A 144179-nucleotide genomic window follows, 5' to 3' on the forward strand; every position below is an offset into this window, starting at 1 on the left:
GCTGTACAATTCTCAGGGTACATCCTTCTACCAAAAGTGCTCAACCAGAGTGAAAAACAATTTCCCTGAGCTCCTGGTGCTTGCTGTTCAGCAGTGGCCCAGAAGCCCCAAACCGTGGGGCCCCAGCTGCTGCAGAAACCCAAGAGGAAGACTCATGTTTGCACATCAGCTACATTGTACTTGGTTAGAAGTCTGCTACTTTTTGCACACTGAAGTGAGGAATAGTCCACAGAGGCAGGATGGAAATCCCCGTTGGGCAGCAGCAAATACAAGTGAAACACCCAGAACTTCTCGCCTTTTCTGAGAATTCAGCTTCCCGGCACTGTGACTTGTTACCACCTCTCCCACAGGGCGGATTTGAGGTTCAATGCAAGGGAGGAGATGGGGCCAGCAGATCCAACAAGCTACAGGCTTTAAGCAAACAAACCAACGACAAATAGCCCAGCTGAAAAAAATAAAATAAAAATCAAGTTTTGCAAGCAACAGAGGTGCACTTGATAGAGGGAGAGGTCAAGTTACTCTAAGGAAGAAATTAAACAAGCCGGAGTTTGGAAGGACATGTCCAAAATACATATATCCATTGCCTAAGGGTATACAAGGGTAACACCACCTACGCTGAAGTGCTAGTCTAAATTCAGTGGAGTTCCAGCAGTCTGACCTTTCATACATTCAGAAATGCTCAGCTTCTGTGTTCGGCACAAACATTTAATAGCAGAATTCAAGACTCAGTATGTTCCATCAGCAGAGTTTAGTCTTAGGTGGAAATTAGTGCATGTGGTAATCTACTTGTACAACAACATGTTAAAAAAAGTTTATTTTACATTATATACATTAGAGAACATATTTCAAAGCATTACCAATCACAACAATAATGCAGGCCATAAATCACTTTAAATTTAGTTTGGTTTTAGTGTATATTATCACAATAAAATATAAAAGAACATATACAAAAAAGGAGTCAAATGTGTGCATTTTGCTAAAACTTGGCATTTACATACTCCATTGGAAAATAGCAATCAAAAATTCTTCTGATCAAAACTAAGTTCCTGTGATGCGTAGTAACCATTGTATTGTTTGAATGAGGTAGTAACTAAATTATTTTGGCCATGTGTTAACATCCTAAATCAAAGAAAGTGTGAAAATGGTTATAAGGCCAAAAAAAGTCAAAATGACATCGTCTTTGAGCCATTTCCACAATGTGGAATGTTGCTGCTTTTTCATTGTGATATGAAACTATTTAGTAAGACAAACAGTAATACTAATTTTTTATCACTGTATATGCTAGTAATTCAAACACCTATTGCAGTGTTACAGCAAGGTACCACTATTCTGGGACTGACACCCATTCAGAAAGTCTTGTTTTCAAGCATAGAGAAGTAATTGTAAAGAGAGTTTTAATTAAATATAAAATACAGGTGTCTAACTGGTTTGTTTCACAAAGAAAACTACCCGCGTAAACAAAAAAAGGGAACTCTGAAGCCCAAGTCATATCCACAAAGTCACAGCTTACCTTTGTGACTAAATACATCACATCTCAATATGTTGTGCAAACATGAACACCAGTGTGTTGCATCAAAATTAAAACAAGATTGTAATCTGATTACAGCCTTGGCTACAATTTCTAAAAGTTAAATTTATTTGTATTAGTAAATTACATATAATAAAATACAATAGTGTTGTTAAATGTACTATATTTGTTCCTAGCATCCCACTTTATAATAAACACATGACAAATCCTTAAAATAGTACCCCGATTTCATTTTTGCATCCTCAGTGACTTTTACATCTGTACAGGTAAGACACTTGTACTTAACAGGAGGACCACTATCTACAGAAAGTCAGTGTAGGTCTTCACCAAGAAGTTTCACTGAAAAATACTGCATATGTACAAAGATTACATAACAGTAAATTAAGCACTTCTGTGGTATCTTAATGCTTGTGTGTCCATACCACAAACAACTCTCATCTTCCTCTCATGCCATAATAAATTATAAAGTAACTGAAGTCAGGTTACTGCAGCTTTTGTGCAATTTCAGCCAGCCGTGAACACCACAGCAGGAGTGCTATCTTGTCGAGGTGAGCTGCTGCGCACCGCTCTCAGTAACTGTTCTCATGCCCTGCTAGGATATACAGATTGCTGTTGGCTGTTGGGTTATCTGTCGGCCTGCTTTCCAGCACCACGACCCTGAAATGAAAATAAAACAGCCACAAAGTCAAACTGTAAACACTCTTTCTCAGGGTGTCCCTCTGACCAGCAGTCATTTCTCTTTCTCTGGAGGCTTGTAGTCCAAAACTCACTCAAAGCAAAATCAACTTCAAATCCAGCTCAGGTTGCTGGGAATCTCATCCAGACATGGTCTGAACATCTCCATGGATCTCTCACAGCCTCTCTGGGCTCCTAATCAACACCTAATCACTCTCTGCATCGTATTTTCACCCCGCTTTTATCTATCTGAAATCGCCTTTGCTGTAACACACTCCTGTTGCCTCTCTTCCTTTCAAGCAGGGACTTCTGAGAAAGGTCCTGCTCCACCACTCCTTACTGCTCATCCCTTAAACAGGATGCTGTTAGTCTGTCCTTTGCCTATGGACATGCCAGATGACTGAAGCCTACTCTTCTGCGAGCATTTCCAGCCTTTCCTTGAGCCCACGCAAATTATCGAAGGTCACTAAATCCACAGAAACTTTCTCCAGCTCTAAAAGTCCCAGAGAAACAAAAAAATGTAAGCCAACAGAACTCTCAAAAGCAGCGTAATTACACAGAGATCTGTACTACCACTGCACAGACCATAAGGGATGTCCTACATTAGACCACTCTCTTTAAAGGAGAGAAATCAGCAATCACAGCTTGGTTTCACAAACTGAGATGTTTAATCAGGCAAGAACTGCTGAACGAACCAGGGTGTTCATGACTCGATTCTTCTCCACAACCACCCCCAAAAGAGAAGGTAGATTCTGAGAAATTCAAGTCCACCTATTGAGAATTCATCCAAGAAGAGGTAGCTTACTTCAGAACGAATGCTCTGCTCAGCATGCTCCACAAGGCATTCCCTGCTCACCAGGAGAAAACATGCAAGCTTTTATCACACTGATATAAGATTTTTCATTTCTCAGAATCCCACTTCCTATGAACTACTTAACAGAGAGACGTGTTGCTGGAAAAGGTTTTACAGCTCAAGCAGAAGATATGAGACTTGCAATCAAAATGATGTCTGAAAAATTTGGAATTAGAGTTTACTGCAGCACAGTCTTTAAATGTTGTCTCAGACTTGGGAGACTATTAGTCTAAGATGGAAATAGATGGAACAGTATTTATGAAGGCATTTTTCTCCAAGGCAATGATTTGCAATGTCATGTTCCATTCTGAAGTCAGACTTGTTTTTAATTTAAGCTACGCTGTCTCTTAACAAAGAGAAATGACATAATAAAGCTGAGCTCTGTGCACATCTCACTGGCACCAGGAGAGTAAAACCCTCAGGTCAGAGATGAGTATTGCTTACAATTACTCATTACCAGAGACCTATCAGGTATTGCACATAAAGCAGAACCCTCAACCCCCAGACAGCAAAAATTGCCATGAGGTTGCTAGCTGACAAAGCCACAGCACCATTCAGTGCTGTTGATGTTACAGGTAATTATAGGGCTGTGCATCAAGCTTGGACAAGTAGCATACGGGGAAAGCCTCTGGTTACTGTGGAGCTTATTGGTAGTTCCAAAATGCTACAAGAGAGCGAGTTCCCTGCAAGCCTAAGACAGAGACAATTCTAAAGAAATTGAAGACTATCTTTGCACTACATATGAAGATGTTGCTGGTAAAACTGTCATGTCAGCATTCACTCTCCAGAGACAAAACACATGCTGCTTTCATAGCTGTCAAGTACAAAGTTTGACAGCAGGGCAGAGAAACTTGAGGAAGTCAGTGACACTCCTAAAGTAGTAGTGACTGACTTTGCAAGCTAATATTTGATCGATAGGTCAGACAGACACAGTGTTTGCATCCTGCAAAAGAAACACCAAAGAACAACTATGCTAAGAATTATGAAGAGCTCTTAAAAGACCTGAGCTGTCATGCTGATACGACTCCTTTCTGTGCGTGAAATTGAGATATTTACATTTTTAAGGTGAGGGTTTTTTTGGCATATGTCTCATGCAGCTGAGCATCTCAAAGCAAAGATTTTAGTAAGTTAAAAGAATTACAGCACAAAAAGGAAAAGGCTCCCTGGGGATTTTAACTGCAGCCAATTGCGAGCTTCCTGACATGGCTGAGTACTTCTGGAAGCCCACAAACACTACTAGAAGAATTTTAATTTTTTTAAGAAAGAGAAGTAAACTTAAATTGAAGAAAGGTACAGATGTACACGAACTAATGAGTAAGATGGCTAGACAAGGAATCACAAGAAACAAGCAGAAAGAATTTTTAGAAGGTAGGAGGGAAACATTATGCCTTATTTTAGCATGCCGCATTCACTTCTCCTCATACCTGTCAGATCCCAGAAGCCTGAATATCCTTGTATTATCAGAAATTTCTTGTGTGATCTAGACAAAAATAAAACAAGTATTTACATGTTAAGTGCACAGGTGATTTTTTTATTTTTTAATCAACCGAAAGAAAATAATTGACGATGGCTAATACCCCAAATCGACAGCTCAATTAAGGTGGCTAGAGAGTGCATTGCAACTATCACTCACAAATGAGATCCAAAAGGTTGTTTTCGGTTTCTTCCCAGTTCTTGCCAAGTAACGTGAGTTCCTCTGGTAGCAATTGCAATCACATCAGCAGGGCTCAGTGCCACACAGCACAGCACCTGAGCTACTGGCACCATTCTCTTTACATCATGACTGAAATAGGTACCTGTACGGCTCTAATTTGCCTCACTCTACAGTAGGTGTCTGAAATGGTTCAGGTAAGCCACACACAATACCTATACATTTTGTTGAAATTTTGAATCATAATGATGTAGTACGTTCATCTTTTGAAGACCTTAAAAGGGAAACAATCAAATTTGTGGCACTTATGCCCACTGTGTAAAGAAAGCACAGTATTTTGACATTTCAGACCAATGTAATACAGCACTGCGTACTGCAGGTGAATTGTACTTGTGAGATACGTCTTTATGATTCCATGAATACCAAAAGCAGTAAAGAAAATAGTATCTTAATCAGTAACGTCAGCCAAAGCTCACTGAATACACCAAAGGATATCAAGTCATACTGTGAATGGGAAGCAGTGTTTCAAAGCTCCCTTTCTACATAGCCACATTTCATTTCTGAAGACAGAAGACATTTTTCTCTCCTTCCTAATCCTAGTAGCATTAGCTGCCTTAGTGAATACACTTACAGCACAGAGAATTAAAAAAAAATCATAACGATGAAGTTTCCCACTCTAAGATAAATGCTTCTTGCTTGCTGTGAGGTCAAGTCTACATCTTGGCCCGCATTCTAGTCTTGTCTCAGCATTTACACGGTGTTTCATCCTTCCCAATCAACCAATCAAGCCAATGCAGAAGGTCACAGTTGTGGAAGGAAAAGGTGAAACAATTTTACAAGTAGCTAAAATTGTCCCAAATTAGACCAGACAATATTAGGCTAGAGAATTAGTAATAATTCAGATTCTGCTAATACTGAAGTTTTCAAGGAGAAATGTGCTGCAACGTTAGGATGGTAAGGACATTTTCAAGTGTAACAGCTTCTTATAAACTACACAGTTCCCACAAAGTACCAAAGGTGGTCAAGATCCATGTCCAGGAAAGCAGGCTTTTCACATTACCAATGAAAACTGGTTCATCTTTTTCCTAATAGTTGTGGCCACTAGGACAGCCAGGAGTGATAAGGAATTTTAAAAGCCCTGAGAGTTTACCCTAGGTATGCTCTACATAAAAAAGTTTGAGGTGACTTTCCTTCTGGCAATTGCTCAGCTCTGTTGTCTGTTCTTCATCTGGATGCTGGCTTTGGCTTGATAAAAACAAACCAAGACAACAGCGTTCCTTATGCTTTACATAAACAATGTAAAGCACCCATTTGTGCTGCAGCACTCTGGGGCATGTCCTCTCACAACTGGATCGGAGCTTCTGAGTGCCAATGGGTGGGGTAACATGCTGAGCTTTGCACAATGCTGCTAGCAGCAGTCGGGAGTTGGAGAAGTGCCTAGCGGCGTCATCTCCTCCTCATGCTCTGCGCTAACAGCATAGGAGCTAAAGCTTACTTAACATTATGAGTTCTTGAGAAAAGGACAATCATGCCTGGTGATCTACCATGCAGAAATACCACGAAGAACATTTGTAAACTTGGAAATAGAAAACAGTCTGACTCTAGCGTCTGGTCCAACTTCCCACAAAGAGCAGGATTACTGTCAGTATAGATTAGGTCAGCTGTAGCTCTGTGCAAATAAATGCAGTGGTATAACAATGTGGAATATCTAAATTTGCCATAGAATGAGTGTATATGTGCCTGAAAATACAACTAGTCATAATGAACTCTCTCAGTAAATGTGACACTGATGAAGCAGCTGGTGAAGTCTGTAAGCATTCTTTAAAAATCTAATTAAAAGACTCATTAAAACCCTATAGACTGCAGTGTTTTCACTAACACCTGGGTGCAGAAAATTTACAGCAGGAAAAAAGAAGTAAGAAAGGTATTTACAATTATTTACAACGATGTGGTACAATTTTACACCATTACAACCACTGGCAAAGCCCAAACCCAGGCATCCACCTGGGGGAGGCTAAGAGACTAATTGCAATGGCCTTCGAAGCAATTTAAACTGAATAAAATTAATGTAAGCAAGAATTAGAGTTGGATACTTTTTATGGCATGAGATACACTTTGAAAGAGACTCTAGTTTCCAGGTCTAACTTAGGAAGTCACTGAAAGGTTTTAAGTTTTTTCAGCCCACAGCACCATACATTTATCCTGAACTTGACTTCTATTAGGAACTAGAATTTGAAGCAAAATGCACTACTCACCTCATTTGATCTAAAACTCCTTCCTTGCATTCCGTGTTTCCAGAACGCTAACACACTGTCCTGCAGACAGACTGGTAACAAATAACACTGGAATCAGTTTTCATATGCAATGCCAACTCTTTCTTTTAAGCATATTGCTGCAGTTTTGAAATTTTTGTATATACATATTATGGTTTGATGTTCACCCACACAGACTGCAAAACATCTCATAGGAATCACTGAACCTGCCTCTGCAGTAGCTGCATTTATTTATTTAAAGAGCAGGCTCTAAAAATACTCTCACTCAACTCGGTAAACACCTTTCTGCCTAGGATTTCATCCTAAAAACAGTCCTCTCTTCCGAGTCTAATAGTTGCAGAAAATATAAAGTGAATTTTTACAAAAATGTCACAGCAGTGATATTTTTAATCCACCTCACATCTATCGGCTAGCATGGCCTTTATCCAACAGCAATGCAAAGCTTTACAAAAGCCTTTACTTCCCAGCCCTTCTCCTTGTCACACAAACAGAACCATGTTACAGACATCTGCATTTGAATCTTGTCAAAGGAAATGCGTCAAGGGCCTTCCTCACATAGAGTGTACATGTGGAATAATCTGTCCCACCTGCATCCAGCATCCTACACCTGTGAATCAGGGCAGGGATGCCGGAAATAGAGCAGAGCTCTTTAGAGACACTTTTAAGGACTGGGGAGGACAGTGGTAGCTCACTTGTGATGAGCAGGGACAGGACTACAGCACACGCAGAGGTACCACCAACAGTGAGTAGCTTCAGGTACACTTGCTCCTTCCCTCTCCTCGTTCCTAACTAACAGGAACCATAGAAGCAATGTTTTCCATGACACCACTGGAAAACTATCAAAATGGATGTATTACATGTTTCACAAATCCAACTATTCAGTTTCTTTACAAGAAAATAACTGGTGTTATTGATGTGAAGTATGACGTATATTGATTTAGTCTTTGAGCTACTTTATAAAGACAGACTGCATGAACACACATGCAGAATGAGTTAGCCATGAGTGAGTCACAGGGTTTAAGTAGGTTGTATTAAAGTTTTCTTTTAGAGGCTGAAGGTCTCCGTCATTTGCAGACCATTTAGCCTAACAAGGGAAGACTCCAGAGTTATTACTCTGTTTGGATTGCTCCAGGGGATGTAACATGCTAAACCATCCAACACAAAGTGAAATGCTTGAGATAATGTTTCACATGCCAAAAGACTTGATAGTTAGCATTTCTAATTCTGTGCTGTAAGAGAAAATAAGCTAATCAAATATTCAACATTAATAAAGAAATCCAACTTACCTATTGATTCAATCTGAAAGTCAAATGTGAGCTCTGATGACAGTTTGCGGCTGGATTTTAACCTGCCTTGCAGATTCACTATTTTTATGCAGCCTAGACAATAAATAGGATACACCAACCAACAGTTAATATTCAGTATGACTTAATTTGAAGACATACAGTATGCATGAACATGTACATGTATGTATATATTTAGCTGATACTCAAACTTACAATCCAAACACACCAAAATGGTATCTCTCTCCAGCTGTGTTACATGTACAACACTTGTCTCTGTAGTGTCTATAAAAAAAATGATAGTGTTAGTTCATAAAATAAATTACCATGAAATCTGAAATGGAACTTCAAGAGACTGAGACAGTTTAATGGGTTAGTGTGTTTTTTCCTGTTTAAAACAATCATCTTACCAGTGACATTTCTCTTCCCTTTGAGAGCCATGTCCATTTATCCAACTTGTTGACTGTGACAGGAAAACTGAAGCTATAATATTAAAGTATGGACTTAATCCAGTCTTTCCTGAGCCATATCGCAGAAGCAAGCTCACGTGTACATTGTATTTTGTACACTGTATTTTATTCTGTAAGTCTCATTCAATATTGCTGCTGCAAAAAATGTATACATCTGGGACTGTCCACACTAAACTTGAACGATGTTCCAGTCCATTTTGCTTCTGCCTTTATTTCTGGATCTTACTAGGGACTTTTATATTAGATCTTAATTCTTGCTGCTATTTTTAGACTTTCTATCCATAAATATTTTAAAAAAAAAAAAAGGGATATTATTTCCTTCTCCAAACTTGTCTTCTGAGTTACAGCTGCAGCAGTCTCCACCACAGCAAACCGGGAAATCTGACCCATAAGTGATCAGTGGACATGTCAGCTCAAAAGAGAAGTGCTGTTTGGACTGTTTGATTAGAACATTACAATTAAACAAAAGACAGCTTTTACTAACTCAGCACTGCTGCCACTGATTCCATTCTTTTTTGCAGAAAGAAAAACTCATTAAATCTGTTAGAGATGAGAAATCAGAGCATGTTATCTAAAATATCTAATAAAATCCACGGTCCTGTTGAGCAGCTAAAACCCTCTCACAGATGACGTTAGGAGCGTGCTCCTTCAGATGGCCTCTCCATCTTTTATTCTGCCGTTTGGTGTCTTGGAAGGTACACATTAATAGCCTTAACAAATTTCTAATGCGTGATCTTAACCAAAGTTGGATATAGCCATGATGAAAGCATGCAACAGAAAGACTGAAGGACATACATCTGTGCACCCACATCATGTGATGTAGAAGCATGCGCTGCACTGGCTGAAGCTAACAGGAAAGGGAGGGAAAGGGGAGAACGCAAGCCCCTGCAATAAAGTCTATGGCAGCTATTTTTTTTAATGTCTTCATCAGTCATTTACAAACAAAACGTCAAATGTGAGACAAAGTCTGACCATGTTAAATGCTCTCCTCACTTAAAAACACACAAAAAAATCTGTTTGATTGCATTATTGCCCTCCTGTCAGCAGAAGACAAGGAACCAATACAACACAAGAGTTTAAATTAGTGTTAAACAAATAGGAGAAAGTAACAGACATAATGGGAGAACACACAAATGATTCAAGGAGGCTACAGAAGTATTTTTGGAAAGAATAATGCAGTGTTAGATTAGCCACATGAATAAAATAAAAAGGAATTGGGAAGCAAGTTATTGTACTTACATACTGACAGACAATATTGAAAGAACAACAACAACAAGATGTTATGGTTCAAAGATATTCTATTTGGCATGCTACTTTTATTGACTCTACTGAAGAGACAGAATAGATGTACAAGTTTGAAAATAAAATGCACTAACTCTGAAGTAATAAGTGCATTAATTGTCCAACCGCTGATCATTTTGCTTTCTCTAACAATTTAAGCTTTTCACAGCAGCAAGAAATTCGGCAGGCATCCTTTCAGTGGAAACCACTCCTCAGTGAATTCCACAGGATACAATTAGCCATACACACCTATGCTGTCCTGTGCTAGCATATACAAATTATCCATGGATCGACAAAGACTCTTTGCCTAGCAATAACTGAATTATTTATTGCTTCTATTTCTGCAAGCTACGACTGGACTCAGCTCACTACTGTACCTAGGTTTACAACTCTTCGTACACTTTTTTTTCCAAGAGTTTCTACTGTTACTCAGATGGTGCGGCCTCCTCACTCACATAGCACTCAGACTAGTGACAGACAGGTGATTGGATTCCTCTTATCAGCGGTCCTAATTCTTTCTTATTCCATTAACATAAAAAAGAACAGAAATATGCTGCTCCTAAGCAGGAGGCCAACAATGTAATTTCTAACAATACTGGCTAATTATGATAAAGCCAAACCACACCTACAAAGATTTTGAAAGAAATCACTCAGAGTGTTGTTCTATTAAAATCCACTAAGTAAACAGAGGTCACAGTGCCAGAGTAGAGCACTGTGGGTAACAGTCAAGCACAGCCTTATTTATGAAAATGCAAAAACCACAACTCCATTGTTGAGATTTTAACAGTAATTCAATCAGTTCACTTATAGAAACATTAAAAAAGAAAGAAAAAAAGGGTGCATAAGCAAGCAGGTACAAAGACCCCTTTAAACAAAAAAAAACTTATTTTAATAATTTAAGCATTCGTTTTCTCAAAGGCAACTACCTTTCTAGTAATTCAACTAAAATAGAAGAGCAAGGAACGTTTCTGAAAGCAAGCACAACAGCATGCACAAACCTGTTTCTGTAAACCATGAAGAGGTAGAATTTGGGTTGACAGTCTCAAACTTCACCACCTGGTTGAAGTCTCTTCCTCTACTGACACCAACACAAACTAAAGGGAATTCCTGCTCAGGGACTACCAACATTTCAAACAACCTCAGTGGACAAGGTACAGGAAAATCTATGTGCTAGATTAAGAAACAAAAATACGTATTAGAAGGGAAACAAGTTTAGTCGGAGTTGCTATTAGCTATTTAAACTGTATTGTAAATTTTATCCTATATATTTTAAAACTTACTTCTTCAGATAACAGTAACTGATAGAAACAGAAAGCCTGAGTTGAGAAGATTAGAAAGTCTTCATGCTGATTTGGTTAAAACAGATTGAATGTCTTTCATCATGCGTGCTCTGTGCAGCTGCTCACAGAGAACAGGAGTGCTATACCCGGGATTGCTCTCCCTGGCCATGGAGTCTCTAAACTCCAGCTTCCCAGGCCGATCAAGTCATAGCAGCTGCCTCTCTACAAACACACATCCACCTTGGTTCCACCTCTTCTGATGGTGTCAGACAGGGAGAAAACAAGCGTTTCTGGGCACCTGCAGTGCCACAAAGCACTGAGCAAGAGGCTACCTTCTCTCCAGTATGGGAGCAAGTGCACTCTTAACCCATGTTATTTCTCCATTTGGCCTTGCCTCAGTCTGAAGGCCAGATTTTTAAACGTGTATCTAAATGACAATGCTCATGCAGAGAAGAACTTTGTTCTTCTAGTGAAGTGCACTACAAAAAAGCCCAAAACATTCCTATGTTTTTTAAGTTGGTAAATATCTATTACAGACATTTGAGTAGTTAACTTCAATATAACTTAACAGAAACAGAGACAAAAGTGTATGCCTGCTAATAACTAAATTGTTCACTTATTTACTGTTATTTAATAACACAAGAAACAACTAATACTTAACTAATAATTACAAGATAAATAGAATCAAACATCAGGGAATTTCATCTTATTACAACATTACCTTGATTAACATGAATTTTTGCATTGGTTCAACCCATTCTAACAAAACAATGCTAGACTGTAGTGCTCCACAGAGGTACTTGTGGCCTGTGTAGGGATTCCTCACTGTCAGAGAAGAAGAGGTAATATACATTAGTACAATAAACAAGCACAAATTATAAACGATTTTCAACTAAATAACAGTTCATGTATTTCTGGAAAATAACCCCTCCTATCCTACTCTAACCTTTCATAAAATAAAACTGCTGAAAAGTCAGCATCCATACTCGGAGAATGGCAGCAGTGAGCATGCTGGAGCAGGGGTTGCCTTTCTACTGGGTGTAACAAATAGCAGCTCATGCCAAATAAGCCACAAAAACTTTGACTCTCACCAAGAGAGCTGTGACATGTTTGACGTATTCAACTCAGAGCTGAGTGTTAATTCTTGAACTGGTAGATGAGAATTACTATTTTAGACATGCTAAATAATAACAATAATTAATAATAATAATAATAATAAAGGTGTATGCATGCATGCTTGCTTTAGCATGTTGATTTGCCTAAATAATCTCCAAATTATCATGAGAAGCTGTTAAGGAATAGTTTTTTTTCCATGATACACAGACAGTAGGAATTGAATAGTCACTGTCATTTGAGAACTGCTCAGCAGCTTTTTAAATACCATAATGGCAAGTCTGAAATCCAAGCACTGTATTTCTGATAAGCACTTGCAGGTCAGCATGAAATCCAGTTTTCAAGTGACACACAGTTTCTACTCAACTGCACTTTTTCCTATTTTTATCAGAGCTCAGTTAAAAAATGGAAAGAGGTCAATAAAGTTGAAAAACTGAGCACCATGAAACAAATTTGATTCTACAATGACAGAATTTCACTCCTTAATGGTGGATATGCAGGCACAGCTTAAGAACCCCAAGGCTTGCTCCAAAAGTAATGCCTCCTATTTCATTACACTGGCCCACAACATCAGAAGCAGATGCTGGTGGTACAGCAGCAGAGGCTGAACCTTCCCACCAATATTCCGTTACATTTTGTTGCCGTGTAACAGATGGCAGCAGAGGGGCACTCCGACAAAATGGCATCTGACATAGAAGTGCACAAAAAGACATTGATGCCCTGGAGCGTGTTCAGAGGAGGACGACGAAGCTGGTGAGGAGTCTGGAGCACAGGCCTTATGAGGAGCGGCTGAGGGAGCTGGGATTGTTCAGTCTGGAGAAGAGGAGGCTCAGGGGGGACCTTATCACTCTTTATAACTACCTGAAGGGAGGTTGTAGTGAGCTGGGGGTCAGCCTCTTCTCTCTTGTAACTATTGACAGGACGAGGGGGAATGGCTTCAAGTTGCGCCAGGGGAGATTTAGGCTGGACATTAGGAAATACTACTTTTCTGAAAGAGTGGTCAGGCGCTGGAACGGGCTGCCCAGGGAGGTGGTGGAGTCACCGTCTCTGGAGGTGTTCAAGGAACATTTAGATATAGCGTTGAGAGACATGGTTTAGTGGGGTTATTGGTGGTAGGTGGACGGTTGGACTAGGTGATCTTGTAGGTCTTTTCCAACCTAGCTGATTCTATGATTCTAAAGTAAAAATGAGGAAGTGAATTCCTCCATGGAGAGAAAATGGCACCCACTGACATTCATCAAAGCTTGCCAAACACTGATGGAGATCAAACAATGGATGTGAGCACAGTGAGGTGGTGGGTGGTGTGCTTCAGCAGTGGCAACAGTGGATCAGATCCACTGGTGCAGATTTGTACGAGCGCAGCACATAGGCTCTTGTTCATTACTGACAAAAAAGCACAGCTAATAGTGTTTTGTAGCTGAGAATTTGTTCTATCAAATAGTGTTACTGCACTGTTTGTACCTGTTGTAGTCTCTAAGGAAATAAATAGGAACCATTACTTTCACAGTGACCTATCTGAAGATAAGATCTTAAACTGCAGCAAACTAACCATCAGCCATCAGGTAATCGATGACAAGGATCAAGTAACAAGCCCCTAACCCAGGACAATCTACATACATGACAAATAATGCTCTTGCTACCCTACTGCCACAAAAATCCACTAGCAACCCATTGGCACCTGAAACACCGAAGCCTAATTTCATTAATCCAAGTTCTCATTCACTACCAGTCAAGCCAACTGCAAAATACAAGTTGCACTTGCCATGACCCTCAGCAAGGCTGAACTCAGCAGAAGAAACCACAGAACAAGTAATTGCCAACACCTGTAAACGAGAGAAAGACGACCAGAACTTCTGGTCTTTTTCTACCTCCTACGGCCTTGCTGATTTCCCTAGGCCAAAGAGATCATCACATATACTGCCTGCAGCAATAGAGACCCAGGCTGCATGCAGTAAGAAGGGCCCAGGGCGTGGGGATCTGTCACCTCTCCCCTTAGATCTGCCTTTTGTCACACCACACCCCTCAACTACATCCAGTACACTGAGGAGTGAGAGGCTGGGAGTTTTCCTTTCAACATCCATTAACATTCACAGATAGACCAGACACCTCAACTAAGGCAATGCCTGGATGTACACAGTACACAATGTTAACGCCCTACCACACCCTAGGGGATTTGTATCCCAGAAAAAGTCAAGTTTTAACAGGCAAACTGGGCACAGAAGTGATAACATATGTAAGACATTTTTAGCAAAATTAGGGAGATTTTCATTTTTCATCAGGGTAAGTGACAGATGCTCACTTACCACTCAAAATCTGTATAATTCCTCAGACCAAAGAACTGATTATGGAACTTGTAACTCTGAATGATCTCCTGGTGTCCCCCTTTTAAAACACTTCTCAACAGACTGTGTGTTTAAGTTTTAAGCAGCTGGCACTCCAAAGATACCATAAAGACTCCAGGGACTGTCCTCAAAGATTCAAAAATACTGTTTTCAGCAACCAGTATTAACAATTGGAACTTCTGCTAGGAAGTCAGGCTACTTAACCTGATAACTTCTTTTAAGTCACACTCCATCCATGGAGATTAGTTTCTTCCTGAGGGCTGGTTTAAATTTGATGCATTCTGCTTCTCTCCATTTTCTTGAGAATTGTCTTTATCTTTCAAAACGAAGAGAGAAATGGGGAAGTTTTCACGGCCTAAATGCAAAGGACTAATGTGAATGAGTTCACTGCCTGCAAATGCATAGTTTCACAACATTTACAGAAAAGCCTCTTCTCCAGAAGTCTTAATACTGCTACCCACTTGTACTGTTTATCAGAGCTTATTCTGCACATCTTTACTTACCGACACAACATTTTTGACACCATTTAGTGTCAGGAATTTTTGTAGATACAGCAAACTTCCTGCAAGATAAACACAGAATTATCAATCAACTAAAGTAACTGAATTTCCCTTCAGAAAGTTGCTGCTGTGAAAATTATATTTGTCCATCGGAGAAACAAAACATGTATTTGTTTGTCTCTCTCTTCTCAAAACAATATGCCTAGAACACTCAAGATGATCTCTTTTCAAGCAGGGAGATGTTGTTAAGTTATGCAGCGTTACGAATACAGTTAGAGGACAATTTGTAACCTGTTACATCGAAGGCATGTGAGAAATTAGACCATACTAGACATCTTGCTAAGCCCTGCCATTGCAAACTAACATCTTAAGTTTTTCAAAGCTTTTCGTAGGCAGAGCAGCATGAGAAGGTCTGAAGGAGGACAGAAAGGTAGCTTTGCAAGATTTTATTTCCCATGCATGGAACATTCCCTGAGAAATCATGAAAATAATTGCTTGAAAAATTATCAAATGAGCAAGGGGAGGTGGTGTTTTTTGCTGGAAGTGGGAGTCACTGCTTCTGGAAGACGACAAACTGTATGAAGGTTGACCACAGAAGCCTTGACAGTGAAAATTACTAATTTGATTGATGGTGCAGAAAAGATGGGATTAAGTGGAGTGACAGACTGATGCTTCAGTCAAAGCTATGAACTAGGAAAACATTTGCTTAGTATTTCAAATGAAGCTGTCCAGAAATGACTAATAACACTGTAGGACTGAGATGCATAAAAATAGTATTAGTCACAAATTTAGGCTGGGAGAAGTCAAGAAAGGCTTGGAAGGACCTACTCAGGGACACTCAAAATAAGGAAGCTGGACAGGAGATTTACCACAGACTTATTTTCTGTTTCTGAATGCTTGCCAACCAAGTATCGTACACTGAGCTTCAACCATTTGGCATTGTTGATCATACTGGAACTTACATAAAAACTTCACTTTTTTTTTTTGCTTTGCATTTTCTCTACAGAAAACTGTTTTTAGTTTATCTTCATTATTTCATATAGTACTCATCACCATAGTATTTAAGAACTTTCTGCATAATATACTTTGTGGCCTGGCAAGGAACAAAAACTATGCTCTTCTACTTAAGTCAAACATAATTTTGGTAGTCTGCCTGGCTGATGTTACTACCCTGATGCCTTAAAGCTAAAGGATAAGGCAACAAAACATTATCTAAGTGAATCTGTCCTGCTTTTGAATGACTAGGTTGGCACTTGCACATTCAGGTTATGCTGCATTTTTCTTGGGATGCAACAAGACAGAACAGGAAATTTTTCCAAGCCTTCTGGAACTTAGGTGAGGTATCATTTCAGGTTGAAAACTGTCTGAATTTGTTCCTTACAGGACCTATGTAATTATTATGGTTATTAGTCCACTGCTGTTATAATCCTCAACCCAAAGGCTCCCAGATAAAGTTAGTTAAGAAGACAAAGGAGCTGAACTGTTGTGCAGACACAAAGATGACAACATTTCAAATACAAATCTCTTAAGTAATTAAGAATTCAACCTCTAGGAAGAACACAATTTTTAGGTAAGTGTTGCACCATTACGCTTGCAGATGACTGAACAAGAAGTCTTTCCTGAACCTGAGAATTAAATGTTAACAAGCTGAAAGTAGTACCAAAGTAACTGAGAATCAGGTCTGCTCTAATACAATTTCCTAACAGAAAAGCCTATCAAATGAAAAAATAAAGTGATTCACTATGTCCTTTAAGGATCAAAAATTTCTCTGCAACTTAAAAAATCCTCATCTATTTGAACGAGCTCTGAAGGCTTGCTTGGCAGCCAGTACTGCATCCCATCTATGGGATTTTGCGTGCTCTTGCTAGTAAATGAAGTTGGAGGGACTGCATGCATAATGCACTGCAAGCATCTGGGGACAAAAATTTCCTTGTAATACTTTCCTCTCTGGCCTGCAAGAAATGACTTGCCAATGATGAGAGCCAAATCTATGTTCCAACTCTATTTTGCCCATCTTTCAAAACAGCCCATCAGCCCAGTCCTTCTGCAGTACGGGTCATCTTGATAACCTCCCCCGATGATAAGCTGGGGAAATCACTTAAGTGCAACTTTTTTTTTTTTTTTTGATAGAATGGAAAATGAGCGCTCAGAGCACAAGCAAGTAACTAATTTAAGATCATTATTTCTACTTGCCTGAAATATCACAGGTACAATACTGACCCAAGATTTTGTTTCACAGGTACGATCACGACTTGCAATACTAGACCATACCTTCCAAGAGCTATGCCCAGAAACAAGAGGTTTCACAACAAGGTGAAATTTACCAAACCCCATTTCTCTACTAAGAATATATTCATACCTCAATTCATGTAAATATGCGGGGTCTACATTCTGATTTATGTCCACAGGAGTTATTTTCGGAAACATGTGAACAGAGCTCCAAACGATTTGGGATTTCCCAACTTTCACAACCATACCCTGAATTCTTAGAAACAAGATTTCTGATATTATCTGATGAAGTGAACTTACCTGGGAAGTATTCGGTCAGGAAGTTTATGTGCTGGAATAGCAACGGGTAACTTTTGCATTTGCCTTGCATAATCAAAGAGTCCTGGCAGATTATGAGAATATAGCTGAGAAGCTTTACCTGGAAATTAGAAAAAAAACACTTCAAATACGAAAACAAATGCATACCTGCACTACCACTCAAAGATGGCACAGTAACTTACCAGATATTGATAATAAGCAATTGTTCATGACATATAACCACGTACACCTTCGAGGAAATAGCTGATAAAGGGAAGAAAACCAAACATTCAGTTTGTTATACACAAAATGTAAACACATTACATTAATTAATGTCTTCATAGACAACAGGACCAAGCTAATATTCACTTGTTTTCTGTAACAGAAATTAGCTTAAGCCAATTCATATTTACTTGGATCCTGGAGTTAAGTCACGTGTATTCTAGGCACACACGTTATATTTAACTTACACATTAACATTTAGACAATTGGAACATTCCAAATCCACGTCTAAAGTATGCTACTATTAGCCTGTGCAGTGTCATTATAAAGATCAATCCATCTTTTTCCCCAAAATTTTAATAACTACCAGCCTTTCTCCTTCAAAGGAGAAACACTTAACAACACAAGCTTCAGTAAAAAAAAAAAAAAAAAAAAAAAGCGTGGTCAAAAAACTAACACCATTCTAAAGCCTGTAGTATTCCAAATGTCTTGAAATAATAAACTTCAAATGACTTTTTATCTTCATATAATTACACACTTCTCTTCAGTGATCAAGGAATGCAACAAACGGTCAAGGCAGAATTGCTATTCATCAAATTACTAGACAATTACTGGAAAGAAGGGGCTGCAGCTATCAAAAGATCTTTTAAGAAAAAAGAGAAATTAAAAATACTTCCCCCCTTCCCCCCTCCCATATAAGTTCCGGCGCTTCTTGCCACAAGTGGTCATGGAAATGGACAGTATCAACGTTGTAAAAGTGATGTGATATACTCATGTCCAACAGGCCCATAAATGGATACAAAGGCAAACAGGCAGGGATGTGCCCTCCAAGTCTAACTCAAGGACCACGGAGCAGCCTGAGGGGAGCGGCCATCAGGCAGTAGCAGAGCTTATAAGCATTACCTCCTGCCACTGTTGGAAACGGACTACTGGGCTAGACAGACCACCTAGCAGGCCATTTCCTTCACTCTTTAACAGAACAACAACGAAACAAATTCGAGGAGATCTGTAAATTAACTGAAAGACTTTTCTGCAGAAAAGTGAAAGATGACCTTGAAGCTGTGCTAACTTCTAGAAACGTGTACTATTTTTGCTTTGTCTGTTTGTGGAACGAAATGAAGTGGAAAATAACCAATAATAATACTTTGGCTCTTACTGTGGGTTGTATCAGAGAGTAAGTAATGAAGTGAAAGAGGATTCAGAAATACTATTTGAGTTGAAACCTTTTTGGCTGTTATCATAAATAATGAGATTTCGGTTAGATGTTAAGAAGAAGTTCTTTACTCAGAGGGTGGTGAGGCCCTGGCACAGCTGCCCAGAGAAGCTGTGGTGCCCCATCCCTGGAGGTAGTCCAGGCCAGGATGGATGGGGCCCTGGGCAGCCTGAGCTGCAGGGAGGCAACCAGCCCACGGCTGGGGAGTTGAAACTAGATAATCTTTAAGGTCCCCTCCAACCTAAGCCATTCTATGATTCTGTGTAGGACATGGGTAGCGCAGAGGGTGCACTTCTATTCCTGAAGTCTTTTCATAACCCAAACACACTATAAAAAACCTAAACCTATGCTAATAACCTAACAGTCTGGCTACATCCAAATTTAATTTGCAAGTTTGATTGACGTTCTGTAGTTGCATAAGCATATTGTGACTGAGAGCGTTTGAATCTTATGATTAGAGAAAAAAAAAACAGCAATACTTGAAATATTCAGGTTGACTGTCACACATTCTTCCACTTATATGCAGCTGGCAGTTCTGACTAGCACCTCTTTGTGTTTACGTGCTTATTAAAATGCTTCCTTAAAGCCTCATTTGACAATGAAATATAGAACATGGCACTTAAAGAAAACAAAGATAGATATGAGAGCATAAATTTCATTATATCTGTTTTCCTTGCCATTTTTTCAAAAACTTCTGTATGTCTGTTTGGCCTGCAGGATTAGTGCATTAGTGATATTTCTCAGGGTATGTTTAACAACTTCAGCAACAGCGAGGTACCTGAATTAAGTTAACTCAAGCACCAGAACAACTATGGGTTACATGGAGCTCAGTGCAATCTACCTAGACCTTCTTCCCCACACAACAGACACCTCTACAAAGTCTGGACCCTGGAAGATGAACAAACACCAGTGCCTCCAGCTTACAGTGTGAAGGCTGTCCTTGCAAATTCCTCCATCTCGATGGCAGATGCATAGCTCCCTAAGTTAGGGAGAAGGCAGGAAAGAAAACAAGTCTCTTAGAGATTAATAAAAGAGCTGGAGAAATCACCATACAGAAAAGCCTGCAATCGGCATTTCCCCCACCCTGGTATCCCCTCAAAAAAAGTTACTATTTATGAGATTCTGAAAAGACAGAATTTTAAAATTGGGATTCAATTAAGTTAATTCTCATCAGCAGAGCTGCTTTTAAGACGGAAAGAATGGAATCCAGTGTATAAAGATCTCACTTCCTTGTAGCCAAAACACAACCTTTGCTGAAACAGTCTACTTTGTAACACAACTTCAAGAAAAACAAACTTTCACACAAAATATATCAAGGAAATATTCAATGCTATTGAACAAATCATCTAACTCCAAGATAATGCATCAAGATATGATGAAATTCAACATATTAATATGCGTAGACCTCCTGCTTAAATATGGTTCAACCTAGAAAAAAACATTATACATGACTAACATAACCTCAATTGTAAACCTTTAAAGTAAAACTCAGTATGAGTAGTGTCTATGTAACTGCAGTAAAGATTATTCCTAAAAACATCACAACAGGTTAACCAGTGGCTGAAAAGTGTCAAAGATGGTGGGTTTGGTTGTTTTTGTTCTTTCAAAAATAGCAAAACAAACATACCTGCTCCATTGATGTTTCATGAAGTTCATTGAGGTTCAGTGTGTAAATACCTTCTTCTGCACCAAATATCAAATATTGATCTGCAAACACCAAAAAAAAAATCCAGCCATGCCGATTTAAGAAAGGAGAGTTATTTTGTTGTTGTTAAGTAAGAGCACAAAGCTCTTTGCAAATCCTTTATTAAAAAGGGATCTAAAACAATTACAGACAGGAAAACTAGCCAACCTATAGTAGTTATGGTGTTTGAAAGCACTGAAAATTAATGTCTCCAAGGAAGCTTACACATTTACGGATGAAGCTGTTCTAAGATTTTATGAAAATAGTTGGTTTTTTTGTGGCTAACTAGGAAGAAAAAACAGCAGTGACAACTATATGCAAGAATTCACATATATAGATTTTTTACATAAACATTTCCATACACTTTATGACACATCCATGGCCATTTTTTTGGAGTACGTCAACAGCAGTATTGACTGGAAGGTTTTTTCAGTACTTTATGGATGCCTCACTTCTTGAGTATGATTCACCTGTTGTTTACTGCAATTGCAACTGAAGTTAATTAATAGCTTTTTTTTGCATTTGGACACCAAAAGAAAGATCTCATATTGAGAAGATGTCAACTGCAAAGACTGACTTTCATAACTTCAGTTTTCACAAAAACTAAATATTTTCTTGCTAAGTGGTTCAGCAGCATCTGTCTAAACAGTCTATAATCAAAAGATGAAACTGAAGGTAATATGAGTACAGTGCTACCAGTTTTCACTTTCGTCAGGCTATTTAATAAACTAATAAAACATACATAAAAATGAAGGGATGCTCAAACTTGTACAACCAGGAAGATGTAGGGAAAAAAAATATGCATCAACAGAACGATAGAGAAGCAACCAATTTCAAGCAGGACCTCTGGAAGTTTGATTTTTAGAAATAAATTAGGAGTGGCATCTTTTGGAGTACAAAGTTGAAAAGAGTTGTGAATCATAATCAAAATATGTTTATTTACCTCTATTTAACATGCCATTTATTCATTTTTAATCAAAGCTGAAAACTGTGCTCCATATACTTCAATGTAATTTAAGAAAATGCTGTACTCGAGACAGCAGTGTATAATTAAAGAACTTCTGCCTACATAAATATTAAAAGATATTTTAAAGAAAGTAGTCTTGCTCATCTAAACACTTCTAAAATGCTAGGACAGGACAAAAATGGGTAAAAGATATGTAATATACTACCTCTTGTATCTGGATTTATCCATGATGTTGCACAATGAATTTTTAATGGACAGCCATTGAAAACCTTTGAAAAGCAAGCACCCATCTGTTAAAAGAAAAAAATATATATATATATATATAAAATAAAAATAAAACATGGCATTTTCAATGACATTATTTTGACTTAAAAGTAGTAACAAGTTAAGAGTAGACTCATTTGTCTGGTGGAGAATAACCTGATCTAGACAACATGGTGGCAAACAGACTTGGTTGGGTTTATTTTGCTGTTCATTTGGCTTTTTGAAGTGGTACCTTTAATCCATAAGACCCTTCTGAACAAATATGCCACAAATAGCATTTGTGAAGTAGCTCTTAAATTACTGTTCCAGGCACATACTTACTACAAATGGGAGAAATCTGAAAAAGGTCCCTGAATTTTGTGATTTTAAAAACACTCTCAATACTGTAATTTTACCATACTTCACAAACACGAAATAAAACTTTTAGTCATACAACAATTAAAAACTTAGCTTAGTTTTTCTAATGATACACATTCTGATACATTTACAGTACTGGCTGCTTTCTGAAGGGAAATCTCTAGCAGAAGATTCCAGTCACCTTTCAGAATAATCTTAATACACTCTGTTTGCCTATTAAGTAAGAGTCACACACAGAATACTATTATCGATCTCTTAATTTTCCCCTGAAGGATGCACTAGCACTTGAGATTATATATTTATATACATATGTATGTTTATATACAATATATATTTACCAGTTATAGGAATAATTGGTAAATTTGCATCAAGATGACTGAAAAACAGAAGCCAGAGCTTCCTCCTTTCCTTCCTAAAAACCAACATTTACAATTGCCCATTTTATTTTGTTATAAAACAGACTTGGTCGGTAGTACTGTAGATGAACAGAACTGATAAAGTAGAACCTTCTGTTGAATAAGGGAGTCTACACAAATTTCAGTCCCTTCTGAACAGAGTTCAGTGTAAAAAGAAAAGGATTTCAGAATTAACCCTGTAATATTAAAAGAAGTAGAACTGAGCCCCTTCCTTGCGCTTTAGACTTCTCTCTCTCATGTCACTATCAGGAAGACCACGAGTTGGTCCATATTTACTGCCACAAGATAAAACTGCAATTCATTAATGTCATCAGGAAAACGTTGAAGACCCCACTGCACAAAGAGAAGGGGAAAGACTTCAGTGCTGCCGCATGACTGAATAAGTCTCAGCAGAAAGAAGGGAGCTGGCTGCTCTCTAGACAATAAGATGAACCTTCTGCAGGCATAAGAACATAAGTAAGAGATAAGATATAGATGATGAGGCAGGAAAATGAGAAGATACTGACACGGAACGATCTCAATGTACCGACAGCTTCCAAGCTGCCAAAACCCTTGGCAGCAAGGAGTTTGGAGTGTGGATATCAAGGAAAGCAATATAGTGATCTTCTGGGCTGCTTATGGAAGCCTTCTCCTAAGTATGCAGGGCTCTGAAGGCGCACACTGAAAATTCAGATGACACTTAAGGCAGTGATCTCCTGGAAAAAAAAAAAATGGAAAAGCATTTCTGTCGCTCCTGTAACCAGCTATGCGATTCTCCTTGACTCTCTTCCAAGCTCTGGAGAAAGATGCTGCACAGTGCAGGCATGGCTATGCTCTCTGCTAGGACCTAGCTGAGCCTTGCAGCATGAAGATGGCTAAAGAAGGAAGGGGTAGAAATCAGAAGAAATCAACCATTTTTCTCTGGCCTTTCTCAGCCCTGATCTCTAGGAAGCCTGCAGAGCCAAGATGCTGCTGCAAATGCTTTGGAAGGGTAAACAGAGCCTGAGGGCATCATCTCCAAATATCAAACAAATCCCAAGGATACAGCTGAGAATCATGCAGAACAAAATATTAAACTGAGTTGCTAGGGGGGGAGGGGGAAACAAAAACACAAAATAAAAGGTTGAAGCAAGGCAGCTTGAACTGCCTGCTGCTATGGAGGCATTTAAGTCTGGAAGGAATTTCAGGAGGCAAGGCATCCTCTCATTGGTAGGATATACGTCTCCTCTGAGCTGCAAGCCACCTAAAATAGCAGGGAAAAAACACACGACCAGAGAGGGTTATTAAGAAATTTGAACCAAGTCTCAAGAGTCCCAGACAGCCATGCATAGATACCACTGTAAACAGAGTCTCGGTACATCTAGCTATTTTAGAGGGCAGCAACATACTGCAGCATACTTATCTGCAACTGATTATTTGGCAGCTGATGGAGACAGGAGGTAGACAGGGGCATGCAAGTGCCAAATCAGTCTCTACTGTTTAATAGGACAGTTAGAAAAAACCAACAGTACATAAAAGGGTATGATGAGGAAAGAAGAGTGAGGAAAGAGTTGCTAACCACATTGAGGACCTGTAGAACCACAGAATTAGTATACTACAAAGATATATCAACATGCAGAGAGCAGTCCAGTAACAAGGTCTCATTTGATCAACTTCAGTAGTTTTTCTATTCATTCAGTCTCTTTTCTAGCTCTATTATATTGGCAGCTGGCAGTCATTCTCTGATAGTCTGTCCATGCAGTTTGTGTTAAGAGTTCAACACAAATAATAGCTCAAAATGCAAAGCAATATTTTCTATCTTTTTTCTCTTTCCATTCACTAATTAATCTTTATTTCTCCTTTGCTATGATGATGGGGTTCTTCTTAATGATGCTTCCAAATTGCTATCATCCACTAATTTCATGTATGCATACCTCTGCCACACATTTAGTTAGGAATTTAGTTCATTAAAACAGGGCTGACCTCAAAAAGCAATACTAAATGTATGAAGAATACAGAGCTCTGGATCAATCCTATGCATTGATGCAAGAGATGACAATTCTAAGGAACATAAGCAGGACTTCTGCCTTAACCCTTCCCTCTCCCCTAAAATGCTTAAGAAGCAAAAAAGAAAAAAAAGTATCATTTGCACTTATGCATCCCCAACAGTAATTCTATTTTCTTATCTAAAGATGATAAATTGATCTGGCTTAGGAATAATGCAGCAAAAAAAGTTAGCTCTTAAACACATCAATACCCCACTTGTTTCCCAGGACAACTACACGAATGCAGACTCTACAATGTAAGGATGAGAGTGGCCATAACAGAAACAAATGGTCAAGTAAGAGGGAGATACGAGCTCTTCTGATGGCAGTTCTGGCTAGAAGTGCAGTGACAAGTCCACAAAGATACTGCAAAGACTGCTCCAAAGTAACGCCACCTATTTTATGACATCGGCCCACAACGTCAGAGGCAGATGTTGGTGGTTCTGCAGCAGAGGTTGAACCTTCCCACCAATATCCCATTCCGTTTTGTTGCCGTGTGACAGATGGCAGCAGAGGGGCACTCTGACACAACGGCATCTGACATGGAGGTGCATATGGAGCAAAGGTGTGGAATTGAATTACTCTGTGCAGAAAAAAAGGCACGCGCTGACATTCATCTACACTTGCTCAGCATTGATGAAGACCAAACAGAGGATGTGAGCACAGTGAGGGATGACAGCTGCAATTCAGCAGGGGCGACAATGGGTTACCTCCGCTAGTACAGACTTTTATTTATTTATTTTTACAAGCGCAGCACGTAGGCTCTTGTTCATTATTGGTGAAAATGCACAACTAATAACGGTGACTACACTGAAAAATAGTGTTTTGTAACTAAGAATTTTCTCTCTCAGATAGTGTTATTGCAGTCTTTGTAGCTGTTGAAGTTTCCATGGGAATAAATAGGAAGCACTACTTTCAAAGCAACCTACATACAATGAAAATCCAGTTTGCTTTAGATTATGAAGGTGCACACAGAATACCGTAACAAGTTATTTCCAGCCCTAAGCCATCTATGAATACTGTATTCAGAAGTTCCAAAATCTACGGCTGCACAGTATAAACTTAGTGCTATCTGCAATTCCTGAGAGCCATCACTCCTCAGATCCTACAGGGAAAGACTGATCAGCAAGTCCCTTCACTGAACTTTTAATTTATGGTCACAGAACTCTCATTTACAGTTTAGTGATGCAAACAAACTAAAAGACCTTCAAAATTCATTTAGCACAAAATTAAGTGTGACTTTTGAAACAGTACACTTACAGAGTAACACTCCCAAGAGATATTTTTATACTTTATTATTGTTGTTATTTTAAATACAACAAGCAATTCAGAAAGTATGCTTTCTCAGCTTTAGAAAGAAAACATGTTCTGCCTTAAACATGCATTTAAACAACTTGGTAATACTCACATGTACTTTAGGTGTAGGAGGAAGGCCATTACTAATTGGTTTCTAGAAAATAAAAGTTAAAAAATTATGTTTATACTCACAAGCGCACATATGCATGGAATGCTTATTCTCTCCGACACTACAGCAAAATCAAAAAGAAAAATACAAAAAAAATTTTACACAGCTGTCAAAAGCAGGTTGATAAATAATCAATCATAGTTTTATTAGGAGAAAATAAAAAGCCAGTACTTGTATCTAAATAATACAGACGTATAAACCCTCCCTGCAGATTTTTTAGACAACAGAATTGCACTGCATATTTCTACACCAACTAAATGGAAGGCACGAGGTACCTACAGGGACACTCTGCTGTGTTTGCTGTCATGTACTAGATGTGAAGTTTATGGCTGAGCCTTGCCTACAGTCCCATTTTGAGCACAGATCCTCCTTTCCAACCTAAACTTCCCTATTTCCACTCCCTAGTGACAACAGACCACAAACTACTAGCATCATTTTCCTTTGTTAAAACCTCTGTGATTCCTTAGTATTCTCCCCTTTGAATGCCTGCATCTTGTTACACATTTTTTCACGTTATGAAAATGTTTGAAAAAAAATGCCATATCCAGTAACAGAAAGTTTAAGCAATATCGCAGCAGCAGTTCAACTATCAGTGTAAAACCATCAATTAGTACTAAACGAAATTTTCCACTATTCATACCAATTTCTCCTAGTAAAAACATACCACTGAAGGTAAGTGTTCTTACAGGTACGCAGGAAACTTCAAATGAAATGAAATGAAATGAAAGGAAATTTCAAAGGCCAAACTCAAAGAGTTCAGGAAACCACGCTTTCCCAAGTATTACCACTACTACTGGCACTTCTTTAAAACAAACCAAAAATGCTCACTATGCTCCTGCCCCATATTTCTCGCAAAAGCACTATATCTCCAAGCTCATCCTTAGACGAAGCCACGAATGGCCCCTTAAACACTGAAAACTGAACAGACTTCCCACTTAATTTTACCTCACACTCCCACTTCCACTTCTAGAGTAACCACTCTATAAAGCATTTGCTGCTTTGATGGAGAAACTCACTTGGAAGTGGAGAAAGTGATGCAGGATTATTCCTTTTACTCAGGGCACAGCTGGATCAGATGGTATAAAACTGCATTTTCTGCATGAGTACAACTTAACATTAGCATACCTAACTCAAGTCTGATACTGCACCCAAGCTACTAAGCCCTGAAACCCAATGCTTTGGACACCAACAGGCAAGCAGCTCAAATATCTGGACTCTTCAAATTTAAAGTTTCCCATCTTTTTTTCCGCCCTGACCATTAAAAACACTGTATGCCTACACTGTGATAGGAGCACAACTCATTTGGGAACAGACCAGATGCAGCTCCATTTCGGGAGCACTTGAATTCTCCAGCAAGCCAACAGGTGGCAGCATATTCCTTACTTTCCTCATTTGCTTATATAGTTATTGCTCAGTACAACACATTACGTATCTCTTGCAGCTTTCTCGTTACACGTCTCTCAAATACCCTAATACAAATAAGTAAATCTTGTATATCCGTGATTATTTTAGTTTTTAATGACTGCTAAATATGGACTCTAACTGTATTACAACTAGATGATCCAGCAGTAACGTCCTCTGAATCATGTAAACAAGATGCCATTCATTATTATTTCTGTTCTAAAAAGTATGCTATAAATGTGCAATGGACAGTTAAGACAACATTAAAACAGTATCTAGAAGCTTAAATACCTACCAGTATTTCCTTCTTTTCTTTCCTTGAAAAACTAGTGTCTCTAGCTTCATTATATTGATGTGGTGATCCCTCTCTTTCACCATTTAACTGTACAGAAGTGACTCCATTACCTAAAAAGATTCATATTTAAGAATGCGTTCTTCTATTTTCAATTCAAAGAGTGAAATTTTTGGCTGTCTTGTTTCAGCTGATGCCAGAATGTTGTATTTCTAAAGCATATGTTCCCACACACACACACACATAACCATCCTTAATGCCAGGTGTAATCTAAGTCCATGTTTTTAGTATTAGTGCAACAAATCCAGTGTGGGCAGAGGAAGAGATGCAGTCATGGTTAATAGGAAAAAAGTATTTAATAAATCTAAAGAGCAATCTGGTTATAGATAGCTATTCAATTATCAATTTTTAATAAGCCTTGAGGCATTTCTCAGCCCATCAACTGCAGCAGTAAAGATATAAAGAGGAAGAGCTAGCAGTCTTTGTCAATGGCTTTACTGCAAGGCACATTTGATCTTATCTGAGTTTAAGTGTGCTTTCTTATTTTTAGTGCTTCTTAGTTTTAATGCATTCACTACAAAAAAAATTAACACAGCAGAGATGTAGATATAGTCATATCAGATTGTTTAAGAAATACCTGTACACTTCTTGGCGTCACTCTCACCTAAAACATGAGATTTCTGTGGAGGTAACCGTGGCGGTGGTGGTCTCGGTGGAACGTGAGATGCAGACTTTGCTGGACTCTCTGATGCTGGGCATCTCTTGATTGTCCCTTGATTATCATTTTCAGAAGAATGACTTTCTTGGGGGATAAAGATGGATTTAGGCTGAAAAGACATAGTAATAATAAACACATAATGAACGAAGACTCAAAGCACGTATGCCGCATCTCTTTGAGAAATATTCACAAAGTAGTTTTCACAAATAAATTGTGAAAGTGGGATTCTGCCGTGAAAATTTATTTAAAAAAATCCGTACTAGAAAAAAATTGACAGCAATTAAGAAAAATTTTAACAAATGACAACAGACAAATTCCAAATCAAGTCTTGTATTAAAAGATTATTCAATATACAAAAGTGTCACTGTTCGTGACTACAGATAACCAAAATAGAAAGTAGAAAATAAGAAACATTTAATGATGTGGCAAGGCTTTGTGCAAGGAATCACAAATAGGAAAGGAAATCACAAAAGAGGTCATTGTTTGGACACTGGCTACACTGAAGCTGCTTGTAAAATCCTTCACAGTCACACAGACAGATGGTACAAGACAGTGAGTAATCACACCTTCAGTTTTTGCCTTGCAAAGTAACAGCTATCTCAAAAATAAATATATAAATTTTGTTTTGCTTCTCCATTTTGCTCATGTTTGGGTAATGTTAGTGTGAGAAGATTCAGTTACTCTTCAAGAGGCCGCACGTAAAACTTAATCCAGGCATACCTCTAAGTATCACACTCATTCACTGAGCAGTTCAAGACTGGCTGCAAAAAAGTCAACACCTCTGGAAATATAACGCTGACTTAAAGCTTGACTGAAGTCCCCAAGTCATGGTTCATCTAAGAGAACTGTCAGCATATTCATTTAGACATTTCTACACTTACTTTAAAAGGCATTCCTTTTATCCTGGGCAACAAAACCCCCCTTACTTACCTTTGGCGGTAAAGGAGGCGGCACTTTAGGTTTCATAGTGGCACTGTAAAGAAACAAGATAGGTTGCTGTCCAGTATAGGTCTTTGAACCTCACGTCCAATTGTTCAAGAAGATACAGAATTTTATGAGTTCTACACAAATAACTTTTATACAAACACCATTAACTTGTCAACAGCACTGTTCTATCAAAATAACCACATCATACTTGAATACTTCCAAACACTTCTCTTATGCTCTGCATGCCACAGGTACTGTCAGAAAACTCTAGTATCACAGATCCTCCCCTGAGAGCATAAACGACACAAACTGATTTGTTGAAGATGGACACACTCATGCAAAAAAAAAAAAAAGTAAAGAAATGCAAAGCAGGCCTGATATTTACTCTGCTCAGAGGAGAAAGGTTTAGGGTATAAGTAAGGTTTTCTACAGAGCTACTTGCAAGTATGTAAGGCAGAACGAAATTAAAAATGATTGATAACATTCACCACTAACTTCTTCAGAATAACCTCACACATGAAAACAAAATCACAGTGTACAGCTAACCTACTATCATTTTTTCCCTGATTCTTCCATGAGTTTTTTTTTTCCTATAGAAATTTTCTGAGAAAGACAATTTTTTAACTTAACAACTTGGCTCAACAGTACAAAGAATCAGCAAGAAACAAGAAAGCTGAAACATCAGAAGCATTCTTCCTGTTGGTCTTGTGGTTTAAAAAATATGCAGTATTTTTCTTAATTTCCTAAAATTTGGATGTTTTCAGAAATTCTTGCACTGTACTGTTTCTTAATCTTTTGGAACAGAGGATTATTTTCATTAAATAAATCAGAAATATAGCTGTGAAAACTTGACATTCTTGCACAGCTGCTCAGCCTTTTTTTTTTTAAATAAAATTATGTCCCATAGTTTTGGGAGAATATCAAAGTAGCAAAATATCTGTTTGCTTGCTTACAGCTCAACAGCTTGCCTGCTTTGCATCGTTCTCAAGAGTTTCTGTTCAAGCACCTCACCAGTTGCTAGTACTATAGAGAAGCGGCAAGGAATTTCTGAGAATGGGTTACCCAGCGATGAGTAATTCAGCCACAACGATGTGGCAATTATCTTTTCTTCAGGACCGGGCACCGAGTTTAACTCCCCAGAGTTATGCGAGTCCAAGCTCCATTCACAGTTTCCTTCATATCCTTCCCTGCCTTTCAGACAGCCATCAGTGTCACTGGGCAGCCAAGTGTTAAAAAAAAAATGTCAGTGCTTAGGCAGAAGTATGACAGATATTTGTACAAAGGACGGCGTGCCCTGGTTTCAACAGCAAGGCTTATGTGCACTTTGTCACTGCTGCCCAGGCAGGGCAGTGCCCCAGTCATTTCTGCCTCCCCAACTTCCATTAGCAGAAGTTCCAACATCATCAAATTTGCTGCATGTGCAAAAAAATAAAAATATAAGAAGATTTAAATGAAGAAAGATGATTTTATATTATTCTCTGAAGTGTGTGGATTCTCTGCTGCAATGAATCATCCAGTTTTGAGTCATGTGGCGGCATCAGTTTGGAGTGGCAGGGGGACAGCTGCTTCACTGTTTGTGTTCCGCATCTGAGGGAAGAAGCGACTGATGTCACATATGCTCTTCAACTGCAGCTCCGTCTCACAGAATATAAATCAAACAAGAGCCTTGAATCTCAGCAGGCTCCAGAGGAATCTATCAGAAACTGAGCTAACATCCCAGCTCACCACAGCAGAGCTTAAAGCTCCAGCAGGTAGAAAGAGCAGAATCTCTCCGATGCAAAGGATGAGGCACCTGAGGCTTATCCCTGTGCTAACGGGACATTTTCAGACCCTTGCTGGAGGGCAAGAGTGTTGGGGATGAAGCGTGAGAAAGAAGCAAAATCCCCAGGACTTTTTCAGGACACCAGCTGTGACTGTGCTTAGGGTCAGACAAATTGGAATCTCCCTGGAAGCTCCGAGGTGCTTTCTTGTTTTTCACAGAAACATGACAGTGACAGAAGCACCTAAAGCCAATGCCATGTCGAAGTTCTGATAGAGCTTGCACAAGGACAAAGCAATCAGTGCAAGAACGTCAAGACAGTAGGAATCAAGAGGTTCCAAGCCCTGAAACGTTACTGAAGTAGATGATACTAGCTGCAAACAGAGCTAGAAAATAAAAATGAACACAGCTGTACACAAAAAACATCTGGAGATTAATACAGATGGAAGGAACCAAGTCAAACTGGCTTGCAGCGGTACAGATATCCAGAGAGTCTTTAATGAAGATGCAGAGCTTTAATGAAGAGCAGAGCTAGCAATATGGACCTGTAGAGGGCTGTTTCCTTCTACAGTGAAGGAAGCCTGGCTTACCATAACCAAGGCCTATATAGTTATGAGCAAAGCAGGTTCTTAGCTCAGTCCAAAGCAGGAGAATAGATCCATGAGTATTGTTATCACTGTCTTCCCCTTCAAGATAGCACTTGGTAGCTCATATTGTAAATGATCGTGTCTTTAGACAACAACTTAATGAAATAGGAAGAATTTCTCAAGGAATAAAGCCTGCTAAGAACTAAGAATCATTTTTCTTCTGTGTTTTGAGAAGCTGATCATTAAGCAAAGCAAGTTTCATGCCCTGTCACCTAGCTGACACTAGACACTATAAAGCTCAGCAGCCTTACCCTTCCTGAAGAGGGCTGTCCCTAATGCTCACTGAAGCGATAAAAGCCCTGCCTTTGTTATGAGGAAACAGAAGTACAATAACTCAAGAAAAGAAATAGATATTTACTTCTCTGTAAAAGAGTAAACGTTCCATCGATAGATAATGCATGTTTTACAGGTTTTTGGTATGAAACAACAGCTTTCAAAATTATCCATTAACAGAAAAGTAAGCAAGAAATCAGCCTCAATGGCATCTTTCTTTTCTGTCTTTACACTGGATTTACTTAGGAATGCAAATTTCCACATACTGTCTGTGCCTTTTAAACTGTTTCAGCTTTCATCTGTCAACAGAAAAGGCTCCAAAATACTTATACCAGTGGAATTTAATATAAGCATTATTATTTTAGCACATACCTACTGACACTGCCTTTGCAGTCACATAAGCTTGTTCTCTCTGTCCCAGAAAACTCTTGGCTGAGAATGTGCACAGAATAAATGCAGTCCTCTAGAGAAGCTGGTTATACATACAGCTTATGTATTTTCATGAGCATTATTTTAATACAGTTATCAGCTCTAAAGACACCAGGACAGGGGTCAGACAACTTAATGGTTCAACAGAAATATACTGGATTTTTTTTAAAAAACAGAAGACAAAAGGACAACTGCATCAAATGAGGAACAAGATTTTCCCTCCCTAATTGACCACAAGTTTATCAGTGCAGATAATTCTGATGATGTAATCTAGAAACTACATTAAGCATGCATCTTGAATTGAATTCAACTTTATTTTCATCTATTCAAAAATCAGGCTTTGAACACATATATTTTACAAGAAGAAAAAGTTACTTACTGTTTAGCATCATCATCTGCATCATCATCATCATCTTCTAAATGTGCCACATGTCCCCTAAGAAAATGAACAAGGTACTATGGCTGAGTCCATTTTAATAAAATGATTGGCCTCCGTGAAAAATTCTGAGCCTAAGGACTATGCCCCCTTTTACGGATTTTTATTCCCTTTTAACTTTTGTTGTTACTATTATTTGTTATTATATTATTATGTAAAGCATAGCTGCGATCCAGACAACTAAGCCTCTCCCACATCTTCTCAGTATGTACAGGGTCAAACAAGAACTAGATGTGACAGACATAAGAAATCAATGAGCAAATGAGTGAAACACACAAGAAGAAAGAAAAACAGAATTACCGCTGATGCAGTTCTTCTTCAACTGATTTTAAGAGACTCCTTCAGCATAAATAAAATAAGAAGACAGTTTAATTATAGCACACAAACTTAATTATCAAAAGCCAAGGCAAAGGCTCCCATGATTCTGACAGTAATTAACCCCAAACATGTTATTTTAGCTGGCTTTCAGAACATCAATCAAACATGTACATACAAACAAACAGAGCTGCATTTTTCAAAGTTACACAATATGCTTCCATCTACATTTATTAATGCACTGCTATTAAAAGCAGTGTTCATTGTTATCTGTAGTGTAGAACAAGTGCAGTTTTAGCTTGATCCAGTTTGAAAGAAAACCACACTAACCAAGAAAATCAGCATCAACAAAAAATATCTAGAGTGACATGAGGATTAACTACTAGAATAAATCCATTTTACCCTAATTAATTTTTGTAACATTCTGAACTTCATTTTTGTGACTCTGGAAACATAGAGGAATCGCAGGTGAAATGCAGGGATAAGACGCAACAAGATTACTGAAGATTATGGCATTCAGATTTTCCAATCTAAAAGATTCTGTAAAACAGCATGCTCTATGCTTAGATTTTATACATTTTTAAAATAGGATTTCATTTAGCAATGCAAAGCTAGGCACCCTAATTCTGACATGCATAGATGGAAATTAAGAAGTTAGATGGAAAAGAATGATTACATTGAAAACTATTTCACATGACAAACACAAGAAAATTTTTAAACCTATGAAGTTAAGGACTTTGAAAATGGCACATTTTACTGAATATTCCTAGTGCTCTCTAACACGAAGAAGGGGTTCACAGAGCAGCTTTTAGGAGGAGCACTGGTAGCTATGAGATGGGGTAAAGTTGTGCTCTGTGGCAACTACCGTTCTGTTAACAAGCAGACCGAGATTACAGCTCACAGCACCACAGAGGCAGCATGATCAACATAGCCTCAAATACTGAAAAGTGCTGTTAATTCTTTATCATTGTAACTACTATTATTATAGGAATAAAGAGTTACTTTGGAATTGTAACCGATATGAACAAGCATGACGTTTTACTACATCAGTTTCAGCTGATGCATTTAAACATATATTTACGATCTTCTAACAGCCTCAAAGGAGTATAAGACAAAAAATGCCATTGCTTACTCACTTATTTGCACCCAAGAAGTAGCCACCCTGAGGACCATGACCATATTCTAGCTGCAGATCCTATAAATACAAGAGAATGAATCTTTAAAATGAAAACGTGAACATCAGACACATACCCCACATCAGGCTGCTGTCACCCTCTCACAACACCTGAGTATGCAACAAACGAGTTCCTCTGGCCCTCCTGGCCCCTTACACTCCTGTCACCCAAAAATCTCCCCTCTGTCAGTTTGCAGAGTTTGCATTCCTTCTAAAACTCTGTTACTACCCTCTACAATTCCTTCTAAAACTGTCATTAGCCTCTTCCGTGAACACACAGATCCTTCACTCAAATAAGTGAGCTGCAAAAAAGGGAACAACAACAAGACTTTGTGATAGACCAAGGCCCAAAGTGATCACACTTTATAAAAAAAAAAAACCACAGAACTCTCTGGTGCATTAATAGTACTCCTTTCAGATGGGGAGTTCTTCTGGCCTGAAATGCCTTCAGCACATGGGGATGTGAACAAAATAAGGAGAGAGGACAGTAAAAGTGCTTTTATAGCTCTGATACACATTTTAAGGATAACTCTATGTTCTCATATATATTTTAACATCATCATTTGTATCAAAAAGAAAAACACAATATTAACAGAACAGGCAGCAAAGCAAAGCACTCAAGCAATTGTGGAGGGCAGGCTACTCATAAAAAGAAGTGCCAACAGGCTGCGGATACTACTGTTCAATAGATGTCGTATGGCATACATATTTAATTCATTAGGCAGAATACAGAGAGCATACTGAAGCACCGACAACTTTGCATCTGTCAGGAGAACAGTGATATAATTACAGGGTATTTACTTCTTCCAAGGGATCACAATCCGTGTAAACCTGTTCCCCCCAAAATGCTGTGTGCATTCACCATGAGAAAATAGCTATTCATCACCTAAGTCAATGACGAATGACTCTACACAAACGATGGCACACGGCTCCTTTACAAGGAACATTTTAAAGGTCCCCTAATATCTTCTATACCACAGTCCTCTTTCAGCTGCAGTCTGTATCAAAAGCATTCAGAAAAATGCTCAGGTATCCAAGCTGCAAGAACAGTAAACCTGGGCTAGACAACAACAACAACTCGGGCTGATCTTTCAAACAGTATTTTAAAAGTCAGGGGAAAAGTCTCACATGAGATTTGCCAGCGCTCCAAGACAACAACACACAAGCCACCACTGCCTCCAAATGCAGACTGAAGGGCCAACGCTTAACAGGAAGCTATGAAAGATTGTTTTTTGTTTGGCAAACAATTCCAGGCCTTGCTTACTGCACTCTCAACTCTGCTCTCCAAAGCTAAGTAGTAGTTTCCACATGGGTGTTTCTACCACAGCTGTCAGCAGCACGTGATTGCTTCCATGACCTTTCATATTTTCCCAAGGCAAGTGGGATACTGTCGAAACAAGCAGTATATAATTATGTGATGTAAAAGAATGCACAGATCAGACATTTGAAAAGAATTGCAGAGGAAAGCCCACTGCTGGCATTTCCTGAACCTTGAACAAACCGACTTTTCAACCTTAGTACCAAGTTTATTACACATCTCTTTCTAGAATTAAACAAAGAAACCCAAAACCACCAACAAACCCTATGTGCTTCCAACCATACGACTCAAATGGGCCACCCAGCTTTCAAATGAAACCTCTGTCAACTGAGCTAGAAAATGAAGCGACAGGAAAGAAGAGCTCGCAATCAGTCCTGCAGGTGGGGAGGAAGGCTCCCTTCCCTCCAGGGCCACATCCCCAGCTCCGCAAGGCAGGCCTCAGCCACGAGCACTACTAACACACTGTTCTTCCTTCTTCACGATTTCATTCTCCTTTTATACATCAACAGCTTGCTCAGCGAGTCTCCTCTCCCCACAAAAGGCCATCCCAAGCCCTCTGCAAATTCAGTCTCTTCATTAGTCTCTAGATCTGTCACCTTCCCCAGTCAATTCCATTAACCAGTTAACATACTCCAATTCACCACACAGACACACTGATTTAACTCTCCTGAGAGGATTTAATGACTTCTAAGCCATCTCCAGAACTTCCACAGATGCCAAATGTAAGCACAGGTATTTGGGGATTCAGGCACTGAGAAGAAAATAACAAGACTGGAAACGTAAGATGTCAGCAGGCTCCCGAACAAGGAGGCTAAGCAGGCAGAGTGAATCCACATGAGAGGATGCCAGAACGAGGACTGCTGGAGAAAAACAACCCCAGATCAGTACAATGAAACCTGAGATTTTCAGCTTAAGTGACAAGCGTTTTGTCTACATGTTGCAAAATCACATTAATCAAAAGCAGGAAACAAAATCTTATGCTATACAGAGCCAAAACGCTTGTCGAATTTAATTTACACACCACACAATGCTCGACTATATATATTATACAGCAACATTGGGAAAATTAGTAAGAGAAAATAAGCAAACCCCCATAAAACAAAGCTCACCGGAATTCTCTTTATGAGAAATGACATCTGCCAGATTTACTTATGTTTAAATGCTCTAAGAGGACAAAAGCTTTGGTTTTTATCCAGCTTATTATTACACTATCAGCATTTGAGTGTGATTATAATAGGATATGTATATTTTTCACCTCCTATCCTTAACCAGACTGTTAGTTTTCTTGTAAACTTTTAAAATATTGCTGAATTTCAACGTAAACGTGGGGTGAGGCGACCATTGCTAGGGGAATTTACTCTTCTGTGCTCTTTACAGATAAATGCTCAGAGCTAGAAAGCTTTTTAAAAGAGCTACGTTTTTTTGTACCCTCTATTTCAAATATATCCTGAAATTATAATTTCTTAAACCTTCTAGCTACATATTTAATACACAAACATAGCTAAGAACTGCACGTATCATGCAAATCCTTCAGAGAGCTGTTGCACTTTATCAGAACAACCAATATAAGCCGATGTTAAAGCCTAACACAAACATACTGCAACAAAACAAAAGTATTATTAGGCATGGATTCCCATTTGGAAGAACAGAATACCATTAATTGATAAGCAATGCAAAAACTGACTTAAAAAAGGCTATTACGTTCTCCACATCTTAAAGGAGCCCAGTGACATTATTAATCTCCATGAATACTCTCATTTAAGATATACGCAATGTTGACTAGTTAATTAGAATTCTTTTTAGATCAGACATTCACACTAAAAGAATCTAAATGACTAGAAAGACATTTTCCAAAAGAAGCTCAAGGCCTATAGCCAAGTACAAATGAGAATACAGTCAATAACCTTGCTGTTCAATCAAAGATGCAGCCCCAGATGACTCTGCATTCAAGCTGATGTTATTAAGGACCAACTCCTGAACCAAGGCAACTATGTAATTATTTTGTAAGACAAAATGCTATTTGCAGATGACAATTCCTTTGGGGAAAAAAAAAAAGATAATACAAGGAATAATCACTATTTCTTCACATAATTTTACAGTTAATAGTCATACAAAAAGACAAAATCACACCTTTCAGTGTAACGTATTGTGCAAAGTAATTGATGACTACAAAAGTATAAAGATTTCCTCAAAGTGAAGACATATTTGAGGGACGGTATGGCTATGCTATAAAATTCCCCAGGAATTACCAAAACTACAATACCTTCATCAGCTAAAGCTTCAAAAAATGGTATTTAATTTTTTGTAGAACTTCATGATGATTCATTACTTTAACTTTGACACAGTGTTCCTAATTAAGACGCTATTTCCCCAGAGCTGAGCTGTACTAAAAAAAATATTTTTAGGTGTTCAGTCTTTCAAAAAGCAAAACTGAATGTACACAGTGAACTAGCAATTCATCTACTTCCCCATCTGCTATTTCTGAAACTTTAACCTAGTAAGAAATAAGATAATTTCACAGAATCACAGAATCATTCGGGTTGGAAGGGCCCTCAAGTATCATCAAGTTCCAACCCCCCTGCCACAGGCAGGGTCGCCAACGGTTGGCTCAAGTACTAGATCAGATTGCTCAGGGCCCCATCCAAACTGGCCTTAAACACCTCCAGGGACAGGACATCCATGACTAATCTGGGCAGCCTGTTCCAGCACCACACCACTATCTCAGTGAAGACCTTCCCTCTGACACCTAATCTAGATCTCCCTTCCTTCAGTTTAAAACCATTCCCTTTTGTCCTGTCACCACCTAAAGTAACAAAAATTAAGGCTTTAAATCCAAAAAAGTGCTGGGGAAAGAAATCTGAATTCTGAAGACTGCAAACCACCTTTGAACTATTAACTTAAACAGAAGTAACATACACATCTCTGTTTCTCCATGAAGCAAAGATGACGCAGTTCCTATTGCATCACTTCACAAAAGAGAATGCTTATTTTAAGAGGACTCTGATATTAATGAATAAGCTTAAAAAACGCATTCTTGAATTTCTTTGGATGGATTTAAACACCACAAAATAGCTAATTATGTATATACTTCTTTTTTTTTTAAACATGAGTGAAAGTATGTCTCAGGTGACTGAGGTTTTCCTATAGTTCTCCTTTTTCCCTGCGTTTCAGTTCTCTACGCATTTTCCCTATGAGTACCCTCTTCACACAAACAGCACTACTTCAAATCCATGTAATGGAACACTGCTAGATAACTACTGCAGGGCCTCAGTGAAAAGGGCAAACGTACATAACATTTTTAAACTGCTTCCTAGCAATGAATTTCAACATCTCATCTTCTCAATTACTTTTTCCAAGGTAGAAAGTATCCAAAACATTCAGAGAAGAAAGAGTAAAAAAACCCACAAAACCCAGAATTCTTGACCCCTCTGCACTTTTACCCTGACTCCTACTTATTTTCTTCTGATTATAAGGACCACACACCCTTTTATTATCCAAAGCAGAACAAAGCACGAAGATTTTCTGCAATCCAACTAATTGGTAACTATTATAACTCTAAAACAAGTATTGCAAACAAATATGAATATAAGTCTTTGTGGTTTTTAACAAGGAAAATCATACGTATGCTTGTATAGCAAAGAGAAAAATGACCTAATCCAACTAAAGAGTAAGCCTACTGGGCAAGGTTCATCATCTCTGTCAGTCACTCCTATCTAACTTAACATTTTCCTAACAGTATTTCAATTTCTATGCCACAAAACAGTAACACAGAAAAGCTACACTGAAACATTCCATTCTCAAAATTAACTGTTGCCAAACACTATTAGAAATGACTACATCCAGAATATGTTTGTAAGCAAATAAAAATTAAATAGGACCAAATGTATAAACGCACCTGGCAAACACAAGTGAGGACTGTACGATAACAGCAAAACCTTTACTAAATGCTTTGCCAAACAGGTCTAAAATGAACGCCAAGTTCACAGCAACTGAAAACAACTTCCAAGTCAGAACCCGACATACCACATCCAAGTTCTTTCCAACTCCTCTGCCCCACTTCCTAAAGAGGTAGGACTCAATGTGTTTCACTGCGTGTTGAACATCGAGACTAAATAAAGTCCAATGCAGAATCACATAATTTTTTCTCTAATGCAAAGAAAAACAGTGGAAAAAGTGCTATCAATCTGTTACTGAGAGCAGGTGTGCTGCATCCAGGGTGCTGTGAGATTCATCTCCACCACTTTTATGGGAACCGAGGGAGATCTCCGCTAATTAGTAACAGGCGCATTTTAGATCAGCCTTAAAAGAGTAGGCTCCTAGCTGAAGTGGGCAAAACCTCACCAAGTTCAAACCAGCCCACTTTAAGCCAGAACCTGATGTACCACATGCAAGAAATGCGATCCAATTTTCCTTGGAGTTGAATTTGATTGCAACTCTATGTATTCCATTTGCAAGTTCGGAGGTAATGTATTTATGATGACTGAAAACAGAGTCACAAAAATACCGAATCACTGCCGAAAACATCATCAATCTTGAAACCTATTCTCAAATTCCTTCATCACAACAGAAAGCATGGCTGCGTATTTTTCACTGTTGACAAGAATGTGTTTTTCAGCCAGTGTATCACAAAGCATCCAATTATTTGCCGTAACTTCCGCTTGCCATAATTTAAGTTTCATTTTGAACACTGCTATGGTTTGAAACACAGCACAGATAAGTTGATTTTCACCTTGAAGATGCACTTTTAGCTTATTTAAATGAGCAGTCAAATTTACCAAAAAATGCTAAATCTGAGCCATTTTTCACCTTCAAGTTCTGGCACAAATTTTCCTTATGATTCCATAAATGACTTGATTTCTTTTGCAAATCATCAAGTCTTTTTCACATTTTACCCTGACTTAGCCACCAGCCTTCAGAGAAGTACAAGATGTCCCCCTTATCAGCATCAACTCCTGGAACTGGCGATGATTGAAGCCCTTGGACTTTATGGAATTCACAGCTTTGGTGACTTGTATGACATTATCCATTTGTAACTCTTTCACACAAGTTTTCTTGTTGTACAATGCAGTGCTATTTCATCAAACATGAGCTGCTGGTAGCAATTGCATTATTTTCTATTAGTTTTATAAGTCTTTTTTTTTTTTTAATTAACCAACCATTGCCGGGGTGCCAATAGCTATATCAGATATGTTGACAAAGAAGATCCCTTTAATATAATTTTACTGCCTCATACAAATGAAGAGATTTAGTTGTGTCTTTCAGTGGCACCACAGAAGCCATTTCTTCAGTGGCATTATATTAGTTATCAATGTCTCTAAGAAGCACAGCAAGCTGAGCTGTATCTGTAGCATCAGTATTTCCATCTGTCACCGAAACATAAAATTTGAAATTAGCAGCTTTACTCTCCAAATTTCTTTCAATAGATTTTGCTATTTCTTCAATTCACCTAGCTACAATTTGGTGAGACAAACTGATTTTATAAAAATCCTTTTTTTTTTTTAAATCAGGACAAATTGTACCTGCCGCACTTTCAACGCATTGCTTTCTAATCTCACCATCACTAAATAGACTTGATTTTTTTTGCAAAAAAAATCTGCACCCAGAAGCCAGGCTCTTTTTATCAGCAGCAAGCAACAGGACAAGGGGCAACGGGCACAAACTGGAACACAGGAAGCTCTAAACAAACATGAGGAAAAACTTATTTACTGTGAGGGTGACAGAGCACTGGAACGAGCTGCCCAGAGAGGCTGTGGAGTCTCCTTCTCCAGAGATACTCAAAACCCGCCTGGGGACACTTTCCTGGACAACCTGCTGTAAGGAACCTGCTGGAGCAGGGGGTAGGACCAGATGATCTCCAGAGGTCCCTTCCAACCCCTGCGATAGAAAAAAATAACCTGAAAGAAGCTACACATTTTTTCCTTGAGGTATTATATACTCGAGCCTACCACTGAACACATTCTTGAATACAGCAAAGATGTTTTAAGGGCAGTAGTTTTGGTCCTGCTATGCCCTCTCATAATTGCAACATCAGTACTTCATCAGCTTTAGTAAAGTAATCATTTTTTAAAGGGAAGAAAAGACAGTCAAGCTGGGAGACATGTTGTCACTGGCCCCTTAGACCCACAGATTGTAGGTTAACATCATATGAAGCATCACCAAAAGCAATGTCAAAAAAGCATCAAATGAAAAAATAAAAGCGAAGATGAAAAAAACTGAAGCCAAAAAAAACAAGAAAGCACCCCAGAACTGAAGCAATTCTGCAGATGAGGTGTTTCCACTACAGAGAAACCTAAGCTTCTATTTCAAAATAATTTGTGAAACATTTTTCTATCAAGCAAAACTACACGAAATTCCTTCCGAGAATGGAAAAGACAGAGTCAAAGTTCTCAGTAATTACAGTATTGGAAGATACAAGGCACATCAAGCCAACTGATGCCAAATACAGAAATCCAAAATAAAAACCATTGCACTAGAAAAGCAGAACAAGACATCCCCAAACAGCTCAGTTTTCCATTTTTCCCTGCAGTACACTTACATTATGCAGCTCACAAATCAAAGAAAGCCACTAAAACAATCCTCTTCATCTAACACAGAAATCTTATTTTTTTCACTGTATAGGAAGATGCCAGAGTCAAAAGTATTACTTTCCTAACTATGCAGTGCCTAAAGAGCAAAGAAAGGAGAAAACTCATTTTCTCTGGAAATTTTTGTACTGCAATACTAACAACTGAGTTTTTTAGCAGTGTGGTAGCAGAAAATTTGGAAAACGTATCAGAGCAGAAATGGTGCCAAAGGCCATTGAAAACACTTATGATCCTGCCATCTGTTACTTGTATTCAGTTTATATTCATTCTGTAACCTAACTGCTATCTGGAGAATTTGGATATTTAAGTTAATATAATGTTATAGTCTTTCAGGGGACTATTTAAAGGAACTACCAAACAAAACTACCAAGATCAAGTCTTTCCTATTTTTAAATCACTCTAAAAAACTACTGTTAGGCACTGTAAAGCAGTTAAAAAAATTGGAATGACTGCATAACACAGCCCCTTCCATAGAAGTGATTCAACTAAACATGAATACGCGTTAAACGCTTTCAGTACTACAGATTTTAAGAATTCCCTCCTACATTACAATGGCTTTTACACAGATGAAAACACCAGCACAACAACAGGACAAAACACGAGCTTTGAAAAAGTAAAACAAGGACAAAACCAACACTGACATAGAAAGGCGTAAGATGAAAAATACCAGGTTAGATCTTGCAGTGTAGTATATGTCTTCTGTATTGTCCAAAAAATCGCTACTGTCAGGCTGTTCATTAGATAAGAGATCAAGAAACTCATGTTATTTACATCGTCACAGAAAGCGAGGCATAGATAAAGGGAAACTTTTTTGCTAAAAAGAAAAAACAATTTGTTAGTTGAAGCTCAAGCCATGTTAGAGCAGTTCAGGGGGGATGACGCATAGCAAAGGGTATTGTCCCATCACCAAACGCTACTGAATCACACTAAAACTATCACTTATTGATCATCACCTGAGCCGTGGTAATGGGTGACAAGCTGCCTCAGTAAGAGGCATGTATGCACCAGCTTAAGATTAAAGTGCATCACCAACAGTAACTCATCACACAGCAGTTCTCCAGTCCTTTGGCTTGCCTACTCATACTCTTAAGACAATTAGCATGAACATTAGGCATGTTTTAGTGAGACAAAAGCAAAAGGGTCAGAAGAACTGCTTTAATTAAAAGAGATTGATGTTGTTATTGCTGAAGGAAGAAACCGCAGCTCTTGCCCCTGCTTCCATTTAAAATCAGTCTCTCCCCGCTTGATCCATTTCTTGAAAAGATCACATCTGCTTTTGACACGTCAAATTGAGTTTTCCACTGTTTCCACATCTAACAACAAAATATGTTTTGTCTTTTGCTTCTAGACTGAACGTCATCACTTTCAAAATCCCAATCTCTCTCCTGGCTAACAGCAGTTGTAACACTCAACACAACTCTCCTAACTCCCAGTCCACAGTGACAAGAACAGCTACTGCAGATATGAATATCTGATGTAAGCAGTTGCTTTTTTTTTTTTTTAAAACAGAAACTGTCTTGCTTGCAGTGGCATTTTTAGATATGTCACAGTAATTCTGTGACAGATGAACTAATGATTGTTCCACAAATGGGCCTTCTTTTCCATTCACACCTACACTGAAAACAAACTTGAACGCTAGTAATAAAGAAAAACTCCTGCCAGGTGATCAGACATAATATATTCATATTTTAATATAAAATACCTTAAAATAAAGACATTTTTATCTCAAAAGGACAGATCATGTCTGCTTGCTTCATTTCAGTATGGGCAGTGAGGTTGTTAATCTCCACCTTCGCAAAGACCCAGACAAGCAGATAAGGCAAGTTCTTTGAACAGATTTGAAATACGCAAACTCTGAGAGGAATACAAAAATAATAAAATTTCCAGAGTTAATCTAGACAGTTCAAGCCTCTTCTTGCAGCAGCAAGGGCTTCCAAAGGGTTCAAACTGCAAAGGTCCTGACTGCTAACAAACACTGTGGGAGAAGGTCTAATTTCTCCTTTCCAAGAACACCTGCCAAAGAAGTGCTCTCAGAAGTGCTCTTTAACCTCTGCAGAAAACCTCTACCTTGTTTAACAAACATATCTATAGCTAGGACCTCTAATGCAGTTACATCAGCATTTAAGTACTGTGTCTAAAAATCACTGTGACATCCTGAATGTGACTGGGTAAATTGTTCTCCCCCATCTCCAGACTCCAGAAACTGCAGACTACCTGTCCAGACAGTTGCAGAGGAAGAGCAATATTCTGCACAACCTCATACACCCAGAGCCACCTGGCCCACTGACAAAGGTCAGGACCCTAGGAAAGAGATTTAAGCACAGCTACAGAGCCATACTAAGGCAATAAGCATCAGAAATCCCACTCGTAGTCTGTAGACTACAGAAAAGGAAGTACATTCCTAGGTACCAACTAGGAGCAACTGCAACTCCAGGAGCTGAGCTGTTATCTCTCTCATTTAAGTACTAATTCAACCTATTTACATTAATGCCCGATTTAGATAAACATAGAGAACACAGAAGTCTGCAGTAAGAAAACAAAGCGTTCTTTTTAACTAGGAATGTGAAGAAACCACCAAAGTGTACAAATGCGGAAAGCAACAGCCTCCATAAAAGAGAGGAAGTTACCACAGTGGTGCAACACAGCACAAACAGCTTTACTCACACCGCCTGAGTTCTCATACACCTTGTACTGGCAGACCCATAGGAGGAACACATCAGCACTACACTGTTACACAAAACAGCAGCTATCAAACTCAGCGTGTTTCAGGTGTGATTCAGGGCCACAAAAAGTTTGTTTGCATGGGAAAAAAAAAAAAACAACAAAAAACTCTTTTCAAATGCATTATCTCTCTTCCCAGGCTCTTAATTTTATAATTATTTCTAATAGTTATCATTGTCAATATGAGCGTGAGGGAGATAAGCATCTGAGTACACATACAAAGCAACTCTATAATTAAAACAATAAGGGAACAATATACTCAGCAATGAAGCACAAAGGAAATCTAAAGTAAAGGGCTGTTGCTTAGCACATACATCACACCTGGCAAAGCCCACAAATAAGTGGTCTGGCTGGATAGTGTGATGGCACCAAATAATTCTGGTCTAGTATGTTACCACTTGTTGGGAAAACTGCTACGAATTTTAGTAGTGCTAAGGATGTACGCTATACATCTTAGACTTCCCCTTCTCCATGGCTATTTGCAGAGAATAATGTACTGTGCATTGCACATCCTGCTTGTTACTCACAAATTCATGATGTGGCTCTGTTTCTTTCCTCAAGGGTGGATCAAATTTTACTTGACCAACTAAAGAGGAGAAAAGGAAAACAAATTAGGCAGTTATTAGACAACACTTAACTCCAAGGGTTAACAAAAGAAGTTATTCAGTTTAATGAGTATATCATATGTCCACTGATGGAAACATTTGACACATAGACACACCACTACTCTCACTAAAGGGAGCACAATCATCATTAGAAAGACCGGGAGAAGAATTCAGCGAATAGGGCAGGGAAATGCCTTCTTTAAAGGAGTAAAACAGCAGTAATTTACAGAAAAAAAACATCAACTTTGTGAATTCACTCTAGAATCTGTTCTTCTGGACTTTCATTAGCACTAGAGAGAATTGATTCAAGTTCCGGGAAAGCTAGTAACACTTTCTCTTCGGCAGGTACATTTCCCCTCTATTTTAGCTTAAGAAAAGACAACTAAAGCTGCCAGTAATGCTTTAATTTAATTCAACCAAAGGAATGACTACAATTTGGGGACGGAGTCTATTTCTTATGGCCAGTGATCAACTTCCTCCCTTCTTGATTCCTTTATGTCTGTTTCAACTCAAAACCCAAAATGACAAATATACTGAGTTACGGAAGAAAAAGCTTCCTCTGACATTTTATTACCCAGCATAATTTGGCATCACACAGAATATCCTTACTGGTTTGGGGCATGGGGCCATACCAACCAGCTCTCAGAAGAGCTCAGGTTGCATCCTGTTCAATTAAGATGAGGCAATAATAAGCTTTGTTAAAGTGCTGACAAGGGTGTATTCAAATATTTCACATAAATATTTATTTTGTGTAATCATCTGGAACCTAAATCTGTAGATAAAATATCGTTTTTTTAATTTTACTGTATATCAATCAAAATGTTTTTAAGTATGAAAAATACCCAGAATAGTGGTCAACATTGTCATAAAAACATTTGAGCTGGAAAGAACCTTCAAAGGTCATCTAGTCCAGCTCCTCTGCAATGAACAGGGGCACCTACAGCTCCATTAGGAGCTCAGAGCCCCGTCCAGCCTGACCGCAGGTGCCTCCAGGGACGGAGCATCCATCAGCACTCTGGGCAACCTGTAACAGTGCCTCATCGCCCTTACCATAAAGAACACTTTCCTAATATCCTGTCTAAATCCTCTCTTAGTTTATAACCATTTTCCTTTGTCGTATCACAAGAAAACCTGACAAAGAGTTTGTCCCCTTCTTTCCTATAGCCTCCCTTTAAGTGCATACCAATGATTCATTTAAGAATGTCATACACATATGCTTACAGTTTATTTCAGAGCGCGTCTTTTCTTCTCTCACATTTCTACTTGTTGAATGAATTCTGTGAGGCACAACAAGAGGCTAGAAAACAAAAATAATACTTTAAAGTATATTTCACTTGAAACAATACTGTGCACTGTTTTTTTAAGCACATCATTTTAGCATACTGTCAAAAAAGAAAACAAGTGGAAGCCAAAAATAATGGGTTAATGTTAAAGTTAAAATTACTTGTAGACATTTCCCCTGGAAACAGCTTCAATTTCAGTGTAATTATTTATAAAATCTGGATTTGAGCATGCAAAGACAATGCTGACCAACAGTTGCTTTTGCTCATGTAACACTTCCTTTTTGTGCTGTTCAGTTTATTGGTATTGTCAGCTTCAAAATAAGTGGTAATACTAACTCAGACTTGCTGACAGCATTCTCCTTTGTTTAGATATCTATATCATCTTCCCAACTTTTAATCTAAACCGATTCTTAAAACATCAGTTATTTCTTTTCAGTAGATGACAAGTTAGCCAGAGCTTTTCAGAGCTCAACAGAAGAGAACATTCCTGGCATCACGTAGCAAATTCCTTGTGCTGCTCAGCAAGAGCAATACCATCATTTCTAGAAATCCACCTTCATATTTATGGACCATTTCTATTGTTCCACAGATTTCTATATACTTCTGCACAGAATTAAGTATCATGGACTTTAAGACTTCACTTGCTTTCCCTTGACCCTGCTGGATTCTCTCTCTTCCGTCCGCATCTACTGCTGCAGGTTCTCTTAAAAAACCGTAACACAAGGTTTCTTAGCAAGACTACAAGACCAATTGTCTGCTCTGTGCAATCAGGCCCCAAAATTAGCAACATAAATCCCAAAAGTGTGTTCTCAGAATGTCTTCTGTGATTAAATCTTACTCTCTAGGAAAAAAACGTTTCATTCTCCATAATGTCACCACAAGTAATTTATGAGAACTGCACATTTGCTACGCTTCTGTTTTGAATAGATGGCAGCAAAACAATTTTTAATAAAAGTAATCTGACATAACACTGTCAGAAATTTGATATAAACTTTGCTTTTATAAATACTAATTATAATCTTCACTTGGCAGCTTTTATCTACAAAGCAATGGAAAAGAGCTTTAACTGGTTCACGAGGAGTCATGAATAGCTCTGCAACTGTTGAACCATGAAATATCATCTGAAAGCATTAATCCCCTCCTGCCCCTCCTGTTTTCAACACACACAACTTTCTTGCTTCATGTTAGAATCTTACACACGTATATAGTGTTTCACCTCATTTTGCATTCACTTTTGTCTTTTTTGAAATTGGACAGGTTTCAGGACTAAGGGTATTTTTCTCCCATATACCTCACAGGCACATGTTTGGTTTTGGAACTAGTGCCAGTCCTCCTCTTCTGCAGTTCCAGTTTGTCTGCTTTGCGTTTTAAAACTGGCTTGATAGATAGATAGCTCAAGATGCAGTTCAAGGTCTGATCTGATTTTCCACTGGTGTATTTCAAACACAAAGTGCCCAAAGGTTGCTTACTCATAATCCTTTGCTGAAAGGCATTGCTCATTTGCTCACAGTGTGTGCACATTTGTAACATCAGTGTCATGAGCCAGGTTTTAGTAAAGGAGGCAGGTATTTTTGCCTTTGTAGTATTATTTTACAAGTTCCTTGCATCCTGCCACAGATGTTCACTGCTATTCACACTGTACTACATGCAGAACCTGCCCTCACACTTCCTTTTCCTTGACGACAGAATTACTGGAAGTAGCCAAATCCTCACTGCCCTGTCATGAGGACAGAGTCCTCAACTCACCTTGAAAGACCTATGCTTACAACAAATCAATAGAAGCAGCAGGCAACCAAACCGTTCTTGAGGACAAAGGAATGTAGGTTAGCTTCCAACACAACTGCCATTTCGGTGCAACTTAAGGCATGGGACAGATCTCAAGAGCAGTCTTAAAGCCAAAATATACAGTGTAAAGGCTCAAACATACGCACTTTCCTCTCTGCAACCTTTTCAGCTATCATCGTAATCACCACAAGAGTCACTGTCACAGGAAAATGAGGAACAGACAGCTGCCAGCAGATACAATGGTTTATTTATAAGGAAGTGAACACAGAGTACCAATTGGAAATCCTGTCTTTGAGTGAACTGGAAACCCAATTAGGTCCTCCATTAGTTGGAGTAAGAAAAACATTGAAAATGCCACAATCACATACTGCTACCAAATTCTCACTGTAGCAAGGGGACACCTTCCTGATTGCATCCAAACAACCTGATTGCATGGACCAAGGTTATTTTTTGTTGTTTTTTTTTTCCCCTCTACACTGAATGTTTCATTTGTAAGACAGCTCCCCAGACTATCCTACCCAAACAGCAGCAAACAGCATTCCTACGAAATCAGCATGGGCCAGGTGGAGAGCTAACATAGCTCACGTTATGTTGCTGCTTTCAATGTCTGATGGGTGCATTTAGGGTATCCTACTAGTGTAGGAGAGGCGATTCCCAAAGTTCAGATGAACACCTTCGGTCTATGAGCAGGCAGGTCTTGGAGCATGCTCAAAAGTGTACGGTTCTTAACTCCTCTGATTAATTATGGGAATGACCACAATGTCTACAATGGCTTTAACTGTGACTGAATTCTTAATCTAATATACAGACCTTGCTCAAGATGTCTTGAATAATTTATCACGGAAGCAGATTCTAGACTCATTTATTTTGTAAGGAAACATTTACCCAAACATTACTGCACATCTCATTTTACAGGCAAATGAAAAGCCTCAATGGAAAATTATTTGGTAACATGACATCTGAGTCGTTGGATGAAGATGATCCAATGCTACATGTAATGGTGCTTGAAGCTCACTGGACAGCTCAAGGCCACGTGATGAATGAAGACTGAGAAGATTACACCTAGCTCTGAAGTCCATGAATGCAGCAAAAAATCCCTCCGCCGCATAAGGTAAACAGCAAATGAACTAGCATTTGAAAGAATATAATCAAAAAGACATGCAAGGCAGCTTGCTTAAGTACTATCAACCCACCTAGTTCCTTCAAAATGATGAAAATCGGCACCATCTCTGATTACTGCTGTGAGATTCTTTATTATTTTCCCCCAGAAAAGGCACAGTTTCTTCCTGATACCAGGCTTCATTATGCAATAACTGATAAGTAATATATTGCACAAAATAAGAGGCTTCTTAAAGCAAAGTCAGAAGGGACATAAGAGCGAATACTAATTTGAAAGCTGCAGATAACTGCCAGTAAGATGTCTACGGAGTCACTTCAGTACACAAAGTGAAGAGACTCCCCATGTGACTGGCCCAAAATGAAGGGTGAGATTCTTACTGAAAAATATGCCTTCCTCTCCTTCCTCACTCATTTAGAAAGTACTTAAACACACTGCTCTCCACAACAGATTTCACCTTCACTTCTTTCCACAATCATTCACTTCAACTTCTAAGGAAGAACAAAACAGACTAAGTTTGTGACACCTTGTCCTTGATGTTCTAGAAAATACTAAAGCTCATTTAACTTTTAAAAGCTGAAAATGAGTATATTAAAGTTAGATGCTTCTTTTAAGCCTATTTTCATTTGAAGGCATTTTATAGTAGTTTAACTACAATAGGAAAAAAAATCCAAAACCACATAACGCACACAAAACACAAGTATGTAATTAATGAGTCAGTGGCATTTGTGTCAAAAGAATTTCTTTTCCCTGAAAGAGATAATCAATTAAGGTACTGTAAACATTAGGAAAGTCTTCAATAACATACAATTAAATATGAAGATAGGATGCAATGTACAAAATATCTGCTTTTTCTAATTTAAGCAACGTTTCAGCCCTGCACTTGCGTAAGCATGCTATCTTTTCCCTGCTGTTAAAGCAGAAAAAAATCAGAGACACAGCCTTTGACAAAATAGTAAGTGAAATCAAGTCTCATATTCTAAGGTAGAAAAGACAATCTGCAAGACACACAGCAAAACACTTGACAAAAACAACCACTGGATCATTCTCGTAAGAAAGTTGTTAAGACAGCAGATTAAGAACTAAATAACAAGTTCTATATGAGTTCAAGAAGGTTTTATGATTGTACTCAGTGAAGATGGCAACAACTCCATGAAGAAACAAAGCAGGACATACGACAAAACTCAGGACTCACATCTTCCACATTTACTTTCATACCACAAATTGGACAACAGTAAATAAAACTAACATTTAAACTCTCTTTGAGCTTCTCCTCCTCAAATACAACAAATTTTGCTAAGTGTCACATAGAACATTTCACAGCAGGGAAACCTGAAGTAAAACAAACTCTTGAGACTTCTGAGATAACAAAACATTCTGTGGTTCAACAAATAATAGTTCATTAGCTAACCATATAGTTTTCTTGGAAAACTAATTCAATCTGATTTTGTAGTTATAACATATTCTTACCTCAGGATCATCATCATCAAAGTCATGGTAAGTGGAATGATCAGGATTATTCATTTTATCCAAAAGTTCAATAGCAAGACTTCGATTTAATGGCTGGGTAACAAAAGGATGCTGAAAGACAGAACAAAGAAAAAGCAGGTTAAAATTCCAAACAGCCATATTAAGTGCATTCCCATTTTATAATTTACAAAAAGGAAAAATGAAAGGAAAAAAAAAAACAGATTTATACCTGTAGTAATTTTTCAGCTGTAGGTCTTTTTTTAGGATTTTTTGTAAGTGCCATTTTCACAAAATGATGGAAACTATTGGACCTGTAAAATGAAGTGGTGAACATTAGTCCAGTGAAATACATGATCATTATCTATTGAAACAGAGAAGTGCTTACCATTTCATTTTGTCCTTTAGTTTAGGAGGCTGGAAGTTGCTTTTTGTCATTAGAAAAAGTGCTCTGAAAGAAAAAAAAAAGAGAGATAGAAATATACATGCACACACACACAAGATTAGTAAAGACATTATTTTGCTGGGAGCAAATCTATCAGTTTAAGAGTAGCTACCAGGACAACACTGCTTATTTACGCACTAAAAAGAGTTGTTAATTGCCATAGCAGGAGGCCTTCCCAAAGTAGAGATGCTTATAAACACCATGTTCAAAGTCTGAAATAAAAAAATTAAGGAGCTTTTACCTAAATTTTGAGGTAAACAAACATTTAAAAAACAATATAGTTAACAGTCGTAGAGGTGGTGCCTGAGTTGCAGTTTTAAATGCTTCAGGTGGCACTGAGTTGGCCCTGTAGTAATAGCAATGTCACTAATCTGGGTCCTTCGCTGTTAGATGACGCAGATTTGGAATGGCATTTATTAGAGGATGATTATGATATAATATAACACAGTTTTGGAATCAGGAAAGCCAAGGCACAGATCAAACTGCACTTGGCAAGGGATGTGAAAAATAACAAGAAGGAATTCTACAGGTACACTAGCCGGAAGAGACAGGCTAAAGAGAGCATATGCCCACCCTCTGATAAATGAAAAGGGAAAACTAGTTGAAACAGACATGGAGAAGGCTGAGATACTTAGTGAGTTCTCTGTCTCAGTTTTCACTGCAAGGGAGGCTTCTCATGTCTGTCACATCACTGAACCTCTAGGTGCGGGCTGAGGGAGCAAAATCCCTCCCACTGTAAGAGAAAAGCAAGTTCGAGACCGCTTCCTGAGACTGCACGTGTACAAGTTTATGGGGCCCCAATGACATGTACCTCAGAATCCTAAAGGTACTGGCTGATATAGCTGCCAGGCCATTCTCCACCATATATGAAAAGTGATGACTGTCAGGTGAAGCCACTGGTGACTGGAAAAAGGGAAACATCACTCCCATTTTTAAGGAAGGGAGAAAAATAGACCCAAAGAACTACAGGCCTCTATGCCTGCGAAGACTGTGGAACAAATCCACCTGGAAGAGATTTTAAGGCACATGAGGGACAACCAGGTGATCCAAGACAGCCAGCACGTCTTCACCAAGGGCAGACTGTGCCTCATCAACCTGGTGCCCTTCTATGATCAAGGGACAGCATCAGTGGCACAAAGAAGGGCAACTGATGTTGTCTACCTAGACTTGTGCAAGGCCTCTTTCATGGCCCAATACCACATCCTTATCTCTAAAATTGAGAGATATGGGTTTGAAGGATGGGCTACTCAGTAGATAAGGAATCGATTGGAAGGCCGCAGCCATTGTGGTCAATAGCTATATGCCCAGGTGGAGGCTGGTCACAAGTGTTGTCCCCTTGGGGTCCATCTTAGGATCAGTGCTCCTCAACATCTTTATCAGTGACAAAGGTGATGAGATCGAGTGCTCTCACAGCGAATTTGCAGATGACATCAAGCTGAATGGTGCAGCTGACACAACAGAAGGAAGGGATGCCATCCAGTGGGACCCGAACAAGCTCTAAAGGTGGGCCCATGGGAACCTAATGAATTTCAACAAGGCCAAGAGCACAGTGCTGCACCTGGGTTGGGGAAATACCAGCTATGTTTACATTCTGGGAGAAGAACTCACTAAGAACAGCCCTGCCAAGAAGGACTTAAGGGTCCTGGTAGATGAAACACTTAATGTGAGCCAGCACTGTGCACTTGCAATCTGGAAAGCCAACATCATCATCCTTGGCAGCATCAAAAGAGGGGTGGCACCAGGGCAAGGGAGGGGACTGTCCCTCTCTGCTCAGCCCTTGTGAGGCCCCATCTCGAGTACTGCATCCAGGCATAGAGTCTCCAGCAAAAGAAAAATGTGGAGTTGTTGGAGTGGGTCCAGAGGGCCATGAAGGTGCTCAGAGGGCTGGAGCACTTCTCGTATGAATAAAGGCTGAGGGAGCTGAGCTTGTTCATCCTGAAGAACAGAAGGCTCTGAAGGGACCTCAATGCAGCCTTCCGAATACTTAATGAGAGCTTACAGGACTGAGACTGACTTCGTTTTTTCACACAGTCTGATAGTGATAAGACAAGGGTGATTTTTTTTTTTTTTTTAAACCTAAAAGAGGGGAGATTTATCTTACATGTCACTGCAAATTTTTAAATGAGAGACTGGTGAGGTGCTGGCAGAAGCTGCCATGAGAAGCTGTGGATGCCTTATCCCTGGAGGTGCTGAAGGCAGGGTTAGATAGGGCCCTGGGCAGCCTGAGCTGGCTCCTGATTTAATGGTTGGCAACTCCGCCCATGTCAGGGAGGACAGAACTAGGGGATCTCTGAGGTCACTTCCAACTCAGGCCGTTCTATGATTCTCTAAACATCCCTGCAGTAGCCCCAGACACCACAAGTATACAGAGCCAACTATTCCAAATGAATTATTTACAAAGCTGTATTTATACAACAAACTTTAACCCCTTACTAACCTCATTGGATGCAGGTCAAACATTGGAGGCTGAAGTTCAGCAAGCTCTATTGCAGTTATTCCAACTGCCCACAGATCACAGAGTTGGTTATAGCCACCTTTTCTTTCTACTGCAGCAACTTCTGGTGCCATCCTACACAGTAGAAGATATTTTATGTAAGATACACTTCTCATCACAAATCAAACATTCTTCTGTATGCAGTCATTTACTTTTAATTTCTCAACAGATCTCAATATGCTACATATACATTTCTATGTGCTTGTGTGCATATATATGCATGCATACAAATGCATATACATATACACACTCGTATATGTGTGCATGTAAAAAAGCATATAATGTATACATTTCTTGATTTTAAACTTCAAAAATTTAGCCTGTAGACCACAAAATTTAGAAAGTAACAGGTTTTTCCCTAGTTCTCTTCCTTTTCAATGAATAAACATTGCAGCACTTGTGTATTCAGCTGAGAGTAGCAATAAGTAAATAATTTCCAAGTTAGAAATCCTTCTTCCCTGTAGCGAGCATGCAGTTTTCCTCTATCATCTCCCTGTAAGTAAATAGGAAGGAAGTGGATGAAACCAATCTGCCTTGTACTTCTGCAGGAAAACAAGGAATCTCTGGACCACCAAACAGCTTAGGGTGTAATTATTCAGCAAGAACAAAATGCCAAGAGTATCCAAATACACACATTGCCACAGAAAGTCACCAGTTGACTTGCAAGAGAAGTATTCTAACAAAAAATGCAACAAAATGACAGCTTTTTTTTCTTCTGGACACATGAGACCTGTCAGTTTGGCACAGAGCACTCCTTGTTTGCGGTATCTGCCTCACTGTAGTATCAGTAGACCTTTTTTTAAGTTTACAAAGCAACTTCAGATCCTCAGGTGAAAAAAATTAACATCATTTACACAAAGAAGAATACCTAAATGAAGTGATTCACTAGGAATTGCTGCATGTTTTGGATTGCCAAAGAAATTCTGCATCTGACTGTCCTATACAGCCGTATCAAATGCCAAAAGCGCTCAAGTTTTTAAGCTTTGAACTTCGCTAACCCAAATCACCTGAAAAGGATCAATGGAATAGGACACACAACTCAAAATAGGCAGGACAGAGGAATGTAACTTAATGAGCGCTACAGTAAAGCATCCCAAATGATGCATTATTTAAACACAGATATCCTTAACTGTACATCTGAGGATGACATCAGATTTGGTGGTACAAATGTGAAATATTTACATAAACTTTCATGTAGAACTCATAGAAAAAACAACAGTAAATCAAAAAAAGATACTAAAGGTGGAATGAATTACCAACACAGAGGAGAAACACGCACTAACTTTAGAAAGACACAGAAGAGAAGGAATGCAAGGGTAAATAGTGAGGTTACTAGAACTGACGACACTGCACAGAGGTTTTGCCTTTCACTTCTCCCCCATCCCACCACCACATCCTTCCCTGCTCAGACACCTTTAAGGATCACTCAAATGTTCACACTGATTACAACTTCTTTACAGTCTGAACAGTTTTCCTTACTTACTTCTACTCCCAAATCTGATAAGACTTGCTACTGAAAATTGATGCATTTTGCAAGTATGTAACTGATGTAATGCTTTAATAATTATTGTTTAAGGTTGCGGCATGTCATTTGAGAACCCTGGTGCAATTTGGAAGTTACACAGTCATACAGGCCAGGACTCAAGCCACCCAGACATCTTACTCAGGAAACAGAGCAACAAATCAGTTACACAATCATGACCGATGGGTGTTTGTGCTACTCAGAAAAGGAAGTGAATCTGTGCCTTGGCGTGACTTATACTACAGAAAAATGCTAAAAACGCTGTGCTTGAATCTATTTCAAAGACCAAATATTTGAACACAGCTTTTTACCATCCATACGTTTTCCTTGTGTATCCTACGCTGCCACGTAAGAGAATTCTGAGTATCTTTCTAGGAAACATATAAAACTGCTATTTTACAGTGAAGAATATGCATTGTGTACTTCAAAAGCAAAAAGGGAACAATCACTTTCAGTACAAAGAAAGAAGAAAATAAAAAGCTGAACTTTAGAAAAGATAAATTACACAAACTAGTTTAGTGATGGAAGAATATCTTTATATAAAGATAAATATAAATATATATGTGAAAAGATATATATAAAGATAAAAATATCTTTAAATAATATCTAAATATCTTTATATAAAGATATACTTCCATCAGTATATAATACTACAGAATCTTAATTTTGTATTCAGTCTTTTTTTTGCTTTAGTTTTTGCTTGAAAACAACAAAGAAAAACATGGCTTAGAGAAATCATTTCACAATCAGCAAAAGAATCCACGAAGACAAACAAATGAAACTCGTTATCAGCTGAAGAGTTACAGAAAAGACTTGTTTGGGGTAGAAGGGAAGAAATGGAAGAGACCAAAATGGGAATTGGGAAGGAAAAAAAAAAAAAAAAAATCAAGATCACAGTTAAAAACATAAAACCACAGACAGACAAAATCAAGACTAAACTGCAATCCATTAGTCAACAGTAATAGCAGCACACAGATGAGGTTTCAATGTTTCAGAGCATTTGAACGATTTCATCAATGGTCAGCTACATCAGGATATAGCATTAAAAAAAAGACACAACCCCATGAACATTACAGTTTTTAGTGATTAGTCTACGCAGAAAGTTTGTAGCATGATGTTAACATACATTTTTCAGCAGCATGATGTATGCTACATACATATTGATGACAAAGCAAAACACAGTTACCAATATGGAGTGCCAATGAACGATTTCCTTTTGGCAATTGTAGCTGTTATCTGCGCGGATACTCCAAAATCAGCTATAAAAAACAAAGATCATTAAGAACTTCTGAAGTAACTCAGTTTTTAAGGACGTGACAGTTTGATTTCTTCACTGTATGAGTTTCCTAAAAATACTGGAAAATAATTAACAAAAAAATAAATAACCAAAGCAAATAATGGAAAACTTGATGAATCTCAGCTACTTTTGATTAATCCCTCTCAGTTGCCTACCAAACATGGAGGCTGCACACAAACATGCCTCCGTCGTTAGGGCAAGAAACCAAAACAATAGCACAGAAATTCTAACTACAAGCATTCCTTTAATAAGACAAAATAAATCACTTACTTAATATCATCTAAGGGGTTGTTTCAGGCTGTTTTTAAAGGTATCTTTCACATTTAAGAACATTTAAGAAATGTAAATGGTACATTTAAGAAAAGTTTTTGAAAACGTTTGATTTGACTTTCACCTCATCCTTGCAACATCAGAAAGTTTTATCTCAGTGTTGCAAAACAAGACTCCAGTCACTCCCTAAGACAATAATTTGGTGCTGCTGAGTTAGATCTTACCAACAAGGGAAAAAGAATTCTGACATTGGCTAATTCCTCACATAATGAACCCTTACGTAATTAAACAAAATCAGCAAGGTTTTGTTCTCAGTCTACACACAATTTACAGTGTTATTAGGAGATTGTTTATTAACTTACCTAACTTTACATGTCCATTGTCCGTTAAAAGAATGTTTGCTCCCTTAAAAAAAGAAGTGTACTTGAATTAAAACATGCAGATTTTTCTGATGCTATACTAAAACCAATCTTTATGTAATATCTGACGGCAAATTAGCAGTGAAAAGATAAAATAAGGATTGTGCATTTGAGAAATCTGTAGCATTAACAAGGAGATGTCTGTGAAATTAGTAACTTGCCATTCTGTTACATAAAGGAACTCAGATACGCAGTATTCCTCATGAATTTTAAGTTTAGTACAGTATTACAAAGTTCCCCATTGTACACAAAACCCTCTCAAAGAGCAGAATTACGATGATTTGCTTATGAAGATGAATTCTTACTTTCTTTTTTCTATTTACACTGACTGAAAGGAAATAGGAACTCTAAAGGTCACAACGGAAGTAATTTGATTTTCTTTTCATACGCCGGAGCTGGTTTTGTCTCCTTTCAGGGCCACGACAATTATAGCCCTCAGGACCTCCCTTGATATTCCAATGTTTAACAAAACTATTTCCATCTTTATGCAGCAGAGATTCCGTTAGTGCTCCCTCTGAAGAGCACAGTGCTGCGTGGCTACATGCACCACTTCAAGAAGCAGCTCAATAACCAAAGCTGAATCCAAGCCATAGCTGGAACCATGAAAATACCACAAGAAAGAACTGGGAGCAAACCTGCTCCAAAGAAGGCAAGCAGCTCCAGGCAGTACCAAGCAAAGGCAGGAGCTGACCGAACACACAGCAGAGCAGCGCTACAGCCACCAGCCTGGCCCACAAACCGAGCACAAAGGCAGCACACGGGGCTCTCAGAGCAGCGGTGTTCGCACAGGTAGGGGGTTGCATAGAGAACAAGTCAGGCCTGCAGTCACACTCCAGCTACAAAGCTTACTTTGGCAAATGCTGCACAAGTACAGTTAATGGCCCTCACGAATGGAGCTGGGTAAATAGTGCAACGGCCCAGTTAACATGCTCTTGACCTTGTTCACCTTTCAAGACTACCAGGACAGATACACTACATACATAACTTAGCTACTGAGGGAAGCAAACGTAATGTCAGTCAGAAGAGCTGCAGATGAAGGTAGTATTTTTCCATGCTCATGTTCATGTGTTCTTTTATTTTTAAAAAAACCCACACACCTCAATGTTTTCATCAGCACAGTTCTGTTTAGAAATGAGTATCTATGCACTGCAGCCTTACAAGCATCATTTCTCATCCTATCAAGTACGATGAAAAATGTTCAAGTTCAGTGTCCAAATGAATCTCTCATTCAGAAATTACTTTCCTGGTGGCACAAAACCCAAGTAACCTCCTGCAGACAACAAGGATGACTTGGAGTTCACCCGTACTAAAGCACCTACAGTTGAAGCTACTACGTATTACTGCGTCCCTAATTAGAAAGAAACACAAAAGCTAGATAAACAAAAACACATGCACAACACAAAGGAATACAGTAATCTGCTGACATATTTCCAGGAAGGTAGCTTGCCAAATGAAAGCTGGAATCTGAGCAGGGAACAGTTTGGAAATGCAAACAGTAGGTAATAAAACTCCAGGGACAAAAAGTCAACAGGAAGTATCAGAAGGAAACTATTAACAGGGAGTATAATGGTATGAGCAAGCCACCTTTGATACAGCTTTGCTGAGATGAAGTTTTAAGGAAGTTGGTGCTAAGAGCCTGATTTGTGGGGCTCTCTAATTTTAGTATGTGCAGGAGGAGACAAGTAGTCTATAAGGAGCACGAGAAACAGCAGCCACTGCCCTGCAATCTGCTCACCAAGAAAAGAAGCAAGAAGCCAAGCAACAGCTCTGTTTACTTGCTGGTTCAGTCAGAAGGGTACGTCAAGCTTCTCAGAAAGGTGTGGGAAAGACCAAGCCTTTCCTTCTGCACAGAACGCATCCTGTCAGGTATCTGAACACAAGCTGTACTGGACAGCAGCTGATGATGAAATTCCACTGCACTGATCAAAATAAGTGTGTGGCTCCAATTAAAAGAACAGATTATTTCCATGCACTTTAAAAGCTGGATTTTTTTCTTCTGGTGGGCAGAAAACATTATTCTAATAAGCAGAAAAACCTTACATATTTAGGAAGCATCCCCAAAACTGTAGCGTAACAGTAAAGACCCTTATGAGATAATGATGCAGATTATCCTAAAAACACCAAAACTCCATTCCGTTTTTACTCACCTTTATGTCTCTGTGCATTTTTCCTTTACTGTGCAGGTAATATAGCCCCTGCAAAAAAAAAACCAATTAATTTAGTCCAATATTTTTTAATTTAATATGCATTTCCTATTTAATTAACAGACTTATTTAGTGTAAATTTTTCAGTCATCTAAATGACTTTCTGATTGAAGAACATTCTTTTATTTCAGTGACTCTTAAATGCACTTGCAAATTCCATATATATAGTAGCATAACATCTAAAAGCAGGGGTGGAATGGAGGAATACCAGTCACCATCAATCTATTGATAGGAAAGAATTTTCTGGTTAAGTTTTCCTCTGGACATGTTAACTGTCACCTTTTTAGAGCAAGTTAATTACTTTAAATTGCCTAACGGTATTCTATTCAGCAGTCTGATCACCAGATACCAAGCTCAGAGATCACCTGTGCCATTACAGGCCTCAACTAACTCTAGAAGCACGCTAGCAGGCAGCTCCTCGGGGCTAATGCTGCGGTTCAACTTTAAGTCATGCATTTCTGCAGGCAGGAATGGCACTGAAGCATTTTAGGACTCAGTGCCTCAACACGAGATCTGAAATAATACCATGAAGTCAAATCCTCACATGAGGAATCACAGAGCACACCACTTTTGACGCTCTGGGCTTATCTCTAAAATCCTCTTTCATGGGCAAGCAGCTGGTAAACATCTGCAGCATTTTGTGATCATCAGCCTCTGTAACGATTACATTTCACTGGAGATACCCATGTCAAGACAATTTTTTTTTTTTTTTTTTTTTTTTAAACTCCCACTTAGCTCATGCAAGACATCACATGGTTGATTTCAAAACCCATATAAGGATTATTTTCAATTATGAGCATTTTCATGGATGCTCATAAATATATCAACAGGAAAAATTGGGAAACGCTAGCTTGAGATTTTCAAGTGAAATTTTCAAGATTTTCTTTGTATAGATTGACAACAGTACCACTGAAAATGCAGTTTGGGGCTTTTTTTTTTGTCAATTCAGGAAAATCCAAATGCAATATAAAAGTACTAATTAATGGTGAAATCCAACTCCTTGAAGGGCTCAGTGATGTTTTAGCACAGGTTCTCTGGGGCAAATGGCTGAAGGTACCCAGATAGATCAACGGACTTTGTGCATCCTCACTGCAGGGATGTATGCATACCTAAAATTGGACTCAATTTGCTTTTGGTAGAGAGTGCAGTTGAAGCACTGACCCCACCATTACAACAACTGGCATTACCTAGAAGTGTCCCACATATGCTCTTCACATTTACATCTCGAGATGTCAACAGCACAAAAAAAAGCACGATACCTCTTCACTTTTACCACTGCCCACTAAGAATCTCAGGGTATCATTTTCAAAACTGAATGCCTGGAGGAAGGTCCATATTTACAGTATCTACAGATTCAGAATCAGTATCACTGATTCCAACCAGAACTGATAGCAACCATTTTTGGGGGTTTTTCTGACCACTTAATGGGTTTTTACATATGGACCTCCAAATATAACTCCAGGTATTTAAGGTTCGAAAAACAAAACACTCCCACATACTATTTAAGTCAAGACTTCACTGCAAGAAGATGTCACGTTCTGGAAGTCAGAAGAAAGCAGTCTCTGGCACAGTGTAGAGAAACGGTCAGTGGCATGCAACAGAGCTGGCTCAGGGACAGAGCTATCTTGAGCGTGAGAGGCTCTCAACTAATGGCATTCAAGAGCTCTGCATTCAGTGGAAGCCAAGAGCTGCTCTCTGACATGGAACCAAGACATAAAACAAACAAAAAAAAAGCTGGTTCTCGTGACGTTTTACTGGTGAGCTAGATGCTTAACTTAAGAAAGAAATATAAAAGTTAACGTAACCATAAGGAGAGGCTGAAGACCATAATTAGAACACCTTGACTATACAAGTTTCTTTTCCCCCTTGTTGGCACATACCTATCAGATGCGCAAAACTGAGTCTTAAAATTTTCCTTCACACTTGTAATAACTAACTTGCATCACATATACAAACAAATAAATAAACCGTTTTTTATCCCTCTTAAAACAAACAAAAAAACAGCAGAGAGTAGATGACAGTTTTCCTCAAATAATCGAGGATCATTCAGGGTCACATAATTAAACAAACCAGTTCTAGGCTGTAACAGGACTTCCTCAGCAGGGAAAATTGCTAAGTGCTCCAAACACTGCACTTTCATGACATGACATGTATTTGTAGCTTTTACTTTTAGCTTTTAATGATTTTACATTACAGTTAAATGTATATAACCACAAGAACCTTAGAGTACACTACCTGTAGTGTTTCTCTGCTAACGTAGGCAATCTGCTGTTCTGAAAGTGGTCCAGTCACTGAAATGGAAAAAAACCCTCAAAATCAGGTAAGATATTGTCCTTTCCAAACCTATACCTCACTTTATTTCCTCTAACATTGAGAGGATCTTATTTCAGTAGAATCACCCAGTGAACATACTTAAATTTCCCCCAGATGGAACATCACAAGTACTACCAAAAGGTTTTCAAATTCAAAAATTATCTAGTCCCATTGGAATGGAAATTGCTCGCTTTCCAGATATGTTAATCTCAAAGCAGACAGGAGGAAGGAAAAAAAAAAAAAACCACCACAAAAAATATTCTATAACAACAGAAGCAGTGATTTAAGTACAACTCTTCCCCCTGCACGAATCTGCCGTGTCCTGGACTTCAAAGCCCCTTCGAGCTCTGCCCCTTCTAACCTGTTCTCTGCCCCCTGCAGCCACACGACCTGCTGCCTGAAGCTCCTCTGCCCTTTCTCCACATGCTCCGCCAGCGCTGTTGCTCCTGCCACAGCAGGCACCTTTTCACATCCTCTCCCTCTGAGCAGTCTCTGCAGCTACACAAGTGTCATCCCCTCCCTCTAGGGTCCCACCTCACTCAAGTCTCTTAAAACAACTACATTTGGAACACATATGCAGAACAAACACCGAACCATAAGCAAGGAACGGCTCGCGACTCATCCTCAGTCACTTGACTTTGATCCTGAAATTAAAGGTTTTATGACCAGACATGCAGTCTTTGTTGTTTTGGGTAAAACCTGAGAAGCTTGTAAACAGAACGGTTGGATGGGGTTTCACATTGGAGTAGGGAGTTAAAAATTAAGTAAGAATTGAGCATTAAACTACAGTTTCTTCAAAACCCGTGCTTATTTTGAGAAACTGATACTGAGCTAACTTAAATGATTATTTTACTTCAGATTTAATTGCTGAGGGCTATGGTTCAATTCGTGTAAGAATTTAGTAATGTAATTAAGACCAGAAAAGAACCTTTCACTCTAGCTGCTACTGGCAGAGAAGTCAAAAAATCAGCTGTGACAGGAAGCAGCAGTATGACATCTGTTCAGGCATTTAAGCCACATGAGCTCATTTCCTACTCTACAGGTGTTCCAAAAAACAAAGCCTATCAGGCACCATGCTCTGATCAACACTGGTGAAGATGTGAGGGATCAACAAGAACAGGCTCAAATGACTGCAATGTGAACACGGTGTGAATTTGTGAATTGCTGCCTCGTTTTAATTGCACCCAAGTTAAATGTAAAAAACACATGCAAGCTGTTATGTACATGAGAAGGATGTGAGGAACCTAACATGGAAAATCTTCAACATTTAGAATCTGGATGGATTTCCTGTCTGAAAAACATCATCTCCCAATCACAGAGCTGTTACATGCTTGTAGCATAGTCATTTCCTAAGCAAGCCTCACTGCCAGGGCAATAAAAAACTCTCAAAACTGACTTGGTCAAAACCCAGCGATCAGTTGTCTAATCTTGACAGTATGCAACAGAACTACATACATTCCTTGTTTATTCGACCACTCAGTGCACTTAGGCCTAAAGCAAACATGTAGGCCACCTTTGCTTTTCACGTGCCATGCAATGAAAAGGCCTTTGGGGCACTACTGAATTACTAACATACAGAAGGTCACTTCTTACAAAAGACAAGAACATCCGTGCTCATCAGTCTGTTTATCTAGGTATCTGTAGGCCGTGGTATTGATTATATTAAAGCAAAGTTCAAAAGCTCAAAAATGAAATGACTATGAAGACAACACACTGGGATACAAGTTTTTTTTTTTAACTATATAATATTGTCCAATTTTACAGTCTTAGGAAAGCAGTGATCAGTATATGAACTGATGAAGGAAGGAAACAATTTCTGTTACTCCACCCTGCTACAGTTCATTGTGTTTCAAAAAAGAGAAAAACAACCTATTACATAAATACTTAAATAAGCTAAAGTTGACCTTCAGTGGATTATTATGGATACTAAATTTAAGATTCGTCCTCTTTGATTCCAAAACACTGTAATCATCTCCATTTTCTTAAAACAAGCTTTACTTAGCTTTTAAGGAATTATGGTCTTGACGTACCATGATAAATATCCTGTAGAGAGCCACCTCCACAAAACTCCATGCAGATCCATAGCTTGTCACGTCTAAAAAGTGAACAAAACCATTCATTACCTGTCAGATTTTACGGATACGGTTCAAATATGTCAGAAGATTCAAGCATCATAAAGCACAACACTACGAGCTCTGTATTATGAGAAGAGCTAAAATTATTTAATCATTATGTGATAATTCACTGTCAGAATAACTAACGAAATAACAAAAAATTCCAGCATTTATTAGAGCAATAGAAATATGTGCAGAAAACACTGGCTGAAGATGTACTATGAAAATGAAAGGTTTTTACTGAGGGTAGAGAAAATACAGTGGGTTCTTATTTCTTCCCAATTTTCCCTTCTCCTCCATATCTTTCAAAGCAGAACAATTAAAAAAAAAAACAACAAAGAAACAAAGCGAAGAAACAAACCCAGAATGCAGAAAAGCCCTAGAGACATCTTTCAACTCCATTTCTTTCACAACAAAGGGAGTGAAACTACCGCTACAGTCAAAGCTGGGCAGAGTGGAGCCCGAGCTGAGGCTAAGTGACTACTCAGACGCCTTTTCCCTTGAAAACACCTGTGGATATATTTGGTGGCAGTGGCACTCGGTAGCTCTTTCATTTCTCTGACAGAGGGAATGAATTCAGTTTGATTCACTGTACCACAGTAAAAGAAAGGTGCCTTCTAAGAACAGACAACAGACTGAAGGATTCAAAGGAACAGCAGAGTACAAAAGGTATAGTTATGGTTTTCATCTTCTATTTTCACTTAGTAATTTTCACCGGTAAGACAGATGTCACAACTGCAGATGCAGTGAGGCACTTTGTAGAGCAGAAAATCTGGGACACACCTGGTCATTCCTGGCAGTCAAAACACACAGGAGAGAAAAATCACACTCAGCCACCTCAGGGCAGATTGAGACACAAGACAACCAAAGGGAAGACTGGCGACTGTTCTGCAGCTTGCTTATGACCCCTGGTCTGGGGTTTGCTGCGTTCATAAGGCTTTGTGAGAATAGCTGAGACACTCCTGTGGGCAACGCCAGTGCTCTTGGAAGCTTTTTGCAAGGCCATGACTTTATTCCCTGCCCTTCCAAGTTGCTTGTATTTCCCACCAGCAGCTAACAGCCAAAACAGGCCCTGTTCCAAATCTTTTATGAATCTCCTCCTTCTACATGCCCATCCTCCACATGCTCCTCAACACAGTGCCCACGGTGATTCTACTAGTGATAGGAAAGGCATTGCTCAGGTGTTACAAAGGTTTCATGCAACGGAAGTCAGTTACCGCATGCAGTTCTAGGGGTTAATTAAAGCACCGCTACTTTGAAATAATACAAAGACATTTCACTGAAGTAACTGATCAATAGCAGACACGTAAATGATGTCAGAACTTGTGAAAGACATTAGAATTGTCAATATCAGCAGTGGAACCAGAGTGAAAAAGTAACCTTGAAGAATAGAAAGACACTTGCAAGTCCAGTGCTCGTTCCCTACAGCAATACAGGACTCAGATGGAGCACAGGGCTCATGAAAGTCACTCTTTCCCATGCTGTATCCTGTTTTGATGCCAGCATGGAAATGGGGAAAAGGTAGGAGAAACCCAGCAGCCCTGGAACAGCAGAGTGGCTGCACAGTAGGAAACTTTAAAGAGTTACATGCTCTAAATTCACACCTTCATTCACTGGACACTAGCTTCCCAGTGTGGAAAAGTCCTACAGTAAAGTTAAAAAATGTAAGAGCATGAGAATAGGAGACTGTGTTTCTGACTCACTAACCTTTTCTTACTGTACTTAGGTGCTTTGAGACAAGTGAAGACCCATGTAACCGACAGTAACAGCATACATATACAGCTGTCTGAGTCTTCAGAGCAAATGGCAAGCACAGCAAACAAAACACAGAGACAGGATCAACAGCACCATTTAGTCTGCAACCAAACACCTAGGCTAACAGCACGGCAGAAATTCAGCTGCCTGGGAAATCCATATGTAAACAGAAGAGAAGCACAGGAACAACACAAAGCGAAGTGCCAAGCGTGGGATGACGGTATTTTTCTTAGTATTGAAATATACTTACAAAAACAAAAGGTCAGATAATGAGAGGGTTCAAAGGCAGCCAGTCAACTCCCCAGACAAAAGAGAAGCAGCATACCATGTGTGAAAGGGAAAGGGACCAAGCAGAAGCACAGGAGCATCAAAATACAAATTGTACATACCAAAATTGAATTCCAGGTCTGCCAAGGTACACCTCGATATCCTCTGATAGAGGAAAGCTACTTTTTTTCCCTCCCTCTCAATACAGAAAAAGCATTTCCAGCTCAAGTATCACAAGAGGCTTCAATTAAACCTCAAAACTTACACTGAGGTGAAATCTAATAATTTTGTAAATCCACAAAATGTTTGTTCAGTCTATTTTCACAAGAAAACTCAAAAAAATCAAACAGCTTTTTACTAGTTATCCTAAGCAATCTGTTCCCACTGTGATCTGTTAGACAACATAGCTGGTAAGGCAGCTGGATGCGCGTGGCAGTGCCTCTACAAAGCAAATAACCTTACCTCCAAAAACAGCCGCAAGTGGAACACGCACATTCTTGTCACAAGTTCAAGCATTAGAAAAACTACTCAAGGTAACTCCAGCAGCACTCCACAGCATAAGTCCTCCCTTCTTCCATTCAATTACTTCTTTCTTGTAAAATTAGTCTTCCTAAAAGGTTTTTAACAATGACTTGCTTGTTCAGGGAGCATGCAAGACTAATGTCGCACATCAAGACAAATGTCAACACTACTTCCTTTCCAGTACTACAGGAAGGTACAGAAAGGCGTCCCGTGTGGAAGAGGACATCTTAACGCGCAAGAAGTTGCTCTCTTGCCAAAGAAAGGTAGGCTCTGAGGCTGGGAAGAGGATTAAGGAGGTACAACCAGAGAGTGGGACAGTATCTGGTCCCAACCATACAACTTCTAGACCACGCAATTTTCATTCAAAAAGCCTCGTCACCATAACACCAAGCTTCCAAATGCTCTCCTTAGGAGGTCACAATATCCCCTGCCAACGTTACCACCTGACAAGCTGTTAGTGTGCTTGGCATCAGCTTACAGCTCCACAAATTCTCAATACAAAAAAAATCTTTAATGTGACTTCAGGGTACGTATCTGTATTAAGACTTGATTATTCATGCACAGGAAAAAGCCTGCCAGCACGGCACAGAATGCAAGTAACCTTCAAGTTAACCTTCAGCAGTACAAACTGAAGCAACAGACACTCACAGTGGAAGCCTGGAGAGCCAAGTCCCTACACACACATTCTCTATCTGTACACACACTCATGTAAACCTGTGCGTAACACAGCTCGCAGACCAGCTCAGCATTAAAGCATTCACGCTGCCAAGACAAGCACCCTCCGAGGTATGGGATGCCAGAACAGCATGTCTTGTTGATTTTATAATCAGACTTCGCTCCCTTTGTGCACCTGAGAATACAAGCAGTACATAACCACGTGCTCTTGGTAACAACTCCCTGCCTCAACCAGCATACAGCACAGATGATGTTCACCTGAACAGCTCACTGATGGTCCGCTTTCCTCTTCGTTCCTATACTTTCAGCCTATTTCATCTTACTCTGAAAATTCATTTTCCTCTTGGACACATCCTCAATATTGCACACTAACCTATGTCAGTGAAGTACTAATAAAAGCAGGTTTTCCACTACAGCCCTTTGAAATGATATATGGATATCTACATGGATATAAATAAAAACGCAGATCCCGTTGACTTGAATCACATCTGAGCACACCATACTTTTTCATTCACCTGATAACAGCTAACAACTTACTAAAACAGAGTACAATGGTTTCAGCGAGCATTCAGGACACTGAAACCAGGAGGCGGGGAGAACAAACTCCGTGCAACACCTCTGGACTCTTTGCTCAGCACACGCCCACTCCTCCAGCATTTGTTGCCAGGGCCTTGCCTCCTTCCCAGCACTGCCTCCCAGGGCTGGCAGGCTCAGCTTGGCCAGCTGCAGCCACACAGGAACCCAGTGCCAAGGTCATCACCAGCACAAGGGAGCACTCCATGCTCTCCGCTTCAACTTTCCATCCCAGATCACTCAGAGCAAGTCAGGGAACGCCTCACAAGGGCTGAGCGAGCCAGGGAGTGCACGCTCAGCTCTTCTGCAGTACTGCAAGTGTGCACGAAGCCTGCCGGCTCCAAGGAAAACAGTAATTGGGATTTCACAAGCCCTAACAGATCTGGAATTAAGTTAAAAGAAATGCAGTATTTCAGATTTAAATAGAAAAGGCGCACACCAAATACAGAAGCCAACTTCCTTCTTCAGTGATGGTAATTTCAAACATTTTCACACACTGATTTTTCACGTATCTTCTCCAAAGCACTTGGCCAATACTGCTGAAAAGCTTTGTCTGTGGCAGACGGCCAAAGATTTCAGCTGGAGCTGCTGAAGGCTACTAAGCACACGAATACCTCAACCTGGCATCCTCCAGCTAGGAAGAGAGTCTAACAATGTTGACAATATGCAGAGCTATACCATCCCATCTACATTGTCCCAGATAAAAGATGTGTAAATATCTGAAAGCAACCAGAAGTCTCTCCATTACAAGGCATTATAGCACCAGTACTCTTATTCAAGGTCAGAACAAAAAAAAAAACAAAAACAAACCACAATTCTTTAGCTCTTTATTTCCCCATACCACTCAATTTCAAGTTCTCATAGACGATTTTTCGTGACAAGAGCAATGGAGTCATAGTATTTCCAAAAATTCTGTATTATGCAATATTTATACTTTCTAAAGTTCTGCAAATTTAAGAGATGTTTCACATTTAAGAATGTGAGATTTAAGAGATACCAAAGATACTACATGCACAGGCTCTTTCTTCGTACCTTACACTTCTCCTTAATTCTCCATTTAGTATTAGGTACAAAGGCTTTTAAGCGAAAGCTCATTTCCAGTGCAAGATGACTACAGTCATTGAAAGACTTTAAGAGAAACAATATTAATAGAAAGAGACTGTAGCAAGGTGAACAGATTTTACAGTAAAAGGGAAAAAAGTACATAAGGAGATAGTACTTTCTTGGTAAATTGTGTCTTGCCTATGCAACCCTATGGACCTATCCTTTTCAAGTCAATATCAATATCGAGCCATTTTTAAGCAAGCAAAAGAAACAAACCGTACCTGAGATAACTGCCAAAATAAGCAACAATGTTGGGATGTTTACAGTCTTTCATCATAATGATTTCCTGCTGCACAACAGCAAAATCTTCTCCTGAAAAGAAGAATGAATATTATCATTGGCGTGGTCCATATCCGCATCTCAACTAGACATTCAGTATGTGTTTATAAAAAAAAGCATTTTGAGGGATTAATTATCTGCCTGTTTCACATGCAGAGAAAGCAACTATAAATCAATACTTCCTAGCAATAACTAACTATATTCTTACAAATAACAAGTCTCATTCTGGGCCGGATAGACTTCACATTTGTGGATACTTCATAGGAGAAGTGTCACATCTTTCTCAACCCTGTTTTCCCTGAGGCCCCACTGTGTCCATCTGCACACACCCTGCCAGTGCTCCAGGTTCCTCAAACATGACAAAACTATGCTATTTCTGGCCGTGTGTCCAACACGCATCCTATCACCTTCCTGAACAAAAAACACTCAACAGTACACTGCAGCAACTTCTTAGTAAACTCAGCGAGCGCATAACTTAAGGGACTGTGTGTAATTTACGTACAGATGAAACGCTGACATCTTACTACTTGGTACTTTGGATATTCCTGTCTTTCTATAAAAGATTCTTACCAGATGCATGCACTGAGACAGACATATACAAGATGGAACAGCCTGAACTCTATTTTCCAGAGCTTGTTTTGTTTTGGTGGTGTTATGCAGGGCTTTTCTAAGTAAGTTAGAGAAGGTGAAAAGAAATCAAGATGTAAGACAATGTCAGCAACACGTTTGACAGCTTTTTTATTTTTGAGAAACATATCAAACGTTCCTATGCATTTTAGAGAGAACTGTTGGTGATAGATGAACAGCTGGACTGGATGATCTTGTAGGTCTTTTCCAACCTCGGTGATTGTGTAATTCTATAACTTCAGAAGCACTCCCCTGAAATTTCTCAAGCCATAGCAAATTAAAGCTACTCTGGTATGTTATTTCTGAAAAATTTCTTCTGAAGTTTGCTTAGCTACTAGACATACATAGTACAAAAAACAACTCATTCTCACTGGCTTCAGGGACTTCATATCTAAAATAAGCCTGAAGCTCTAAAATAAAAGTTGTTCGCAAAGCTAAATGGTTAAGAGACACTTGAAGCAAATTCAAGAAGCATGAAATTCAAAGTACATCAAAACTCTTTGTCTACTGCTACAGGACACTTCAGCAAAAAGAGCTTTTAAATTGGAGCCAAAGCTATTGCCTAAGAAGCTCAACATAGACAATACACTTCTACTTATTTCTACTAATCAGTTGTCACAACCCAGAATCACATATCAGATACAGCTGTTGATAAGTTTCAAATGTAACACAATAAACTCCAGTAGAACTGGCCAACCCATTATCTAAGTAAATATGGCTTAGGTTTCTCCCATACATTAACATACTGGTCATTTAACAGTTTGGCACCTCAAATCTGATATTCATGTGCATTTTACTTAATGAAAGCAAATTTGAAACCGCTAGCTGCAAGGTAACTTCACAACCAATTGCTTACCGCTGATGGCTTGCTGTATCCTGGCTCTCCCTTTAACCAAATAGTCCAAACAAATACTGAAGAGCAAAGAAATTACTTTAACATGGAAGCAGGTATCTCCATGAAGGGACACGGCTCCTGTGTAACCTACTCCAGGAAACCTGCTTTAGCAGGGGGTTGGGATTAGATGATCTCCAGAGGTCCCTTCCAACCTCTATGATTCTGTGATTCCTACAGCATTTGAAGGGTGCTTTCATTTGCATCCAAAATATTAAAGCAGCGTAAGCACCTAACATAATTAGCCCTTAATTTTCACGCTGTCCCCAAGTCTGCGAAACTTGGCAAGTATGCCAGTACTGCACTTCTGGAACGTGGACACTTATGAAGCTGTGAGTCAACCCTCTACTTCAACTAGAAGCAACAATTATGAAGAGAACAGCTGAGCTCACCAAGCAAACAGAGGGTAACTAGAGCTCATTTTTTGTACTCCTCTCAGTATCCAAAGGCTGCCAAAAAGACTTGATTCAGCTGCAAGATGCCAGACGCTATCCCTGCCAGCATAGCACAAGAGCAAGCTCCCTCAGCAGCAGTGCATCCTCAGGCTGCCTGCTCTTCAGACAACGTGCACTGTGTAATTCAGAGAGTCCCACTCTGTGTAACAAGCCACTCCGTACTTCTGAAAGAGTGGAAAGAGTCAGCTAAGTAAAAACTGTGTTACATGAAAGGTTGACATTGTCTTTTTCATCTTTCTCCACTACGCAAGTCTCCTTCCCTGTGTTAGCTTTATAGTTCCACAGGGATATGCAGCTGGCTGCAGAAAACCCACGCTACGCACAGCCACGTACTTCAATGATGGAAGCTGTTCTAACGAGCTAAAGCAGCAGAACTTGACATGATGATCAGATTCAGACAAAGCCACGGCTTTGACAAAAAGATGCGTGATGAACATACACTTTTGGAACTACTTTGTAATATACTGTCCTGTCTTGCATTTATATTTGCAAACATGCATGCACTGTACATAAGACATTCCTAATCACCACCAGAATCTAAGAAAAAAATGGGAGAAAGTAGTAATTTCATTCAGTTCTTGCCTGCAAACTCTATTAAGATAAAACGAGGGAATATTTAAAGTATTCCACCACCCACCTCAACATTAATCTTGAGATGGAACACCAATAGTTAAAGAGTCAAACAAAAAAGGCAGGACATTTTAGTTCCCAAATTACTGTACTCATGATCAACATGTCTAGCCATATTATCAGAACAGCACTTACAAGCCTGCAATAGAAATGCTGGGATATGCACTCATAAGATACCAACATAAGCATGGTTCAAGCAAAAATCTATCATATAATAAAGCTTTTATCAGACTTTGCCAGAGAATTGCAGGAAATTTACTCAATTCCCAATACTCAGCTAATGCTCACCTATTATTTCACCCTTTCTTATTATTATTTCTCCCTCAGTTTCTCCAGGGAAATTTTTCTGTCTTCGTTTGTTTTGTTCTACGCAGATTTTCATACCACATGGGTTGAAAATACAGTACTTAAAACCAAAAAAACCCAACTCACGCTGAAATTTTAATCAGCTGATCAGCTTTCCTTTAACCATTCTCTAATACGGCTTTTCTTCTCGCATCTTGCTTGTCACACACGTTAGTTTTTGAAATAGTGTATTTTCTCCTATATTTAAACAAACAGCAATTACCCCTTTTTTTATTACATAAACTCAACTATTTTGCAAAAATGTATTTTAAACATGTAAATATTTTGTCTCAGGGACCTATTGCATCACTTAAAATACACTTACCTGGTTCTAATTTTATTACTTTGATTGCTGCTAGTTCACCCGTGTTGACATTTCTAGCCTACAAAAAAACAAACAATAAAATCAGTATTTAGAGAGCAGAACAGCAATGATTTCTGTGCCCTCCGCTTGAGATTCTCTAACAATGCAGAGTCAAAGTGCAACTGAGAAACACAAGGGTCTAAAACAATGAAATCATTTGTTGGGATCATTTTGAAGCAGAATAGCCACAGAAGGAGCCAATAAATTAAAATGTCTTGCATATGTATGTTGAATGTGAGGTTAGACTTCTCTTGTAAATACATTTCTTTTTCATTGAGATCACAGAATATACTTCCATTAGGTAAGCTTAAAATAATCCATGGCTCGGTCATCAAGCACAAAGAGAATTCTAGAGCTAGCATGTTTTTCTCCAATACAAATTTGTAAGCAGCATTCTTCTAACAGATCTTCTCATAATGGATTTCTTTTCTAATGACAAAGCAAACTATGTAACAAACACATTAAGCAGCTAACCTGTGTCACAGAATGGCTCAGAAGTGATCCCAAGGATCATCAAGCTCCAACCCCCATGCCACAGGCAGGGTCACCAACCACTTGATCAGATTGCCCAGGGCCCCATCCAACCTGACCTTGAACGCCTCCAGGGATAGGGCATCCACAGCCTGTTCCAGCACCTCACCACTCTCTCAGAAGAACTTCCCCCGACACCTAATCTTAATCTCCCCTCCTTTAGTTTAAAACCTACCTGTCTAAAAAGTTGATTTCCCTCATGTTAATAAACTCACTTTACATATTGGAAGGCCTCGATAAGATCTCTCCACAGCCTTCTCTTCTCCAAGCTGAAGAAGCCCAGTTCCTTCAACCAGCCTTCACAGGAGAGGTGCTCCAGCCCTCGGGTCATCCTCGTGGCCCTCCTCTGGACCCTCTCTGACAGCTCCACAACTTCCCTGTGCTGGGGGCGCCAGGCCTGGATGCAGAACTCCAGGTGGGGCCTCACGAGGGAAGAGTAGAGGGGGACAATCCCCTCCCTCGCCCTGCTGCCACCCCTCTTCTGATGGAGCCCAGGATACCACCGGCCTTCTGGCCTGCCAGCGCACACCGCTGGCTCACGTTATGTTTTTCACCAACCACAATCCCTGAGTCCTTCTCAGCAGAGCTCTGAAGCTGTAAGCATGCTCAGGAAGCTCTGTGCTGGCACACAACAGCCCCAAATTATGCAAGTCCTCAACTGGGCTGTACTTCCATGTTAAATTCCAACAAGTTGGCGACTGAGCTACTGCTTGAAAAGTAATTATACTACACGCAGATCTCAAGGCAGACAAGCAGGGCCCAGGGAACATCACGTGCTCCTACTCTGCAGAGTGCAACTGCTTCCGAGACTCCTGAGCGAGAGATGCAACACGTTCTGCTCCTGTCGCTACCACCTGCCCCTCGATCCCTCCTCTCAGTCAGTGACAGCTTTCTCCCTGTAAGGGTGCAAAGAAGACAAGCTGGCAAATGAATGAGTTGGAAAGAATTAAAATAGCCTTTCCCTTGCATACACAGTAGCTCCACAATCGAGTGAACAAGGGCGCTATATTTTTAAAAAGCCATTAAGAAGAAACACAATTAACAATAATCCTGATTGCTCTGAAGGATGCTCAGCTCCTCCCTCCCCTCTCCTAAGGGCAGTCTCAGGAGTTTCAGTAACTGGAGCTGCATCGCACAGGACAGTCACTGGCTGCACCAAATGCCGCTCTGTGCCCTACACAGAGCCCAGAATACGAGGCCTGTTGTGCTTTTCCTTTTTTCCCCCATGCACTTTTAAAATCAAGAAGTGCCAGATCTGTGGAAGAATTACATAATGTAACGACACAGAGAGGCCACCACCTTTAACTTGTTTATCATCTTGGTTTTAAGTCACTTTGCAGCTCAGAGGCTTGTGGTGAGATTAGTGAGGTTCCCCTTCTGAAATATATTTTAAAACTAACTTTTTAAAAGAGAAAGCAAACGCTGATCCCCAGTACTGCAAAGCCATGAGACTCATCAAATGCTATAAGGCACTCACCAAACAGCAGCTTGAGAGCTGGCTGATGGCTTTTCCATCGCCATAACTGATGGAAAAGAAGCAAGATAAATCAGAAGGCTATGAAAAATAGCCAGCAATAGAGTCTGGAAATAAATGCAGCGTGCATTCCTCTGTTTAGAGGCCTACCCGGGTAGTTCCCTGTGCAGCTGACCTCAAACATCTCACTATTCCTTGTGGTGGCCGTGCTCTTCTGTGATGCTGGAAGCATGGGCATTTGTAAATATTTTGGAGGCAGATGGTTATGAATAGATCCTGAGATCAGTGAGAAACCTACAGAAATCAGACAGTAGTCCAAACGTGACAGGCTGTAGAAAGAAGAGTTAAAAAATAAAATCCGTCTGGCAGCCCTTTCCCCGTAAGCCGTTATTTGTGTGTTCCTGTGATGGCAGCAGTGTCTCCGATCATCGCTTTGTGGCAGCAACAATGATGCTACAGACACTAAAAATAGCAAAAATACTGCTTCCTTTCATCCGTAACAGAGAATGAAGGCAACTCGAGAGAGAAGGTGGCACTGCTGAAGCATGATTTTTATTCCTTACTTCTTTTCCCTAACACCTACTTTCATAGGAAGAAACAAAGGCCAGATGTTCATGAATTGAAAGTCAGTATTCTTTTAACCTCTGAGATTAACGAGAAAGATTAATTATGCTGATGAGATCATCTGTGAGTCTTGTTAATCCTAGAAGATATGTTTTGGAACAGCTAGCAAGATTATCAACAAGACATCACTGCAGTGGGCACAAACGATGAGATCCTGGAGTTCGGCAGCCTGCATTCAGCTGGGATGTGCAAGCAAAGCTGGGAGTCCAGTGCAGAGGCTTCAGGGATGCTACCACTCTAAAAGTCAACGAGCTGTTCAGTAAATACTCCCTACACACACACACACACACAATACTATGTTCAACTCTCAGAAATTTCTAACTACAGGTCACTGTGTTAGAAGTTGTTTACGGCAACAAAAAAAATCAAGAAACAAATTGGGTAGGAACTATGGAAAATTTTGAAGCAAATTTTACCAAATAAAACATATGAAGATTCTTGCCGTTAATCACCATGTGACAGCAATGCCAGAAAATTATCAACAGCAGACAGACAAATCTACAGATACAGCCATAGTAGGACGTGCATCATCCCAGCCAAAGGAAGAAATGCTGAGCAGCTGGCAGCCTCGCCAAACCTGCACTCTCCAAACCCTGTGGCTGGTACCATCCCCTCCTGTCACTGAGATTTCTCTTCTTTTGAGAATAGGACATTGAAGAACCATGGGTGGGAAAGAAGAAATGCTAAAGCTGAAAATACACAGCGCTTCCTCCCTTCTCCAACACCAGCATTAACAGGACTCCTCAGCCAGCCGGTCATTCTCTCAGCCACTATCTTCCTGGACTCGCAAAAATCAGAAAGCAAGAGCACAATCTGATTTAATGCGGGTCAGCAATGCCCTCAGGAAGGGCTGACTACCAGCTGCTTCAGGGCATGAGTTATTCCTTGAGACAACATGACTTGAGATCAGCAATCTAGATAAGGTAGCAGTTTGTATCCTATTCCATTTGGGCTATTAACACTGAATTTGTGAGCATCCTGACTGCAGTGGTAAAAGGGCTCCTCACAAAGAATGAAGACTAGGTACCCCCACAAATATTCAAATCAATCTTATCAAATTGCTTTGGAGACATCTGTTGGAAAACAACTCCCTGCTCAAGCTCACACAAATGAGAGACTGGAAAACACACAGCACTTCAAACTTTCTCAACGCTCACTGGAAATGGGAGCCGGCTCAGAATCCTACAGGGAGAACGCTTGTGTGCATACTATACAACAGCTCGGTACACTGAGGACACTGCCTTACGCTTTCATTTAGCGTAATCACAGTGGAGTTGCCAACTACTTACAGGTTTTGAAATTAGAGCATAAATAAGGCACAGCTGGCTGAAGAACAATTTCAAACAAGTACTTTTGAGTCAGAAAAAACAATCAAAAATTTCAAAGACTCACGGTGTCTGTCAGAAAAACCCACATTTCTCAGGGGCCAACTCCTAGCCCCTATGATGATGATGGAACAGCAAACGCCAGAAGCTTTACCTCCCATCAGCGTTTCCACCAGTAGAAGCCTGCAGCTAGTTCCTGCAAAAGCAGATTTCACAAAACGCACCCCCTACTTTGCCATCTTTACTACAATGTCATCTATTTAGAAATCAAAATGGATGCACAATCCATCTGCCCTTTTATAGAAATGAACTATGTCAACAGGAATGCGTTGCATGCGTTTTCCAGAAGCAAAGACAGTGTTGTTGGCCCACAGGCATACCATTAAATGCATACAGCCCTTAAGGTCTGCTCTGGAAAGCCATACAGAGCTCCTCATCCTAACCAGTGGATGAAGACAAAAAACCAACTTAAGTCAAGCTGGAGAAGCGCTACCTGTTCAAACAGAAATAATTACTAGCATCTCTGTGACAACAGCAAGCAGTCAGATCAAAACGTTACCTGAAAAACAGCCACTCACTATAAATAAAAGATAGAAAAGTCTATTTTTTTTGTTGTTATCGCATCATACAAAATTCTATTAACCAAAAATGCCTCAAAATTGGATGGACTTCATTACTCCAAAATAGAGAATGGAAGAGCAGTGGAATAGAATAGCACAGCAGTCAGATGGGCTCTGTGTGTGAGCTCTGCTTAGCCAAGCAGAAGACAAGCAGATGTGCATGGGATGTGTCTGCAAAGGAAGAGGAATGCTCGTACTTAGTACCGCGCCTAATACATGCCACAACAGTATACATATAACAGGGAGACGCCTGTGCAGTTCAGCCATAAAATCCAGGCTCCAAAGAGGTAAATCACTTGCCAAATTTCTGTTTGTCCTTCAAACAGAAGCTGGTCACATCAAGCATACAACACTACAAGAAAAACTGGGCCAAGAAGCAAAGTCTAAGACAATAATTACAGCGTGCTTCTGGTTTCAACTACTTCACACCTTAACTGCTGACCAAAACGTGGACAAGCAGTTTCTAAACAAGTTCCTACTTCCTAGGATAACTCATCCGCAGCACAGAAAGACCCAGCTCAGCTCTGCCACCCTACGCGCTCCCTAGACCCCTTGCTTGCAGCCCTCTTGAAGCCAGGAGTTGAGCCCACGCTCAGCTTGCAGCAATCCATCTGCCTCCTTTTTTGGTTCCTTTTCTACCAGGCTGGCTAACTGCACCAGCTCGGGCAGCATGCTGAGCTTCAGAGCTCATACAGGATAAGCAGTGAGAGCGGAGACTAAAGCTAGGAATAGGGCAGGGAGTCCCCTGGCTCTCAGGCAATACTAAGATGGGCTAACCCGATGTCACAGCTTAGGAGGAAGTCGCAGCTGTAATTAACCTGAATTGAACTACTAAGAGTTATGGTAAAAATAAACGACATTCCATATTCTGGTAGGAGGCACAATACCAAAGCCTGACAGAGCTACAGTTTTAGAAAGGAGTGCTTTAACAGGGATATTGCTAACCTAAGAAATCCTGAAATAAAGATTCTTCAAAAAGGATCTTTATCCTTCAGAAGGAGCTTGAACAACTGTAAGGTACATGACAAGACTAAAACACGCATCAAAAGCACACAAGTAAAACGCACTGCTTAAATATTCCTGGGTCTTCACTGCTCCTGGAGAACGGATGGCTTAATGGATCACCCCAGGAAAGAGAAGCAAAGAAGAAAAATGAATCCTGCGTACGATTCTGCAAAATGGAAGACTCTTCAGGTTCATCTGTTCCGGACATACTCTCCTCCGGCAAAACATGGGACTGCTGTCAGAAACCAAAGACTGAAACAGAATCTGAGCATTCCGATCTCAAACAGTTGGGGTGGTAAATATGACTTTCCTCGATAAAAACAATACCCTAACCAAAGGACTGGGGAGCAGACAAATCAGACTTTCTCTGTTCTGAAATGAGATGCCAAACAAACGAAAAGAACAGAGTTTAAGTATACCTGACACAACCAAAACCTCTGCAGAAACAACAGTGCGGTCTAATTATCACAAACACAACTTCCAGTAAAAGGGAAAGAAGAATGGCCTGTTTGTAAGACACTGAAAATCTTTGGAAGGGTCCACCCATAGCAGATAACAACCTGTAAGATGGCAAATTAAGTTCAATGTTTATTAAAACAAAATGATCTTTTTTTTTTAAAAGATACCCTGTGATAAAAGTTAATTGTATGAACAAACAAAGGGGATCTACAATCACCTTGGAATATAAGTCAAATCTACATGCAGCTACCACCAAAACCACAGGAATGAGATTACAGAGGTGAAAAGGAAAACTATAGCACTGGGATGTTAATTATTAATATGGTTCTTAGAACATCCCATTGGAAGCTGTAACCCAAAACCAAAAAGAACTTGCGTACAGGGATGATCAGACTAGCAATTTCATACCATCAGATAAAAGTCTTTCTAAAATCAGAGATAAAATAATTAAGCAATTGTCTCACTTCACTCTAGAAAATTATTTCCCAAAAGGGCACAGGATGGGGTAATGCATTTTTTGGCTGTGAAGAAGATACAACTCCTCTTTTATGCTACGCTCGCCATGCCATGCAATGAAACTCTTCTTGACAGTGAAATACGGAAACACAGAAGAAAGAAATTAGTGTATGACAGCAAACAGGCTTTCCACCTTTCCCTTAATAGATGAGAAAATTCAACAGAAACTGAAGGTGAAGATAAGAATTTTGCTGACACGTAACTGCAGTCAGAGAAGCAATTCTGCTCTCAACTTCATATAAAGTCTGGTTTAGAGACTAAGTTACTTGACAAGTACGTTTATTAAGACACACAAAATCAGACAAGTGATAAAGTGATACGCAAAACTGAAAATCACTTAGCTCCAAGAAAATACTATTAGAAGATCAACTGTGTTTTGTTACAGAAGCATCAGCTGAGCTACCTAGGTAGTAACTTGATTTCGCCATTAACTGACTCTACCAACCTGACAGGAGACATCGCTGGAGAAGGGAATTGATCATAATCCTCCATTTTATCTAAATGTCTAATGAGAGCTTTGTAATATTGTTTTACCTATCATGGCAACATATCTTCACTGAAATATTATTTTTTAAATCTTCCAGATATCTTTCAGACCCTCACAGAAAACAGTATTATGTCCAGCATTGATATCCCTGGGATACCCCAGTAACTAAGAATCAGCTAAAACTAGACACAACTTCATCTCCTACAATAAACTTTGGTTGGAAAAGATAACGTTGACTATAGATACCTGATACAGAGCTAATCACATGAAAACACTACCCATTACTTTTCTTAGTATGAACTCATTAGTTTATTCCACGCCACTGGCTCTTATAAATTCTAAGACCTTCAGAGCAGAGACTCTCTCTGTTTTGTTAGTTAAAGTGTTCCACCTGTCTAACAGTAGGCCCGTGCATTTCCATAGCTCAGCTCAAAGAAAAAGGATTGAGGAAGTGGATGCCAGCCTGCTCTGCTTTCAGCTTCTCCAAACTTTGCCAGGAAAGCAGGTTACAGAAAGGTCAGCATACAGAAAGAATGTCAACATAAGGAGGCTGTCCTCTTGTTACGGCAATAATTTGTACCTGCTAACAGCAGAAATACCTCCCTGCATGGCTCTCCCTGCTAATGTGGGCAAAAATGAAGTTTTTAAAGAATAGTTTGAGGTCATCTGAGTACACCCAGTACTTGGATCAGATCTGCTGAAATCCCACCACCAATGAACACCGTGTTCACATCAGTAACCTCAGCTCTGCTGAACTGCTTCACTGACCACAAAGTTCACCCATAGAAAGCAAGATGAAGCTAATCAAAGAGGCTTTAAGATTAATCCCCTCACAAATTCAGGATAAAGGCCTAGTAAGCTCACATGTGGATGACACATACGAGTATATTACTTCCTCTTTGTGACATTAGCAGTAACTGTGCCTCATTATGATTCTCAGGCTAATTTCACGTTCCTCTTTGAAGGCACCCTGGGCAACACCTTGCCTCGAAATGAAACAGGCAATAATTCTTCCAGGAGAAAAGCATGACTCATTTTCCCTACACTGTTCACAACCTAATTGTAAAGTAAGAAAGTGTTTATCTCACTTTTGTCAACAGTAAACAAATATTTTTAAACTTAGCCCAACATATCCTTGTTCTAATATATCCCCTTCCATCTCAGCTGTCATGTGGAAACACGAAACATAGACAAATCCATTCTGAGAGAGAACAAAAAGTTACGAGCAGTAACTAACCAAGCAATGAACCAAAGGTGATAGCAATGTAAATATGATAATCACCAAGAAAACTATGACAAATTCAACAGAAACTAACAGGTCTCACGCACATAGCGGTAGTGTAAATGGAAATATTCAAACTATGCTTAGAAGTAACATCCTTAGAATAAAACTGTGGATACAGAAGACAGAATTTGCATCTGTCAGTCACGTACAAAGCACTGAGCAAACCCAATCAATAAGGGATCGCAGTCAGTAGGCAGGTTTCAAACTGCAATGAACATCAAGAGAACAGTTTGCAGAAAAATAAAAGACAGAGCGTGACACAAGCAGGCTTGGATAACTAAAGCATCAGAACAACGCACTAATACCCTAAACTGGCAAGGTAGGGAAGGCAACACAATAACCCTTTTCAGTGAAGCAATCAAGCTGGGAGTTAGTGTGCTAAGAGGGTAGGTACACGAGGATTCAGGTCCTGAAGCTTTTCTGACATCCAAGCAAAATAGACTGTACTAAAAACTGCCCTACCCCAAACAAGACACTACCCTAGGGACACTCACTTTAAGGCAGAGGCAACATCAGTGCTACTTATAAGCGACTGAACCTCCCATCACAGAATACTTCTGACCATTCTGGCACAGCCCTGCCTACCAGAACCCATTTCGTTCAGCAAACAAACTGCGATGCCGCCTGGGAACGCGCGGCTGAAGCAACGCTTCCAGAAGACTGCCCCTAAGGAAGCTCCGGGCTCAGCCCTGCCACCAGCGGCACACACAGCTGCCTGGGCCCGGCGGGTGCCTCCCGCGCCTCAGAGCCCGCACCGAGCCCGGAGAGCGGCAGCCCGGGGCACGGCTACCCGAGCCGGCACCCGCAGCGACAGGACGCAGCTCCGGAACTTGACATAAGGCCCAAACGCGGAGCTGCCCCGTGGCCCAGCCCACACGGGCCGCAGGTACCGAGGCCGCCCGCCGAGCCGGGTCGAACCGCGCCGTCCCACCCTCGGGCCCGTACCTTGTAGACGTCGCCGTAAGTGCCGCTGCCGATGCGCTGGATGAGCTCGAAGTCCTCCTGGGGGTTACGCCGGGACAAGTCGCACACCCGTCCGCCACCACCGCTCATGGTGCCGGGGGGGAGCCCCGCTCTACAGCGGCCCCGGGCAGGGGAGGGGATGGCAGCTGAGGGGAGGGCGCCCGGGCACAGCGCTCACCGCCGCCCCCTGCCCCGCTCCGGCAACATGGCGCTGCGCCGCCACAACGCGCACGCGCGCCGCCCCGCCCCGGCGTACCGCGCACGCGCGGAGAGAGGCGGAGGTGCATTCCTGCGCATGCGCGGCCGCCGCAGCTCCGCGTGAGGCCGTGGAGCCGCGAGGCCCGTCGGGGCGGGGCCGAGATCCTGAGGGACGTGAGGGCGGGGCCCGGCGGCAGGGCGGGGGCTACTTTTCGGCTGAGGTGTTCGCAGCGCCGAGCTCGTTTCTCCCCTTAAAGCCTACTTTCTCTCGCCCCGTACTGCCTGGGCTACCTCTGATCTTACAGAAAACCCCGTGGGTTTCTACACTTTGGCGCCAGTTCACCCAAATACCTTCCTCATTCCTTTTGCTCAGTGCCAATGTCCGCAGACACATGATAGCTGTGCCGAGGACCTCTCTGGAGGCAGCAGCTTCTCGGACTTTGAAGCATTGCTGGACATGTTCCATGCTTCAAGAGCCACAGAGTCAGGGGGTGGGCCGCTGCTCCCTGCCATCCCACCCTTCGGAGGCTGTCATCCTTACCTGACATGAGGCTGAGGCACAAGAATCACAAGCAGACAGAGCAAGGTGAACAGCTCTTCCTGAAGGTGCTAGAGATATGGGTATTGGCGTTGCAACTCCTTCCAGCTTCAGCCAACCTCACACATACCAAGGGTCAGAAAAACCAGCTCTTCCTTAGGACTTCCCCTAGTCAAATCACTGTGACGTGCCGCTGCAGTGCCTCCAGGGACCACGAGCCCTCACTATTCTCAGCAGCACCCCAGAGCCACAGAACATACCAAGGCTGGAGGTGGCGTTAGTTCCAGGGCTCACCATGCTCACAACCCATCTTTCCGGCTGCCACTTAGATCCAAAACATCAACATCATGTGTTGGTTGTGATCATAAGCTGTGCTCCAAAGAAAGTGCTGGAAGTGAAGCTATGTTGAGGGCCTGGTTGGATCTAGAGGTGGGAGGGAGGTGAAGAGGCCCCTGTGCACCACTTCCATACTGGTATACTCCTGCTGCCCAGGGAGAAGAGCCAAGCCTGGGATACTTCCCAATTTAGGTGTAAAAAGGCAGCAATGCATCTGGGACATTTTCTCCCTCTCCTCAAACAGAAGGTCTTTATGCTGCACTTCACAGGAAAAAATCTCTCTCTCCCCTATCATATTGTGGATCGCTTGAAGACTCACTTTCTTCTCTGCACGCTTCCTCTTTAAATCTAAAGGTGTGAATCTGCAGCTGGAGAACCAGTGATTAGGGGAAAGCACCACCTCACCAGAGCAAGCTCAAGGAGTTGTACCTACGTAGGACAGGACCCTCTGTGCTGCATGCCTCAACTGTCTGTAAAAGGCTGCACGGCCATTTACCTCCTTGTAAAGCAGCCACCTCTGTGGTGCATCTCAAGGAGCAGGGTACTAGCGGCAGGATGTGCTGGCGTAGCTAAAGAACATAGAAAGTAAAAACAAGAGAAAAAGTCTTGCAAAATAAATAAAGTCACTCTGGCCCTTCTGTTACCCTCCCCTGCAAGTTCAGTGGCATGGCACTGCCGCCCCAGCAAGCGTGAGCTGCTGAGGGAAATCAGCAATAGCCTGTTCCCTGCTATAGTCTGAGGAAAGTTGTAACCTGTGGATGGAGGCCACAAAGGGGAGGGAAGAAGTTGTGGTCCCACGTAATAGGAATGATTTCTGAGTGCTGCTGGCCATGGGTGGTCTCTGGACACCGGGACTGGTATTGGTAGGAGCAGGGCAGAGAAGGACTGACAGGAACCAATCACAAGAGCTGGCTTCAGGAAAGGAGGAGTATTACCAGCACCAGGAGGGGAGATCAGAGCACCTCATCTTCCTCTCCAGCAGGTATCTCTCAGAGGTGCATTATTAACACATAAGCATGTTCGCCAGCCAATAGGTATGCTTGTGCAACATCCCTTTCAACTTATCAAAGACAATCCAGCAGTACAAATGTCACCTGCTCCCTAAGCGATCAGCACAGCTCACCCTGTCCATTTCCTAAGAAAGAGGCAGGAATGAGATGCTAGCTTGCATAAGAAGGTTGCCTTTCCCCTTGCCTCTGCAGGAGTTAGCAGACCTTGGGTTGGAAACCTGCATTCCAGCATCTCTGGAGGACATCCAGCAGCAGATGTTTCAGGAGGTGACGTCAGGAGCCACATGCTAAATAATTATGGCAAAACCTGTCTGCATGGAAACTCCCCAGCTTTCAGAAACTGGGGCATTCATGTTCATCCAAGTTACTTTAAATTTAAACTCAGAGATGAAGTAGAGAACGAAGTGTATCACGGTGCGTTTGCATAAATCCGTGCTGCACCTACATCCTGAATCTTACGCGGCTGAAGCTGTATGATTGCATAGCTCACATAAAACTGGTAGGTTCACAGCACAGCTACAGAACCACTCATGTGCAGCAGTCTCATTGGTTTGATCCTAGATAGGATTATCTTCTACTTACAGGCACTTGTAGGTATGGAGTTGCTCCTACTGTGGGTCTGCCTGGCACCAGCCAGCTGCGCAAGTGCCTGTTTCTAAGCATCTCTACCCTTTCTCCTGCAAGGGAAGGGATGTTCACTGTAAAACCCACTTTTTATTTCTCTGTCTTGGTGTCAACAGACTTCAGAAGAATCACCGTGTTTCCCAGGCATGGCTGCAGCTGATCTCTGCAGGTGCATCATGGCAGAAACTAGTTTCTTTGTGGAGGAACGCCTCACCCAGCACATCGCAGGTCTTCTGCTCTTGATGACAGGTAATGGCAACGCACCATTCTAGCGAGATAATTATGTGTGAAGACTTCACCAGGTTTGCCTTGAGTAGGCAGCACATGATGCCAGTAAGTGGAGCACACCTTTCCTTCTCATCTCCAGTTATTGTGCCTTGCATGAAGCGAGTCACTTGCACAAGTGGAATAACCAGTAATTAAAAAACAAAACAAAAAAACAACTAAGAAGTGTTCTAGGCCTCATGCAGCAGGACCATGGGACTAAAGCAACCGCTCCCTCTCCATCACATGCAAAGTGATATCTTTTCTCGTGAGCAGAGCTGTCCCTCCCTAGGGTTTGCAGTCCTTGGTGTTGGATTGAATGTTTCATGCTGAGGTAGGGAAGGGGAACACTTTCACAAAAAAAAGAAAAAAGTTGGCTGTAAAATTAATGGTTGTTTATAGAAGGAGAGCTAAAGTCCCCTAACAAGAATCCAGTGTGAGCTTGAAGCATCTATACTCACAAGGCTATGCACAATGCTTTCTCTCATACCAAAGGAAATATTTTGATTTGAGCAGCTATAATGCACAGGCATAGCATTTGTTTTTTTTTTCCTTTAAAAAGTTTAGAAAGCATAGGCCTGAGGAAAGGCTTGCTGTGCATGGTTAATCTAGCAGCTTAATGAAAAATTTAGCCTAATGAAAAATGCCTAATGAAGAGTGAGCCGAGGCTGGGAGGTGGGTGCCTGCAGACAGATGGGGACAGACTTTCCCCCCAGCCACCCTCTGCAGAGCTATACCGTGGGAGGCTGGCGAGGGCCACCCACTGAGGTGGATTACCTGCTCTGTAACCTTCAGATCAGATTACACACAGCACATACAAAACTATTTTCCTGGCTCCGAGGAGGTGTGCAGTGGGCTCTGCTCCCACAGAGGGGGGTTCTGCATCACAGCTGCAACTTTTGCTCAAGGTGATTTTACCACGTGGGTCAAGTCTGATCGTGAACAGAGGCTTTTGCTATCACGCTCAGTTTGAAGGGGCAGGAGTGGCTGAGGTCACAGAGGGGACTCCTCTGTTTTTAAAAGTAACAACTAAGAAGTTAACTGGAAACAATTCACAACCACAGAGCTACAGCTCAGTCTAGCATAATTGGGTAATACATTAGAACAACACAAATACCAGTAATTATAACCTGTGTGCTACCTGAGATAACTTGTATCAACAAAGCTGGGTGCAAGTTATTTGATTACTAAGGCTTAACATTTCTTTTGTTACTTGCACTCAGAATATCAAAGCGATTATTTCATTTGCAGCAATATTTTGCAATATTTCTATTTTCGAGGATCTGCAAGTAAAGAAATAACAGAAAAGTCATCGTTGCCAGATGAATCCTAGACAGCATTATACCCCTTTTCCCAGGGCATCTTGTGTAATGTTACGATTCAGTACATTTTGCATTTGATCTTAAAGACAGGGTTTGTTGCCCCTCCCCGCTTCCCAGTGCCCACATACACCTTTTTCTAAAACTAAAAAAGTATGTGCCTGCATCTTTTTATACATCCCTTGTACAGGAAGTTCCCGTGTAATTTGTAAATAACCAAGATTTCCATTCTCAGCACCTGAGCTGCACTGTAAGAAAAGATTAAATGACTCCAGTCTATTCCTGGAAGGTCTCTTCCTTCAGAGGCATACCTGCCTCTGTCAAAACATTTACAGCTCCAGTGTCACAGCTTGGAAATGGTCTCTTGCAAAGCAGAGGGAGTTCATAAGCCAGGAGGGTCACAGCACGGTTGGTGCTTACACCAAACATTCACTACAAGCAATGCAGCAGGAAGTTAAAGCCTCAGAAAACCTCTCCTGTCTGGGCAAAATGCCACCCTCAGCAACAAAGGAATGGTGAGTGCAAGAGGGGAGCGGCTTTGCATTTTTCCAGTGCTTAATGGAAGTGACAGGTGAGTGAACAGATCAAAGCACCACTCTGATCTGTCAGACAGCACTCAAACTGACAGCGCCAGTCCCCACAATTAAAAGACTTCAGTGCTACGCTGATGCATCTGTCACAGCTCATCCAAAACTACAATCCTCTGCCATCACCTGAAAGCCATTGCTGCCCTCAGTGCATGGCATCCATGCATTCATTTCCAGAGTGGTGTTTCACACCACGTGGGCACAGGAAAAAAGTGACTGGACTCCTGGGAGGTACTGCAGGATGCTTCACAGGAGGCACGGGCTCTGAACACAAAAAAGGAATGGTGGAGGGAAACAAGTCACACATATTGTGAGCATAGGGTTGGGAAGAGAAGGGAGAAGTGAGAGAAAAACAAAAGACGGATGCTTAATGCAATAACCATCGATTAAATAACAGCAGAAGAAGTCAGTGGCAAACAGTTGTACAGAGGAGACTAAAACCCACCAGATCAATAAATCAAACTAGGAGGAATCGGGACAGCAGGAAGCAAGGGCAGGATAAACCAGCATCAGAGCTAAACACAGCTTTGGAGCTTGCCTTTCCTGCGTTTCTGTGCTTGGCTCTACCACTGAGCACAGAGCAGTATTTCTCAGTAAACACTACTAGGTCCTGTTAAAGCCACATCTTACCTACTTGCATATTTGTCTCGTCAAAAGCAAATGGATGCAATAATACTCTATAAAAATGGTTTATGCATCTAATAGAGAGTCCTGAAGGAATTGGCTGATGTAGTCGCCGGGCCACACTCAATGATATTTGAAAAGTCGTGGCAGTCAGGTGAAATCCTTGGTGACTGGAAAAAAGGCAATGTCACACACATTTTTAAAAGGTGTAGAAAGGATGACTAAGGAAATTACTGACCTGTCAGCCTTACCTCAGTGCCGAGGAAGATCACGGAACAGATCCATATGGAAGCTACACTAAGGCACATGGAAGACAGGGAGGTGATACGAGACTACCAACATGGCTTCACCGGGGGCAGGTCCTGCCTAACCAACCTAGCGGCCTTCTATGTCAGCATAACTGCATCAGTGAACAAGGGAAGAGCCACTCATGAAATCTATCTGGACTTCAGTCAGACTTTTGACATGGTCCCCCATAACATCATTCTCTCTAAACAGGAAAGATATGGACTTGACAGGTGGACTGTTTGATGGGCGAGGAACCGGTTGTGATATTGTACTCAGTCAGTGGTGGTCAATGGCTCAATGTCCAGATGGAGATAAGTGGTGTCCCTCAGGGGTCAGTACTGGGACCAGTGCTCTGTAACATCTTCATTAATGCCATCAACAGTGGGATCGAGTGCACCCTCAGCAACTTTGCAGATGACACCAAGCCGTGTGGGGCAACCCCTGCTATCAGTACAAGCAGGTGTATATAAGGAAAGAGCGCAGCCCCACCAAAAAGGAGCTGGGGGTACAGGTGGATGGCAAGCCGGACATGAGCCAGCCATGAGCCCTTGCAGCCCAGAAAGCCAACCACATATTGGGCTGCATCAAAAGAAGCAATTACTGTGAAGATTAAAGTTCCCTCCTTTCCTAGCCCATGTACCAGGAAAAATGAAACAAAACAAAAACTCAGACACACACAGATTCTAACTGTATCTCCACACTCATCATGGCTGAGGAGCACAATGCACAAGTCCATCCCAGCTTGCCAAGTTGCAAGTACTTGTCCAAAATACCATCTGAAAGCAATTTGCAGTAATTCTCTATAGAAATACCTCACTCAGCTCAGAAAGCCACAGGAAAGCTTTGAATGTGACTATCATCCCCCAAAATACCTATTGCAAAGACTAGATAAATTAAGACCTCTCCCTTTTCAGAAAAAGAAAAAAAATCGACTTGCTTCTTTGCAGACAGAAGTCACCTCTAATTGTTAACTCATTCTGCAAGCTTTTCTGCCTTCTACACTACGCCCTTAGAGAAATGTTATCAAGCAAGGAAAAACACAATCTTGATAGAAATAAGTTTTCACACTAAAAGCTGAAGCACTCCTATTAGACACGTGCAAACTCCACAAGGAGTTAATAATAAAAATAATTTATTTTCCACAGCATGATATCTGAATAGTGACAATTTAAATTCATCATAAGATAGCTTTAAAATAATACAAGACGGCAAGGCACGTAGTAAGGCTCTCCATCCAGTCCTCAAGAATAGCTGGAGATTTCTTAAGTACTTCCTGAAAATATTAATGGAGGTGAAAGCCCACTTACATGAAATATTACCATGTTTTTGTGGCACAGCACATGAAGTCTTTCTCTCATGAAGAACTCACCCTGAGGTGAGACGATTTGTCTACAGAAGGATTTGAGGAGTCTCTCTTGTTACGGCAGTTTATACTAAAAACATGTGAAACATGAATAGGTACCTTCCACCTAAAAGCCAAAGTGAGAAAAGCAACAGCCTAGTACACTCAAGTAAACTGAGGTGAGCTAGCAAACGGCTCAGAGTTTGGACTAGCAGGGTTACACCAGTTCACTGCCATGCTGCCTTCAAGTCTATCAGGATTCAAGTTCAGCTTTGGCACAATGCACAAAAGCTACTAATTCCCAGCAGTAGAGATCTTCCTGTATTTGTATATGAAAGCATCTGTCTTTCCAAGACTAACTTCATAGATGCCATCTGGCACCAGCGACCCAAAACACATCTGTCCACAGCTCAGAACAGGTTCTTCAACACCAGTCCCCAAGGAGGATGAATTCCCATCATTATTCAAGGCTTTCACAGCGGTCGTTTCACCCGCACCATCAGAAATGGCATTAAGAGATTCATTTTCAACATTCTTGGCAATGCCGTCCATGCGCTTACGGAGATCTTGATTCAGCAACAACACAATAATCCCTCCAACACGAAGTACTCTGGCAATTGCAGAAAATAATAAAGGTTAGGCGTTCATCCTGCCTGGATTCATTTAGAACTCAACAACAGTGATAATTCAGAAGTCATTTGCATTCAATGAAACACCTGAACACATTAAGTGTAACTGCAAACACTGCTTACTGAGTTGAGCCAAGGAAATCTAAATTCCCCATCTTTGTTACTCTTGCTGAATGGGAGAACCAGGCCCTCTACTGACTTACAAACCTTTCTGACCTTAGGAGCTCTTTCCATTTGGTTAGTAGGGAAGAGGGACTCAGCTTCTTTGCTCTTCATATTATTCCAATGACTGAGGGCGGTATCACCTTCAAATCCCATTTCTGAGTCTCATTATGAGAAGCAAAGCCTGAGCTTCTGCTGGCCTGCAAAGGAATAGCTTCCTATTACAGCAAGAGGGAGAGCCTTCCAGGCTCATAAGGCAATTCTGAAGCTAGCCTCTCCCTTTGAAATTGTCAAAAGGTCTGTCCCTTTCTGCACTCGACTGACCCTTCAAGTCTGTCAGACACAGGAAACAGGAAAAATTAACCACTGTTTGTAGTTCACTTTTTCTTACTACATAAAAGAAACACTACACTTGGCTTTGAAAGAAAGGAAAAAAGGCTATCCTGGCTCTCACAGCAAGTGCATTGAACAGTCTTACTGGTGGGGCTCTCATGGTAACAGTCCTTTCCTCACCTCCACCTTCCCAAGGAGATATTTTGCTTAGAATGACCCAATGGAGCAAATGAGACCAGAAGATAAGAATGTCAAACAAAAGCAGGGATAGTCAGCGTGAGCTGACAGAAGGCTGCCCTGCCATTCTGCAGAGCAACCTCACCTTCTTTCCTATCTTCCCACCACATTCCTTCACTGAGTAAGTGAGACCAACATCTGCTGAACAATCCTAAAGAAAGGGCTTGTTTTCAGCCAAAAAGTTAAATTAGGTGGCAGATAGCTTCAACTGCCCGTTAGAAGCAACTTGTTATTAGCTTGATTTAACTCTGCCACAAAATGACAGGGTGAGATACGACAAGAGGCATCTAAACAAGACCAGGTGGCTAGCTAGATATTCCAAACATTGCCAAAAAGGAAAAGGCATATCACCCTTTTCCAGTCCAAGATCTTTCCTGCCAAGGCAGGCTGGTGAAAGCTTGATGTGAACCCAAAATGAAAGCATATGATTTTATATAGGCCTCAACTGAGAAATGATTATTGCTTTATTTGCCCATCCATGCTTTAAATTTCACTAGGTTACCCTCTTCTCTTGCTCCTTTATCTCACTCATGATACCATCACGGCTCAGACAACAAGCTCACTCCTTGTTCACTTGCGCTGTCATCAGCATTTCAACAGCTTGCAAGACAAGTCACAACAGCCTCTAAAGGGACAAGTAAGGGACTCAGACTTTCACAGTCTGCACAGGATCACATTACAGAACTGGAGAGCGTTTCAAACAAAGAAGAGATTGTTAGCTTCAGATTTAAGATCACAAGCCATCATTACATTTACACCAAAGGCCACACATACCTCTCCATCTCCTGGAGAATATCTGGTAGGAGCTGTATGTCTTTTGTGATCTTGAACTTCTTCCCAAATGGAATATCCGAAATCACAGCATCAAAGCTTTCTGAAGCCAACGGCAGCGCTGCAGAATAAAGGTAAGTTTTGACATCTGACTATCTGCAAAACAAACAGCAGCCATGCCCTCATTCACCTTACAGAATGTTCTGCCGGCTCTTTCATGGGTTATGCCACTAAATTCACAGCTCCTCCTCTTTCTTTTCCTCACAAACAACACTATGAAGTTACCAACCCAATGCAAACTGGGTGGAGACAAATCCACCAGAGCACTGCCTAGCTCTCCATGTTCCCTGTTACTGGTGATACGTTGCCCCAAAAGCAAGACTTCCCTAGCATGGCACTGCACAGTTCCAAACTAACTGCTGTTTCTCAACACACAGTAAATCTTTACAAGCAAAATGCAAAGGAAGAGCTAAGCTCACAAGTACTCAGGCACAGATGTTTAAATGTACAGGTATTAATGGCAAGAAGCCACAAGTTGGATTCCCCTCTACCCACTCCTTCTCCCAGTAATTACATTTCAACCAGAATCACTTTGGGGAAATACTTAAAAGAATAAGCTCTAACGGAATAAAGCTTCTGTGTCACAGGAAGGTTTAGTTTTCTTGACTATGGAGCAGCAGTGCACTCTGGTGGTGAAAGGCCAACTACATAGCAGGCTGGGTAGGCCAAAGTATAGGCTTCAGGTGAAAGGGAAGACCACAGGTGTTTCATCCTTCACGATGCTCAGGACTTGACAAGGTGAGCAATCTGAATATGGCTTTAGGGTTAGCCCTGTTCCAAGCAGATGACATGACTAAAGACCTCCAGTAGTCCCTTCCCACCTAAACCCTGCTGTGATGCTGTGCCAGCCTTTCCAGAATTGGCTAGAGATGCTTCTTGGACCATTTTGTGGCTGAGAATTTACCATTAGGACACTTACTGTCTGTGTCTGAAAATTATTCCATTCTGAACTTATGCTTAGCATTCTGAGCCAAATTTCAGAGGGCACAGAGCAAAATAATTATGCAGTCACTAGCCAACTATTTGTTTTTAAAGATAGCTCTGTTATTTACCACCTCAAGTGCACCTATACAACCTATATAATCATTGAACCACAAAAGACTGCACTTTGAAAGCTTCACTTTGAAAGCTTACAGACATACCTTTCACAGAAGCTTTAAACAACTCAATCTTATCATTCAAGCCTGCAGTCTTAATATTCACACTGGCACCCTCTAATTGTGAATCACTTGTATCCGTACCCCAGTAACAGGCTTCCTGTTCAGAGAAAACAGAAAAAAGTCTTGTAGACAATTTGCTGTGCTGTCACACTGACACCTCCGCTTCCAGGACAGGCCCAGACATTCTTAAAAGAAGAGCCACGGGTACCTCACAAAAGCCCTGCAGACCATCAGCACAGGGCTCACAGCACCCACCTGCACAACATGTAGGACTTTGCCTTACATTCCTGCAGAGGAATGTCTGTACTAAGACACTTTTAACAACTGTCTATAAAGATTACTTTGGTTAGAGATAGATAATGGCAGGACAAGGGGAAATGGTTTTAAGTTGAAGGAGGGAAGATTTAGGTTGGATACCAGGGGGAAGTTCTTTACCAAGAGAGCGGTGAGGTGCTGGAACAGGCTGCCCAGAGAGGCTGTGGATGTCCCATCCCTGGAGGCTTTCAAGGCCAGGTTGGATGGGGCCCTGGGCAGCCTGGTCTAGCATAAGATATGGAGGTTGGCGGCCCTGCCTGCGGCAGAGGGGTTGGAGCTTGATGATCCTTGAGGTCCCTTCTGACCCAAGCCATTCTATGATTCTATTATTCAGATTTTCATTAATGGACATTGGTATGACTACAGTACAGATTTTTTCTTGGCGTAAGTACAAGAATTCTTGCTCACACCCTAGCTACCATGAGTGAGATACTTACAGGCCACTCTTTGGCAGCTTCCAGCAGGATGGTTCCTAGCCCGCACATGGGATCCAGCACAAAGGCACCCACCTACAAAAATAAAGGGGCTGCTGCATCCCGAGCAAGGCACACTCCTCTCTCAATACAAAGTGTAGTCGGTCACGTACCGATGAGTGACCACCTACTTAGCTGCACTGAATCCAATGCAGATAACAAGTCATTGCTTTACCAGGACAAACTTAATTGTAAGATGATACAGTTGAAAGCATGAATAGTTTTAGCACACACAATGCATCTCGTCTTGAGGTCACATCTAGGGAAAATTTATGACTGGACTGCAGACAGATACTAGTTACAAATTAACCTGTGGATCACAGCAGCTTCTGTTTTCCTTGCAGAAACAACCCTGAACAAGCTTTGACATCCCAACAGTGAAAAAGACCTTGCAATTCAAACGTATCTGTACAAGGAGTATCATTGTTCTTAGAAAGAGTTGGAACCATGCAATGGGTATCTGGTTGAACACCCGGAAACAGTGCACTCTGAGCACAAGTAAGGCAAGCTCTATCCATGTGAATTAACGCATGGGGCATGGAAATCACCGCACTGCTCCAGAACTCCAGCTTCAGCCCTGCCAAGCAGCAAACCACCCTTACTCAGGACTCCGCATCTTTGCTATGAACATTCACTTACGCTTATTTCAGCCAGAGATGCCATGGCCCAGGCAACAGTTGACCGCAGGCCTGCTGTTTTGATATACTCTCTGTTTGCCAGTGGAAGCCTGCAGACACCAAAATCAGTGTAAGATAACAGCACAGCCACCCAGAAAAGGCCACGTAAGATGAAACAGCAAAAGAACTGAACTTCCCAGGTCTGCAGACAGACAGAAGTCAGTTTGCTTTTAGCCATTTGCACATTTGCACCGTGTATACTCTGTGTATACTCTGGCCTATACACTCAGGTAGGCTCCAGACAGACCACAAGAATACTGATCCAAAAGCTAAATACAGCAGACAGCAAGACTACTTAGAAATTATGCCTGTTCTGATACTGCCAGAACAAATCTAGTGATGAGAATGCCCACCTGAAAAGAGGAATCCCCACAACTGAGTGAATGTCATTAAGATGTAGAAAGATCTGAAAGAGAGAAGAATAGAACTAGAATCTCTCAACTTGAGATGGCAATAGCTTCAACTCAACTCAGCCAGACACAGAAGATGCTTCTATGAATTTCCAGTCCTAGTTTAAAAGCAAAAATACATGCTTTACAAACTTTGATTCACTGGAAGTAATCACACAAGATAAATTGAAGGCCATTTCAAAGACTATTTAATATCTGGGAGAGAATTTTTGTCAGGAATCCATCAGAAAGTACTTCAATTTTTACAGAAAATACTTTTTATTTTTTAAAAAAATATTTATCTATAAACTTACTGTAAATAGAGATCATTGACTGCATATGAGCACTCGGCTACTCACTCCTGACCCTTTTTTATTCTTTGTTTCTCTAAAAAAAGCAGTGCCATTAAGGAGCATTGCAGCTGGAAGGCCAACACAGCTAATCCTTCCAGGCAGCTCGGGGAGATCGTCCTCCTGCCCCATGCAGAGTACCCCCAAGGAAGAAGACTGAGCTCCTCAAGAAGCACTGCATGACTGCACTCCATCCTCCAGGAGGCCCAAAGTGAAACAGGATGCTTCTGAAACCCTTGTAAGAGACAAGGTCTAGGAATAGGTTGCAACTCCATGCCTCCTCCATAAGAAGTGATCTCAAGCACAGAGTTCCTCAAAAACACGACCTTGCTGCTCTCTCTCTTCCCCTGCAGAAACTAAAGGAGAGCAGGCGAGCACCACTTCCACAAGTGGAGAGTCAAGCAGTTTATATGAGTGCCAGATCCTCAGACATCTCCTGTGTGGATCCTCCCCCAGCCAGTGCAGGCTCACACTGGCCTTTCCAGTGTTTATGACTGGAGCTAAAGTGCTCTGCAAGGCGTGCATATGTGCTGCTGAAAAGCTTTGCTCAGCACTACCAGATGATTTCTAGTTAAATTCAGCAGAAGAAAGACAAATGGGAGGAGGCTGCGGTACTGCAAGCAAAAGGAACAGAGAAAAAAAGTAAAGGACTTTGGGGACAATTCTGGATAAAGCAACAGGCTGCCCAGCAGACAAGTGCCCTACCTCCAGGTCAGGGGCCCGCAGATCAGCCCGCCATCCAAACTGCTTCCTCAGTGCTATGCCAACTGCTCTCCCGATCTCCTGCAAAGGGAAAGGCCAGTAACAGGCAATACAAATAAAAGAATTCAGAAAACTATGGATCGCAGCCTTGACTGCACAACCCCCATAAGTACCCAGGAAAAAGAAGGAGTCTCTCTTTATTCACAGAAAACAAATTGTACAAAGACCAGAAGAGGTACAACAGGACAGACTGACAGACGTGCAAACACCTCAGAACAAAATGGCCGCCGCTCACCTGGAGGGTGGAAAGCTGAAATTCAAGTCCTGCCCAAGTTAAAACAAACAGCCATAGTCATTTCAGGGTTGTGTATCACATGCAAAGTATTTCGGATGACTGTAAATTGGATCACCTAAAGGAAAACCTACCAATGTGTAAGTGCAGTTCTCAGTTTTAATGCTTTCCCCACCTCTGGAAGGCTCTACCTTCAGACTAAAAGTTCAAACGCACAGCACAAATTTAAGCAAGCACTGGTGCTGGCAGCCTCACACATCCCATCTTCCCAAGGTACCCACTTCAGAAGAGAAAAAAAAAATCTACTGATAACTACTGTTATATTCAAGTAAGAGAAACCTAAATGAACTGCAACTACCTTTATTATTATTTTTTCACAGCAAAAATATAGTGCAGCTGAGAATAGTACGGGATGGAAAGCACCTCTGAAGGTCTCTATGAGAGCTCAGTGAGGCCGAGATCCACAGCCCAGAGCATGTCCCAGGGATGCACCACTCTCCTGGGAAACAAATTCCATGAATGTCCAAGCAGCACCCTTCCAAACTGCCCCAACTGGGAGGCGTTCAGCTCCTCTGTCCTAGCAGCAGCCCTTCAGGAAGCTGCGAGCTACGTGCACTTTGCTCCTCAGGCCACTAGGCTTCACCTGCCCAGCTACTCAACCTCTTACCTTTACCAATCCTCATTAAAAGGCACTGATTTGTAAAACAAACAGGGTAACAACATGCTGAAGTTAACAACATCACTTGTATTTCCACTTGCTTAAGGTAAATGCAGGTTTTAAGACTTTTTTTCTTCCTTGAGATGAGACAGGAAAAGGCTAGATCAGTTCATTACTCCAAAGGAGAATTTAAATTGCATCTACGTCTCCTTTCACCTCTGCTAAAATCTTCTAGAACACAGATACTTTATCATACCTGTGAAGTGAGTATCTTGGCAATCGCTCCACTGCAACGACAAGAAACTCTGAAACTGAAGCTTTGCTTCTCGTTCTCAATAGGTTTCTCTACGCTGCTTTCGGGGGGGCCTTCTAAAGAAGCCTTGCTTTCAGTCTGGCAGTCCTGATCACTCTTCTCCAATGCCACACAGTTCTTTCCAGCTTCTCCTTGACATTCTTCAGACACAATCTCTCGTACTTGTTCTGTTTTCTGTCTTTTAGATGCAATATTAATCTCTTCTTCTGGTTTTCGCTTGCGAGGTGATGGGTTTTCTTGAGAGACCTCATCCTTCTTCCCCTCATGACTACGAAGCTTTCTCCAAGTAGCGATAACATCCAGGCAGGACTCGGGTTCCTCGGTGAGGAGGCTTTTAATCTCATGCAGCATTTTCCCTGGAAGAAAAAGCAGTTTCAGGTTAAGCAGTTCAATCTCAGCTCTTCATTCTTACAGCGTGAGAAGAGCTGTCAACAGAGATCACGTTTAGATGCCATTAAGGTGTGAAGCCAGGAACAGCAGCAGCCTACACCACAGACAGCTCTCAATACACACATACTCAGACCCACAGCCACAGGTTCTTTCTTATTTAAAGGGAATATCTCCTTGCTGTTCATCAGACTGTCTTTGATCCTGTGAAGTCACTGAAGCACCTAACCTTACACCTGCAGGTGGTCCTGCTGACTTTGCAATGACAAGAAAGGCAGGAGAAACACAGAGGCCAATTCCTGTACAAACCTTGTAACCGGTCAGGGAACAGGTGTTTAAATATTCACATTTCAAATCTTATAATCATAGTTAAATGTGGCGCTCTTGTTATCTTTCAAATAAAACCCCACCAGCACACAATGGCCTTTACTTGAACAGCATGGAGCTGTGTCAGGAGAGGGGCAGCTGGGGGTCAGGGACAGGGTCTGCCCAGAGGGCGGTGGGCACGGAACAGGCTGCCCAGGGCAGTGGGCACAGCACCAGTGCCAGAGCTCCGGGAGCGCCGGGGCACCGCTCTCAGAGATCGGGTTTGGGTGGAGCTGTGTGGAGCCAGGAGTTGGGCTCTGTGATCCCTGCGGGTCCCTTCCAACTCAGGATTTTGTGTGATTCTTATTTCAACACTGATAGAGAATTCAACCTGAGAAGGCGTGATTGATAAGAAGTCCACAAGCAGCTCAGCGACGCAGGCTGCTCACCCGGATCCTCCTCATGTAAAAGACAGCAACATGTTGTCAGAATGCATGCAGGAGGCCCCAAGCTGCGCTCCAGATCTGCTCCTTTTTGTGGAGCGGGGCTGGCGTTACAGCAGCAGGTGCGCGCATGATGCCAGCAGCACACAAGCCGCTAAGAGGGATGTTTAAAACAATTTTAAGGCCCTTCTCAGCACAGGAAAGCATGTGAACGCACACCTGAGGGAAAACACTTCCGAACTGATCGGTCTGGATTAGGGCTGGGGCTACAAGGCGTGGCGCAGCCCCTGCGTGCAGCCGGGGAGCAGTGAGCGGTACCTTTATTGCTAGACACCGAAAGCGGGACGCGCTTCTTCAGCAGCAGGAACAGCCGCTCCCCCGACTTGAGCCCCTTCAGCTCGCCCGGCCCCGCGGCGGTGGTGAAGAAAACCTTTCCTAAGACATAGTCCACCTTAGGGAAAAAAGCAGACAGGCAAACACAGACGGAAATAGGCTTTCCGTGAGCACCGGGGAGCCGTCCCCGCGGCGCAGGGTACAGCCGCAGGCAGCGCCACGCGCGGGGCCGCCCTCACCTCGGTGGCGCCGAGCCGCCCGCGAACCTCCCGCGCCAGGAACGGCTCCAGCCCGCGGCCCGCCGTGCAGAAGTACCGCGCGCCCGCCGCCATCTTGGCCCGCCCACGCCGCCATTTCGGGCCGCCCCCGGGGCGCAGCAAGGGCCGGGTGGGGGCCCCTCGTCGCGCCGAGTGTCGCACCCGAGGGGCGAACGGCGGGTGTGAAGGGCTCGCGTGGAAATGGGAACGCAGGGGGTGCGCGCTGGGCGAGCAGCGGTGGCTCCGGCAGGAGAGCCGCAGTGTGACTGCGTCAGCACGAGCACTCACGGGCAGGAGCCTTGTCTCCCAACTGCCGTTACACGGGGCAATGTCATCATCGTTCCTCCTTCCCACTTAGTGCAGGGGGAACAGAGTACAAAGCGATGCAGCTGCTAGCAGTCCCATGTACTCCGGTGTGAGCCCGAAAGGAAAGGAGCGCTACGAAGGAGTGAAATCCAGGCTCATCTACCGCGAATCAGAGTTCTGGATCAAACTAAAAAGAATTTAAAACATGGAGCTGTCCCTTTGCTAGAATAAAACACTGGTTTCCAGCAAGCACTCAAAAGCAAGAGGTGGCAGGACCTGAACACGTATCAGTTGAAAACTGGGACTAGTTGCTCTCTATCTTAGCTCCCTCAGAGTCAGAAAGCTTTAAGTTTCTTGCTTTTTCTTCCTCCATAGTTGTGCTCTTGGCCACCACAGGAGCAACAAACACCGGCTGAGCACGCTCAGCACCAGCCCAGCAAGGTGTGTGCGAATCTGATGAGGAACAGGAGTCCACCTGCCATGTCAGCAGTCAAGGCCAACACCTTCTGGAAGCAGACAGCAATTCCCATTATTTAAACTGCAGGCTCCGAGCACGCTTCTGCCTGAAGATGGTCGTCCAAACACAAACCCACTGGTAAATCAAGGCACCCCCAGCAAAACCACAGTACAACTACAGAGTCCTTAAGAATTGGAAGGGATCATTAAAGGCAGTCTAGTCCAACCCCCTTGCAGTGAACAGGGACATCCACAGCTAGCTCTCAGCCTGTTTTTGTTTTGATGCCGGTGAGAAGCAAGTGAGCTAACAGCGGGAGGAGAGCTGAGAAGGGTTGAGCTTTTGAAAGGCTTGGAGGCACACAACAGTGTGTATCACACTGGCCAAGTGGAAAAGTGACAGCTGCCTTTCACCAAGCAACGCGCTTACCTTAGTGATCTACTGTCATGTAGAAGACGGCAGCTGTCAGGGCAGTTGGATTGCTCAGCAGTCACAGCAGAAATCCTGCATTTCCGAGCTTTCACCCCAACTGGCTATCAGCACAGTGTGACCACACGCTCACGTGAGGGCACGGGGATAGAACAATTGCCCAAGAGAACCGAAAATCCTCTTTGGCCCCTCAACGCTTTTCCCTCAAAGTGCTGCATTAAGTGTCTTTGAGGAATCATTTCATTCAACAAGTTTCCTCAGGTCTCTCCAGCATAAAACTTAAAACAGGTCCTACCTGTTGGTGCTACCTGGCCCTGCCAGCTGTGGCGGAATACCCGTTGCATGCAGCCGAGCTGCAAGCTCAGCTGTAGGAGCGATGCAGTTACAGACTAGGCAGGGTTGGAGCAAGTAGCTGACATGGTGGTGGACAAGGTTTTGTGTGTATTTATTCCTGCCCCTCCAACGAGCAGAAAAGGCAAATGCTGTCCTTTGTCCATTTGAAGGTTAAGAAATAAAAGTTTTGAAGGTGCCTGTGAGCCATTCTCAGCATCACATGGGACTGCCCCAAGACTGTGCTTCAGACAGCATCGCCTCCATACACCGCAGTTGTCACTTCCAGCAGCACTGTGGCTGCACTGCCCAGCATTCATCAAGTGACACATGTAACTGGGAGAGCTGTCACAGGAGCCGGGAAAGGCTTGAGCATCTTTCAAGAGAAGCCGCAATGGGAGCGTACGAATTAGAAAAATAAGAATTAACAACACATGTTGCTAAGTCAGCAATCTGGACTCGCTGCATTCAGAAACAGGTGCAGGTGATCGTACTTGATCTCAAAAATGAAGTTCAGCGCTCCCTCCCTCCCAAAAACCACAGCTTGCACACTTCCGAAGGTAGATTTAATTTATTTTTTAATATACAAAAGACAGCTTCCAAGTATCTAGCCATTACTGTGCTGTTTGTGCAGGACAAACTTTAAATACTAAAATACACAAGGCAAATTGAAACAAGCTGTTTCAAACTGCTCAGAGGTGCAAGCTCAAGCACGTATTTGCAATGGCTTTACTCTGTACAATCAGTTTCATGTTGCAATGACTGTATATAAAGAATATAGTACACACTATTGTTTTCATTGTCAATTTACAAGAGGAAAAAAATAAATATTTTCCATTCTTACTATACATTAACACTTCAGTAGAAAGTTACAGCTGTTGTGTTGGCATGACCTGCAACTCCAGGAGGAAAAAGGACATGCATGTGTATCTACTAAGAATTCTAAACTATGACTTTGTAATAAATTACAGGGATAGGTATCAGCCAACAGCATACAGATTATCTGAATTCAGAACATTTGTGATTCTTGCTCTAAAAAAAAAAAGTAGTAATAATAAATCAAATATTGCAAAATACAAAAGCTAGTGGCTTCCATAATATGAAAAAGACAAACCATGTATGGTATAGCTTCTTGTTTTTCCTCCTCCGAATGTTTGTGAATAACAGGCTTGTGGCTTTAGGCAAAAAAGATGAAGTAGTTCAGTGAGTCCTTGCACTCTTCACACATAACTAGCACCGTAAAGATGCAAGGTCCTCAAACACCTAAATCCCATGCTTATTGACTAAAGCATGCATTTTATAGAGTTTGTGCATTCGTACATATTTTGTTTATTAAGGTTACTGTGCAAAAGATTATCAACCACTGAAGGTATTTCTGTAATTCTGTTAATATTAAAATTATAAGCAACATTCCTAAGAAGTTCAGCAGGTTTGTGTGAGATAAATGAGAGATGTCACACCTGTGGCTCACCCCCACTGCTGCACGCAGACACCGTACCACGCAGTTGGCAAATCAGGAAGCAATGGCAGCAGCCTGAACGTCCACTGCAGGGGGAAGAAGTGAGTTCACATGCAACGCAATTTACTTTAAAAAAAACACAGATGTTTTTAAAATGGCACAAAGCTTTGTACACGTTGATGTTTCAGTGCAAATACATACAATATATATATGCATATATATATATATGAGGTACCAATTCATTCAGGCCAGATCTAATTCTATGTGTCTTATGACCACTCTTCATTTCCTGTTGTCACATACAGGCTAACAAGCTGCAGTACTGAAGTCAAATCAATATATTTTTTAAAGCATTTTCATTACCAGATCATTGTAATTTCTCTACAATGTCATTTTTGAGCTTCCACTCCTTAGAGTGCTTAATTCATTTTTAGAATACACTTAGTGTTAATACTCAAAATTTGAGACTTGATATGGGAAAGTTAAAACTATGTAAACTGGAACAACGGCTACAGCTGGCTGAATACTTTAACATTGTTTGCAACTTGAGCAAGTACTGTCAGGAGGGAGGAACACAGTTATTGCTATTTGGGAAACTTAAAATAAACAAACAAGCATGAAGGCATGGACAGCACTGTTTCAATGGTCAAAATTAAACAGATCCAAACCAGCATTCTGCCTGGAGTCAGTCCTTTTGCATTTGAACGCTCTGCAAGTTATCTACAGCTTTCTCTTCCAAGCAACTATGATGACATTTACATGGAGATATAGACTTGAAGTGGCTAACGGTGGGACACACGCAGCTTTTCAACTCTGGTAATTCCTTCTTGAGACGTTCCAGCTGCTCTACCTGGAATATATTTGGTTGTTCGGGATTTGAGTCGTATATCCTAAATAAATGAAAAGAGATGACAAACAATTATCAGTATAACCTGACAGTTCACAGAACGACTAGATTAAGCCATTGCTTGTTTTTTACCCTAATAAAGTAAACCTAATAAAGGCTGTGAATGCTCCCTCCCTGGAGATGTCCAAGGCCAGGCTGGATGGAGCTGTGAGCAGCCTGGTCTAGAGGGAGGTGCCCTGCCTATAGCAGGGGTTGGAACCAGGTGATCTTAAGGTCCCTTCCAACCCAAACCATTCTATGATTCTGTGATTCTAAGTAAGACACCAGCAAGCCTCTAATCTTGCAATACAAAATGTTGCACAACAGTTGATTTGATATACTAAAAAGTTACCCACTAGTATTTTCCCCATTACTCTTCTGAAAATATGTTTTTACAGTTGACACAAAGCAGCAAAAAAAAAAAAATTTAGGCTTCAAACCCTACAGCCAAAGAACATCCCAAGTTGGAAGGGACCCGCAAGGATCCCAGAGCCCAGCTCCCAGCTCCACACAGCTCCACCCAAACCCAATGTCTGAGAGCGGTGCCCCAGCGCTCCCGGAGCTCTGGCACTGGTGCTGTGCCCACTGCCCTGGGCAGCCTGTTCCGTGCCCACCGCCCTCTGGGCAGACCCTGTCCCTGACCCCCAGCTGCCCCTCCCCTGACACAGCTCCATGCCATCCCCTCGGGCCCTGTTGCTGTCACAGATAGCAGAGCTCAACACCAGCAAGTTTAGAGCTCTAAGATCATTTGAACAGAGTGTAACGTACTACTTGTTCATAACACTGAAATTTAAAAACAATTTTTGAAAGCTACTATTACAATATTAAGAGTGAAAAGCCAGAAAATCATACCTAATGCAAAGTCAACTACCTATACTGTTTCAATAGTATATTCTCTTTTCACTTTTGTGTTTTTCATACATGGAAACAAAGCTGCAGGACTTTACTTGTTAACATTGTACCGGACCGTCCAAATTCAAAGCATATTTTAAGTTTGACAACATATACATCAAGCATAACTCAAACACTATTTTGCTGTAGCACATCATAAAGGAACAGTGTTCATGTTCCTTTAAACATTCCTTAGGAACAGCTTCAGATCCGCTAATGCTGATCTCCCTCTTAATGAATTTTATTAAAATTGAGTGAAGTATTTCTTGCCAGTTTTGTCTGGAGCTTGATCCAAAAATGGGTGAAGAAGAGACAAGGAAGAAAGTAATGCCCCCTATTTATTTCCATGGAAATGACAACAGATACAGAGAGCACAATATCACTACTTGAGAGAACAAAATCTCAACCACAAAACACTTTCATTCCATCTCAAGGCAAACTCAGGTTTACTGTGCAATTCAGAAAACAGGAAAGGCCACCAGGTAATACCTTAATTGCTAAGGAGCAGATTCAGTTATAAAAATCAACCTATAGTAGTTAACCTCCTGCATATGCTCATGCTGTTATTTCAGCAGTGCTCAGTTTCAGGCAAATAAAATGGCACATACTTAAACAGACTTTTAGTTTTGAGATTTTGAAATGCTTTTGCCTTTTATTGCAACTAAATTTGTGTTAGTTTTGGAAAACAACTTAGCGTGGAGACTGCCCATTGAGCTTGGAGCCATAATGAAGCCAGCACGGAGCCAGTCTTCTCAGGGGAGACAAATGCACTCAGATTTCTCATGAGAAAGCTTTTGGCATGTATCTCAGGATGACCGGCTTCACCACTTCATGCAGCTGGATGTGCAACTGAACAAGCAGCACTCATACAGACAGATTTTAAAAAAATCCCATAATGCAAATGTAAATTAGCAGCCACCCCCTGTCCACATCGGTATTTAATATGTAGCCAGCTTCTTACAGAAACTTAAGACTATTGTTCTTACTAAGTTAAGTACGTTCAAACACAGAACTATTTACAAAGCTTTTCCAGGAGAAAAAACACCATAATGCCCCTCAAAAACCCTGCCTTCAAATGCATTATTTTTGCCAATTTCAAGAATTTTTCTACACCAGGTTTGAATTTCCTCTAAGTGAATCCATACTTCAAACTAAAAAAAAACCAAACAGTTTTAAGCATGATATTCAGCTTTTAGTGTTACAAGAGGATGCCCAGTCATACCTTTAATGCACTTTCCAGAGCTCAAATAGAAGCCTGGCTACTCTGGCAAAGCTGCACCTTTTCCATAGATTATCCTTTAAACACAAGTAGTTCCAATATTCTAGGTGTTAAGATAGTTGAACATAGAAAAAAAAGCAGAACATTGTCCTGTGAATGACACAAGACCATTCATTTTTTGGTTAAATGACTTTGGGCACGTCTAATAATCCATCACCCGAGTGGAAAAAGGAGTGGATGGAAAACAGTTCTTCCCCTTGCATCAGTGATATGGCTCCTTAAACAGCACTGGCATTTTTGAGCTTCCCAGATGCAGCCTAGCAACTTTTCTCCATGCAAAACAAAGTCAGACCTCCCCTACCTGTGTTTTTTTTCTGCCCAACACTTGGTACCAGCAACTTCTGGTATTCAGGACAGAGCTTTTCTCCCATCTTCACAACAACGTTTCTGCTCATCTTTACATGGAAGACTAAAGTTCAGAAAAATAGCGTATAGGAATCATCTCTATCCAGACAGTACATGAGCACAACTACCAGATGCTAGCAAAAGCAGTAATTCAGGGCCATATCCAAGCAAGCTAAATTCACTAAAATCCTTGTATTCGCTAATATTCTGACAAACACTTAGAAAGATGGCTTAGTAAAGCATGAGTAAATAGCAACATAAAATGCCAGGCACAATGGGTTTTGGTAAATATCTAACTTAGGCTTTTAAGTACAATATTTATATTCAGTCCAGAAGACAAAATTTCCGCAGAAGCCTTAGAAGAAGCACATCGTGATTGAATGCGGGACATTTTCTGAAGATGCAAATATTACAGATTAGCTTTACAATAGTAGAACAGGTAACTGGAGCCCCTATATATTTCAAGACCTTGAAACAGCCACTGTCCATCTGACTCTACTTCAGTTCTGCTTCACAGCAGTACCGAACTTATCCATCTCTAAACTTCAGGCACCACAGGATGTGGATTCATACCTCCTAACTGATGCTCACACCATATCTACTGAAATTTTGGTAATTCAACTCTTGATATTAGCTTAGTACTTTCAAATGATTTGAAAGACTGCCTCTTAACCCACCAACTCCAACTGTGAGTGGAAGCACTCAGAGGCAGGTCTTACATTTAGACATACCATCCAGGATTTGCAAGTACCACCCACATTGCAAAGCATCCAGGGCTTAAGATATCTGATGCAATTTTCAGAAAGCGTCATGTTCCCTCCAAGGGATAGGTATTGAATTTAATTCTACTGTAAACGTTGAAAAAATAATTGAGGATTAAGGGAGATCTTTGGAACTGATGTTATCTGTGTGGGAAGATGTCAGCAATGTGGAAGAAGTAGGAGTGAGGGAGTAAGAGATGAGCACTATTGAGAATCTAGATGGTCTGAACAGCACAGGAAGATTTTTTGTTTGGGTAAATCTACTGGGCAATCCGGCCTATAAGCAATTACAAAGAATTTGTTACTCAAAACATGAGGTAAAGTGTGTTCTGCTGTCATGCTATAACTTAAACGCTCTAAGCAGTAAAGGACAGAATATGGCACTTCACAGAATTATAGCCCTGACAAGAATGCAGTAACATTTCAGTAGGGTTGAGCAACTAGGTATCCAAAGAGTACATACCTATCTAAAGTGGGGAAAGCAGCACCAAGGCAGAAATAAAGCTATCACTCATTTTACCACACTAGTGCAGATCTAGGATTTCAGGAGTAATTACAAACTTGGAAAGACTGGATTAGCAAACATCAGAAGAACAGACATTTCCTAAGAACCATTACTGCAGTAGAATTTAATTAAAACACAGCACCTGCCACATTTATTCTCCACACCAGTCCAGACATCTTTTTCCAGCCACTAAGAGGCCCTAAATTTTGAGCTTTAAGAAAGGCCTAATGTCTCACTGCTGTAGCGGGGAAGAGAATGCTTCAGTGATGTAAGTCTGAAGCAGATCCCTAGTGCAAAAACCTTGAAATTCCTTTTTATCATCCACAAAAAGGGGCAGATTACTACAGTACAAGCAAGACCCCCAACAATCCAGATCATCACTGGGCCCACCTATCTGGAAGGACTCTCAGTGGCTGGTAAGGGATTGAAAAGCGTTAACCGGTTTTGCACTGAGTGCCTAGAACTCCAAGAGGCAGCGTATTTGTCTTTTTCTCTCTATACATCCTAACTTGACATTCAGTTTTCACTTGAAAACAGAGCAGAACCCCTGACAAATACTTGATTTCCTTTGCCTTTTTTTTCCCCTGGTCCAATAATGTGCAAAACAATTCCCTTAATAAAGCAAACAGTTTGAAGGCTCGAGAGTCTTCTACAGTTTGATGTGTTGATTGCACTTAGTGTTTTCCCAGTTACATATTCTTTGTTTTAGATGTTCCGCCAGAGAGATTTCACCTTTTCAAGTTCAAGATTCTTCTTGTAATGCAAATTAAGCACTTTTTATGCGTGTGCAACTTAGGACAAGGGACTGAAATTACTGATTTTTCTAAGAACCTGAAGTAACATTTTTATTCAAAGGTTTACCACAGACATTTGATGTTCACCTGAACTGCACATATGTACACTCTGTTTTCTGAAGCGGTCATTTTTGGTAGTTTGCCCTGAGAGTCACACCAAACTGATCTTGGTACAGAAAAATAGCGCAACTGTGCATGCACAGCTTTGAAGCACAGGTAAAGAGAATGCTGGGAAAAAAAAATAAGTTTAACAGGGCTTTTAAAGGAATCAGTTTAACTTTTCTATCAATGAATGTAGAATGCCAGAAATTTCAGTCAGACAGTTAAATAACATTGTCCTCACCGTGTCAGGTACACAGTTTAACTACTGTCAGGAATGTTAATAGTTAATGAAAGTGTATGTTATGCACTAGCTCTTCAGAGAGACACATCATATTACATACATATTTGCTTAGCCACAGGAGAAGCAAACATATTTTGATTCGTATACACAGCTGGATGAATACAAATTAACGTGTCTCCTTACCTAGGTTTACAGTCTTGTTGTGTTCACAGTATTAAAAGAAGATACCATACACACAGTCAATCAAAAAGGAATGTGAAGTTTCCCAGGATTCAGTATGCAACAGTTTCAAAAGCTTAATTATTATTATTATTATCTTTTTTTAAGCACAGTAAAGTACCTGTCGTATATTAGCCCATGAACACCGTATTCTCTCAACTTCTTCCTGTTATCGGGGTCATTTGCATCATCACCCCATGAGAAAATAACTAAGCCTTTAGATATGGCTCTTTTAATATAAGAGGGATTCCTCAGCAGGTCTTCAGAGTGCACGTTAACTCCCTGAAATACAAAAACACTTCCATTAAAAAAAATTACAATTATGTTTCTGAGAAGCTCTCTCATTAGCATTTTTATCCATTGACACTTACTGCTCCTTATAATTTCACATATAATAATTGAATACAATTAATGAGTTTACTGATATTATTTACAATTAATGAGTTTACTGATATTATTAAGTACTGTAGACAGTTAAAGAGACATTTAAAATAACGGTCATTATTTTGGCAGTTGTTCACATTAGCATGAGTTTGATGGCAATTTTTGGTTAAAAACAAAAAAGAAAGAGATGGATTTACAACAATGAGTAGTCATTCAGTTTCACTTTATTGCAGAATAATTCCAGAACTTGTCAGCTTACCAGCAAGTTTTCAAACTGTGCAAAAGTAATGGCAATTGGAGTTGTACGAGATCTAAGATCCATGAGTTCAGGATAGAGCTTAGATTCTCCTTGGGTGAGAAATAACACGGGATACTTATTTTGCTTGTGTCGAACCCTGTTATTAAAAAAAAGGTTTCCAAGTAACAAGTTGTTTAAAAATCAAGGAAATTCAACTTTACTGTTTAGAAATTTCCCTCTTTAATGCATGTCCATTTAATCCCCATCTGGCATAACAAGATGGTACTGTGTTTTCATACCAAACTATGTGACCAACTACTCCAACAGTTTGTTGCCGTCAGAGCTAAGTATACACAATTAAAGGGAAGGTAGAGTTTGTGTTAAGCTCTGACCCACATCCTCAGGATGTTTATATAAAACTCTTAAAGACTATCCAACTCTGCAATTTTCTTATGTGCATAATAGAGTAAAATGAAAATTCAGGATAAGAATTTATCACGCTTAACGTACATTAACTAAAGTTGCATTTTTCAAATTGAATAATACCAGTGCAGTGGTATGAAGTGAAAACAGATGAGAACAAAGCTTTGGGATTACAGTGTTACACACTTTGACGCGTTTCGGAACTCTCTTATTAGTACCTTGACTCTGCTATGTCCTCCCCATTTACCCTTCTGCAGTATTTCATCAGTCTGGTCTCTTGTCAAATGAGGTTTCCATTAAGGCTTTCATGTCAAGTGCTAAATCAGTTCTTGTTATGAAACACTGCAGCATCTTGTTAGTTCACGTATATCCCAACTCTTTGTTTCCCAGTTAATTCCTAATTTCTTTTTCTGTGCCCCAATAACATGCTTACCAAGAAGAGCCACCAGATGTAATTCAGAGCTATTTCATTTTCTATTCTTTTAAAAAAGCAGGTACACCAGAAAAAAATTGTAACACAATTTGGTTTGTAAATTAGGCTCGCATACCTTTTAAGAAAGACCAAAAAAAAGACTGATACCCTAAGAAATCTTGGCCTTCTTTCGTTGTGTCAGAACTTCAGCATTCAGGAAAGCACCTGACAAGAAGTATCCACTTTAACTTCATTTTCCTATTTTATTTCTGGCACAGCTCAGACAGTAAAGGGGCCTGATTTCTTATTTCAATTGCCCACTACTTTGGCACTCAAATTTTACATCTAAATGGAACTTGTTAGTCTCCTTTTGAGTACTCTTAAATCCCAAATAAAATTACTCAAATTAAAAAAGTGTTTCCCCTCTTCTTAACTTACATGGTACAAATATCTGCATTAAAAGAAGAAAAAACAATTCTCCTCCTTCCAGCATTCATCAGAACAGTTTTCAGAATAATATCTAAAAAGAGGTTCATATCAAAGTAAGCTGACAAGTTGCCATCCCACTGTCCATCCTGTAAAAAGAAAGGGCAAGTTTCAGCCATTTCAAGTAACACTTCCTAAAATTACTTTAACAAGCTATAGCTTCCTGCAAACAGAATTCTTGTTTTGCTTAGGTTGAAAGTCTGAATACATCAGTCACTCCTTCAGCGTACTGAATGCCACTTACAGCTCCAGAGGGCTGTCAGTTTGAGAAGTGCAGCTGAATTCCAACAACAGGAAGATTCACTGAAAAATCCACTGATTCCCCATCCAAAGGGAAAGCTGCTACAAAGCCTTTTTTAATTTTGAAAATACATAGGAAATCCATGAAGAATCACTATAATAGGTATTCTGTACTGTTAGTTTTAAACACATAAAATCAACAATAAGATTTGTTGAAATAAAGGATATCCTCTGAGAACAGTAGTCTTTCTGCAGTTAGCCTTTCCCTAAGAGGATTAGCATGAGCCCATGCACAGACTTCTACCTACCACTGCACTTCAGTTTCCTTCTCCCACTCTAGGCATCCAGTCTTAGAGCTGACATCTGTTTCTCTCTAGAGCGAGCACTAAGCAATCTGAGTCCACAGGATTCCTATTCCTGCACCTTGTTGTAGCTGTCCCTGCATGAGGCCAGGAAAGTTTGAGTTTGCCCTTTTATGTCTCACTTGTGACCTATTCACTTTCAATGACGTCTTCTAGAAGCAGTCAGAACTGCACTACGAGCTCAGTCCTATACATACATCCTATTACTTGAAAATTATGTTTGCATATGGTCATTTACTCTGTTTTAAAGATAATGGGTCATAAAAATCCAAACAATTACATTAAAACAAAAACGCTTCTTTGTTCATAGCTTATAAAAAATTGTCATGTCAATTTCTACAAGCTTTAGCCATCAAAGTAAATCACCTGTACATTTACTTACCTTTTGTTGGCAGATCCATTTTATTTCTATGTTGAACCCAACATCTTCAGAAACTGACTCTAGAACCTGAAAATATTTCATTATGAACAGATTTTACAGCCAAGAGGAAGAACTAAGTACTGTTAGGGAAATAACTGGGATAATACACTGGAATTTAACCTCAGTGGAGTCTAAGAAGCGATTAAAAAACCTGAGTTTAAAGATAGGAAATATAGAGAAATTTGTAAAAATTTTGTCTTAAAAGAATTTGTCTTATAAGAGTAAGTCAGTTCACCTTGACACCTATGATTAAGTGCCCCATTTGTACTCCTCAAAAAGAAATGTTTTGTACTTCTCTAGAAAGCTGGGGTGTTTTTTTAGTGCAGAAATTATCAGTAGCCAATAGTCTGAAGTATGAAACTCTTGAGTTTAAAAGTTGATAAAAAAACAACAAAACCTAGATATTCTGGAACCTTTTAAAGGTGACACAGCCTTTCTTATAGTAAGAAATCATCAACACAGATGTAGGAATTGAACCTCAGTAGTTAAATCTATTACACAAAGTTCTCTGTTACAAGGATATTTTATATACTTTCTCATGTTAGTATTGAACAGGTATTAACAATCTTCGTGGTCCAAACAGAATGCAGTACTGATGTATAAAACAAGTTCCTAAAGGTCATGTTAATGAATAGTCTAGACACTAGCAAAAACCATCAAGGGGAAAAAAATAGCAATTTAAGAAATGAATGAACAAACTTATTGCAAATGATATCAAACCACGTGACAGTAGTTTCTGGGAAAAACAAGGCAGTAGAAAGACTGTAGTCTGCAAATCACCACAAAGGGAAACATACTAGAAATTCTCGTTTTCAATTACATGAACTGCCAAAGGCCTTTCTTTCCCTCCCTTAAATTTAACAAACAATTGTCAGTGCCCTAAAATGCAATGCCCAGATGTTAGCCAGCTGATATCCCGAGTTTTACAACTGGAAATGCAGAATTAGAAACCTTGAAAGGTAGGCAAACTAGTAAGTGCTGGAAAGGCTCCAGTAGCCAAATAAAGCCTAGATTCTCAGTTCCACCATGGATATTGGATGGTTAAATCAAAAATGAGAATCTCTCACTATGTGTTGCAACACTGAAAGGAAAACGCATGTTTTCATGTTCCATAATATAAAGCAATAGAGATGATGATTAATTCTTACTCTCTGCAGAGAAGGAAATGGCTGAGTCTCATAAGCAGAGTTTTCTTCTTCTTTAAAGGATGCTGAAAAGAAATACAAAATATTGGATCAAAACAAACTGCAGCATTCCTAATTCCAGCAAGAAAACAACAGTTCAGCATCGCAAGGTCTATAAGAATGACAAATGAAATCAGGTCTACATTTTGATTGTCATACTCCAATAAGTGTTGCCAATTCTTCTTTGACAGTGGGAAACTTTTTTTTTTTGACAGAATGTTTATCAGAAGCAATTTCTCCCATGCTTCACTCATTCAGTCACTGAATCACATCCAGTAGAAGCAGCCTTGCCTGTCAAGGCTTATTATTATTTTATCTTTTCCCAGACAAGTAGGATGTGTGAGGTACTTCGCCTCATTTTGCTGTCCCCATAAAGGAGATGAACTACAGCCCCAGATTTACAGCACCAGTAAGACAACCTACAGCAGTTACCAAAATTCTTGTTTGCAATTCTGTACAGCTGCCAAAAAAAGTACAGTTAGGGAAGCATAAGAAGGTAGCACTACATGCAATTATCTTGCTGTTATCTTATTATTCATAAATACATATTTAGCTATATATGCATCTTCTACTCTCCTGTCCCCTCTCTTCCTAGGGAAGAACTCCCATCCAGGTATTTACATCCTAGCAAAAACAAACAAACACTACCTCTACAACCTGCACAAAATTCAGGCAACTACTTAAGTGTTTAGAAGTGTTCAAGAAGCCAAATGTGACTAGAACAAGTCACTGCCACCATTCAATGTCTATTATTAACCCCAAGACTCTTGCCAACTAGTACGCACCATTGTGATCTTTTACTTTCAAGGCAGTCACATGAGCCAGCTATAAGGCATAAAAAGAAGAAAGTTACAAGTGTTCCACGCAGAGAGATCTTATTACAATTAAAATGCAATTTATGTTTTTTATTTTATTTATTTTTAAAGTTTGAATTTCCACTACAGACACAGTTTATGTAACTGGAAATAAAAGGAAACACAGGATTCTTGGTTCAGCTACATGCTTCCCTAAGGACGGTCATCTCAGCTTGGTCTTCAGTGGCAAGTCTTATTCTCCAATCCCCCTTTTTTACATAGGAAGAGCTTTTCTGTTTGAAAGATACAGCAATACCCAATTGAAATAATCAAGTTAGTTCTAGCCAGTCTGTTTTGAATGAGAGACCCTTCTAAACCTTCACACACACCTCCAAGGAGGAAGCTGACAATCTGGATTTCCCTTGCTAACAGGGAAATTTAAGAACTAGACAGACTTGGTGAATAGTATCTTTTCTTCAAATACTCCAATGCATTGGCTTCAAATGAACCTTACCACCTCTTTCTCTCTTTTTCCTTTTCTAAAAAAATAATATTAGCATAATGTTATGAATCTATTCAAGTTGTTTGGATGCTATTTCTCAAAGATCTGAGGAGTGAAATTTAGTCAGGTTGTAATGATAGTACAGAAGTACCATGCTTGGAATTAACTACTTGTTCTAATTTTACTATCTTTAAAACATATTCTCTCCCACATTATCTACAGCTACCCCAGAAACCAAACCTACAAATCCCACACTCAGCATATCACAGAAGCCAAAGTAACGGTACCTTCAACAACTGCAGCTGATCAAATGTGAGCTCTTTAACTGCAATCTCAAACAACTCCAAAGGCTCTGTATCCAGTTTCTTTGAAGAGAAAGAATACATAATAACAATTGCTGAAAAGTATAAAGGTCTGAATGCTTTCAGTTGCCTTTAATGTTACCATATTAAAATTTTCTGTCATACATTGTAAAGATAAAAGTCATGTAATAAGTCAGTTTGTTATCACTCAGAAGCATAAACCAGGCATCAATTTGAAAATCAGGATTTGGTCATTTATGCAAGTCACAGGCTTTAACTCTTTCATGCTAACCTTAAAAAAAAGTCAGTGCACTTATTCTGTAATAACTTGATCAGTTACTTAGGGGGGAATAAAATAAAAAGAAAAATCCCCAAGTAAAGAAATTCATTAAAATGCTCCAAGGTAATTCAGTTTATTATTATTTCGTTCTGACCCACCAAGCAGTTCAAAGCAGTTCTTCAGCCTCACTTAGTGTTCCCACAAGATGTGAGGTACATAGTTTACATGACAGTTAAAGCAAGATCAAAATGCAGAGAAAAAAATGGGATCAAGAATGAATGAGGAAAAATTAATGGAAGAGAAGCCATTTGTAGCTAATCCAGTTGTTCAGCAACTTCCTAAATGAAGGAGATCTTCCTTTCTTTGGATGTTTTGTTTTCCATCCATTGGCCACTACTATAATGCAAGTCAGACTTGGGTTTGACCCAGCGAGCATGTAGAAGAACACAACTGCTTAAGACAAATATACTATTAAGTATCAGCAGGGGGAAGAAATCATGTTGAGAATCATGCTGACTACCTCTCTCAAAAAAAATCCACCAAAAAACAACACAACCCACCCAGAATACCCCACCAGAATGTCTTACTCCAGACAATCTAAGGGGTCCTAAGAGGAGTTACAGAATGGAGTTCTGTGAATTTTTCTTTCGAACGATAAAGAAACGAAAGCTAAGGAGCAACTCCAATTTACCATTTAACTGCATTTGAAATGCTGTTGCTACAGCATCAAAAGGAAGAACTCAACTTCCCAGCTCAAGTTTATGCATATAGTAAAGCTACATTTCCATTCCATCCCATTCCTTGAACATCCAGAATTATTTCTATGAGAAACTATTTTAGTTTGTGGAACGGTCACACTTAAATTACAGACATCACCCTCATCCTTACCTTCTTCATGGCCATGCAGCAAGTCAGATCGTGGTATACAATAGGCACATGATCTTTAGAAAGATGTACGTCAAATTCCACATACGCTGCTCCCTAAAGAAAACAGCAAAAAACCCTCAATAGAACAAATAAACCCTTAACTATTAATGAACAAGGACTACAGAACAGCAGAAGACACAGGAGTACAAGTTGCCAAATATCCACAGGTCCTAGGCATCAATCAGAAGTTGAATGCAATGCTGGTCATTAACAATTCCATCAGATTCAACAAAGGATTAAACAAAACATGAAGAAACAAGCAAAAAACACCACAGCAGTAATGTTATAGTATGCGCAAGAGCAGAAACAGCTACATCCAGCATTCTCTGATCCTTGTGAAATGCATGTTATTTCCTCTTAAGCCTAAAAAGGAACAAACATTAAACAACGGCTCTAAGGATAATCTTTATGGAGGCGGCCACTGGAAGAGAAAAACACACAAACTTTTAGTTTTTGACAGATTTTTACTGACTCTAAATAATTCCTTTCTGAGAAGAAAATTTTTGTAGCAGTGGCTATGAGCCTTTTCATTTTGAAAAATAGTTGGAAGCATTTTTCTGGTAATAATAATTATTTTATAGTTAATTTCTGAGTCACCATACTTCTTGTGGGCTTTTCAAAAGCTGTCTATAAGCCTGCAGCATTCACTTAGAAATTAAGAAGTACTGTTTGAACAGATTCTTTAGTAATTGCAGTTTTCATTTGCTCTGCAGTCAGTGCATGCTCCAGACAATATCTTTGAGTTGTACTCCAACTCTCACGTGAGAGAAAGCTTTCAGCTGTGACTCTTGGAGAGTCGGGAGTTAAGTAGTCAGTAAGTATAATACTTAAGACTCTAATCCCATCTCTTTAACAACTCCAGAAGATGCCTGGTAAGAAACCACATTAGTGGAGACGTCCCTGAGAAGTCTAAGGAACCTTGGAAGTTAAACAGCAGGTGATCTCATAGCTGCAACTTACTGTAACCACAGATCTCCAATGAAAACAGGAGCTAGGAAAGGAATGCCAGAATGCCCCCCATAGGACTCAAGCTACTCTGCTACATTGTCTCATTGTTTCTTTGACTAGATAGATCCTACCAGGGATCAGTAACAGATTTCTGAAAGGAACAAAACTGACTGCCTCTATCAGAGAATTTAAGAACCAGAGGCTAGGATCTCCAAATTTTATGACTCATCTCAGGAGTCAAATTCTTCATTGTAACAACTACAGGATCAAAGAATTGTTGTATTCTAGAAACTCAGCCCCTAAGCCCTGTTTTGGAGACCAGATTTAGATCCTCAGCAGTCTCCCAAAAATAACTTTTCTGCCTGAGAGTATGCTGATTGACTCCAAAAGAGCCAAGATTTCATACAGGATTATTCATAATTTTGAACACATATGCTTCTGCAGGGTTAAAGTTAAAATTTCCCTGTATTAGAACAACATTAGAACACGTTGCATAGGTCATGATTTATTTCCACGGAAACTACAACAGATACAAAGAGCACAATAACACTACTTGATAGAGCAAATTTTCAGCCACAACCACGCTTTTTCAATACTGTCGCCAGCATTAGCTATGTATTTTCACCAGCAATGAACAAGAGACTGCATGCTGCACTCGTACAAATCTGCATGGCCATCCAAATTGTGGTTTGCCTTTCAAGTCACTGTCACAATGCACCACCCAACACCTCACTGTGCTCACACTCACTGTTTGGTCTCCAGAAACATCCAACAAGTGTCAATGAATGTCAGTGGGTGTGATTTTTTTTCCCACATGGAGCAATTCAGATCACCACTTTTGCCTCAATACACACTTCCATGTCAGATGCCGTTTTGTCAGACTGCCCCTCCGCTGCCATCTGTTACATGGCAACGAAATGCAACAGGACATTGGTGGGAAGCTTCAATTTTACTGTCATACCACCAACATCCACCTCTGATGTCATGGGCCAACACAATAAAATAGGAGTAGACCCTGTAGATGGACTTATTTTTTAATAACTTAAGGATAAGAGTTTAACTAAGCTATTACTTTCCTTCATATTTCTTCACAGTGTCTCCATGATTTGATGCCTTTTTTTAATTAAAAAAATCAGCACATTGAACATTTATCATATTGAATCATGAAAATTAAGCACGGCAAGCTAGTTTCAGCTACTCAAGTACTGTGTTCACACAAACGTGTACATACATGACTAGCAGCATTCCTCAGAGAAGCTATAGTGTTCTCTTGAACTTTAGCAAGTCTGAAATAACAGCAGAAGAAAAGGTTTTATTAGAAGCAGCATGTCACAAAAGTCCACTGAAGCAACAGAAATACAAATAAGAAGTCCGTTTTATAAAACACTCTCATTTGATATTGAAGAGACTTAAAATGATTGTGAGTTATAGCTTATAATGTCAAACTACCTGCTTCCCCAGTTGATATCCATGAAACCAAACATTAAAGAATAAAATCTCAGATTAAAACACAACGGAACTTACTTAGCTGTTGTTGTAGAGTTTCCAGCTCCCCTGTGTCCAACATCGAGAGTTGTTCTTGGTTTCCAGTATTTTGCATATGAGGCCTTCATATCACAAGTATATCCCTGGATTGGCTTAATTATTATGTAGTCCACTACAAGAAAAAACAAGAGCTTCATGTATCAGTAGACAACAAGAGACTTGCAGTGAAGTCATCTACATTTATTTGCATCAGCTGTACCTCTGACTTTTCCAATAGTCTTCCTTGGATTTCTGCCCATAATAGCAAGTGTAAGAATTCCAGCACTCTTCCCAGATTCCGCAATTGTGGATGACAGGAGGCAGGCAGAACCTACATGACCTGGGTGCTCATCATCTTGCACTACTTTCTCACTTAAATCTTCCTGAAAACAAACAAACCAACCAAAACACTGTTATAAGCAGGTAAAAACACTAACGAATTCTTATTTCCTTAAAGCCTGGCTCCTCAGCAAGTCAGTAATTGATTTAACAATCTCCCACGCATTACAGAAAACACAAACTTCAGGCCGAAGTTGTTTTTGTGTAGCAGTGTTGCAAGTTATGATCAGAAATATGAAATTGTTGGTGGCAATCTAAACAGTTACATACACTTGTTTTTGAAATGGTAATCTTTTCAGAGCAAAACTAGACACAAATAGGCTCTCTTCTAAACCATCCATGTTACATTTAGAGAAAGATAAACTAGATTTTTTTTTAACATATATTATATCTACATTATATTTTATATATTATACATATATATAATATTTCATATATGTAGTACTATATATATATTTAAAATAGCTTTGTGTTCATTTGCAGAGAAGGAGGAGGGTAAGTAGCACAAAGAACAAGCACTTGAGCAAGTAAAGTTCAGAAGCTATGTCACCACTTTAAAATTTTAAGCGATTGAGGAGCATTTTTAGTCCAAACACTTCTTTATGCATCACCAGTATGAGAAGACAGAAGTTATGCCCTTTTACAAAAAGAATATGAAATATATTTCCTGAAATATTTTAAAGTAACTTGAAAATGTAATAGTGAAACTCTACATAAGCACGGTTTTAATTTGCACTAGCTAGTCCAGAGAAATCTGTCTTAAAGTCAAGATGAAATAGTTGTAATTTAACTAGTCCATGTACACACTGTTAAGATTCAAAGGATAACAAGAAGTTATCTCTGGTAAAGGATAAAAATCAAGCTAACCTAACTACATGCATTACCACACACTGATTTGTACTAACTTCTAAATAAGCAGAAAACACAACATTTTCAGGGCAATACTGAGATGACTTAAACCTCTCTGTAAAATGGTGCAGTAGCAAACTGTATCATAATTCACTCACACAAATAACATCCAACAGATCAAATACGTCAGTCAGCAGCTCAATCCTAACAGTGAAATCTTGATGCTAATTGACTCCATTAACTCCAGAATATAAGACTGCAGTTGCTTCTAAACACTGAAGTGACATACCTCAAAAAAATCAAAGATTAATTCCAAGTTATCAGGCTCCATGGTTTGTATAGTGTATTCTAGCCATCGATCTGACTGCAAAGCATAACCACAGTCTGGCTGAGAGTGTCGGCATTTATATTCGTTGTTGCTTATTAAGGAGAACTCCACAGTGTTTGCCATTTTCTGAGGAACAGTAGGGGATGTTTTTTCTTGGCCCTCTTCATCATCATCATCTTTCTCCAGGCCTTCTAGAGTCAACTTCACTCTATTCAATCAAATAGAAAACAAATTGTTATGGGAAGAAGTAATGGTGAATTAAAAAGAAGCTTGAGCAGAAGCTACAGGAGAACACAAGAATTATTTTTAACACCACCAGCTACAGGAAAGCAGTACAGTGGGCCCTGACAAGTTTAAGAGTTTGGAATTGTTTCTTTCAAAATCCCTTTTCTAGTCTGACTTAAGTGCTCACATCACTGCTAATACAGGAACGTGGGTAAATGTGAAAACTGTAGTAAAAATATAAAATATAAAAATATAAAAGCAGCCCTCTACCAAATTAACCAATGATTTGAGCTATCAAAATAGACAAGCTTTTCTCCAAAGATTGATATCCATAATGTTGGGAGACTAACCAAAAGCACTGAAAATAGCAGTAGTTACAGAATCACAGAATTGCAGGGGTTGGAAGGGACCTCTAGAGATCAGAGTCAAACTCCCTGCTAAAGCAGGTGCCCTACAGCAGGTTGCACAGGTAGGCATCCAGATGGGCCTTTAATATCTCCAGAGAAGGGGACTCCACAGCCTCTCTGGGCAGCCTGCTCCAGTGCTCCATCACCCTCACTGTGACAAAGTTCTTCAAGATCAACACTGAATGCTGATGGCTGCTGCTAAGCACATACATAATTTTAGCCTCTGAATACAGATTACAAAAAAGATACTCTGAAGTAGTTAGTAAGTATCTTGAGAAGTCTTGAATAATCATTTAAAAGTAAACAGAATTAAGTTTCTGCAATATCACGGACTGAGATGAACTAGTCTCTTTCCAAGACTCAATACTATTGAAGGCAGACATTCCAAATGATGTCCAATTTCACTGATGTACAAAATTAAAAACATTAGTGATGGAACCACATTTAAGTAGTCTCCTTCTAAGTCACCTTAGAAGCAGACTGGACGCAGGGTTATCATTTAAATGTCAACTCACTACTAAAATTGAACTTATCTCAAAACAACTACAACCAGAAATCCTTTACACAAATTCCACATTCTGAATATCCTCATAGAATAGGACATCACAGTACATTTAAACATATTCTATAACCTTGAAAGATAACATTGCCAAAGCAGGTGACAGCCACAAAAACCCTATCAGGGCAGATCCAACTCTTTTTAGGCACAATATGGAAAACGTGAGGTAAATTGCTAAACAAGATGAGCAGGCTCTTACCTAAACCTTGATGTTTTGAATTTCTTCTTTGATATCATTACAGGGGACTTCTCAGAATAATGCAGACGTAATCGTATTTCTGTTTGACAGGTCAGCCACCCAGCATCCACAGTTTCAATACCATCTGTTATGAATTGAGCAACAACAATTAAGAAGGCACCTTAAAAACATCTTTAATTTTTAAAGGAGAATCTAGATAGTAAAATATAAATACGGTTCCTCTGGCATCATCTTCCAGCCAATCCTCCTCTATCAGCTTTATTGAATAGAATTTCCAAAACAATTGCTGTGTACATCCTTTCACCTGTCTTTTCTGAGCTACCTAGAACAGGCAACATATGTAGTTGTTCACTGGCTTTTAAAGGAAACAAATAGGAACACCAATCCATGCCAACTTCACACGTGAACTGTCAGAAGGAAAGCACTGAGTGTTTCAGTATTAATTTTATTCTAAAAGTTCTAAAGCAACTTGAGACTTCCCGTTTCAATTGAGATAGGAATATAATCACAAGCAAAGCCAGTAAAGCAGCATAAGCCCGGAGGACAGAATATAGCAACAGATACGATGGGGAAAAAGCACAGAGAAGAATCCTCAACCTCACCATCAGGAGAAGGAAAGCCTACAAAGGAGGATGGCCAGGAAGCACAAGCTGCCAGACCAAGTGTCAAAGGAGAATCCATAGTTTTGAAGAGTTCCTAACAAAATATTACCTTTGATAGGGGTGTGAATGAAAACAGAAAAGCTTTAAGATAAGACATATAAGACATAACAAAGAGTTAACACAGAGGACTAAGGATTAAATGAGAAGTGGGTTTTCACTGCAAAAGCAGCACATATGCACGCACAGGAGCATGAGGTTTGAATTTGAGAAGTTTTGGCAGTTATGTGCATAACTGAAGATGCAGACCGGGTATATTTAGTGTGATCCTTCTACTCGGGAAGAGTTCTTTCTACAGCTAGTTTTAAAGAGAAGGCTAGTAGCAGCCTATTCTGTCGTTTCAAAATACATACTTATAGCCTAGAGGTCACAAATTGTATCCACACCAGTACACTGACAATCTTTCAGCTCTTCTTTCAATAAAGCAGAAAATTCATGTCTATAACTAACTCAGTTTTACACAATGTTTTTCGACTACAATGCTTAACCTTGTCAAAGCTAAATACACAGTAAAGATCAATATATTTCACTTACTATGAATTCCAAAGTATCCATCGTCAATGGTCATTTCATTTTCTAGAATTGAAATGAGGGGAAAAACAGAACGGAAGACACTAATCAGTATTAATACTAGTAGGAGTCGTTGCCAAGTTAAATTCTACTTTTTCACTCTGTTTCTAAAGAGCCTATCTAATAAAAAGTACAAAAATTGAAATAGAAAAAATAAGTATGTTTATCTATCAGGTTTTTTCCAACCTCAGGCTTTCCCTAGATTCTGCAAGAAAAACCCACCAACCCAAAAAACGCCCTAAGATTTGTGCTTCGCCTGAACTCATCTGAACTGAGAAAAAAAATCAAGAAAGCTGCATCATTTCAGTTTGCTGTAGTAGTTTGCTGGCAACATCTACATCCTACTAGACCCTACAATGACTTTCTTGTTACTGTCCAAACCCTTCAAATTTCTTGCAAACATATAAGAAAGCTGTTCTCCTGCACATCTACAGTTAAAGATTATTAACTGAGTTAAGCACAATCAAAATGCTTATTCTGTCCACGTGACAGAAACCTATTCTAGGATGAAATAATCAAAATACTCATTTCACAGTTACTTCCATCCTTACTCTCTCCCAAGTTTTAATAGCTGAAATCTTTAGGCACTAAGTGAATTCACCAGCATTTACAGAATTGCAGTAGCATACACGAACTATGAGTTTCTCACAAGGCTTAATAAAATGTTGTTGCTACAGCCATTAGTCCTAATGTTTTTCTAGGAGGAATCATAATCCTGTCCTCTGTTTTTAGTAACTATTAACCAACAATGTAGGGTCATAATAATGAAGTGCTAACATTCTGGTTTTGCTGCATTTTCTTAAAGACTGCTTACAAAGAAAGCCCCTATTTTCATGGAGACATGGGAAATTTAGCTTCTGTGATAAAATTTAATTTTAACTTCATGTTCCGTTAAAAAAAAAGTATGCATCCTCACCACAGAATTCTGCAGAAAATGTTTTTGACATTAATTCTTTACTAAAGAGACAAAAAGTATTGAGTATTACTTGGAAAAAAAAACCTAATTGTATGGAATAAAGTTATCTGAATTTAGAGACAAAGCATAAACCCCAAGAGAGGGCAAACTGCTTCCCTAATTATTAAAAAACACAGAACTAACTTGTTACAGGAATACAAAAACTGAACTGCATTAATTCAAAATAAATTATACCCAAAAAACAGTGATCATGCATTTTTCATTATTAACAGTTTAATATCATCTTCTTTATAAAAGATGTATTCTTTCAATGAATCAGAAGATATATAATAGACATATACTCTATGTGAAGAAGTGGGGAGAAAATAACATTTCTCATATTCTAGAAGGAACAGTGCATAGAACATGCCATTCTAAGCAGCATAAGACATCTAGATTACAAGCTACATTCAAGGCTCATCACTTAAACACCATCAAAACACCCAAAATCTCCCACCTTAGAAAAGCATTAGGAACTTGTATGCAGGTCCACATGCCACTCCTGCTTCCAGCATAATAAATTTTTTGCTCTATTGCCATATAAATTAACTACGTTAATTTACTTATTTAAAGAAGCCTAATTTTTTTCTTTCATTTAAAAATTTACTAGTGATATAGTATTTAAACAAAAACAGTAGTGAATTCATGCCCTCCCCCTCCCCACATTCTCTGGGAGGGAAAAAAAATATATTAAAAAATGGATCCTTAGTCTCAAAGAATTAAGTTTAGAAAAAATGATTACATTTGAAGTTAAAAAAAAAAAAACAGTCCACATCATCTTAGGGATGGCAGCAAAGAATTTCACACCCTCTTCATTTTTAAGTCAGTTATTCATATACATACAGTTAGATGGGTTGGTTTTTTTTTTTTGAGAGTAAGGTCCATGTTGTGCAAAAAAAATTTATACCTCCAAAACATTAAAAATTTAAGTATTTTATATCTATCATTATCAATCCCTCTAAACCAATGTGCAGCATATTAGCAATCTTATGCATATGCCTCAAACAGATGCAGTTTATGCCCATACCTAAAGGGGTAATTGATCGTGGTTGTAGATGAGTCTCCCACGTGTGAACTATGACTTCGCAGGGACCATCGATAGTCTGTAATTTAAAAGTTAAATGTCTACAATAATTTCTTTTGTTATATCTGATTTTCTACCCATGAAGCTCTTTGGGATGGTTGTGAACTTAAATTACAGATTTAAAAGGACAAGGAGAGTGAGAAAGAGAGAGGGAGGGGGTGGAAAGAGAGAGAGAGAGAGGGAGAGAGAGAGAGAGAGAGAGAGAGAATGAAATGAAGAGAAAATAGGTCAGGCTTGGCTCTTACCCCTTGCAACTGCTGCTGCCGCTATCTGATATGTCAGGTCACACTACATATGACAAAACTTGTCAAAAGTCCCGACAGCGGTGATGTTAAACAGAACTATTACATCTTTACTGCTTATAACTACTATTCTGGACTACTGTAGTCTCCTTTGGATACGAAAAAAAACAATGAACAAAACAGTGTCTGTGAACTCATCAGGAGAGCTTTCCACTACCACCACAATTCATACGAGCCCCATCTCCACAGTTGGAAACAGCGAATCTACTCACGCAGTTAGATGTTGATGGGGTCGGCTCTCCCCCAGGACTTACTCAACTAACTCCAAGTCTACCTAAAACAATAATTCAAGCTGTGGTGCAGAAAAACAAATGATCTACCACGCAATTAAAGCCTAAGTAACTGGAATTTGGCTGCCTCAGGAGGAAGAATACACTGATACTACGCAATCAACCAGCAATGAAGCCCCTCGCAGGCCTATGTTTGAAGCAGGATAAATAAGATTATTTCACTAAAAAAATCACTCTTTAGTTGGCAAATAGTCTAGACTTAGTAAAATTGTAAATGCTTTCCAGGTTAATACCTCAGTGTAGCCAGTGGCTATTGACAGAAAGAATATGCCTGATTTCCAGCTCAGTCACCCTAGGAAGTTGTTTGTTTTCCCTAACATTGCCTGGCTGTTACTGCCAGTAAAAACTGCTGCCGAACAGCTGCAGAGCTTGTCCTTTTGGTGGTCTGGGCCTAAGCAACTCTTTATTTGCAGAAAGTCTAGCTCTTATCTCCCACCTGAGTCATACCAACTTCAGTGCCAAACTGTCCCATACTGCAGGTTCTTGCTTAAACAGATTCCAGCTCAAGAGGCACATCCAGACAAGTTGCAAACTCAACAAAGCATTCCAATACCCAGATCTGCTATCTTACAGCCCACTTAATTCTTCAGCAGCTGATGGGATTTCTTGACCTATATCAAATGCTTTTAACCTAACCAAATTTTCTAGTGAATTCTGAAGTGTGTATACTTAATAGTCAAATCAGAATAAAATGCAAACGTTTAAACTTTTGCTTTAAGGACATGATACATGTAAATATAAATAAGAAGACACTATTGTTCTCACTTTATTCCTGTTATGGGACTGTTTTATTTTCCCTTTCTGCCGCTGCCAGAATACTAGCTCTTATGGACTTGTAGAAAAGTAAGTTATGACAAGTTTCTTCCCCCATTTTTTCCACAGACTCATCCTTGTATATCACAATCTCCATTTCCAAAGGTGAAAACTCTGCTTGTCAGCATTTCCTAACTACTAACATTTCCTAACACCGTGTACTGCTCTCCAGCAGCAGCTCCCATGAACAGCTGCAGAGCTCGCAGTTCACTATGCTGGGGAATGCAAACTTGTCCTAACACGCATTAGGCTGTTTTCTACAGAAGGCAGGTAAAGGCTTCTACTTGTAGAAGCAACCCATACAGCGTACTAAAATACAAAGCCAGCTTATTTCTCAAAGGGTAAATGCACTACTGAAATTCCACATTTTACTTTTAGGTACTAGAATTATGAATGACAATTTGAGTATTATTACCACCAGACCAAGCACAACACACCGGATACAGGTAACTACATTTCAGCCCCTGAAAGGGATACAATGAGATGGTTACACATTTAATCCCAGAAACTCTCAATATTTTCCATACTACTAAGAGAAGCCGAGCAAGCAGGTAGCGAATGGGCACAGACACGACTGCGCCCTCTCCCAATCCCTGCTCAGACTTGTTGTTTAGCTGCAATTTATTGAAATGCCTCTAAGATGTTTTAATTACAACCAACAGAAGTCACGGTTAAAGTGAGGTTAGAGTACTGGTGCAATTCCAATTATATATAGCGACATCTGAATAACAGTTCAGTTGGGATCAGCTTACAGCAGAAGTTAATGACATGCCATCAATATTCACAGTATGAATATGGTATTTAAGAAGTCAGGTTGTCCAAGCAGTAGCTTAAATGACACGTCCCCAAGTGTCACTTCAAACATCCCTATGGGCAGTACACTGACATTATACGGAGCGGCACTGTATGGCAGACTAGCTATTAACACACTTAAAAAATAAAATGGCAAATCCATTTCCCTTTTTATTTTTAAAATAGTTATTTTTATTAAATGAAAATTCAGGCCTGTTCCAAAATTCCTGATCCAAGACTACACAACAGAGTAGACATTAAGAAAAACAAGATGATCTCAGAACAGAACAAAATAAATCCACAAAGGAGATGACAAAACATTTAACCAGATGCACTTTATGGCTAAACTTCTTAAAAGTGTATTTGAAGGATGTTAATCTACTTAAAGAACATGAAGTCACTAAACAAATTAGTCTCAACTCCCAGTACTGTATTTCTGACAAAAATATCTCCAGATTTCTATACTGTCTAAGATACAACAATTAGGCACAAAATCAAACAACCAAAGCTTTACAGCCAGTGTCACTAACGCCACAAGGCAATAGCGTTTTCACATCACCTGCCACAATATCTTAGGCTAACTAGAGACGCTATAGCTCTAATATTTCCCATAATATTTAACACACAATCTTCCACCTCAGCTCAGTCCTAGCAGCAGCGCTCCTTTGTCACCGACAGGTTAGCCATGGGTTAATCATCTGGCAAGAGGTCTTCTGAGGGACGTGGCTACTAAAGAAATTACTGAGCCTGGATCTACATTTCATCCTAGTTACTGTACTCCAAGCACGACATGGACTTGACTTACATTGGTTTTAGAAAAGCTAGCAAGTCTCATTTGAAATATCTTCCGTCAAGCAATACTCACAATTGTGAAACACATTCACCAACACAATCTTACAAGTTCCACTGCACAGGCAGATAGCTATTTCACACTTCCCTTCAAAGAAATAACCCTAAGCTTGCATGATTACTTGCTGTTGGAAAAACAAACAAACACTGCTGAACAGAATACTGTATGTGTTTACCTTACTAAGGTTTTCAAACGCGCATCATGCAAACAACACCTATCAAAAAATTATCCTAAATCTCAAATATATTATGCAGTTTAAATTTGAAACAAGGTATGTGGGTGGTTTCCCACTCCCTTACTCCCCAGTCAGACAGAAAGTATATACAAAATAAGACAGGAAGATTGTTACAGTAAGGTAACTGGTACTGGACTATGTTTGAGACAAAAATCTGAGCAAAACAATTTAAATTACTATCTTGTTTTATCCAATGCATTTATTTACTTTAAAAAAAAAACTTAGGATGACTCATTATCATTAAAATGGTTATAACATTAACAGCTCTTGGTATTTAGGAGTCAAGACTTGTACCAATTCTACAGTAAGATGTTCTTTATGTATACATTCATTTATATGGACTCCTAAAATAGTCTATACATTTCTGTATTAAGTATAAAATGATACTCTGTTTATATAACCATTATCATGTTAACATCAAAATGCTTCAATGCAAAGCAACCAAACTTCCCGCGACATTGTACTACCCTTCAAGCAAAATAACAGACAGATCATACCTAAATAATGGCTATTTTTTAAAGGGAGGTTAGAAAAATACTTTCCCCATTTTTTTTTTTTAAACTCCAAAACACAAGTCATCATATGCATTTTCATATCTAGCCTGAGATCATTTCTGTGTAAACATGCATCACTTCCACTTTGCCAACATGCACCCCTATCAATGTGATTCGTCTCAAGCATCTTCAAAGATGCAGTTCTCAGAGAGACGACAGGAACAGTAGCTTGAACTGAATCTGCCTTTCAGTATCATTCACTCAGTTACATAGCATCAAATTCACATTCAGACTTTAACATGGAATTAAAACTAGACATATAGTTAAGTTATCCAACTACAGACCATGACATAGAATTGCACTCATAAAATGTTAACAGGATCTGAAGGACCACATATAGCAAGCTTGAGAAATTAATCACATGCTATGTATAATAAAACACATTCACTGAAATAAACATTCAGAATAATTTAATTTAGAAGCATCTTTTATCCTTATCAGGGTTCTTAATGATGAAGTATTCCACTGACTGTCTTATTTGCACTGTGTTCTATATTACATTCCTGACAGAATGAAGGAACCCTGTTTATTTATAGTTCTGCAAAAACTATATATAAAAATGTACGTATGTATGTATGTATGTATGTAGAAAGAGGAAGAAAACACTGAGGGGCAAAAATACCAGCTACAGAAAGCTATTTCTCATAAAATGAAATCCTGTCCTGTGGCACTGTGCACTTAATGGGTACAGGTTAGAGACTGCTAAGTGGGTAACTATGCACCCAGGCAATTCACGTGCTGTTTTGTAGGGTGTTTCAGCTTCCTTTTTATAGACAGTCGCTCTTTATGCTGTTATTCCATAAAATTCATACTTACCTTGGCAGACTCTGCATCACACGGTACAAAAAGCGTGCACGATACAGAGCACCTACTTAAAGAAACACACTCACCAATACATATTGTAAACTTTTTCAAATGTTAAAGCAAACTGTTGTCTATGAGCACATTTTCTGCCCATTTGCTCTCACTCAGTGTACTTTTTTCATGTGGTATTGCTTACATTTCAAACTTCTGGGCATTTACAAGAAATAGAAGAGTCCCATCAAAGCTGGTAAATGATGAAAGACAGATCTACTTTTGGCCTCAAAAACTTAACAACACAACAAACATTACTGACCTTCCCTTCTTTTCCCTCAAAATAACAATGAAAGCACGACTTTCAGATGATACTGTTGTACGTGCTGTAATGAAAAGCAGAGCAGCCTCATGTCTCATTTCAAGTCGGTACCCTTCACCGAGAATTTTCATGACACCTCTGTCAAATACTTTTTCAGTGAAAGTAAGCTGAATCTAGCTGACTTCATGCACTCCTGACAGTAATTTAAAATATATTAAAAAAACAAATAAAACACCAGACCAGATAATTCTACAACTCCTTTGCACATTCAGCCTAGCCTTCATAAGCCTGATTTCAAACAAAAACTTAAGTTCAAGGTAAACAGCTACAGAACATTCACAGATTAAGCAAGAAAGCAAAGATAGTTTTAATTTTTATTTTTTTTTACAGTTATAATTCATGTTAAAGAAAACAGCTGAAGAGTATTGGCTCATTTTTCTAAGTTAGTCTGACATTTTTTCTGGACACCATTCAGTCTCACAACCAGTCTGAAGAAGAAAGAGCTTCCTCCAACTACTGTATCTACAGACCAATATACTACCCCATACATTCAACTCACAGGCAACTTGGACATCCAAACCCATAATGACACATTGGTGTCTCATTGGTCAAGTCATGCAAACCACAGAATTGAAGGAAGGTTTGGGGTGGAAGGGACCTTAAAGATCATCTGGTTCCAACTCTCCTGCCATGAGCTGGGATGCCTTCCACTTGAGAACGTGCTGCTTAAAGCTCCATCCAGCCCAGCCTTGAACACTGTACAAATACCTATACAAACTCAGAGAAAGCACTAGGATGCTCCATCTATCTACTCCAAGAGATAAACATGTTAACTACACAGCACAAAGGAAAGTCAATCTGTCTCACATTTCACCAAAAAGTCTGCAGTTACATTTTAAAGCTGTAGCAAGGTAAAACCTGCTCACAATTTCTCCTGCTATTGCTCGTTTTCATGCTAGAGATCCTTGTCTTACTAAATCTCTATTTAATTTTAGGTGTAAAAGTTGTTATAGCCCTACTATATCCAATGAAAACTTCCTTGTACTGCTTAAGCTATTACAGTAGTCTCAGGCATTTCATTATCCTTAGAATTTTCAACAAGCACTAACAATGGCTAAAGACAAAAGACATCGTCACTAAAATTAAGTTAACCAAAAGCAGTTACGTATTTCCTGAAATGAGTTGCTTGCATTACCACAAGTATTTTGATGTTTCATATGCTGAAATTTAAAATTTCTTTCTATAATCTGAGATTTAACTCAGAAAATCCTTTTTAATCCAAATGAAGACATTTTTCCACAGAAAATGAGTTAAATTAAAATAGAAAACATTGTACATACCTTAGGTTCTAAGAAGTACCCTTTAAAATATCGATACTTAACAGGAACTCCTCTGGGAAGCTCTATAGAAGCTTTCCATAATTCACTGTGAAAAGAGTTCAAAAACTTAAGAGATTAAGTTCTCTGATGTTTTATCCAGTGTTCTAAATGCTATTTTAGCTTAACAGCTGTACTGTCAGCTAAAAAAATGGTTTATTAATAGAGACTGAAAACATTCGTTCTCAGAAAAGAAAGCTATATTCCAAACATTTGCAGCTTCTCAGGTGTTTTTTGTTTTAAATTAGCACAATAATCTATCCCAGAAATAGCATAAAAGTAGCACATGCAAATACACTGGTATTTTTTGCAACTTTGATGGCAAAACTGAGTTTGCACCATGGTATTCAAAACAGCAGGCGAGGCTTAATGCTCTTTACAGGTTCCTTCTTATTCTGATTTAGTATTACTTATTTAGTTCTCCATTCTAAATAAAACGGAGTGTATTGCTACAAGAAGGTTTTTCAGAAGGCATACTTAGAACAGAAACTGCACTTTCGGATCTCAAATCTGAAGAACTCTACAGGAGCAAGAACTCTCATGCTCATTTAACAAATAGGGAAAACATGATGATGTGATTCTGGAATTCATCCACCATCACATATGAAGTCACTGACAGAATTACAAGTACATCTTATAACCTTATTTCCTGCATCATGCGGACAAATAAAAACAGGTAAGGGTACCATTTTAAGGAAATACTCAACTCCTCTGCAGTGCTAGACTGTCTTCATATACACTCATTTTCATATGAGCACAAATCACACAGGAGTTTTAGCATTAAAACTATCATCTTCTTCCCACCTTCCTACAGGCACAACAAGTACTTGTACAGATTAAGAAGAAAGTAAACACCTCCCATAATTTGGTGTTTGCATCGTTACAAGACTGCGAGTTATCCTTAGCAACCTCTCATTAGAAGCATCTACAACTGTACTTCTAAAGTGTGTCACCCACAATGGTAGAAGCATCATTTGTAACTAGAAGAGCATAGCAAAGTTAAACATTCGCTTAAACATGTTCCTACGTAGCCTGATAGTTGACAAACTCAGAACCAGAATAAATTTGTTGCTCCAGATATTTAAAGAAAAAGAAAATCCTACCAGTCATCAGTCCGGAGGACCACTGCAGCTTGTGGATTCCAACTTCCCAAAGCACTGCAACTCCCACATATTGCAAAAACCTCTCCTGAAAAGGAACAGAACAAATTAAAAACAACATGGATATCATAACTCAAGCCTACATGGAACTACTATATATAGTCTACAAGATTAAACATTTGAATAATTTTAATGTATAAAGCAGGCTCATCCATCCAAGCTTCTTTTTGGATCCAAACGGTCTTTTCCCCTCCCACTCAAAATTACAGCAGTGTTTTCTCTCCCACCACAAAGGTATTGCTGAGAGGTACTGCAAACAACCCAAACCTCTAAGAAGGTTGGCATCCAAATTTTCCTACATTAACACTGTTCAAGTAAGTCTTTGGAAATGCAGAGGGCAAGTTTTCACTGTGAAATGTCTTTTGTAAAAAACAAAACAGTTACATATATATTTATACCCACAGACGTGTGCTTACACATCTGTGAGTATATACGTATTCACGCATGTACAAACATATAAAAAAACCAGTAATTTTCTAAAATCATATGAATTAATGAGAAGCAGATAAAACAGGAGGTTGATAGCGTCATTCCCAAGGCAATACACAGCTTCATTCCTGTGAGAAATAAAATTCATTTTGCTACCATGTTTTAAAGTTTTTACTGGATATAAAAATATGAGTTTTCCACGCAAAAAGTTATATGCACACAGTATGAACAAAAAAAACCACAATAGTGTAAGAATGCTCAATTCTGAGGAATCCAAGAGATGAAGTTAACATTGCAATGCATCCTTATTTTTTTAATAGAAAACCAACATGCAGGACTGTAAGAACAACGAGAAATACAACTGGAAAGGATAAACTAGTATTTTGCTTTTTACAGGGTTTCAACGATATTATTATACACACTATCTGTTACAGAAGGAAGAAATGTAGAGTTGTTACACTTATACCATCTGCTGAACCTTTTAGTCTTCTCCCGCTAAATATAAGAACTACCAAAGCATTTATATATTACAATGTAATTTAAAAAAATATACTTCAGTAACTAAATGACATATAAATGTGAAAAGCAGATGCAGACATTCAGCTGAAGTTACAGCATAGCCCAGGATTTGAGAAAAAGGGGAGAGAGTATCAAGAGCTTGCATGCTTCACCAACAGGAAAAGCAAGCAAGGAACAAACTGATAACTGACCAGTCTCAGAGCAACAAGTACCAATCCCAACTGAAGCAAGATGCAAGTGTCTCTGATTGCAATTTCATGTTCTCACTCCAGGAAATCAGTAGAACTGACATTGGAGCTACAATAATCTGAAGACACAAAGTGCAAGGCATATACAGCAAAGACATACTATCTTTTACTAAGCCAAATATCACAGCTAGAACTTCAGGTCTGAAATAAGAGTTCTGAAGATGTACTTAGGCCTCTAAAATGAATTTTTTTCCAGCTATACGGGTTTATCTAATTTAAAAAGAGTTTTGTTTATGAAAGAGACCACTGTAGACACACAAGTGAGAAATGGAAAGGATTTGATCTTAAAAACTGCTAAATGAAATAATTTGAGATCATCATTAACTGCAGTTCTTTATTTTCTAAATAAAAATGTTCTGTTCCAATTCACTTTTCAAAAAATCAGGTTTTTGCATGCTTGCTGTAAGTATACAAATGTAGACAAGATTTAATTGTGTATTTATAGTGTAAGTTATTGTACACAAGTGTCTATGTGAAGTTTTTCACCTTTTCCATTGTTACCACACATTACAGTGTTGGGTTTTTTTTAAACTACAAGAGGGAGATGAAGGAAGAAGAGAAGGCCATTTGAATACCACTAGTTATGGTTTCTGACTGGAGACGTTAAACAGGTTATTTTTTCTTTTAATATTCCTTTAAAACAGCAGCATTCAGTACACCTCTATGTAAATACCAGCCAATCTCTCAAGCGCAGTCTAACTTACATTCCTCACAGTAACATCCAGCTACAGTAGCTTTTCAGTCTTCTTCAAAAACAAATACCCTAAACAACCAAGCAAAAAACCTGAACGTATGGCCAATACTTACAGCAAGGTACAACACACAAAAGGCAACACTGTATTTACAAGTAATTATTTGCATCCAGTCACTGGGGCAGAATCTATTTCTCTCTGACCCTGACTTTTTGCTGCAGTTGTCATCAGCAGAACAGTTACACATCCAAAGTCAACTTTGCTAGACACAGCACTACAACAGTGAAAATGACACCGTGAGGAAGGCAAAGAGCTCTGCAATACTCCATTGGATAGCTACACTCATGCTTTACAGTCTCACATAATCCAAGGTCTATTATTTTCAATTTTTCCTCCAGAACGCTATGAAAAACATTTCTCCTTACAAAGGCTCCACGTTCACATTGTGTGTCAATGTTCAGTTCTTCCAACCATCAACAACATTAGGAGAAATGCAGAAGAGGTTTAATGCAGCAAAGATGTCAAAACTTTTAGAAAGTTTTAATTCCTCTCCCACCTCCCTGACCCCCACCTACAACAGTTATGCCATCTCATATTTGTCTGCAATAGCATTTTTGGCTGCTCATATATGCTACCACATTCAGCCGCTTCTGTTAATTAACTACCAGCTTGTTCTTGTGGTTAGTTTCCTTTCGAGTTTCTAAAGATGAAGGTCGAAATAATAATCACAACTTATTATCGCTAAATCTTGGTCTTACACATGATCTGACTTGCATTCCTCATTTACATTACAAAAATGATTTCACGCTTTTGACAAATGGCTTTGATGATTAAGTTCTATTTTTAGCAGTAAGTACTACATCTACAACTGGCTTGCACAGAAACAAAGCTTCTGTAATATTGTTCTCGGAGTATATATAAAACTAATAACATAAATTTAGTTGATGTTAGATTTCAATGTCAAGGTCAACTAGTTAATCGCAACAGATATAGGGTAAAAAGGGAGGTATATAAGGGAGCAACCAAATGGAGACATCTGCTCTGAAGAGCCAAGATGACATTATCACAATTTAATCTTACATCCACTTCAAAAATGTTCTCACTAAAACAGCGACCACAGCATGTTCCAGCTCTTAACCCCTACAGGACACCTGTGTCACCGTTGTACTATCTTTCAGATGGTTATGACATACACCTTTGACTGAAACATTTAATTAAATGGATTGAAATCACTTATCGTCTCAAGAACTTCATGTTTCTACCCACTTCAATAAAAGAAAAGGAAATTTTATGCTATGCTGAACCCGACGTTTAATGAATGATGTGGGGAACTGAAAACAAAGAAGCACTTTTTATGTTCCAAATCCAGAAGCAAGAAAATTCCTCATCCAAGTAGCATGTTCTTTCCTTCTCCGCTTCAGCCAGTCAATCCTCACTCATGAGCTCAAGAAGTCAATGCTGTGTTTCTTTGAAATCCAAGAACAGTTTTTTGAATGTTAGGGAATCTCTTTGCCATAACAACTGCGGGCAATCCAAATCTTACTGCTCCAAATTAACAATGTACAGCTGAATTAACATCTTCAAATCAAGAAGGTTTCTATTAATACCCAAATTAGGAAGAACACAAATATTACACCGCCACTGGTGGCTCAGGAGACCTTACAATCTCTATGGAATATGATGCACTGATAATCTCTTACTGATGTGGCAGAGCACATTTTAAACATTTTTTTTTTCTCCTGTGTCTTACGTGCTGCTATGACTTCTTATTTCCAGATGGTAATAGTTCCATACAGCTGATTTTCACATCAAGAGGATGTAGCAAACACAAGCAGGTAAGTGATACAAGATCTGACGTGGCATTGATAAATGCAAGGTAATAATACAGGAGGAAGAATTTGAACTATTTACACATCTCAGCAGAACATGAAATTACATTACCCATGCAAAAAATAATTTTTCCTCATTATAACAAAGCAAAGAGTGACAAGAAGTTATACATACTTAACAAATACTCGTAATAAAACGTGAAACATTTTAATTCCCCTATTCAAGTTAAGCACAAGCTCTGGGTTAGTCTAGCTCTGACTCTCCATTTCTAAGAACGCAGCTGAAACAGGAGGGACTCCAGAGAAAACCTAAAACTGCTATGGAAATACTTCTATACTGTAAGGAACTGAAAACATTTTTAAGCTCAGACTGGTTTTCAGTAATAGAGAGCCTTACAAGGTCAATACTAAATAAAAAACCAAACAAACATTATTCTTTTCCAAAAGACAGGAAAATTTGCTGAAAACAACAGAAAGCAAAGTTATCATCAGTAGTTATTCTGTGAATTAAACAGGGACTTGAACCTAACAAAACTTTCTATTACCAAATGCTACTGAGACATAGAGCTTATCAATTTATTTCTAAGTTTTGTTTCTATAAAAGCACTTATCTGTGATGACATTAGGTAGAAATAAAATATCAGTCAAAATCTCACACTTCAGGCAACCACTACAGGATAAAATTTTAACAAACCTAAATTATGAACAAGTGACTCTCTTGTATCACCTGAAGGACTGTTAGCTGTTGCTTTTGAAATATGTTAGGTAGAATATTGAATTCACCTGCACATTCTTTCTTCTCTTAACACCTACTAGAGGTCACACCTCATTACACAGAGCTTTCAACAGGGACATAAAGAGTAATAAAAAATAGAATAGAAATGTCAACGCTTGCCTAACTATCACAGCCCAGAATGTAAATACTCCTACTTGAGTAAGAAGCTAGTAGAGACAGAATGCTAATTTTAAAGTAACATAACTATTTGAGTGAGCAAAAAATTAGTACCACACTATGATATTGTTCATATTTCTATGTGAAATTTTTCTTTAGGTACCTTATTTTACAATAAGTTATTTTGATACAAGAAATGACATGTTCCTTTATTCCTGAAGAAAACAGAAAAAGACAGCTTGTGAACGGTCTTCTAATCAGTTTTCTTCTAGTTCCACCATACCAAAACGAAAGCTTATGATACGTGTGATTGGGGTACCTGGTACTGATGGTCCTCTCACTTCAAAAGTGACTTGAGATGAGGTCATATTTGCAGAATTTTTGTCTTAGGAAAGTTGAAATCTCCTATAGTGAGAGAGAAAAATAATACTACATTTCAGGAACAACGTACTACATCTTTTGCTTGCTCTGTGGAAGAGGAAACACACACAAAAAGACCACTGAAGCAAACAGCATATGCAAGCATCAATATCACACAACATACAACAGTCTTGGGATTCGATGTTTAGATATATATGTATATATAAGTTATCACTAACTTTGCTCCTAAATAGGCCACCTCATTCTGCATTTAAGCTTCACAAGTAACATGGCTATAAATAAACAAACCAAAGTACCGATGTTAGAAGTAAGTACTCTTCAGAAGTTGCATAAGGAGCAAACTTTGTGGCAGGCACTTCATGGTGCCTGCATCACTAGGTCATGTGTGTCCAACTTTCTGGCTGCCCTGGGCTGCACTGAGTGAAAAGGCATTGTCTTGGGCCACACCTAAAATTTATATTTTATAATTCATATATGTAAGTAACAAGCCTTATTTTAGTTCTTAATTTTTTAAATATAAAAAGAAGGTAACAAAACCATAAAAGTAGTGGGATATTTGATCTTATTTTTGTGACTTAATGCAACGGTATGGTTTGATGGAAAGGGTTGCAATTCTTAATGAGTTCTTGGGTGTTTGTCAGATTCTTGATGAAATTTTGCTCTTCCTCTACTTCATCTTTGAAAACAGCTGCTCTCAAATGTACATACCAGAAACTTGATGGTTTTTTTCAGCAATCTTGGAATCTATTCTCACATTCCTTTATCAAAACAGAGAGCACAGCTGCATATTTTTTGTTGTTCAGAGGACTGCATTCAGCTAATGTATCACAATGCACACAATCATTAGCCAAAACTTGAGTCAGCACTGCCCTGCACCCTCCCCGCATGCCGGTTTCAGCCCAGCCGCCCCAATCGCACACCGCTGTGTGCTTGCTGTGAGCGATGGGTGCGTGCCTGGGGCAGGGCCAAAGGGTGGGGCAGAGCCACCCCCGTGTTCGTGCAGGGCAATGTGAGCTGTGCTGGGCAGCGGGTTGGACACGCCTGCATTAGGTGGTCTGTATATTAACAGCAACACACACTAGTGACTTGCGGAATCAAACTCTATAACCCCAGGGTAGATTATAAAGCAGGTATGTTTATTCAGCGCTGCGCATACACGCCGGGTGCGAGCGGGGGTCTTCGCCCTGCCAAGCTCACACACCCCCAGACAGAAGTGTTACACATTTAAAAGCCAAACTTATACATATTCATTGGGCTCGGTCACATATTCATTACTTTTCTGGGAATTCATTTGCACATTGTCCCTCCCCTTTGCGCATGCGTTGTAGCTCCTTCTGGTGGTCGTTGGATGAAGGCTCAATGTGTGAAGGACACCTCCATATACCATTAAAACAGTTTGTCCCACTCCCTTCAAAACCCACAAGTCAAACAATTCAGTTCTTCAATTTCCACAAACACCCAGCACTTGGTCTCACGATTAGGATACTCAGTTATAAAAACTGGTCCTGTTACATCATTTACATTCCTGATTTCTTATCCAATATTCCCCCGGCTCACCAGCAACGTCTTCTCCAGTGAGCCAAAATACAGCCAGGGGCTCTTTTCGGTATCTCTTTAGACCCCTCATCCCATAACAGCTTCTTAGGTAACACTTTCACAACATAAACATTTAACAATCACAATGACAGTGACAATAAGTACAGTTTATCCTCGGAATCTTTCCTCTCTGTCTCCCTCCAGGGCCCAACCCTCCTTCCGTGTTCCTTTCTCTTACCCACGCTTTGTTTCACTACACGATCCACTGTTGAAACCATTAACTTAGCCTTTTGCTTTTCTTTCTCATCTCCCTTTCGACATACACTTTCTGAGCCTTTTGTAAGAGCTCCTGCAATAAACAACATACCCTATTTCCCTTTCACCTAAGGGAACTTCCCTAAGAGGATACAGTGAAGCGTTAGTAAGGTTAGTATTAGAGAAAAGAAAATTCTCCAGGTCCCATTTACGATGTTCCAATTCTCTCCCCAATCGAGGATGTGTGCTCTCTCTAGGACCCTGCACAGGATCCGCAGCAGGGACACTCTGTGCCTCTGCAGAGGCGGCTGCCACTTGCATTGCTTCTGAATTTTACGGGGGGGCAAGTTATCTAAAGGATCCCATTTCTGATCTTTTTGCTTCTCTCCTTTTCAACTTCAACTCCTTCTTGCGAGGAACTGTTTTACTTTTAGCACCCATTAAGCGGCATAAGCCAGTTCTGTTTCAGAGAAAGGAGTCTTAGTGTTCACATATGAATTCAAGGTCTGCCTCTCATCACCACAGCCACTTTGTCCATCTCTGGCCGCACGCCTCGTGGGACCACGGAACCGCGGGTTGGGCTCTGCACTCGCTTCACACTGCAGTGCATCTCAGTCAAACCACACTCACACACACTCTGCCTGCTTGGACAAGATCTTAGTCCAAACGTTTGGAACGATATCCTGAATGTATCGATAATAGTTCAAATACACAGTACTGGACACTGGCAACAGATGGTAATAACAACAATAATACAACTCAGGACTCCTGCTACTACTGCTACAAAAATTCACGTTATCATTTGACCATTACTGTTCAAATATTTTGATGGTAACAATAACAATTTAAATATACAGTACCCAGCGGTTGCAACAGCTGGAAATCACAACCATACAACCTAAAATTCGTGACTTACCACTTGACAGGATAAGATAGCCACAACCTTTCCAGTACAGTTAATTACAAAGTATTCTGAGTACTAACTCATAAGTTGGTCTTTAGCCTAGGCAATGATTACAAATAACTGGGCCCTTGCAACAATACTCTAGTGGAACTAGAACCCATGACCTTAGCAGGAGCCCCCTCCGGGGAGTTGTCCTCCTGCCCCGCAGAGCAACCTCTCCCTTAGGAAGGTCCCCTGCCTTCGGTAATTACCTCTTTCCGTACCTGTGGATCCAATACTGGGGTAGGCAGGCACATAGCCCCTCTAGGCAAGCATATAGTCCCTTATCCCTCCCACGTGGGCATCCCACACGCCTTACAGAGTCCCCTGCTCCCACGTATGCCTTACGGAGCCTTTTTTTTTTTTTTTTTATCAAAACATACCTGGTCCGCCTTCAGATGGTCCTTGTCTGTCCCCGCAGTGATCGGATGAAAAAGGGGAGTCCTTCCGAGAACTCTCAGGGCGCGCCAAAGGCATCCCCCTCCTCAACCGGTCCTGCAGCCGAACAGAGATTGTCCCATCTGGGGTGCCAAATTGACTTGCGGAATCAAACTCTATAACCCCAGGGTAGGTTATAAAGCAGGTATGTTCATTCAGCATTGCGCATACACGCCGGGTGCGAGCGGGGGTCTTCGCCCTGCCAAGCTCACACACCCCCAGACAGAAGTGTTACACATTTAAAAGCCAAACTTATACATATTCATTGGGCTCGGTCACATATTCATTACTTTTCTGGGAATTCATTTGCATGTTGTCTCTCCCCTTTGCGCATGCATTGTAGCTCCTTCTGGTGGTTGTTGGATGAAGGCTCGCCATCTTCCTCCCCACCTGGTGGTCGCTCTTGGATGAAGTCAGAAGTCTTCCTCACCATGTTCTCCTGACCTTTGTCCCAGTTGGAGGAGGCTCTCCCATCTTGCATGCCTTTGCAATTTCTTATCATACTTGTTTCCCCTTTCATCGTTCTCCCATGGGTTCTTTTCTTGCTGGCTTGCAGCAATACTTCCTTGAGCTAACAATGGAGAGCTAAACTAAGCAATGGCTGACAGTGAAAAGCTAAGCTAAGCAATTTAATGGACAGCTAAGCTAGGCAATAGCTAAGCAATACCCTCAATCTTTAAACACAAGGCCCCTAATTCCCAACTCACTAGTACTTATTTTTGGCAGCTATTTATAGACAGGGGAAGGTTAAAATGCAACACATTTCAGTGCCAAAAATGAAACTGCGGTTTCAAAACTGGTTCTGTGTGACAAAAACTTCACTTTGAAGCAGAACATACAAGCTGTTAGTGTATTTATAAAGACACTGACTAGTTCACGGCCTTGGCTGGGTTCGCCCACTGTCCTTGGTGGGACACCCTTTAACTGCAGAGAGCCAAAAGGGAAATGAAGCAGGCAAAAGTGATTTGTCAAAGGCTACAAAACAGGCAGATGTCAGCTAAGGCCTGAACCCAATTCCCCAACACAAGAACAGGCTTTCACCATGTAAAAAGCCTATTTCCAAAGCTCATGCAACATGACTCAAAATTCAGCATGACAAAAAAAAAAAAAATAGCGCGTCTATCCTGCTCCAAATTAACTATCCATCCATTGTTGGAGAAAATCTGAATCTCTGTTATCAAATCTATAAAGCATTTTAGTTGATGCTGTAAAAATTCTGTATACCTACTTAAAATATATTTGTGGACTTTTAAAAATGTCTGACAAAATAGCATTACTTTCCTATGCAACAGTAACTAACCGTAAGGAATTTTAATAAACTCACTTCATAAAGTATTCAAAATTCTGCTTAAAAGGCCTTTTATCTCCAAGGCCTTCTCAACCTGCCCAAGGGACACACAGCGGGAGAAGAAAACACCACCAAACTCAAGCATGATTCTTCCAGCAAAATTCAGCCACTGGTACTGGTGTTTACATTCGTGTTCAAGCCTACAGCACTACGTCTCATTCTGAAGAAATACCTACTCCAGCAGAGCACTGAATGCCAGCACAGTAAAGAAGAAATAATATACGTTCACTCAGCAACTGTATTTCAGTAGAAATTTGCTTTTTGTTAGTAAATCAAAACTGTCGTGTATCATCATGCACCTACAAATCATTCAACACTTTAACATGATACAAAAAATGCTTTAATTTCAAAAAGCACAAAGGTTTAACTGCCCAGCTACAACTGCTCCTGAGAAGACAGAGTTGTATTCCCAGAGGGAAATGGCAAGAAACCCTAGATTAAATACTCAGATGCTGTGACCAGTAGGTGTCAGCCCATATTCTAAACCCTGTGTGCTTTCAAGCACTCAGCATCGCCTTGCTAAAGGTGATGAGGAACAGCAAAATCCTCTACTCCTGTACAGTGGGAGAGCATAAAGTCCAGGAAGGTCGTTACTGTCCATTCAAGGGAAATGTAGCAAGTCGGAACAGCTTTAGAAAAAAAGTTACATGTTTCCTAATTAGCAAATATTAACCAATGCAGCCAAACAGATTTATGACCATGCGCAACCACCATTTATAAACAACCTTTGGGTTCAACACCATTAAAGCTGAACTCACACCTGCTGTAACCACACACAACTCAACACCACCTTGGAGTGCAACCAACTGCCTCCCCTCCTGTGAGCCATTCCCTCCCTTCAGTCGGCTTCTATGGGTACTGCAACTAACCCCTTGTGCAGGGGAGCGATGAACACTTGGATGAATCTCAGCCTTTTACCCATAGGATACAGAAGTCCCACCCAGTAGACATTCACACAATCCTACCAGCACTTCACATAAAAAATGTGTTTCTTTACCTCGAGATTCTTGCTTTTACAACAGAAACAAGTTCTTTTCCCAACGTGTCACAGCTCTATCCCCTCTCATGACCCTCCCTTTGCAAAGCAATACCTTACCTTCCACAACTTCTGGAGGCTTCCCAAGGAGATGGTGACTGCACAGCTGCAGTACTCTGAGTCCTAAGCCGAACTGGTCTGCCTTCCAAAGTCTGACTCAAAGAACCCTGCCCATCAGTCAACCCCACTGTAAAACAGGCTATCTGCAAGTCTTTCAGGGCAGGGGCAAGATCAGCAGCCTGGTGGTTGCGTGCAACCTTGGTTCCCTTGCTAGGAGACGAAGTCTTCCTCTTGGAACCAGGAATCCTGCCATTTCAGAGAACTGCTTACTTTCCTTCATGCACCCACAAGAAAAGCAACAAAGGCTTTAAGCACATCTGCACGCTGAGTGGAAAAGAAAAATTGTACTCTTTGCTCTAACATGGCCTGTAAACATTTCCACGCTCCTCATGGACACCTGAAGGAACATAGAGTGGTAGGAGGTAATGGACATCCTGGAATACAGTCTCCAAGCTCTCCTCTCCTCATTCTAGAGGATCACTTCTGAAGCGACAGAAAAACAGCCACTAAAGGCACTTCGAAGAAGAAAAAAGTGTAACATTTAGGACTTTCCTTCTAATATAATACAATCAACTATTAACGGATCACAAAACATAGCCTTTCTCTACAAATGTGGTAGCAAAGGTTAGGGATGCCATCATGGATGGGGAAGACCAAGATAATTTTCAGTTGTAGTCAAAACATACCAGAACATGGAGTTAATTTAATAATTCCAAGTCTGAAGTTTATTTGAGCCCTCTGGCTTATGGTTCTGGAGCACATAAAGCCATTCAGGACTCTTCAGCTGCAGATGCACCTTGCTGCCACACCCCCCCACCCCTTACTTCCTTAAGCTTTCCAGTGAACTCAGAGCTGCGTACCTTATTCAAGGTATTTCAAGATGTATTGGCTGTTTGCCCTCCCATATCTTACAGTCAGTATTTCCAGCTTATATACATACACCAAGTAATCTGGGACAATCCTGAAACATAATATCCTAGCTTAGAAATACTGAACAAATTTTAGACTCATCGCAACTCCTAGCATTCAGAAAGACAAATGACACGCTTTCTCAAGTAAGATTTGTAATAACAACACCACTAGGATTGAGAGGCTATGACTTCAACACCTGCAGGACAAGAAGACAGGCTTGAAGGATGATGTGATCTTTCCCCTCACCACCCCCTCTCACCCCCCTAGAGGCCTCTAGGCTCCTAAGTCCTAAAGTTACTCTTTTTTTTCCCCCCACCCTTGTATTAGACAGGAAACATTTTAGGCAACTGCATTAACAAAGAATGAATAAAACATTGACTTTACCATCCATGAGATGTCTGTAAGGACTGCAGAATGGTTGGGTACAGTCAGTAGCAGTAGGAAAAATACATATTGAAATCTTGGGTTGGGGCAATCCTAGACATGAATACAGACACAGCAAGAACAACTCACTGAGAGCAGCCCTTCAGGGAAGGACTTGGGAGTCCTGGTGGACAAAAGCAAGCTAACAATGAGAAAGCTGGAGCGAGCAGTGTGCACTTGTAGCCCAGAAGGCCAAAGTATCCTGGGCTGCATCAGCAGAGCCGGGGGGCAGCAGGGAGAGGATTGTCCCCCTCTGTTTTGCCCTCACAAGGCCCCACCTGGAGTAGTGCATCCAGGCCTGGGGCACTCAGCTCAGGAAAGAGGTGGAGCTGTTGGAGCAAGTCCAGAGGATGGCCACAAAGGTGACCAGAGGGCTGGAGCACCTCTCTTACAAATACAGGCTGAGGGAGATGGGCTTGTTCAGCCTGGAGAAGAGAAGGATCTGGAAAGACCTCACTGCAACGTCACAATACACGAGGGAGACTGACTTTATGCATGGGCTGACAACGACAGGACAAAGAGGAATGGCTTTAAACTAGAAGAGGGGAAATTTGGGGTAGATGTTAGGAAGAAATTCTTTACTCAGAGGGTGGTGAGGCTCTGGTACTGCTGCCCAGAGAAGCTGTGGGTACCCCACAGCCAAGCGCTCCAGGTCAGGTTGGATGGGGCCCTGGGCAGCCCGAGCTAGTGGAGGGCAGCCCTACCCTCAGCCAACCCAACCCATTCTATGATTCTGCTAGGGAAAGAGAGAAGAAACAGACCAACTCTCTGCAAAAATCAACATTAGCTTTCTAAAGGGAAGGGTGAGGTACAAACAAAGGTTTTCTGTTGAAAATAAGAACTCAAAAAAACCTTTAAGATTAAAGCAGCAGCAAAATGCTGTTCCTTCAGCGCACAAGGAGAATCCAGCTTTGTAAACTACGTTCCCTTTCATGCATCTACTGTACCGTGAACTAAACCAACTTAAGTTCCTAGAAGCTAGATGACCCAGACCCCACGATACTTCGACTCTTTGCCATGACTTTATCCACTGAGGATAATTTGTATTTGGCAAGCTAGCAATGAGAAAGCCAAAGCGAAGCAGACTTACATTGAAATACAGTGTGATACCTCTTCCCATCTCTCCTTGCAGAACCTATCTGGTCAACTACGCTACTGGTAGAAGTGTCTGACATGAAGTTGTCATCCTGAAACTCTCTTGAATAACATTACATTTAAAGATGAGTGGATAACATAGAACATACTTTTTCCCCCCTCACCACAAGGATAAATACAGTCTACCAAAGTCACCTTTTAAC

General features: G+C 40.1%; 3 protein-coding genes and 1 long non-coding RNA gene across 14 annotated transcripts in view; 1 reads left to right on the forward strand and 3 right to left on the reverse strand.

Annotated features, from left to right (window-relative positions):
- MAP4K3 (mitogen-activated protein kinase kinase kinase kinase 3) lies at positions 800-82717 on the reverse strand. Of its 7 annotated transcripts, none has more exons than XM_021389861.1 (34): positions 82455-82717; positions 73145-73202; positions 69813-69903; positions 64612-64676; positions 62504-62559; positions 60212-60259; positions 58008-58050; positions 57265-57337; positions 54500-54631; positions 52006-52068; positions 51850-51931; positions 51621-51731; positions 47187-47262; positions 45888-45946; positions 43307-43369; positions 34700-34758; positions 33549-33587; positions 33192-33248; positions 29708-29750; positions 28724-28886; positions 28063-28172; positions 26310-26351; positions 22067-22151; positions 20838-20917; positions 17979-18039; positions 17779-17896; positions 15253-15311; positions 12016-12119; positions 11013-11184; positions 8480-8548; positions 8267-8359; positions 6963-7033; positions 4481-4536; positions 800-2185 (listed from the first exon to the last, which is right to left on the reverse strand). In XM_021389861.1, exons 1-34 carry the CDS (start codon positions 82560-82562, stop codon positions 2098-2100), a joined length of 2697 nt encoding a protein of 898 aa, XP_021245536.1. In that variant the 5' UTR covers positions 82563-82717; the 3' UTR covers positions 800-2097. The 7 variants fall into 7 exon arrangements, with proteins under 7 accessions (XP_021245536.1, XP_021245535.1, XP_021245534.1 ...); XM_021389860.1 differs by having other exon boundaries at positions 17779-17890; positions 28697-28886; XM_021389859.1 differs by having other exon boundaries at positions 28697-28886.
- Positions 79953-87043, forward strand: LOC110395464. The gene is made up of 2 exons (XR_002436402.1): positions 79953-82395; positions 85295-87043. It is a non-coding gene; the product is annotated as an uncharacterized LOC110395464 (long non-coding RNA).
- THUMPD2 (THUMP domain containing 2) lies at positions 89376-100821 on the reverse strand. The gene is made up of 10 exons (XM_021389877.1): positions 98832-100821; positions 98578-98710; positions 97067-97479; positions 95864-95941; positions 94773-94825; positions 94382-94469; positions 93707-93778; positions 92937-93051; positions 91738-91855; positions 89376-90212 (listed from the first exon to the last, which is right to left on the reverse strand). Exons 1-10 carry the CDS (start codon positions 98922-98924, stop codon positions 89897-89899), a joined length of 1479 nt encoding a protein of 492 aa, XP_021245552.1. The 5' UTR covers positions 98925-100821; the 3' UTR covers positions 89376-89896.
- Positions 100925-144179, reverse strand: part of GPCPD1 (glycerophosphocholine phosphodiesterase 1) — a 45576-nt gene continuing 2321 nt past the window's right edge. For 3 of the 5 annotated variants that reach the window (XM_021389868.1, XM_021389871.1, XM_021389869.1), the window contains exons 2-20: positions 135869-135954; positions 130884-130968; positions 129745-129829; positions 123395-123470; positions 121377-121418; positions 120184-120307; positions 118755-119001; positions 117498-117660; positions 117278-117410; positions 116985-117039; positions 114767-114859; positions 113584-113661; positions 112786-112825; positions 111965-112026; positions 110778-110843; positions 109746-109882; positions 108494-108629; positions 107972-108132; positions 102513-102717 (exon numbers count right to left, since the gene is read on the reverse strand). In XM_021389868.1, the coding sequence (XP_021245543.1) occupies positions 102513-102717; positions 107972-108132; positions 108494-108629; positions 109746-109882; positions 110778-110843; positions 111965-112026; positions 112786-112825; positions 113584-113661; positions 114767-114859; positions 116985-117039; positions 117278-117410; positions 117498-117660; positions 118755-119001; positions 120184-120307; positions 121377-121418; positions 123395-123470; positions 129745-129829; positions 130884-130968; positions 135869-135917 (2037 nt within the window). In that variant the 5' untranslated portion in view covers positions 135918-135954. Of the gene's footprint in view, positions 102718-107971; positions 108133-108493; positions 108630-109745; positions 109883-110777; positions 110844-111964; positions 112027-112785; positions 112826-113583; positions 113662-114766; positions 114860-116984; positions 117040-117277; positions 117411-117497; positions 117661-118754; positions 119002-120183; positions 120308-121376; positions 121419-123394; positions 123471-129744; positions 129830-130883; positions 130969-135868; positions 135955-144179 lie in introns of those variants that run through there. The other 2 variants (XM_021389872.1, XM_021389873.1) reach the window with 2 other exon arrangements.

The sequence above is a fragment of the Numida meleagris genome, chromosome 3 (genome assembly GCF_002078875.1).
Source record: "Numida meleagris isolate 19003 breed g44 Domestic line chromosome 3, NumMel1.0, whole genome shotgun sequence".
Lineage (NCBI taxonomy): Eukaryota > Metazoa > Chordata > Aves > Galliformes > Numididae > Numida > Numida meleagris.

Excerpts from the sequence above, each read along its gene's own strand:
- MAP4K3 (XM_021389859.1), bottom strand. The coding sequence starts at position 82,562 with ATGAGCGGTGGTGGCGGACGGGTGTGCGACTTGTCCCGGCGTAACCCC. Across the intron at positions 69,904-73,144 it reads AGTAATAAAATTAGAACCAG|GAGAAGATTTTGCTGTTGTG; the intron begins GTAAGTGTATTT and ends TCTTCTTTTCAG. Across the intron at positions 34,759-43,306 it reads ACACTGCAAGATCTAACCTG|GATCTGCAGCTAGAATATGG; the intron begins GTATTTTTCATC and ends TTGTATTTATAG.
- THUMPD2 (XM_021389877.1), bottom strand. The coding sequence starts at position 98,924 with ATGGCGGCGGGCGCGCGGTACTTCTGCACGGCGGGCCGCGGGCTGGAG. Across the intron at positions 95,942-97,066 it reads CCAAGATACTCACTTCACAG|GAGATCGGGAGAGCAGTTGG; the intron begins GTATGATAAAGT and ends TTCCCTTTGCAG. Across the intron at positions 94,826-95,863 it reads TGCGGGCCCCTGACCTGGAG|ATCTTTCTACATCTTAATGA; the intron begins GTAGGGCACTTG and ends TCTCTCTTTCAG.